Source organism: Ornithorhynchus anatinus, chromosome 5 (genome assembly GCF_004115215.2).
Source record: "Ornithorhynchus anatinus isolate Pmale09 chromosome 5, mOrnAna1.pri.v4, whole genome shotgun sequence".
NCBI lineage: Eukaryota > Metazoa > Chordata > Mammalia > Monotremata > Ornithorhynchidae > Ornithorhynchus > Ornithorhynchus anatinus.
Window position 1 is genome coordinate 86,028,726 of NC_041732.1, and position 103,671 is coordinate 86,132,396.

Sequence of the window (103,671 nt, forward strand, 5' to 3'; positions counted from 1 at the left end):
TGGGGGCAATGGGGAAGGAGCAGAGGGAAAGGTGGGCTTATTCTGGGAAGGCCTTCTGGAGAAGGTGAGCCTTCTTAGGCTTCTCATTTGCCTCGATAAGTCCTTAGAACAGAGCTCTGCACACAGTAAGCAGCTTCCTCTAGACTCTTTGTTTTTTCAGAGGATGTTAATAATAATAATAATGTTGGTATTTGTTAAGTGCTTACTATGTGCAGAGGACTGTTCTAAGCGCAGGGGTAGATACAGGGTAATCAGGTTGTCCCACGTGAGGCTCATAGTCTTAATCCCCATTTTACAGATGAGGGAACTGAGGCCCAGAAAAGTTAAGTGACATGTCCAAGGTCACACGGCCGGCAAGTGGCAAACCCGGGATTAAAACCCAGGCCCTCCGATTCCCAGGCCTGTGCTCTTCTCACTATGCCACACTGCTTCTCCAGGCTGGCCCTCTCCTTACCTGCAAACAAAGTCACCCAAGAGGATGGAATCATTATGCATTGGTGGTGATTCCACTGGGTGACTGGGAGTTGTAGTCCCAGGAGCACTGCGCTGAAACAATTACTCATTTTCCAAAAGCCACTGGAGAATGGATGAACACCTGCTGGTTGGCCAGTGAGTCCCAGTTGCAATATTTCTAGAACAGAAGTTAGAATGAGATGGCGAATGGGAGAGGTGGAACTTGGGGCAAGGAAGGGAGATTTAGCTCGGCGCTGGGTCTACCTAGGCCACAGTCTAGATTGTGTCAAAGTAAGATTCTTTCTCTCTAGTTCCCGGGTTTTAGGTCTCATTAGGAAAAGCCTAGAAATCAAACAGAAATCTTATTCTCTCTCTGTGGCTCCCTCTCAAATAATAATAATGATGATAGTAAACTCTTACTATGTGCCAAACACTTTTCTAAGAGCTGGGGCAGATGCTCGGTTATCAGGTCGACCCACGTGGGCCTCGCAGTTTTAATCTTCATTTTCCAGATGAGGTAACTGAGGCCCAGAGAAGTTAAGTGACTTGCTCGAAGTCACACAGCTGACGAGTGGAGGAGCTGGGAATAGACCCCATGACCTCTGACTCCCAAGCCCGTGCTCTTTCCACTGAGCCACATTGCTTCTCATAAGCTTGTTGTGGGCAGGGAATGTGTCTGTTATATTGTTACATTATGATAATTACGGTATTGTTCTAAGCGCTGGGGTAGATACAGGATAATCAGATTGTCCCACATGGGGATTACATTTTTTAATCCCCATTTTTGCAGATGAGATAACTGAGGCACACAGAATACTTTCCCAGGCGCTGAGTACAGTGCTCTACACACAGTAAGCTCTCAATAAATATGATTTGACTATGTGAACTGCAGTGTCTGCACTTGGAATTCATTCATTCAATCGTATTTATTGAGAGCTTAACTTGTGCAGAGCACTGTACTAAGCACTTGGGAGAGTACATTGTAACAATATAACAGACACTTTCCCTGCCCACAACAAATTCCAGAGCAGTTCTGGTTGAGGTACTTTGGGAAAGAGAGACTAGAGCTGGAAGGTTCACCGAAGAACCACCAAGGTGACCAAGGGGGCGGTGACTTTTTTTTGTTAGAGTAGAGAAGAAAAAGACTTGGACTCTTTCACCTGGAAAGAGGCAGGCAGAGAGAGGACAGGATTGAAGTTCTGAAAGTCAAAGAGTCTGGGCACCGAGTGAACGTGGAATTGCTCTGCAAATTCTACGTCGGCAGGACAAGAGAGCAGCAAGTGAAGCTCGGAGATGGTTGGTTTAAAACAGAATTGAGGGAAAGTCGTGAAATTCACCAGTGAGTGCATGTGTGACTGGAAAGGCCAGCACAGGACTCGCAGTGTGTAGTGCACACACTGTGCACAGTCGACACACCTTGTGTACGCCAAAAGGATGTCCCTTGTCCCAGAAGCAGCAGTTGTAATTATAATGGTAGATCCTTTGTTCATTCATTCATTCAATAGTATTTATTGAGCACTCACTATGTGCAGAGCACTGTACTAAGTGCTTGGAATGTACAATTCGGCAACAGATAGAGACAATCCCTGCCCATTAACAGGCTTACAGTCTAGTCAGGGGAGACAGACAGACAAAAAACAATAGCAATAAATAGAATCAAGGGGATGTACACCTCATTAACAAAATAAATAGGGTAATAAAGATATATACAAGTGAGCAAATGAGCACAGTGCTGAGGGGAGGGGAAGGGAGAGGGAGAGGAGCAGAGGGAAAGGGGGGAAAGGGGGCTTAGCAGAGGGGAGGTGAAGGGGGGGCAGAGAGGCACCAGAGGGAGCAGAGGGAAAGGGCAAGTTCAGTCTGGGAAGGCCTCTTGGAGGAGGTGAGCTCTCGGTAGGGCTTTGAAGAGGGGAAGAGAGTTAGTTTGGCAGAGGTGAGGAGGGAGGGATTTCCAGGACAGCGGGAGGACGTGGCCCAGGGGTCGACGGCGGGATAGGCGAGACCGAGGGACGGTGAGGAGGTGGGCGGCAGAGGAGCGAAGCGTGTGGGGTGGGCGGTAGAAAGAGAGAAGGGAAGAGAGGTAGGAGGGGTCAAGGTGATGGAGAGTTTTGAAGCCTAGAGTGAGAAATTTTTGTTTCGTGCGGAGGTTGATAGGCAACCACTGGAGGCTTTTAAGGAGGGGAGTGATATGCCCGGAGCGTTTCTGCAGGAAGACGATCCAGGCAGCGGAATGAAGAATAGACTGGAGCAGGGAGAGACGGGAGGAAGGGAGATCAGAGAGAAGGCTGACACAATAATCCAGCCGGGATATTATGAGAGCCCGTACCAGTAAGATAGCCGTTTGGGTGGAGAAGAAAGGGTGGGTCTTGGCAATATTATAAAGGTGAGACCGGCAGGGCTTGGTGACGGATTAGATGTGTGGGGTGAATGAGAGAGCATCATTATTTTCTAGGATGGTATGTATGATGTGTGCAGAGAGTGCTGATATTTTCATTTTTGCTTCCATGTCTTTTGATTCTTAGACACTTTTGTTCAAAGGGAGTCTCTCCTTTCTCGATCACGGTATGTGACGTCGGTCTATCCATTGCCCTTGAATCCCAGTATGCAACTGGGATGCTGCATTGTCTGAGGCTCTTGTTTGAATAATAATGATGATGGTATTTGTTAAGCACTTACTATGTGCCAAGCACTGTTCTAAGCACTGGGGGAGACACTAGGTAATCAGGTTGTCCCAGGTGGGGCTCACAATTTTAATCCTCATTTTACAGATGAGGTACCCAAGGCACAGAGAAGTGAAGTGACTTGCCCAGTGTCACACAGCTGACAAGTGGCAAAGCCGGGATTAGAACCCATGCCCTCTGACTCCCAAGCCTGTGTTCTTCCCACTAGGTCACGCTGCTTCTCTGATCAAAACTCTTATCATGGCCCGTCTCTCTTCCCCTCTGCAGTCTAGCATTTCCTCTCGCCTGCAAGACATCTCTATTCCTTGGACGTCCTCCCGTCACCTTAAACTTAATACGGCTAAAATTTAAGTCCTGATCTTCCCACCCAAACCCTGTCCTCCCTCTAAGTTTCCCAACACTGTAGACGGCACTGCCATCCTTACCATCTCACGAGCCCGTATCCTTGGTGGTATCCTTGACTCCTCTCTCTCATTCACCCTGTATATTTAATCCATTACTAAATCCTGTCGGTTCCACCTGCACAACATCGCTAAAATCTGCCCTTTCTTCCCCATCCAAATTGCTATCTAGTTAATCCAGTCACTTCTCCTGCCCTGGCTTGCTGACTGTATTAGCCTCCTTGCTGACCTCCTTGCTTCCTGTGTCTTCCCACTCCACTCCCTACTTCACTCAGCTGCCCGGCTCTACAAACATGTTCAGGCCACGTTTCCCCACTCCTCGTTTAGACTGTGAGACCGTCACTGGGCAGGGATCCTCTCTGCCTTTTGCTGAATTATACATTCCAAGCTCTTAGTACAGTGCTCTGCACATAGTAAGTGCTCAATAAATACTATTGAATGAATGATTGAAACTCCATGGGTTCCCCATTTACCTCTGCATCAAACAAAACCTCCTCACCTTTGGCTTTAAAGCACTCAATCACCTTGCCCCCTCTTACCTCACCCTGCTACTCTCCTACTACAACCCAGCCTGCACACTTCACTCCTCTAATGATAATCTTCTCACTGTACCTCCATCTTGCCTATCATGCGGCTGACCCCTAGCCCACGTCCCACCCCTGGCCTGGAACGCCTTCCCTCTTCAAAACCGACAATCACTCTCCCTCACTTCAAAGCCTTATTAAAGGCACATCCCCTCCAAGAGGCCTTTCCTAAGCCCTCTTTTCCTCTTCCCCCACTCCCTTCTGCATCACCGCGACTTCCTCGCTTTATTCATCCCCTCCACCAGCCCCACAGCACTTATGCACATTTCTGTAATTTATTGATTTCTATTAATGTCTGTCTCCCCACCTCTAGACTGTAGGCTCGTTGTGGGTGGGAAATGTGTCTATTTACTGTTATGTGATACTCTCCCAAGCACTTAATACAATGCTCTGCACTCTGTGAGGACTCAGTAAATACAACTGAATGAATGACCTCCCTGCCTTCTCCGGTCCTTTCTTCACTTTGTTGCCCAGATTATTTTCCAAAAAAAAAAAAAGTGCAGTTACATGTTTCCCAACTCCTCAAGAACCTCCAGTGGCTTCCCATCCACCTCGGCCTCAAACAGGAACTCATTTCCAATGGCTTTCAAGCTCTCAATCAGCAACTTGCCCCACTGGTTCCATATTATCATTCTGCTCCAGCTATTCAGTCTGCTAGCCGCCCCATTCTATTTGGGGTACCTCAATAATAATAATAATAATAATGTTGGTATTTGTTAAGTGCTTACTATGTGCCGAGCACTGTTCTAAGCGCTGGGGTAGACATAGGGGAATCAGGTTGTCCCACGTGGGGCTCACAGTCTTAATTCCCATTTTACAGATGAGGGAACTGAGGCACAGAGAAGTTAAGTGACTTGCCCACAGTCACACAGCCGACAAGTGGCAGAGCTGGGATTCGAACTCATGAGCCCTGACTCCAAAGCCCGTGCTCTTTCCACTGAGCCACGCTGCTACCTCAATCTCTGAAGTTTCTAATGACTCCCGTCCTCAAGTTCTGGGCCCAAAGTCGGTGCTTAACACATTAACACTCATTGTTACTGGGCACTTATCTGTCTTTTTCAAGTGATAGAGTGCCTTTTTAGTCTACTAGTCAGAGGATTTTACCTCTGACAAAAATCCTCCTTGTAAAGAACAAGGTAATGCTGAAAGAACGCCCAGAGAAGGATTGTAGGTTTCCCCAAAGGTAATGGGCTGTCTCCTCTAGAAATGGAGAAGGAGCCTGACCTAGTGGATAGAGTACAGGCCGGGGAGTCATTAGGACCTGGGTTCTAATTTCAGATCTGCCATTTGTTTGTCTGTGATCTTGGACAAGTCACTTTACTTCTCTGGGCCTCAGTCACCTTATCTGTAAAACGGGGATTAAGCCTATGAGTCCCATGTGGGATGGGGACTCTGTCCAAACTGATTAGCTTGTATCTACCCTGGCACTTAGAACGGTGTCTGGCACATTTCAAGCGCTTAACAAATACCATTAAAAAATGCTGAAGAAATTTGGCATTCTGTTCCCACTCTCTTTCCCCCTCACATGGTTTCGATGATGATTATAGTACTGGTTAAGGGCTTAGTACGTGCTCAGTACTGTTCTAAGCGCTGGGGTAGAAACAAGTTAATCAAGTTGGACCTAATCCCTCTCCCTCATGGGACTCCCACTTTTAATCCCCATTTTACAGATGAGGAAACTGAGGTCCAGAGAAGTGAAGTTACTTGTCCAAAATTACACAGCAGACATGTGGTGGAGCTGGGATTAGAACCCAGGTCCTTCTGATTCCCAAGCCTGTTTCTATTCCCTAGGCCACACTGCTCCTCAATTTGGGTTTCCTTTTGCTCCAGGCGGGCCCTTTCTGTCCATTTCCAGCAATCTCCTTGAGCTCCTCACTTCTTTTTCTTCCACTCTGGCCCACCAGGGCCTTCATATCTTCAGGTTCACTTTTCTGCAGGGCCACCTTATCTGATCTGCCTTTAAAGCTCTATTGACCATTTATCTCTCTGTCCACAGCATTTTTACCATTGTTTAGCCAGGACTGGGATTAGAGCTCTTTCTTTAGCCTCCCTCCTTCCTTTCTTCATTTTTAACCTTTACTTTTGGCTGGGGCCTCATTTCAACTGACAGTATTTGCTGATTTAAGAATAGCCATCTTTCATTCCCCTGGAAGAAATGGCTGTGAGGAGCACTGTGAATATTTGCTTTTTATTTTAAGGTTTACTTCTTTTTCTGGCTATCAAACTATAATGAGAAGAAGCGTGAATCTGTGGAAAGAGCCCGGTCTTGGATGTCAGAGGTCATAGGTTCGAATCCCGGCTCCGCCACTTGTCAGCTGTATGACTGTGGGCAAGTCACTTAACTTCTCTGTGCCTCAGTTACCTCATCTGTAAAATGGGGATTAACTGTGAGCCTCACATGGGACAACCTGATTACCCTGTATCTACCCCCAGCGCTTAGAACAGTGCTCTGCACATAGTAAGTGCTTAAATACCAACATTATTATTATTATTATTATTATTAAAACGTGAGAAAACCCCAAATTTGATCAAATGAATTGGTACCAATGAATGACTCTATTGAATTTGAAACCAAGGCTTTTTAGTTTAAAGAAAAATCTGAACTGGAACAAAGCCAAAGTTTTTAAAGGGTTTTGGGACATAACTGATCGTTCATCTAGCTCAAATCTCAGTGGCAGATTTCCTGTCTATGGGAAAAGCATAAAGGGAAATGTGTGTCCTTCCTGATTTGTCTTACATAGGAAAATCATAATAATCCCTCTGGATCCCTCTGGAAATTGGGCTGTTTATTTGAAATTAGTCAGTTAGTCAGCCAGTCTATCATATTGATTGAGCACTTACTGAGAGAGTACAGTGGCATAGTCGATAGAGCATGGGCCTGGGTGTCAGAAGGTCATGTGTTCTAATCCAGTCTCCACCACATGTGTTTGCTGTGTGACCTTGGGGCAAATCACTTCACTTCTCTGGACCTCAGTTACCTCATCTGTAAAATGGGGATTGAGACTGTGAGCCCCACATGGAACGGGGACTGAGCCAACCTGATTTGCTTGTATCCAACCCAGAACTTAGTACAGTGCCTGACATGAAGAAAGCAATTAATAAATACCACTGTTATTTCTTTCTTATAATATAATAATGTAACAGACACATTCCTTGCCCACAATGAGCTTACAGTCAAGAAGAGCTTAGAGTCTAGAAGTCAGAGCCACTTTCAAGCAAATCCTTTCTATTGCGCTCTAGAGAAGACAATTTTTTCATTCATAAGATGTGGAAGAAATTTTGTCTCACAAATGGTTTTTAATAGTCACATTAGTATCCACTGACAAAATCCCACCATAAGCTCTTAGCGCGGTGCTCGGCACAGAGTTAGTGTTCAGTAAATACAACTGATTGACTGAGAGGAAGTATGGTCTACCAACTCCAATGGATCACCTTCTTCATTTCCCTCTTTTCCCACATCAAGGTGATTATAATTTTCCAAAGTGCAAAATGGACACGGTCTCGCTCTTCTTTCTTCCCTTCAACTCAGGAAGCAGCTTGGCCTAGTGGAAGGAGCATGGCCCTGGGAGTCAGAGGATCTGGATTTTAATCCCGGCTACACCACCGATCAGCTGTGTGACTTAAGGCAAGTATCTTGACTTCTTTGTGCCTCAGTTACTTCATCTGTAAAACGGGGATTAAGAGTGTGAACCTCATGTGGGACCTGGACTGTGTCTGACCTGATTAGCTCATCGCTACCCCATTGCTTAGGACAATGTCTGACACATACTAAGTGTTTGAAAAGAACTATTAAGAAACAAAAACAAAACTAGAAAAAACGCTCCCTTTCTTCCTTCAGAAATATCTCCTTTAACGCATCCATCTCCCTTATGACCCCTTATGTCAGGATGAAATGTGGACCCTGCTGACTGACCATTTCTTCTTCTTTAGGCTATTTGGAGGGGGATGTATCCAAAAGATACACCAAGATAAATTGGTGGCAGGACAGGTTGTGAAATTTGTGGATGACCCTGAACAGATTGGTACCTCTGCTCACTTTATTAATTATTACATGTATTAAGTGTTTACCCCGAGGTAAGGGATAAGGATATCACATACCAGGATATCACACCTCACACAAGCTATATTATTCCCTCTTTACTGATATAGAACTGAGGACCAAAGAGGTTAAGTGACTTGCCTCACTCACCACTCACTCTCCAAAGGTTTCTTCTCCTCTGCCTTCAAACATGCCCATTTCTCCCCCATCCTAAAAAAACCTCTCTCAACCCCACTTCCCCTTCCAGTTATTGCCCTATCTCCCTCCTACCCTTCCTCTCCAAACTCCTAGAACAAGTCATCTACACTCGCTGCCTTGAATTCCTCAACTCCAACTCTCTCCTGGACCCCCTCCAGTCTGGCTTCCTTCCCCTCCACTCCACGAAACTGCCCTCTCAAAGGTCACCCACTACCTCCTTCTTGCCAAATCCAATGGCTCCTACTCTATCCTAATCCTCCTCGACCTCTCAGCTGCCTTTGACACTGTCGACCATCCCCTTCTCCACACCTTATCTCACCTAGATAAGCAGTGTGGCTCAGTAGAAAGAGCACGGACTAGGGAGTCAGAGGTCATGGGTTCAAATCCCAGCTCTGCCACTTGTCAGCTGTTTGACTTTGGGCAAGTCACTAAACTTCTCTTTGCCTCAGTTACCTCATCAGTAAAATGGGGATGAAGACTGTGAGCCCCATGTGGGACAACTTGATCACCTTGTATCCCCCCAGCGCTTAGGACAGTGCTTTGCACATAGTAGCGCGTAACAAATGCCATCATCATCATCATCATTGTCTCCTTGGCTTCACAGACTCCATCCTCTCCCCGTTCTCCTCATCTCTCTGGCCGTTCATTCTCGGTCTCCTTCGCGGGCACCTCCTCCCCCTCCCATCCACTAACTGTAGGGGTTCCTCAAGGGTCAGTTCTTGGCCCTCTTCTGTTCTCCATCTACAGTCACTCCCTTGGTGAACTCATTCGCTCCCACGGCTTCAACTGTCATCTCTTTGCAGATGACACTCTCCCCCTCCCTCCAGGCTCGTATCTCCTCATGGCTCCAGGACATCTCCATCTGGATGTCTGCCCGCCACCTAAAGCTCAACATGTCCAAAACTGAGCTCCTTATCTTCCCTCCCAAGCCCTGTCCTCTCCCTGACTTCCCTGTCACCGTGGATGGCATGACCATCCTTCCCGTCTCACAGGCCCGCAACCTTGGTGTCATCCTTGACTCAGCTCTCTCATTCGCCCCACACATCCAATCCGTCACCAACACCTGCCGATCTCACCTTCACAATATCACTAAGATCTGCCCTTTCCTCTCCATCCAAACGGCTATCATGCTGGTACAAGCTCTCATAATATCCTGACTGGATTATTGTGTCAGTCTCTTCTCTGATCTCTCTTCCTCCTGTCTCTCTCTCCCCACTCCAGTCTATTCTTCATTCCGCTGCCCGGATCATCTTCCTGCAGAAATGCTCTGGGTATGTCACTCTCCTCCTCAAAAGCCTCCAGTGGTTGTCTATCAACCTTCACATGAAACAAAAACTCCTCACTCTTGGCTTCAAAACTTTCCATCACCTTGCCCCCTTCTACCTCACCTCCCTTCTCTCTTTCTACTGCCCTCCTCTTGCACTCCACTCCTCTGTGATTCAGCTCCTCTAGTCCCCCGTTCGCACCTGTCTCACTGTCGACCCCTGGTCCACCTCCTACCGCTGTCTGGAACGTCCTATTCCTCATGCCCGCCAAACTAACTTTCTTCCCCTCTTCAAGGCCCTACTGAGCTCACCTTCTCCAGGAGACCTTCCCAGACTGAGCCCCCCTTTCCCTCTGCTCCTCCTCCCCTCCCCTTCCCCCACACCCTCTGCTCTTCCTCCATCCACTCCTCTCAGCACCGTGCTTATTTTTTTATATTGTTTATTACCTTATTTATTTTGTTAATGAGGTGTACATCACCTTGATTCTATTTAGCTTGATGATGTTATATTGTTTTTGTTTTGTTCTGTTTTGCTTTGCTATCTATCTCCCTCATTTAGACTGGGAGCCTATCTTTGGGTGGGGATCATGTCTATCTGTTGCCGAATTGTACATTCCAAGCGCTTAGTTCAGTGCTCTGCACATAGTAAGTGCTCAATAAATGCTATTGAATTTGAATGAACTAGAACCTGGGTCTCCTGAATCCCAGTTCTATGCACTTGCCACTGTATCATATCTCTGCCTTGTTTCTGCTAGAGTCAATCCATTGGTCAATCATATTTATTGAGCGTTTACTGTTTGCAGAGCACTGTAGCAAGAGCTTGGGAGAGTACAATAGTTATATAAACAGACACATTCCCTGCCCACAATAAACTTGTCTAGAAGAGGAGTCAGAAATTAATATAAATAAATATATTACAGATGTGTATATAAGTGCTATGGTGCTGGGCGGGGGGCGGTGAATAAAGAGAGCAAGTCAAGGTGAAGCAGAGGGAGTGTGAGAGGAGGGAAGGAGGGCTTAGTCAGGGAAGGCTTCTTGGAGGTGATGCACCTTGGAAAAGGCTTTGAAGTGGGGGAGAGTCATTGTCGGATATGATGAAAGAGGGCAATCCTGGATAGAGGCAGGACATGGGCGAGAGGTCAGAGGAGAGATAGAGGATATAGTGAGATGGTTGGTATCAGAGGAGCGAACTTCACAGACTAAGTTGTAATAGGAGAGTAGTGACTTGAGATAGGAGGGGCGAGGTGATGGACTGCTTTAAAGCCGATGGTGAGGAGGTATTTTTGATGTGGAGGTTGACAGGCAACCACTGGAGGTTCTGGAGGAGTGGGGAAACATGGCCTGAATGTTTCTGTAGAAATATAAACTGGACAGCAGAGTGAAGTATGGACTGGACCGGGTGGAGACAAGAGGTGGGGAGGACAGCATGGCGGTTGATAGAGCAATCAAGGCTATAGGAAGGACCAATTCTGCTACTGCTACTGCCATAATAATAAAGATAATGATGGCATTTGTTAGGCGCTTACTGTGTGCAAAGCACTGTTCATTCATTCAATAGTATTTATTGAGGGCTGACTATGTGCAGAGCACTGTACTAAGTGCTTGGAATGTTCAATTGGGCAACAGATAGAGACAATCCCTGCCCAAAGACGAGCTCACAATCTAATCAGGGGAGATAGACAGCAAAGCAGAACAGAACGAAACAAAAACAAGACAACATTATCACGATAAGTAGAATCAAGGGGATGTACACCTCATTAACAAAATAAATAGGGTAATAAATGATATATACAAATGAGCACAGCGCTGAGGGGAGGGGAAGGGGGGAGGGAGAGGAGCAGAAAGTGGGGGGAGGAAGGGAGGGGGAGCAGAGGGAAAGGGGCTCAGCTGAGGGGAGGGGAAGCAGGAAGGGGCAGGAGCAAAGGGTGGGGGGGGGCAGAGGGAAAAGGGTGGAGCTCAGTCTGGGAAGGCCTCTGGGAAGTCTGGGGAGTATAAAAAGTAATCAGGTTGTCCCACGTGGGGCTCACAGTCTTAATGCCCAATTTCCAGATGAGGTAACTGAGGCACAGAGAAGTGAAATGACTTGCCCAGAGTCACACAGCTGACAAGCGGCGGAGCTGGGATTTGAATCCACGACCTCTGACTCCCCAGTCCGTGCTCTTTCCACTGAGCTCACTAATCTGGGCTCGGTTACCTCATCTGTAGAATGGGGATTGAGCCTGTGAGCCCCAGGTGGGACAAGGGCCTGCGTCCAATCCGATTTGCTTGTATTCACCCCAGCGCTTAGTACTGTGCCTGGCACATAGTAAGTGCTTAACAAATACCCACAGTTAGTAGTAGTAGTAGAGCGAGGTAGGGTTTGCTTCCCTGGATCACTGGCACAAGGCAGGCCCCCCAGGGAAAAGATTGCAGTGGGGCTCCCTGCAGCAGCAGGAACAAGACTGAGCAGGGCTGCTGTATGCTTCAGGGTGAGACTAAGTGCGTGGGAGAGGCAGTAAAGAAGGAAAATAACATGTAGTTGTTGGTGACGGGGAGGAGTCTTAGTCCAGGAAGATTTCCTGGATGAGGTATGATTTCTGTAGGCCTTGGAAGATGGTAAGACTGCTGATGTAATGGTAATTATGGTATTTGTTAAATGCCTACTATGTGCCAAGCGTTGTTTTGAGCACTGGAGTAGATATGAGATAATCGGGTTGGACACAGTCCCTGTCTCACACAGGGGCTCACGGTCATAACCCCCATTTTACAGATGAGGGCACTGAGGCTCAGAGAAGCCAAGTGACTTGCCTAAGGTCACACAGCAGACAAGCGGAGGAGGTGGGATGAGAACCCAGGTCCTGCTGACTCCCAGGCCCGTGCCCTTTCCACTAGGCCAAGCGTTTCTGCTGATGTGACAGGTATAAGCGAGGAGGGAGTTCCGGGCCAGAGGGAGGACCTGAGCAAGGGATCTGCAGCGGGTGACTGGAGAGCAAGGGACACTGAATAGGTGTCCATGCTGCGGGGTGATGGACCCCGGCAGATTTTCGAATTCAACTCCCGTGCCGGCTTATCCTAAGTCTCTAACAAGACCTGAGAGTTTTCAACCGGACCTGAAAAGAACCACGATGGGAGCTTTCTGACCTATTTGTTCTTTAAACCGATCCCTTCTCGGTTCCCACAAACCCTTTAAGCTCCTGTGCCTGCTGAAAATCCTACCCCTGATTCCACTGACAAAGAAATTCCAGTACAAGTCAGTGATTCTGACACCCAGCGAATGGCATTTCCTGTCTATTGTTGTATGCTTCTCTTACCAGCCAGGATTCCTGGCAGCTAGCCCAGGGTTTTTTCCACTGGGCTATAGGAAGGGCCATGATGGCCAAAGAAAGAAGGGCCCCAAAGGAGAGTTGCAGGTAGCGCTGGGCAAATGGTGTCAGACCAACCTGACTCAGCCCTGACAGAGTGTGGAATAGGGGGATTTGGGGAGGAAAATGGAGGCTTTGTGGTGCTTTCTGATATTTAGTATGAATAGCCAAAATCCTCTAATAATGAACTTTCATTCATTCAATCGTATTTATCGAGCCCTTATTGTGTGCAAAGCACCGTACTAAGCACTGGGAGAAAGAGTACACCACCGCAACATTCATTCATTCATTTTATTGAGCACTTACTATGTGCAGAGCACTGGACTAAGCGCTTGGAATGTACAATTCGGTAATGGATAGAGACAATCCCTGTCCAGTGATGGGCTCACGGTCTAAACGGGGGAGACAGACAGCAAAGCAAAACAGAATAAAAACAAGACAACATCATCAAGACAAATAGAATCAAGGGGATGCATACCTCGTTAACAAAATAAGTAAGGTAATAAACAATATATAAAAATAAGCATGATGCTGAGGGGAGGGGAAGGAGGAAGGGGGAGGAGCAGAGGGTGGGAGGTAGGGGAGGGGGAGCAGGGGGAAAGGGGGGCTTAGTCTGGGAAGGCCTCCTGGAGGAGGTGAGTCTCAGTAAGGCTTTGCAGAGGGGAAGAGAGTTAGTTTGGCGGATGTGAGGAAAGAGGGCATTCCAGGACAGCGGTAGGACTTGGACCAGGGGTCGACGGTGGGAAAGGCGTGAACGGGGGACGGTGAGGAGTTCTGATAGTCCCGTGTGGATGGCGTTGGTCAACCACCCAACTTAAACTTTGATTTAAGTTTAAATCAAAGTGCTACTTCCTTCCACAAAGGTAGACACGCGTTCCTCTCTGGACCTGGTTGAGTTGAAGGGCACTTCATTTTATTTCTGGCTGGATTTGAGAAGGCAGAATCTCCCCAGATTCCTATGACTTGGGAACAGATTCTCATTAGGTCCTTTTCGTCTTCATCTCAGATTGTCTACTCATTCCGACCTTTGATGATTTTCAAAGAATTACCTTATTAAACATGAATTCATTCAGTGGATTTATTAATTTTCTATCACTCAAAATACCATTACTGTTTTATCCCATTTCCTGTTTTTTACTGTCTTTAAACTACTCAGTCATCTTGCCCCTTGATTTCATACTACAGCCCAGCCCACGCACTTCACCCCTCTAATGCAAACTGTCTAACTGCATGTCGATCTCGCCTGTCTCCCCACCGACCTCTCGCCCACATCCTGCCTCTGGCCTGGAACACCCTTCCTCTTTATAGCCAACAATCACTTCCCCTGCTTCAAAGCCTTCCTGAAGGTACATGTCCTCCAAAAGGCCTTCTCCGACTAAGCCCTCAATTCCTTTTTTCATCATCCATCTGCATCGCCCTTGGGATTTGTACCCTTTATTCACCCCTCCCTCAGCTCCACACCACTTATGTATAGATCTATAATTTATTTCTAGTAATGTTCATCTCCCCCTCTAGACTGTAAGCTTGCTGTGGGCAGGGAAAGTGTCTACCAACTCTGCTATATTGTGTTCTCCCAACCGCTTAGTACAGTACTTTGCGCACAGTAAGTACCGAATAAACAGAGTTGACTGATTGATTTCCCGTAGGAAAACGAGCTGAAGCAAAGACCAAAACTACCACCAATTTTAATGCTGGATCCCAGGCGCGTAAATACAGTTCCTGGGGTTGGGATGGAGTGATGTCATACAGAGCCTGTACTTTTAAAAAGCTGTAAATGACTAATTCATACTTTTGTTAGAATATCAACTTAACGCATTACTGGGGAGTGAAATAAGCACAGTGATGTCTCTCTTTATTGCTGTGTTGTACTTTCCACGCACTTAGTACAGTGCTCTGCATGTAGTAAGTGCTCAGTAAATACTGAATGAATAAATGAATGTAATGAAATGAAATGCAAACGGGGAAAGGAATTATCTTTTAATCAGTCAGTCAGTGGTAGTCAGTAGAGAAGCAGCGTGGCTCAGTGGAAAGAGCATGGGCTTGGGAGTCAGAGGTCATGGGTTCGAATCCCTGCTCTGCCGCCTGTCAGCTGTGTGACTGTGGGCAAGTCACTTAACTTCTCTGTGTCTCAGTTACCTCATCTGTAAAATGTGGATTAAGACTGTGAGCCTCATGTGGGACTACCTGATTCCCCTATATCTACCCCAGAGCTTAGAACAGTGCTTGGCACATAGTAAGCGCTTAGCAAATACCATCATTATTATTATTATTAGGAGGTGAGCGGCAGAGGAGCCAAGTGTACGGAGTGGGCAGTAGAAAGAGAGAAGGGAGGTGAGGTAGAAGGGGGCAAGGTGATGGAGAGCTTTGAAGCCAAGAGTGAGGAGTTTTTATTTCGTGTGAAGGTTAATTAGCAAACACTTGACATTTTTGAGGAGGGGAGTGACATGCCCAGAGCATTTCAAACAGACACATTCCCTGCCCGCAAGGAGCTTACGGTCCAGAGGGAACAGCTCAGTCATTTTTCCTAACCAGACTGCTGTACTACTTGAGGAGGAAAGTCCTGAGAATAGATGGGCCTCCTCAGAGGGAGAAGCTAGAAGGAATGATCCAAGTCCCATGCGGACAATGTTTGAAGGGACTGGGTGGCCCATAAGCAGAGATAAAAATCACCTTGTGCTTTAGCCCAAACTGCCCTAACGTGATGGGTTACACCTGGGAACACAGGGCAAGGAGGTTATTCCCCATCCCTCTGCCCTTGAGACTTTCGTTCCTTCCATTTTAATGATAATAATAATGTTGGTATTTGTTAAGCGTTTACTATGTGCAGAACACTGTTCTAAGCACTGGGGTAGATAGAGGGTAATCAGGTTGTCCCACGTGAGGCTCACAGTCTTCATCCCCATTTTACAGATGAGGTAACTGAGGTACGGAGAAGGTAAGTGACTTGCCCATAGTCACCCAGCTGACAAGTGGCAGGGCAGGGATTCGAACCCATGACCTCTGACTCCCAAGCCCGTGCTCTTTCCACTGAGCCACGCTGCGACTGGCCCCATGGTGTAAGTCCTCAGGCCTCAGGGGAGCAGCATGGCCTAATGGATAGAGCACCGGCCTGGGAGTCAGAAGGTCATGGGCTCTAATTCCCGCTCTGCCACTTCTCTGCTGTGTGACCTTGGACAGGTCACTTCACTTCCTCTGTGTCTCAATTCCCCCTTCTGTCTGTCATTTGTGGATTAAGACTCTGAGCCCCATGGGGGACAGGGACTGTGTCCAATCCTATTTGCTTAGCACCCAACCCAGTGCTTAGAACAGTGCCTGGCACACAGTAAGCCCTGGCACATAGTAAGCGCTCAACAAATACCGTTATTATTATTATTACTGCCTACTAGCAAGCTACCCAACAGCAGGCTCATAGTTCACTGGGACCATGGAATAAATGAGAGAAACAGCGTGGCTCAGTGGCAAGAGCCCGGGCTTGGGAGTCAGAGGTCATGAGTTCGAATACCACCTCCGCCGCTTGACAGCTGTGTGACTTTAGGCAAGTCGCTTAACTTCTCTGTGCCTCAGTTACATCATCTGTAAAATGGGGATTAAAACTGTGAGCCCCACGTGGGACAATCTGATCACCTTGTATCCCCCCGGCGCTTAGAACAGTGCTCGGCACATAGTAAGCGCTTCACAAATACCAACATTATTATTATTGAGAAGCAGTGTGGCGCAGTGGAAAGAGCACGGGCTTTGGAGTCAGGGCTCATGAGTTCGAATCCCAGCTCTGCCACCTGTCAGCTGTGTGACTGTGGGCAAGTCACTTAACTTCTCTGTGCCTCAGTTCCCTCATCTGTAAAATGGGGATTAAGACTGTGAGCCCCACGTGAGACAACCTGCTTCCCCTGTGTCTACCCCAGCGCTTAGAACAGTGCTCGGCACATAGTAAGCGCTTCACAAATACCAACATTATTATTATTGCCGAGGGCTTACTTAATTTCTATTAATGTCTGTCTCCCCTTCTAGACCTTAATCTCATCGTGGGCAGGGTATGTGTCTGCTAACCTGTAGTCCCCCAAGCACTCAGTACTATGCTCTGAACACAGTCAGCGTTCACTAAATACTATTGACTGACAGACCGACTCTACGCTAAGCACTATGGCAAGGGCTGAGATAGAGCCCGAGACAATCAGATCGGACAATCGGGGCTCCTCCACCACACGGAACTTGCAGCGTGGGGCCGGAGATGGGGGCGGTGGGTGCGTATTTTCAAGATCACTCACTCTTTGAGGATTTGAGGATTTTCAAACTCCTCACTCTAGGCTTCAAGGCTCTCCATCACCTTGCCCCTTCCTACCTCTCCTCCCTTCTCTCTTTCTACCGCCCACCCCGCACGCTCCGCTCCTCTGCCGCCCACCTCCTCGCCGTCCCTCGGTCTCGCCTATCCCGCCGTCGACCCCTGGGTCACGTCCTCCCGCGGTCCTGGAACGCCCTCCCTCCTCACCTCCGCCAAACTGATTCTCTTTCCCTCTTCAAAACCTTACTTAAAAATCACCTCCTCCAAGAGGCCTTCCCAGACTGAGCTCCTCTTCCCCCTCTACTCCCTCTGCCATCCCCCCTTTACCTCTCCACAGCTAAAGCCTCATTTTCCCCTTTTCCCTCTGCTCCTCCACCTCTCCCTTCCCATCCCCACAGCACTGTACCCGTCCGCTCAACTGTATATATTTTCGTTACCCTATTTATTTTGTTAATGAATTGTACATCGCCTTGATTCTATTTAGTTGCCATTGTTTTTACGAGATGTTCTTCCCCTTGACGCTGTTTAGTGCCATTGTTCTTGTCTGTCCGTCTCCCCCGATTAGACTGTAAGCCCGTCAAACGGCAGGGACTGTCTCTATCTGTTGCCGACTTGTTCATCCCAAGCGCTTAGTACAGTTCTCTGCACATAGTAAGCGCTCAATAAATGCTATTGAATGAATGAATGAAAGATCATCAATGGTATTCACTGAGCGCTTACCACGTGGACAGCAGTGTAGTAAGTACAACGTGGTGTAGTGCTTAGAACATGGGCCTGGGAGTCAGAAGGTCATGGGTCCTAATCCTGGCTCTGCCACTTGTCCGCTGTGTGACCTCAGACAAGTCACTTCACTTCTCTGGGCCTCAGTCACCTCATCTGTAAAATGGGGATTAAGACTGAGTATACGAGAAGCAGCGTGGCTCAGTGGAAAGAGCCCGGGTTTAGGAGTCAGAAGTCATGGGCTCTAATCCCCACTCCGCCACCTGTCAGATGTTTGACTTTGGACAAGTCACTTAACTTCTCAGTGCCTCAGTTCCCTCATCTGTAAATTTGGAGATGAAGACTGTGAGCCTCACGTAGGACAACCTGATTACCCTGAATCTACCCCAGCGCTTAGAACAGTGTTCAGCACATAGTTAGCACTTAACAAGCTGCTTAGAGAAGCAGCGGGGCTCAGTGGAAAGAGCATGGGCTTGGGAGTCAGAGGTCATGGGTTCGAATCCCAGTTCTGCCACTTGTCAGCTTGTGTGACTGTGGGCAAGTCACTTAACTTCTCTGTGCCTCCGTTACCTCATCTGTAAAATAAGGATTAAGACTGTGAGCCCCACGTGGGACAACTTGATTACCCTGTATCTATCCCAATGCTTAGAACAGTGCTCTGCACATAGTAAGCGCTTAACAAATACCAACATTATTATTAACAAATACCAACATTATTATTATTATTATTACTGTGAGCCCCAAGGGGGACAGGAACAGAGACTGAGTCCACCTCGATTTGCTCATATCCACCCCAGTGCTTAGTATAGTGCCTGGGCATTAAGACTGTGAGCCCCACGTGGGACAACCTGATCACCTTGTATCCTCCCCAGCACTCAGAACAGTGCTTTGCACATAGTAAGCGCTTAACAAATGCCATCATTATTATGGTACATAGTAAGTGCTTAACAATACCTTTGTTACTGTTCATATTATTGTACTATTATTATTATTATCATTTGGGAGAAGACAATAGAACGGAGTTGGCGGACACATTCCTGGCCTACCGCTAGCTTACGGTATAGGGGAATTTTCCAGATGAGGAAACCGAAGCCCGGAGGCCGGCTCCAGGATTTTCGGCCCCCAGTGTGGGTGCCGGAGTAGAATAATGATAATAATAATAATAATGTCGGTATTTGTTAAGTGTTTACTATGTGCCATACACTAAGTGCTGGGGTAGATACAGGGTCCTCAGGTTGCTCCACGTGAGGTTCACAGTCTTCATCCCCATTTGACAGACGAGGTCACTGAGGCCCAGAGAAGTGAAGTGACTCACCCACAGTCACACAGCTGACAAGGGGCAGGGCCGGGATTGGATCCCATGACCTCTGACTGCCACGGCCGGGCTCTTTCCACTGAGCCACGCTGCTTCCCTAAGTCTTGCCCCCGGGCCGTGGTGCCGGAGGGTCACTGTGGTCTCCCGAACCCTTGGCCACCATGAGCGCTCAGCCAATAGCCCGGTGTTTCGCAGAGAGTAAGCGCTTAAAAGATGCCCTGATGGTGGTGCTGAGCTGCGGGGGCCGGGCGGTGGACAAACTAATTCTTTTCCCCTCTTCAAAACCCTACTTAGAGCTCACCTCCCCCAAGAGGCCTTCCCAGACTGATCTCCCCCTTTTCCCTCTGCTCCCTCTACCCCTCCTTCACCTCTCCGCAGCTAAAGCCTCTTCTCCCCCATTTCCCTCTCCTCCTCCCCCTCTCCCGTCCTCTCCCCTCAGCACTGTACCCGTCCGCTCGATTGTATATATCTTCATTACCCTATTTATTTTGTTAATGAGATGTACATCACCTTGATCCTATTATTTGCTCTAGTTTTAATGAGATGTTCTTCCCCTCGATTCTATTTATTGCTATTGTTCTTGTCTGTCCGTCTCCCCGGATTAGACTGTAAGCCCCTCAAAGGGCAGGGACTGTCTCTATCTGTTACCGATCTGTCCATTCCAAGCGCTTAGTACAGTGCTCTGCACATAGTAAGCGCTGAATAAATAATAAATGGAGACGCAGCATAGCTCAGTGGAAAGCACCTGGGCTTGGGAGTCAGAGGTCACGAGTTCGACTCCCGGCTCCGCCACTTGTCAGCTGTGTGACCTTGGGCAAGTCACTTCACTTCTCTGGGCCTCAGCGACCTCAACTGGAAAATGGGGATTAAAAGTGTGTGAGCTCCGTGTGGGACAACCTGATTCCCCTGTATCTCCCCCAGCGCTTAGAACAGTGCTCGGCACCTAGTAGGCGCTTAACAAATACCAACATTATTAAATACTAGTGAGTGAGTGAGTGAGTGAGTGAGTGAGTGAGTGAGTGAGTGAATGAATGAGTGAGTGAATGAGTGAATGAATGAATGAGTGAGTGAATGAATGAATGAGTGAATGAGTGAATGAATGAGTGAATGAATGAATGAGTGAGTGAATGAGTGAGTGAGTGAATTAATGAATGAGTGAGCGAATGAGTGAATGAATGAGTGAATGAGTGAGTGAGTGAGGAGTGAATGAGTGAATGAATGAATGAGTGAGTGAATGAATGAGTGAGTGAGTGAATGAGTGAGTGAGTGAAAGAATGAATGAATGAGTGAATGAATGAATGAGGGAATGAATGAATGAGTGAATGAGTGAGTGAGTGAAAGAATGAATGAATGAGTGAATGAATGAATGAGGGAATGAATGAATGAGTGAATGAGTGAATGAATGAATGAGGGAATGAATGAATGAGTGAGTGAATGAGGGAATGAATGAATGAGGGAATGAATGAATGAGTGAGTGAATGAATGAATGAATGAGTGAGTGAGCGAATGAGTGAATGAATGAGTGTGTGAGTGAGTGAGTGAATGAGTGAGTGAATGAGTGAATGAGTGAATGAATGAATGAGTGAGTGAGTGAATGAGTGAGTGAATGAATGAGTGAATGAATGAATGAATGAGTGAGTGAGCGAATGAGTGAGTGAGCGAGTGAGTGAGTGAATGAGTGAATGAGTGAGGAGTGAATGAGTGAATGGATGAATGAATGAATGAATGGAGGTGGGGCCGGGCCGCGCCGGGGGGGGGGGGGAGGGGGGTTTCGGGGCGTGTGCGCCTGCGCGGGCGTCCTGAGCGCATGCGCAAGAGCGTGCGGGCGACGCTTCCCTGGCTGCCGGGGCCGGTCCTGCCGCCTGGGCCGCCGGCCCGCCCGCCCGCCCGCCCGCCCGCCATGGCCGAGCCCCGGACGCACGCACCGCGCCTTCTCCTTCTCCTTCTCCTCCGCCTCCTCCTCCTCCTCCTCCTCGGCGCCGCCGGTCAGTCCCTGGGTCCGTCCGGCCCCACCCCACCGCGTGCACCCTTGCTCTCCCGCAGCCCTCTGCTCTCCGGCACCTCTGCGGCCCCCTGCTCTCCTATGCCTGCAGCCCGCAGCCCTGTGCTCTCTTGCATCCCTGCTCTCTCTTGCACCCTTGTTCTCCTGCAGCCCTGCTCTCTCTTGCAGGCCTGGGCTCTCTTGCAGGCCTGCGCTCTCTTGCAGTCCTGTGCTCTCTTGCAGGCCTGTACTCTCTTGCACCCCTGCTCTCTCTTGCACCCCTGTGCTCTCCTGCACCCCTGCTCTCCTGCTCCCTTGCAACTCTGTGCTCTCCTGCAGCCCTCCTCTCCTGCCCTCTTGCAACTCAATGTTCTCCTGCAGCCCTGTGCTCTCCTGCAGCCCTGCTCGCCTGCTCTCTTGCAGCCCTGTGCTCTCCTGTAGCCCTGCTCTCCTGCACCCCTGCTCCCCTGCAGCCCTGCCCTCTTGCAGCCTTATGTTCTCCTGCAGCCCTGTGCTCTCCTGGAGCCCTGTTCTCCTGCTCTCTTTCAGCCCTGTATTCTCCTGCAGCCCTGCTGTCCTGCACCCCTGGTCTCCTGCAGTCCTATGCCCTACTACCCTCTTGCAGCCCTGTGCTCTCCTGCACCCCTGCTGCCATGCTCCCCTGCTCTCCTACTCCCCTACTCCCCTGTTCTCCCGCTGCCCTGCAGTCCTGTGCTCTCCTGCACCCCTATACTCTCCTGCAGCCCTGAGGTCTCCAGTAACCTTGCTCTCCTGTAGCTCTGCTGCCCTGCAGCCCTGTGCTCTCCTGTACCCCTGCCCCTCCGCTCTCCTGCTCCCCTGTTCTCCCGCTGCCTTGCAGCCCTGTGCTCTCCTGCAGCCCTGCTCTCTCTCTCTCTCTTTTGCACTCTTGTCCTCTCCTGCTCGCAGGGTGTCCTCCTGCCCCCCGTCATCGGGGAGACCCCGCATCTGACCCGAGGCCTCGATGGCGACCTCCCTGGGGACGGGCCACCCCTGCTCAAACCGCCTTAGATGCTCAGAACAGTCGTCAGGGTATTGGTTAAATAACAGTAATGATAATTCTGCTATTGAGTAAGGGTTTACTATGAGTCGGGCACCGTAGTAAGCGCTGGAGTTGATGTAAGCAAATCGGGTCGGACACAGTCCCACGTGGGGTTAAACGTCACCACTGTGCCAGGTGCCCGGGTGGGTGGAAGATAAATCAGATCGGCCACAGATTCCACTCTCGATGAGCGTCTCGATCAGCGGGTTTACTTATTGAGCGGTCTCTGTGTGTAGGGCACTGTACCAAGCAAGCACTTGGGAGCGTCCGATTGAACAGAGTGGGTAGGCCTTGTTTCCTGCCCACGGTGAGTTTCCTCCGAGGGATTTGGTCTCCGTTTCCCAGGCAAGGAAACTGGGGCACAGACAAGTTGTGATTTGCCCAAGGTCACACGGCAGGCAAGTGGCAGAGATTGTACAGTACTTAAAGTAGGTTTTAAACTACTTGAGGGTAGTAGTAGTCTTGACTACTACCTCGATTGTACTCTTAGGTGCTTAATACAGAGCTCTGCCCACAGTAGACACCCATTAAAGAGAGCTCGATGGTAGGTTGGCAGGAAAGGATGCCCGTTGCGGGCAGGGATTCTCTGTATGTGTGGCTGAGTTGTACTTTCCCAGCGGTTAGCACAGTGCTAACTGTGCACAGTAAGAACTCCGGCAGTATGATTGAGCGAAAGGATGGAGGAGAGAGGAAGAGTACTTGGAAATTAGATTTCCAAGACCTTTTTCCCCAGTTAATCGCTAATCTACCCTGTGTCCCCTCAGCTGCCGCTTCGTCCCAGGGAATCCGAACCCCTTAATTACTCTCGATCCCTCATTGCACTTCCACACCTATTTTATATATTCCTATTCTTATTTCCGTTCATTTGTAGTTTCCGTGCCTAGCTTCTCTGCTAGATGGTGAGGCCCTGGAAGGCTGGGATCTGGTGTACTAATTTCTGTTATACGCTTCCAAGTCTTTGGGGTAACGCGGTGTACATAGTATGCGCTAAGATGTGCTCGCTCTTCTTTGTCGTTTTCAACCTCTCACTCTCTGCTGGCGACTTACCTTCCACTTTCTAATATGTTGATACTTCCCATCTCCACTGGGCTCCACCGCACCACCCAGCCATCTCCTTCTATCCCTCCCATTTTTGTCTAAAGTCCTCAAATGAGTTGTGTGCATCTGTTGATTCTGCCTCCTCTCCTCCAATTCCCTTCTTGACCCTCAAGAACCAGTTGATTCTTTATCGAGTCTGCCCTCCCCAAGATCTCTGATGACTTCTCGGCAAATCACGGGGACTCTTCTGTGCCCCGAACCTTTCAGTTGCTTTTGTCACTGTGGACCACTTCCTTCTTTGGAATCACTACCCAGCTTTGTTTATTTCTCCTATGGTTCCCTTCTGGTTCTCCTCATGACTCTCAACTTCGTCCTTCCCTTGTTTGTTTCGCTGACTCTTCCTCTGCTTCCTAATCCCGGACTGTGGGTGTCCCCAAAGACTCCCCTCCAGGTTCCCTTCCCCTTTGAATTTGTATACTCACTCCCTTGGGGTGCTTATCCTCTCCTCTGACCTCAATTTCTGCCTGTAGGCAAACAATTGCCAGATTTACTTTTCTAGCTCTGACCTCTCCTACCATCAGCATTTCCTCGTGCCTCGTTCAGTCAGGCAGTGGTACTTGAGGCTTACCTTTTTCAGAGTACGATGCTAAGGGCTTGGGAGAATACAGTAAAGTAGATGCGATTCCCTACCTTCTAGGGGCTTACCCTTTAATCAAGCAGACGGGGTATAAGGAGATCTGCAAAAGTGTTGTGCAGAAATTGCCAAGAAGCAGCATGGCCCAGTGGAAAGAGTATGGGCCGGGGAATCAGGAACTGGCTTCTAATTTTGGCTATGCCAATTGCTTGCCGTCTGACCTTGAGCGAGTCACTTAACTTTATTTGTGCCGCAGTTTCCTCAACTGTAAAATGCCTGTTCGGTACCTATTCTCCTTCCTGCCGAGGCTATGAGCCCCATGTGGGATGGGAGCTGTGTCCAAACTGATTAACTGTTTTCTACCCCAGCGCTTAGAACAGTGCTTGATGTGTAGCAAGCACTTAAATGACATTTTGAAAAAAAGGGAGCTTGAGGCAAGTGGGAGGGTGTAAGCCAAGAGGGACTGTGAGAGAGATAAGATTGAGGCTCAATGAGAACGGGATTGGTGTTAGAGGAGCAAAATGTGTAGACTGGGTTGTAGTGGGAGAGGAACGAGGTTAAGTGGAAGGGAAGAGTCCTGATCGATTGCCTTAAAACCAATGATGGGGAGTTTTTGCTTGACGAGGAAATGAGTGGGCAGCCAATGGAGGTTTTTGAGGAGAGGGGAGATGTGTGCGGAATAATTCTGTAGAGAGTAGATATGGGCTGCAGAGCAAAGTATGGACTTGAGTGAAGAGGCTACAATCAGCCGGTCAATCGATGGTATTTATAGAGTGCTTACTCTTTGCAGATCACTTTGCTAATCTCTTGGGAGAAGCAGGAAGTTCAGTGAGGGTGCTGACAGAGTAGTTGAGACAGGATATGGTAGCGATATGGATGGAAAGGAAGGAACAGATTTGGGAGCTGTTGTGAAGGGAAGCAGCATGGCCCAGTGGAAAGAGCCTGGGCCTTGGAGTCAGAGGATATGAGTTGTAATTCTGGCTCCACACTTGCTGCTGTGACCTTGGCAAGTCACTTCACTTCTCTGAACCTCCGTTTCCTCCTCTGTAGAATGGAGAGAAAATCCTACTTCCTCGTACTTAGACTGGTGAGCGTCAGTGCTTGGTACCTAGTAAATGCTTAATAAACACCATTAACAAGCAATATAAGAGTGACAAAAATCAGTGATTGACTGTTGTTACCTCAAGTTCACTCATCTTTCCTTGCAAGTCCTCTCCTCCACCTAACTTTCTTGTTTCAGCCGACGGCCCTCCATCCGCCCCGTATCTCAAACCGGCAACTTTAGCAGTCCCCACATTCAGTCTGTCACCAAATTATGTCGATTTCTTCCTCCACTACATACCCAGGATAGACTCATCCCACCCCATTGGCGCAGATATCTGCCCTGACCTGACTTGACTACTGCCTCAGGCAGTGGCTATCGATTGGTAGTTACGGTGGTCTTTATTAAATGCTTCCTCTGTATTCAGCACTGGCGTAGGTTCAAGGGTTATTCTACATAGGGTTCACAATCTACCTTCTGCCTATTTTACAGATGAAACTGAAGTGAAGCGACTTAGCCAAGGTCACATAGGACTTTGTTGGTCCTGGGACTCCACAAATTAGGAGTTCTGATTTAGCAGCCTATTTCCCCGAGGACAAGCGAACTCACACTGCTGCTGTGGTGTTTTTTTTCTTTTATCTTCCAGCCTCGGTGCTTGGCGTGACTTTGGAGGCAGGTGTTATAGAAGATTTAGATGACTCGTGAGTATATATGTGTTTGTAAACATCCCCGTGGTAGCTTTCCTCGTCTACCTTGCTTTCTGAGTGTTTACTGCTTGTTAGAACAAAAGTATTGTCACTTCTTAATTGTCTTTCTGTTTAGGCCTGTTTGGGGAAATGCAGGTAAGTGACTTTTCCAGGAGAAGGTTGTCAAGGATTTTGTTTTCTTAGTAGCCGAAGCATTAGGGAATAGGGCTGTGGCCTTTCTCAATTTCACAGCAAGGCAGCGAGGGCGCCAGATGTAGCTTGCTGGTAAAACGGTTCCAACCCGAGGATGTTTGCAAACGGATGACAAGATTTTGAAATAGGAAAGAAGTAAAGGCAAGGTGTTTGGGGAGCCTGTAACCTCAGTTTGGCTCAGCATTTTCCCCAGCCTTCCAAATGGAAGGGAAAGTTCAGGTCTGAGTTTCCAGGCAGGGCATTTATAGGTGGGAAACAGCATGGCCTAGTGGAAAAACCACAGGCCTGGGAGTCAGAGGACCAGGGTTCCGATTCCCAGCTCTGTCATTTGCCTGTTGTGTGACCCTGGCAAGTCACTGAACTTCTCCGTGCCTCAGTAACCTCAACTGTAAAATGGGGTTTCAGTGTCCATTTTCTCTTCTACTTAAACTTTGAGCCTCATCTGGGACAGGGTCTGTTTTGAACCTGGTTAACTGGTTTCTCCCCCAGCACGGAGAACAGTACTTGACCTATAGCACAAACCTCTTTGGTTTCTCATCCCTTGTTTTCTCTCTCCCTCTCCCCGGCTCCATTTCACAGTGTTTCCCAATCCTACGTTGCTCCTCCACGCTCTGTGTGGCGGTCTCTTTTGTCTCCCCACCCTCGACTCCTCTTTCCCTGCTCCCGTCCTCCGTCTCCATTTTCCGACTAGTTTTCTCTGTCACTCCTCCTCGGTCAGTCAATCATATTTTTTGAATGCTTACTGTTTGCAGAGCACCGTACTAAGTGTTTGGGAGAGCAAGTTCCCTGGGTTTGCTCACGGCAGCCCCCAGAGCTGGTTAGCCCTGTTTTCCGGCAATGAAAGCTTTCCATGTCCGTCCATCCAGGGCGCCTCCTGGTACCTTTCCCCGTCCCCGCTCCTCCTGTCAGTCAGCCGCACTTTGCGTTCCTCCTCCAACCCCAGCACGCAGTTCTAGGGGATTTCTTTTGTGTTTTGCCCGGGAACCCTGCTCTTGGCTCGGTAGGAAGAGTGGGCTTTGGGAATCTGGAGACCTGGGATTAATTTCCCTTTGGAGCTGTGCCATCAGGGGTGGCTGAGCCGTCGGGGTGAAGGCTTCTGACAAGTCTCACAGAGGGCACAGGGCTTGGAAGCCCAGCACAGAGGCTGAATAATACCTGGCCAAGCCCGCAGCTGCTTTCCTGCTCACTGGGCTCTGCTACCTCTTCCACACTACAGGCTGTGCTCACTTGGGCTCTAAACCGGTTCTCTCTAAAAAAAAAAAAAAAAAGCAAAAAACCCGAAAAAACAAACAATTGTAAAACTTCCCCCGGCTGTTCTAATCCTGCCTCCAACCACTTGCTTGCTGTGTGACCTTGGGCAAGATACTTAACTTCTTGGTGCCTCAGTTTCCTCCTTTGGGAAATGGAAATTCAATACCTATATCCGCTCCTACTTGGACTGTAAGTTCTGTGTGGGGCAGGAACTCCATCCGACCTCATTATTGTGGACCTACCCCAGCGCTTAGCACACTGCTCGGCACATAGTATGCACTTAGCAAATGCCACTGTTATTATTATTATATATCATTTGCAGTGTGCTGGGCCCCTACCGACCCACTTGATGTTTGCCCTGTGGGCCCCAGCCGGCACCGTGCCTGGGAGGCTGGAGAGAGTGACAGTGGCATGGCAGGAACCCGCATTAGCACTAACATTTAGTACGTTGCTCAGGCGCTTAGTACAGTGCTCTGCACTTACTTAATAAATACAATTGAATTGAGTGAATAACACCACGACCGGCAGTAGCATTTCTGATCTTTTTCTCTGCACACCTTTTTGGTCCTAGAGTCTCAGAACCGAAGCGGGAACTTTCATTGTGTACATTATTTCTTCACTCTTATTTCTCCGTCTCTTAGGTAATTCATTATGGTATTTGTTAAGCGCTTTCGATGTGCCAAGCACTGTCCTAAGCACTGGGGTAGATCCAAGGTAAACAGATTGTCCCACATGGGGCTCACGGTCTTAATCTCCGTTTTACAGATGAGGTAACTGAGTCACAGAAGAGTGAAGTGATTTGCCCAAGGTCACACAGTGGACTAGTGGCAGAGGCGGGATTAGAACCCATATCATCTGACTCCCAAGCCCTTGCTCTTTCCACTAAACATGCTGCTTCTCTTCCAGGTTACCATTTGGGGCCTGATTTCTCCCTTTAGGAGTCTTCTCCTCTCCTCTGTGCTGGCTGTCTTGGGTTCTCCCCTATCTGGACCCTTCTCCCCCATCTCTGTCTTTCTTGTGTTTCCCCCAGCTCCTCTTGCTGCCCTGGTTACAACCCTTCCTTCCTTGCTTCCTTCCTGCCCCTTGCCTGGCAGTGGTGCAACCTACTATCCTGTCCCACCCTAGTTTCACCACCGTTGATGTGAAAATCTCTTTTAACTCTTTGGGAAACCAGGACCCGTTCACCAGCGAGGCCTTGCGCTGCTTCATTCCCAGGTGGCAAGTGAGCTCAGGGCAGAAAGGGAAAGAACGCTCTCCCTCCACATAGCCGACAGACCGTCACTGTCCTCACCCACAGAGCACGTCTCCTCCAAGAGGCCTTCCCTGACTAATCCCTCATTTCCTCTTTTCCCACTTCCGTCCGCGTCACCCTTGCACTTGAATTTTCCCCCTTTATCTGCCCCTCCAGCTGCACAGCACCCATATACGTATCCTTTATTTATATTGATATCCGTCTCCCCCTCTAGACTCTAAGGTTCTCGTCGGCAAGGAATATTTCTACCGACTCCGAAATATTGTACTCTCCCAAGTGCTTAGTATAATGCTGTGCACACAGTAAGCGCTCAATAAATACAACTGATCGATCGAAAAGCACAAGAGGTGACCCTGCCTTGCGTATTTCTAATTTTAAAGCTCATCCTCTGCCTTTCTCCTTAGCGTGATTGTGGTGGAAAAGGTTTTTCCTCCCAGAGCGCATGGAGCAGATCTTTATTTCAATCAGATCGCCCCTGTTAATGTGTCTTTACCTTGATGACAGTAATTAAAAGAAAAATTATGTGAGGCTCCCTCACATTCTTCCCATTGATCCATTTGGAGAACAAGCTTTTAGATAATCTGTTGGTGGTTCTTATGCTCTCTCTCAGCAAAGGCGTCAGGTCAGCCAGCCAGTTGTATATTTTGAGCTCTTACTGTGTGCAGAGCATTGTACTAAGTGCTGGGGAGAGTACAGTAGAAAAATAGATCTGTGGGGCAGAGGTAGGTAGTGACCTGGGGAATCCTCTGCCTCTTGACCAGTTGGGATTCGGGACTGGGGAATGTTTCCGCAGCAGGGAAACATTCCGTCTACGGCGGCGTCGGCCGGCTCAGCTCTTTCTTCCTGTGTGATGTCCTCTGGGAACCGTCTGGGTACCACAAGGCCCCTGTCCGTCTGTCCTGTCGAGTTTCTGCCATCCCACCTGCTTTGGGCACTCTCTCCACGGTCTGACACAGCATCTTTTTTGCACAGCATTCAATCGTATGTACTGAACGCTTACTGTGTGCCAAGCACTGTACTGAGCGCTTGGCAGAGTACAATATAACAACAGTCAGACACATTCCTGCCCACAGCGAGCTCACAGGCTAGAGGGGGAGACTGCAGTACTTCAAGGCAGTTGCAGATTGGTATTATTTGGAGGAAAAGTTATAGGTTTATATTGGAGATGGGAGAAAGAGATGCCGAAGCAGAACCATATTGTTTTGGCCATCATTAAAAATGCTTACTGTCTAAAATTTCCAAAGAGGCTTTGGTAGCACGTAAATATAGTCACATTATTTGTTGTGCTTTGGTTTCCTAGAAACAGAGTATACCTTTCTAAGTGACAGTGACTCTATAGCTCTTAGCCTAAAAAGAATCGTTATGGGAGGAGGAGGGAGAGGGTGAGAGAGAAAAAAGAGAAGAGAAAGAGAGAGATTGTGTTGACTTGGGCATTAATGAAAGGTTGAATATTTTCATTGTGAGCTTCATTTGAATTGCAGCTTGTTCCACACCTTTCAAGCAAATGATGAAACTCTTCCTACCCAACAGTCTATGTATACCATTGAAAACTTTAGATACAAAAGGCAAAATCTGACCTTAGTAGAGCTAGTGCCAGTCCAAGTGCTAAATTCTGCTCCAGGCAGCCAGTTCTTCAGCCCAGGAAGGTTCTCTCTTTAAAACAACTCAGTCAGGAGCAATCCTCAAGTGGCTCACCCTCATAGTATGAAGTGTGGTTTCTCTATGGGCCTGTGTATGGGTAGGACAAGAGAAAGTGCTTTTTTATTATTTTGGAAGAAGATTCAACTGATGACAGTGACATCTTTGAATACGAATTACAATGAAGCCGTGAAGGTGAGATCCTAACCACTGTGGCTAAAAAAAATCTCTCTATGGGATGACATTCCACAGTGTTTACCCACAAAAGGCAGTCCTTTCTGTGCAATTATTATTATTACTTATAATAGTTATGTCTTTGCCGTTCATAGCGATCATTCAGTCAATGATATTTATTGAGCACTTCCGGTGTGCAGAACGCTTGACTAAGTACTTGGGAAAGTTCAGTTCAGCAGAGTTGGTAGATGTGTTCCGGGCATCTGTCAGTTTATTCAACTCTGTCTTTGGGATTCAAGAGCTTTGAAAGATGCTTACAGTCTGTTGACTTGGAAGTGTCATTTGCTTGCCTGCTTGTGTGGGTGGGTGTGTCTCCAGAGAAAAATTGGCACTGTGCAGCACTTCCTGGGAGCAGGATGATCTCAGACATTCAGGATGTTGTTTGCAGCCTATTAAGAGTATTCTGAGGATTTTAGTACATTCTAAGGATTTGGGCAGACCAGTTTCCTTAACTGTTAAGTCCATCTATGCCGTAAGCTCGATATGGGCAGAAAACGTATCTGCTAATTTAGTTGTATCATACTCTCCCAGGTGCTTAGTACAGTGCTCCGCACATAGTAAGCGTTCAGTAGATACGATTGAATGATTGAGGAATTGATGGTAATTTGAGATCGGGTCACCCGCCAGTAACAGTTGGCTTTGTTGAAGACACTGGAGATGGTGTTACTCCTTGCACTTGTTTTCATGTCTGTCTTTGTCTGCCGAGGTCATGTCCACTTTACTCCATTTTGGTTTGAAGCAACATTGCATTGTAAACATAGTACTGTCATTTTACGTCTGCTCTGGAAAAATTCTAAACTTCATGTGTTCGAATAACAGTGAGATACCTAATAGTTTCCCGTTTCAGCTCTCATATTCTTCTTGAAAAGGGTGATATGGGGTTCACCTTTGAAGTGTTAATGGCATTTCTTCAGGCTTTCTTATGTTGAAGAGAAGCCAAGGCAGACATTGAAGAATTAAGACCCTTTCTTACGTGGGGATTTGTGCAGGAATGTAATCAAGCCATATTGGTATATATGCTTATCTCTATATATGCAGTTCATAGAAAACAAACCAACAAACAAAAAAAAAGTTTTTCACTCCAAACTCTACAGTTTGTTTTTGAGGCACATTCTGTGTATTGGATCTCATCTGCAATCTTGTTAAGCATTTGAAGTGTATTTTGAAAGTGAGATATAACTTTGTTAGTGATCAAATATTTAATTTAGTGTTCCTTCTAATAATAATAATACATAGTTCTTTGTCGTAATCTTTAATTATAAGTAATACCATTATTCATGTCATAAATCGAACTTCCATCAAGTTTCTCATCTCCGGAATGGAACCATTCTGAGGAATTTTAATACCAGCCCCAGTATATTAAAGATGTTTTTCTTTTGTAGGTTTAAAGAGAGTCGAAAAGATGACATCTGGCTTGTAGATGTGAGTATGCGGGGGTGAATTATAGTGGGTTTTAATTGTCGTCTTGCTTTCTTTTCAGCGTTTCCCTGTAAATTATCCAAGGAACAGTTTAAGCTCTAAATCGTGATCAATAGTAGTGCATCGATACGTATTTGAATAGGGATCGGAGGGAACGTTAGTAAACAGTGGGGCAACCAATTTACTCCCCGTTTTCCGGATTATCTGTGAGAGAGTTAAAAAGCTAGAGGCAGATCTTGCAAATGTCAGGCATTGCTCAATGATTCTCTTGCTAAGCAAGAAGAAGAGTAGCATGCAAACAGCAACTTGTGGCTCAGCTAAGGAACTAGAGTCTCAACCTCAATGTTGGCAGTATCTGTCGAATGTCTTCTACGCGTTTAGAGAATAGCTTCTGCTGTCTCTGAATACAAACCCTGAATGTCTTCTAGGCGTTTAGAGAATAGCTTCTGCTGTCTCTGAATACAAACCCTCCTCTTGAGTTTAGACCGTAATGACCCAAGTGGTCTGTGTGGCTATCGCCTCCTGCCGATTTTATGGACTGTGGGAAAGAAAAAAGGTCATAAGGAGAAAGACCAGTGTGAGAGTTTCAAAAACTGCCTTAGCTAGCCTGGGAAAATAATAATTCAGCTGCAGTCCGTTGAAAGTCGACTCTAATTGGAATCCCTTCTCTTCCAATCATTTAACCGCTGACTGAGTGCAACACTGATGGATTTGAGTTGAATCTTCCCTGCCCACCTACATAAGTCGTACACCGAAGCGATTGTGTACTCTTCCTGGGGGAGCTTTAGGTGAACCAAACCAGGTCATGACCAGCTAGGAGGGATTCAGCAGAGTCTCTCACTCCTTCCCTAATGACCCCTTCCTTCTCTCTCTCCCCCCACTCTCCCCCGCCTGTGGAAGCGCTCATCCTCACTCTTGTCACGTTGTGTTTTCTGGGCTTTCCCTGTGCATAGAAGACCTGCACTTCATGGCTGTAAGGAAAGCTGCTCTAGTCATTTCTAGTAGTGAAGGGAAGTCTCCATCGAACCGTTGTCCTCCCTTCCCCTTCCAAAGGGTCCTGAGCACTAGAGCCTTGTGAGATCATTCAATGCGTGGATGGTGGACCATCTCTTTTGGAGAGACTGCTATTTTTGGCAGCATTCTTATCTAGGAAGTAAAATAAGGCTAGAAAAAAAAAGGCTTTGTTTAATGTTTGGAAGTGTATTCTCTCATGCTTAGATAACTAGGATGGGATTTGAAAGATATGGCAAGAAGGGTTGTTTTTTATTGGTGTCCCCCCCTTCCCTTCCTCTGATCGTGGCCTCTTTTAATGAGGCTATAGGAATTTCAGTTTTTACGCTAGAAACTCAGATTTGGAGAGATTTACAATGGTGTTGGTAATAGGGGTGCTACTAGTAGATGGTAAATAGTATTTATTTAGCTCCCTGTTGGGCTAAGGGCTTGGGAAGTGCAAAATACAGAAGAGACACTTTTTCCATTACCAAGGACCTTACTTCCCATTGGTCTCGGGTCTTTGCTGTGTGAAAATTAAATGAAGCAAAACAAAATTCTGTTTCATTTAATTGTAGGCCTTTAGTTAATTCAGTTGTATTTATTGAGAGCTTACTATGTGCAGAGCACTGTACTAAGCACTTGGAGTGTACGGTTCAGCAACAGAGAGAGACAGTCCTTGCCCAACTACAGGCTCACAGGCTAAACGGGGGAGACAGACAACAAAACAAAACAGAACAAAACAAAGCAAGTGGTCTGGCAACCTGTAGGAACATCAGAGCATGTCTAGAGAAATGAAGTAAGAAGTTTCAAGTTTTCTTTTTTTAATTCCTCATTTTCTTCAAAAGACAAAAACACTTGCACAGCAGGCAACTTCATTGTAAAGGAATGTACTCTTTTATTTTTCAGGTCTGTACATTGCGTGATCTTTGTCACTGTGTCAGTCAAATGTAACCTTTATAGTACTTTTTTGTTTTGGGCATTTTTTTTTCCTCTTCAGAACATAAAAGAGGCATTAAGCCAGAAATAAATAGCATAGATGGACCCCTGTGGACACTACAGGCATCTGTGCCTCTCTCATTGGTTTTTGAAAATTCTTCAAAAAGTCTGGACAACCTCATTGACAGGGGGAAAAACAAACGTATTTGTACTCTAAATGATTTCTCATGAACCATAAGTTTTCTTTTTCGTTTTTATTGAATACATCAATATTCATAGAACCCGGACCCATTGATATGGGGTAGTCATCTAACTAAAAAAAATGGTATCTGCCTAAATAGGACTGGTTTAAACTAAAATTTGAATGAGATCTGGACTGCTGACTGTATTAAGATTTAATCTGTATCTCAAAGGAGCATATTTTATTTTTAAGGTTTCCTATTTTCTCAAGTTTAGAGCACCCTTTCTTGATATAAGGAATCAAATCCCTTTTACGCCGTTTGGGATAACTTTTAAGTAGTGTGTATAATATATGTGAGAAAGGAATTTTGAAGACTAAGAAGTCCTTTGAAATCAAGAAGTTGGGGGAGTTTTTAGAGAACCATTTGAACAGTTCCATCTTCAAGAATAGCATCGACCGTGCTTATCTTCATGTATTGGTAATGTTAGCTCTCTTCTAGAAGCAGCGTGGCTTAGTGGAAAAAGCACAGGCTTGGGAGTCAGAGGTCGCAGGTTCTAATCCTGGCTCCGCCACATTTCAGCTGGGTGACTTAGGGCAAGTCACTTAACTTCTCAGTTTCCTCATCTGTAAAATGGGGATTAAGACTGTGAGCCCCATGTGGGACAATCTTATTACTTTGTATCCACCCCACTGCTTAGAACAGTGCTTGACACATAGTAAGCGCTTAACAAATACCAGCATTATTATTATCATTTACAGTTTTATGCACCATGGTGTGGCCATTGCAAAAAATTGGAACCCATTTGGAATGAAGTTGGTTTGGAGATGAGAAGTATTGGATCGCCTGTTAAAGTTGGAAAGATGGATGCTACTTCCTATTCTAGTAAGTAGAAAGACCTCATATTACTGATATTTATTTAGCACTTAACTGTTTGCAGAGCACTGGGGGAAAGTACAACACAGTGGAGTTAGTAGGCACGATCTCTGCCTACAAGGAGCATATAGTCTAGGGGAAAGTAACAATGTGCTTGTGTTGTTGCAGAGCACTTTAAAATAGGAAACTTTATTATTATTATTTAAATTAAGTCAGTGGAATGTCAGTTTCGAAATAATTGAAAGAACACTAGCAAGACTAATAGTATTTATTGGGTATCCACTGGAGTTATTGCCCTGAACTAAATGTTTGGAAAATGCAAAACTAGCAAGTGACACATTTCCTTGCCACGAGAAGCCTATATTCCTGATTGAAAGTTTTTACAGATAAAATAAGGAAAATAGTTGCTCCTGCAATTGAATAGTGCATAGATAAAGTGCCCAGGATGGATACGAACAAGTACATAAGCTCTTCCTGGAGACTTTAAGCTCCTTGTGAACAGGTCTCACGTCTACCAACTCCTCTTTGTATTATACTTACCCGAGCACTTAGTTCAGTTCTCTGCACACCGTAAGCACACATTACATACCATGGATTGATTGATAAATTCTGAGATTACCAGTGGATTAGTAAAACTTAGGTCCCTGACAATTAGTCAGGGAAAGATCGTAGTAGGAGATGAGATTTTAGGAAGATGGTCGGTGAGCTCTGGCCCATCGCTCTTGCAGAGGGAAGGAATTCCAGGCGGGAGCGGTGAGAGTGCGATCCAGCTAGAATGTTAGCTTCGAAGGAGCCCGAGAGAACAAGTGAGCAAGGTAGGAATGGTTTGAAGAGAGCTGGTGGGGGAAAGGAGACACAAACTCACATAAACAATTATGGTATTAAGCGCTTACTATGTGCCAGGCATTGTACTAAGTGCTTACAATTGGTTGCATTGGTGATATGATTCCAAGAAATGGATCCCAAGTGGAGAAATGGGGCAAAGTTATGGTTCTTGAGATGGTGGATTTTTCTTAATTGCACATTTCTGTACAAACGTGTAGCAGATGGTACTTTGATTGGATGGTAGTATTTATATCTATCTACAACTGTGTTTTTGTGTTTCTATTTTTCTTCACTTGTGTACCTGGGACTCTGTGTCGCCAGAGATTAAGTCCCTTGGTATCTCACGCGTCTGCTGTTGAATCTTGCCTATCGAGGATCTACTAACTCGTGTCCTCTAATTATCTCTCTGAAAATCAAGTGAGAAGCCAGGACTTGTTTTCTCCTCTCCCTCTCTGGAGTCCAGTGCTCTCCTGCATAAGAGAAACCAATCGTCTTGTGGGGGCTTTTGCTGGCCATAGGGTAGAGCTAAATCCGACCACTTTAGTGACTACATTGGGCCAACTCTCTAAGAAATAGAATTGGCAATATTTTGGCGACTGGAGTTTTATCATGCCGAAAGACTCTGCGCTTTAGGATTATAAGTGATAAAGGAAAATATCTCTGCCCTTGAGCTTTCATTTAAAATTCAGAGAATCATAGTAGTTCTTTAGATCATCCTTTACGGTAGGGCTTTCCTTAACTCTGCTGTATTCCACTCTCCCAAGCGCCTGTTAATTCAGTGCTCTGCATACAGTTGGCTCTCAGTAAATACTATCGATTGACTTTTCAAGATCATTTCAAAAGGCTACATTCTTAAATCAGTTCTCGAGAGAACTAACATCTTAGAACCGCTGATTCACCTCTGTCCACAGACTCGTTGACCCTTTCAAAGAACTCCAGCAAATGACTGTGGCATCGATTTCCTCTTGGAGAAACGCTGCTGTCCTTCCTGCATCAGGAGGTGTTTTTCTAAGAATTTACTCATCCTAAAGTTTTTATAAAACCTACCATTTTACCAGGTGTAGCAGAGAGATTCAGAATTGTCTCCAAAACTATGCTTTAGATTGAATTAAAGCTTCTCCACCGGTCTTCAGTTTCGGGTTTTGGGTGGTTTTTTTTTTTAATGGTATCAGAGAAGCAGCATGGCTTCGTGGAAAGAGCACATGACAGGCTTGGGAATCAGAGGTCGAAGGTTCTAATCCCAGCTTCGCCACTTATCAGCTCTGTGACTGTGATCAAGTCACTTAACTTCTTTGTGCCTCAGTTACCTCATCTCTAAAATGGGGATTAAGACTTTGAGCCCCACGTGGGACAACCTGATTACGTTGTATTTACCCTAGCGCTTAGAACAGTGCTTGGCATGGATTGAGCACTTTACAAATACCATAATTATTATTATTATTATTGTGTTATGAGTACTAAGTTCCAGGTACTGTACTAAAGGCTAGAGTTAGACACAAGATACTCAGGTTGGACACAGTCCCTGTCCCATATAGGACAGTCACAGTCGTCAGCCCCATTTGACAGATGAGGTTACTAAGGCATGGGTTATTGGTCATGGGTTCAAATCCTGGCTCTGCCACTTGTCAGCTGTGTGTAAAATGGAGATTAACTGAGCCTCAAGTGGGACAACCTGATTATCTACCCCAGCACTTAGAACAGTGCTCTGCACATAGTAAGCGCCTAACAAATGCCAACATTAAGACACAAGGAAGTTAAATGACTTGCCGAAGGTCACACGGACAAGTGGCAGAGCCGGGATTAAAGCTTAGGTCCTCTGACTCCCAGACCTGCACTCCATCCACCTAGCCATGTGGCTTCAGTTCTAGTGGGCCTCTGTAATGATAGGTTGCATATGCACTTGTCATGATTCTTCAACTTCCCCGCCACGTTCTTCAAGATATCCGGATCATTGCCACCCAGGCCGGGTGATTTAATGTAAGAGTTTGGTTTAATATATGTCTAAAACACTGCCATGTGGTTTTCACAATTTAGTAATATTTATTAGGTGCATAATGTAATGCAGAACTTAGTAATAACAATGGGACTACGCTCTGGGAGATAATACACAAGTGGGAATGAAACCCGGGTTCTGTCCCTAAGGGTGTTCACAATCTAAGAGTCGAAGTGGGGAGAAAGGACTGAAGAAAGAAACCACAGGAGAGATGAAGCATTAAAACGTGACATGAATCAATGTACAAAATCGTCTCAAAAGCTCGGGGATGGAAGGATCCGAGAGCCCCCGGGTGCAGCTTTTATCCCCTGGGCTGGGCTGGGCTGGCTTGGTGGAGCTCTTGAAGCATGCTGGGAGTAGGGCCCCGCAGCGGCTGGAGGGAAGGCAGCAATTTTACCCTGGTCCTTTTCCTGGCTATGATGGAGGGGTCTGACTCTGTGAGTGGGAGCAGCTTTTATGCCTGGCCTGGCCTGGCAGTGCTCCCAGAGCATGCGGGGAGCAGGGACCCTCAGTGGCACGAGATAAGGCAGCGGTTACCCCGGTGCTCTTCTCCCCCCGATGACTGCCAAATACTAACCTCGAGGATGGACTGTAGAATACACTGAGCCTAGGGGCTATCTTTTCATCTCAGGGTCTATCATTTACACTACAATTATTAACTAACCCCAGCCGCTTTCTGGTGTTTGTTATATTTGAAGAATCCTTTTTATTGCCTTTGTCATCTCTAGCAGATGCTCTTTAATTCCTCTTTGGCCAGCTTATATCCTGTTTCCCTTCAATCTACCCCTCTATATGCTAATCTTCATCCTAGATTGCCTACTGTGTGCAAAGCACTGTATTAGACATACGGGAACCTAGCAATAGAAACGGAAACCCAGGCTTCTTTTCAGTTACTTCTTTTGGTACCCATTCCTTTCATTTTTTTCCCTGCATCGACATTTTATTCCCACCCCCTATATGAAAATTCAGCATATTAGTTTTGATTTTTTTTCTGTTTTTTCCCTGCAGCGAGAACATTACATTTAATCCGGTGATGAACATTATTGTGGAATATCTCTCCCATATAGTTCTCCTGTGCCGAGTCCTGTCCAGGGCTCATATATAAACCCAGTATATATTATCGTCTTGTGAGTTTCCTAGTTGTGCCAGAAAAGCCATTTATCCTACCCTAAGCCCCTTCATTTCTTATTTCCAAAGTATTGCTACATGAAGGGATTTAGCGCAATTTGGTTTTGACTCTAAGTACTTTTTCTTGTTAGGTGTTGCTTCAGAGTTTGGAGTTCGAGGATATCCAACAATTAAACTGTAAGTTTATTTTGAGCGTGAATCCCTGTTTACCCCTTCTGAATATCGTATCCATTGGCATATATCATTTCTGCACTTTAACTTTGTAACATTGTTGATAATTTTACTGGACATGGTAAGTTCTGGCTTTGTCGTATGCCAGGACACAAAATCATTCATCACTGGTGTAAATTTGTCCCAAGCAGTTTTAAATGAAAGGCTTAAGGGATTTATTTGTTGTTGTTTGGTTTTTGTTTTTTTTTAATAATTAGCACTAGATTTCAATAGAATATTCAGGAAAATCCCGATATTGCTATTCAATTATTGAGTCACACTTCTCTTTGTTTTGTATATTTATCTTTAGTCCTGACTTGTGTTATTTTTGTTTCTTTACCTTTCCTTCTGAATCTGTTAGCTCTGCCCTCTTCTCCTCGACCGGGGACCATGTCTAATTCTCACCAGCGTATTTGTTTTTACTGTTTACTAGATACCATTATTACAATCATTAAAAAAAATCACATTTGGTGGCCAAATTTGGTACTAAATGCCCAATCCTCAGAAGCTTCCGTCTGCCCATCCTCATCCGCATTAAAGAAAGATCTCTTACCCTTGGCTTTCCAGCACTGTCAGCTCGCCCCCTCTGACCTTACCTCGCTGATCACCTGTTACAACCCAGACCGTGCACTTTGCTTCTGTAACGCTGACGTTGTCACTGTACCTCAGTCTCGTCTGTCTCATCGCCTGTGTCTTCTGCAGTTCTGGAACTTACTCCCCTGTCATCCCATAGACCACTTTCAGAGCTGTACTAAAATCACATCTGACTAGGCCCGATTTCCCCTTCACATCCACCCTTCTCCACTTGGATAATAATAATAATGTTGGTATTTGTTAAGCACTTACTATGTGCAGAGCACTGATCTAAGCGCTGGGGTAGATACAGGGTAGTCAGGTTGTCCCACATCAGGCTCACAGTTAATCCTTATTTCAGAGATGAGATAACTGAGGCACAGAAAAGTTAAGTGGAAGAGCCGGGATTCGAACCCATGACCTCTGACTCCCAAGCCCGGGCTCTTTCCATTGAGCCACGCTGCTTCTCTATCTGTACCCATGAGCACTTGATATTCACCCCACTGACGGAGCCTCAGCACTTGGGTGCATATCTTATACTCTCCCATTTTCCCTGTCTGTAATAAGCGCTTAACGAATACCAACATTATTATTATTATTATTATTTTAAAGTCCCCTGCTTGACTGTAAGCCCCTTATGGGCGGGGAGTGTGTCTCTCCCAAGCACTTAGTAGAGGGTTCCCCACAGGGGTAGTGTTCACTGAATACCATTGATTTATTCATCACCGCTCCTCTCACACTTATTAGCGGTTGTAACCCCAAGGATACATTAACCTTTGAACCCAACAAAAGCAGCACAGGATAGAAAACGGGTCTCCCTTATAGCCTCAACGAAGGAATTGAATGAGCCACCTTTTGACGCCCCAGCTGAAGCCCTACTTGCCTCAGGATCTCCCCCTGCTCTTTCAGGAGATAGTGTGCAGAATGCTACTGAGGAGGGCAGACGGCTTGAAAACTGAGGATAGACATCGCTACTTAGTGGAGCCGTACTGCTAGATTGCAGATTTCTCATGGGCGGGATTCATATCGTCTACTGCTGTACTTAGCAAGTGCTCGGTACAATACGCTACGCATGGATGCTCAGTAAATGCAACTGATGGAGAGGGAGTTAAAGCCAGTGTTTGGACAGTTGCCTCCCGAGGCCACAGACCTTTCAGATACCTCATCCCAAGAGGTAAATGATCCAAAATTGGGTTCGTTTGGCAGTCGACCAACATGCCTCTTAATTAAACGTTAGTAGAACTGTCTGGTTGGGGAAGGTGCCATATAATGCCGCTTTTACTGATAAGATCATTATTTGGTGGTAATCAGTGGTCTCTGGTTTTCGGGTACTTAGACTCCTTACATGTTAATTGGTAATTGCCTGAGAGAAAATGATGTTATCAACATTTCCTTTGGTATTTTCACTATCCAACTTTTTTGCCCCATACCTCTCTTGTAACGTTAACCCAATGAACAACTTTCTCTTGATTTTAATCACTGAATCCAGTCATTACGTCTAGTTCTGATAGTCCCGTGTGGATGGCGTCAGTCAACCACCCATCTGTTTTAAGTTTAAATGAAGGTGCTACTTCCTTCCACAAAGGTAGACTTGCGTTCCTCTCTGGACCTGGTTGAGTTGAAGGGCACTTCATTTTATTTCTGGCTGGATTTGAGAAGGCAGAATCTCCCCAGATTCCTATGACTTGGGAACAGATTCTCATTAGGTCCTTTTCGTCTTCATCTCAGATTGTCTACTCATTCCGACCTTTGATGATTTTCAAAGAATTACCTTATTAAACATGAATTCACTGAGTGGATTTATTAATTTTCTATCACTCAAAATACCATTACTGTTTTATTCCATTTCCTGTTTTTTACTGTCTTTAAACTACTCAGTCATCTTGCCCCTTGATTTCATACTACAGCCCAGCCCACGCACTTCACCCCTCTAATGCAAACTGTCTAACTGCACGTCGATCTTGCCTGCCTCTCCACTGACCTCTCGCCCACATCCTGCCTCTGGCCTGGAACACCCTACCTCTTTATAGCCAACAATCACTTCCCCCTGCTTCAAAGCCTTACTGAAGGTACATGTCCTCCAAAAGGCCTTCTCCGACTAAGCCCTCAATTCCTTTTTTCATCATCCATCTGCATCGCCCTTGGGATTTGTACCCTTTATTCACCCCTCCCTCAGCTCCACACCACTTATGTATAGATCCATAATTTATTTCTAGTAATGTCCATCTCCCCCTCTAGACTGTAAGCTTGTTGTGGGCAGGGAAAGTGTCTACCAGCTCTGCTATATTGTGTTCTCCCAACCGCTTAGTACAGTACTTTGTGCACAGTAAGTACCGAATAAACAGAGTTGACTGATTTATTTCCCGTAGGAAAACGAGCTGAAGCAAAGACCAAAACTACCACCAATTTTAATGCTGGATCCCAGGGGCATAAATACAGTTCCTGGGGTTGGGATGGAGTGATGTCATACAGAGCCTGTACTTTTAAAAAGCCGTAAATGACTAATTCATACTTTTGTTAGAATATCAACTTAACGCATTACTGGGGAGTGAAATAAGCACAGTGATATCTCTCTTTATTGCTTTGTTGTACTTTCCACGTGCTTAGTACAGTGCTCTGCATGTAGTAAGTACTCAGTAAATAATGAATAAATGAATGTAATAAAATGAAATGCAAATGGGGAAAGGATTTATCTTTTAATCAGTCAGGCAGTGATAGTAGAGAAGCAGAGTGGCTCAGTGGAAAGAGCCCGGGCTTGGGAGTCAAAGGTCATGGGTTCGAATCCCTGCTCTGCCGCCTGTCAGCTGTGTGACTGTGGACAAGTCACTTAACTTCTCTGTGTCTCAGTTACCTCATCTGTAAAATGTGGATTAAGACTGTGAGCCTCATGTGGGACAACCTGATTCCCCTATATCTACCCCAGCGCTTAGAACAGTGCTTGGCACATAGTAAGCGCTTAACAAATACCAACATTATTATTATTTATTGTGTTCACTGGGTGCTACTTATCACCAGGAGAGCACAGTACAACAGAGATGGTAGACACATTCCCTGCCCTCAGTTTAGAGGGGACATTAAATTATGGATATGTATGTTTGTACATTGCATCGTACACTTACAGTCCTGGGCTCAACTTAGTCTTTTTGTCTTCTACTGCCCCTCTTTTGGTCAATCAGTGGAATTTATTGAGCGATTACTATGTGCACTGCATGGTATGAAATGCTTATATGTCCTCAGCCGATCAGAAAGCAGCATATGAGAAGCAGCATAGCTTAGTGGGTAGAGCACGGGCCTGGGAGTAAGAATGTCATAGGTTCTAATAACGACTCCACCACTTGTGCGTTGTGTGATCTTGGGCAAGTCACTTCACTTCCATGTGCCTCAGTTACCTACCTCATCTGTAAAATGGGGATCGAGACTGTCAGCCCCACATGGGACAGGGACTGTTTCCAACATGATTGGCTTCTGTCCAACCTGGTGCTTAGTAAAGTGCCTTGCTCATAGTAAGTGCTTAACAAGCACCATCGTTATTAGTATTATTATTATTATTATCAAGTGTCTTACATACCTGTTGTAACCTTTCAGATGTTTGCTCCTCATCTTTTCATGTGCTGATTTTGAGAAAGCATAGTCAACTGAGTAACTTCTACTAGAACCTCTTCAGCTCCTTAGATTTCGCATGGAGTGAACATTTTTCTTAGTAATTCTGAGACATTTCCTAAATGCTCTCCTAATTGTATTTTTCCTTATCATAGCTTAAAGGGAGATTTGGCATATAACTACAGAGGACCCAGAACCAAAGATGATATCATTGAGTTTGCTAACAGAGTGTCTGGGTAAGTGCTTATTTTTCCTCAATAACAAAAACGGGCCTTAATGTCATACCCTTTCCACCTTTTTCCCTTCCAACTCAAAATTGATCAGAGAAATAGTTTTTTAGAAACAAGTGATAATAATGATAGTAATAGTTATTTGTTAAGTGCTTACAATGTGCCAGACACTGTACTAAGTGCTGGGGCAGGTCCAAGATAATCAGGGCAAACAGTCCCACCAGATGTTCACATTCTAAGTGAGGGGAAAAAGGAAGGTGAGAGATGGGATGGTATTGAGTGCCCATTTTACAGAGGGGGAAACTGAGGCACAGAAAAGTTAAGTGACTTGCCTGTGGTCACACGGCAGGTATGTGTTGGAACGAGATTAGAACCCAGGTCCTTGGACTCCCAGGCCTGTGCTCTTTCCACTAAGCTACACTGTTAATGTTTAATATTTGTAATCTGAGGACCTGGATTCTAGTCCCGGCTCTGCCACTTGACTGCCACGTGACCTTGGGTAGGCCACTAAATTTCTCTGTATCTCAGTCTTCACCTCTGAAGTGGGGATTCAGTACCTGTTTTCCCTCCTACGTAGACTTTGGGCCCCAAGTGGGACAGGGACTGTGTCTAGCCTGGTTATCTTATAACTATTCCAGATCTCAGCGCAGTGCTTGGCACAGAGTAAGTGCTTTGCAAATGCCATTAATAGCAATAGTAGGGGGAGTAGACTGTAAGCTCATTGTAGGCAGAGAATGTGTCTGTTTATTATTATACCGTACTCTCCTAAGCACTTAGTACAGTGCTTTGCACACAGTAAGCCCTCAATAAATACGATTGAATGAATGAATGAATTGTAGTAATAGAAGTAGTAGTGATGTTGGTAATATCAGGAATAATATTCCTATAATATAATAGATATTAATTCATAATATATAATTAATATAATATTCCTATAATCCTATAATATTAGGAAGCAGCATGGCTCAGTGGAAGGAGCACGGGCTTAGGAGTCATAGATTGTGTGTTCTAATCCCGGTTCTGCCACTTGTCACCTGTGTGACTTTGGGCAAGTCACTTAACTTCTTGGTGTCTCAGTTACCTCATCTGTAAAATGGGGATTAAGACTGTGAGCCTCACATGGGACAACCTGATTACCCGGTATCTACACCAGTGCTTAGAACAGTTCTCGGCACATAATAAGCGCTTAACAGATGCCAACATTATTATTGTTATTATTATTAGTAACCCATTCTGATTGTTTTAAAGCTGGAATATTCATCATACGTTGGAGGCTTTAAATGTCTCCCATTTCCTCTAGAACACTTGGTTGCCATTCTGTGAAATCTTGAAAAATCACATTGCATTATTCACCTGCATCCATGCTGGACCCATGCGGACAAGTAGTTTCTTCCTCAGTGTGACAAACCCAGCTCAAACAGGCCATAAGTGTTTGGGATCATTTTATCTCATTACTTTATCAAGATAATAATGATGGGGTTTGTTGAGCACGTCTTATGTGCCAAGCACTGTTCTAAGCTCGGGATCTCACTTCAATTCATGTTGAAGACTTGCATTTTGGCAGCATAGATTGTTTATTTTATTTTGTTCAAAAGGTGGTGCAAAATCTGATGGGGAAGAAGAAAACTTGTAAAGTCAGATGTTTCTATTAGTACAGCTTCTTAGCTGCCTTGTTTCTGATTAACAAAAGAGCTTAGGGACTAGTATTTTTTTGCCCCAGGCTCCCACAGTCTTGTTGGCTGCTGCTAACATAATCCTATGGCAGTGAAACAGATGGTTTGTTGAATGATTTCATCGAATTCCAGGAAATTCCAGGCTGTCAACAGAATGAGAGAAATGCTGGTGAGAAAGCCTGAAATGCTTTATCTGCCCTGCAGGTGTTTTTTTTCTGGCCAAATGGAAAAAGAGAGCATGAGCCTGGAACTTAAAAGACCCAGATTTGACCTAACAATCAATCATATTTATTGGGTGCTTACTATGTTCAGGGCACTGTATTAAGTCCTTGAAAGAGTACAATACAACAGAATTAGCAGACACATTCCCGGCACATAATGGGCTTACGGTCTGGATGGGGAGACAGACGTTAATATGAATAAAAAAGTCATTTACAATATATGATCAAAAGTATATAAGTGCTGTGGGGGTCGGGTGAATATCAAATGTCCAAAAGTCTCAGATCCAAGAGCGTAGAGGAATCCAGTCCTGACTCTGTCATTGGTTTGCTGGGTGACCTCGGGCATGTCACTTAATGCCTCTGGACCTCACTTTGGTCAGCCATAAGATGGGAATGACATCTGGGCTCTCCACACCCCCTTAGGTTATGAGCCCATAGTGGGACAGTGACTGCCTAATCTGGTTATCTTCTAGCCACTCCAAGTGCTCAGTCCCCCTCTAGATTCTAAGCTCATTGTGGGCAGGGAATGTGTCCGTTTACTGTTATATTGTACTCTCCCAAGCACTTAGTACAGTGCTCTGCACACAATAAGCATTCAATAAATACAGTTGAATGGATGACAGTCCAGTGTTCTGCACACAGTTAGCTCTCAGTAAGTGCCATTGGCTGATTGATTGATATAGCAGAGTGTTTGACAGGCTGAGTGGACTTGCTAAGTACCATAGCTGTCTCCCATTAGGATTCCGTGGGTGTCCCCTAACACTTCCTTATACGAGCTTGGAGCTGCAAGTTAGAGATTTGTAGTGGGCCAATCTTGTTTGAAATGTGGTCAGTGTTATTTGTGACAGAAAGAATGCTTCCTCAGACCATCCTCTGGAAAACGTGGAAAGCAGCGTGGCTGAGTCTGAAAGAGCACAGGCCTAGGAGCCAGAGGACCTGGGTACTAAACCCGGCTCTACCACTTGCCTGCTGGTGACATTGGGCGAGTCAGTCAATCAATCAGTCATATTTATTGAGAGTTTACTGTGTGCAGAGTACAGCACTAAGCATTTGGGAAAGTACTGTATGACAGTGGGTAGACATGACCACTGCCCACAAAAAGCTGGCATTCTAGAGGGGGGAGGCAGACATTAAATAAATTCTGGATACATACATAGTGCTTTGGGACTGAGGGAGGAGTGAATAAAGGATACTCATACAAGTACAAAGGTGACTCAGGAGGGAGTTTCCTTATTTGTAAAACAGGTATTCACTATCCGTTCACCCTGCTAGTGAGACCATGAGCTCAGTCAGGGACAGGGTCTGACCTGAATCTCTTCTAATTACCCCAGGGCTTAATACAGTGCTTAGTATTTACTAAAGTGGTACATAGGAAGCACTTAACCAATGCCACAATTATCATTTTTATCATCATCTGTGTGTTTTTATGTTCTAGTAAATACTAGTAGGGTATAAGATTCCATGGTGTAAGATAAATGAGTGCTTTCAGATTTCGCTTTGAAACGTAAGTCTCGGCACTGATTATTTAATCTGTAAAAGCGAATGTCATAGGTAGGCTAAACTTAGAAGATCCTGACACCGGTCACAGGCTAAGATAGCCGGAGAGTTGAGGCAGTATTGTGGATAATTCAGGCCACAGTATTACAACTGAGGAAAGGCACTGGGGTAAGATTCGCATCAAAGCAACCGTTTATTTTTGATGCAGTAGTTGTAACAGTAAATTGTAAACTCTCAGGCTTGGGTTCAGATCTGGTCGATTTATTGTACTCTCCCCCACTGCTCAAAATAATATTCTGCAAACAGTAGGTATTCAATAAATGCTACTGTTGATAGCTAGTGGCAGTTGAGATAATGTGTTGAGCCCTGCTTAGTATAACCCACAGTAATAATAATAATAGTAGTATTTGTTAAGCACTTACTCTGTGCCAAGCACTGTTCTAAGCGCTGGGGTAGTGACAAGGTAAGCAGGTTGTCCCACGTGGGGCTCGCAGCTTTAATCCCCGTTTTACAGATGAGGTCACTGAGGGCCAGAGAAGTTAAATGACCTGCCCGAGGTCACACAGCAGACTTTAAGCTTTTGACCAAATACAACGGAAGCCAATCACACATTTCCAGCAAAGATGGAGCTTACAATCTGGGGAGAGACATGCAAAATTATTCACCAATAACGGGAGCGATTGGAAGAACACTGACCAATTAAGTAGATATTTAGGGGAAGGGGGTATAAAAGTAAAAGTGCAAAGGATGATTGTTAGGTTGAAACCACTTGAGGCGAATGGAGTTAATCATGGAAGATTTCCTGGAGGACTTGGTATTTTTAACAGAGTTTTAACTTTGGGAAGGCCTGAGTTATCTCCCATTTTGATGGAGAAAGGAGTTGTAGGAGGGAGAAGGAGTTGTAGGAGGGAGAATCAGGATTTAGAGACTGGAGAGTTGAAAGTAAGAGCCTGCAGAAGGGGATCCTGGACTGAGTGGAGATTGGAAGCTGGGTAATGGCAGCTGCAGAGAGCCACTAGGGTAGGTGGAAGAAGCTGGTGGCTGGAGAGCCTTGAAGCCAGGGTCAGGAGGCTTTGGTCCAAGCTCTGGAAGGTGAAAGCGCATCTCCTCCAAGAGGCCTTCCCTGATTAAGCCCCCCTTTCCTCTTCTCCTACCCCTTTCTGCGTCACCCCGACTTGCTCCTTCATTCATCCTCTCTCCCAGCCCCAAAGCACATATGTACATGTCTCTAATTTATTTATATTAATGTCTGTCTCTCCCTCCTAACTGGGAGCTCACTGTGGGCAGGGAATGTGTCTGCTTATTGTTATATTGTACTCTCCCAAGCACTTAGTACAGTGCCGTGCACACAGTAAGCACTCAGTAAATACGAATGAGTAAATGAATGATTGAAAGATGGACGGATGGACAGCCTTAGAGGTTTTTAAGGACTAGAGAGATGTGTGCCGAGGGACTTTTCAAGACCTCGGTGCAGTCAGCAGAGCGGAACGTGAACCCAAGTGAGGAGAAGCTCGAGGCTGGGGGATCAACGAGAAGGCCGACAAAGTAGTCCAACTGGGTTAGAGCGGGGGCTTGACAAAGGCCGGTGCCTGCATGACCAGAATTTGGAGGAAGAATCGGCAGATTTACCGATTCTCCTTCATTCGGTTGACTCAGTTCACTTGTGCACTGCCACGCGTTTATTGTGACGATGAGTTCTCAGTAGCCAGTCAGCACAACTACCACTGGCTGATTGTCTATTCATTTCTCTTTCCTGTAGTTTACTGGTGCTATCCCTCAATTCATGCAGAAGGCTCTGGTTTCTAATCCCAGGTCTGCCACTTGTCCGCTCTGTGACCTTGGGCAAGTCACTTCACTTCTCTGAGCCTCAGCTACCTCATCTGGAAAATGGGGATTAAGACTTGTGTGCTCCATGTGGCACAGGGACCGTGTCCAACCCAGTTAGCTTGTATCTACCCCAGTGCTTCGTACAGTGAACTGGCACAGAGTAGGCGCTTAACAAATACCACAATTAGTATTATTATTATTGTTACGATTACCTTCGTTTGATGAAGTAGTCGACAGTTTTAAGGATTCTCTGGAACAAAAGCTGAAATAATTTTATAAAACCTGCAGTCCTTCCACAGCTCCATTAGTATTTCTTGGCAGTTTTTTGGCTTTTCCCTGGATCACAGTAAGTTGTGGTTGTTCTGGCCTCTGCCAGAGCGAGGCATTTGCATCATTGTTAGGATGGATTACTCAACCAGTAACAGGAGCCAGGGTGATGCCAATGCATCTCTTCAAAGGGTTGGGAAATGGAAAGTGCTCTTACTTTCACGGAATCAACAGGGAACAAAAAACCCTGATTTCAGAGTAGGGTGCACACCTTTGGAGCGTATAAAAGTGATCTTTATATTTTTGATGGTATTTTTCATCCTTTTGCTTGTGATTTCAAATTAAGGGTGATTATTCTATTTTTGAGGGGAATTCTGGAATTTGGGGTGTTTTCTTTTAAATGTACAGACACTTCCATTATAAAACTATTTTGGATAGTAGGAAATGTTTTTGCAATCGATTAGTGGTGTTTATGGAGAAGACTGTGTGCAGAGCTCTGTGATAAGCGCCTGGGAAAATACTGTACAACAGAGATGGAAGACATATTCCCTGCCCTCAAGGAGCTGCAGTGAAAATTGTATTGATAAATCATTTTGTAATACTGATAATACTAGTAATTGTGGTATTCAAGTGCTCACTAGGCAAACGGCACTATATTAAGCTCTGAAGGTAGATTGAAGATAATCAGATAAGACACAGTCTCTCTTCTTCATGGGAATCCCATCTGAGGAGGTGGGAGAATGGGTATTGAATCTTCCATTGAGGAGACTGAATCACAGTGAAGTTAAATGACTTCTCCAAGGGCACACAGCAGACAGGTGACAGAGTTGGGATTAGAACCCAGGTCCTTTTACTCCCAGGCTCCATGTGGAACAGAAACTACCGTTTCTGACTCACTGGTTTGGGGTGTGTTATTCCCCCGGTCTTTTTTGTCGTTCAATTTGTGCAGGGGGACCTTTCTCCAACTGGAAATTCTGGCATTGATCTTTTGATCAGAAATGTGTTTTCTTGCATTTGTCCCTATTGAAAGTCATACTATTTTTGGAGGACGGTTTTTCCAATTTATCATTGTCACTTTGGATTTTATTGCCGTCTTCTGGCAGCTCGGTCCAATTTGGTGCCGTCTAGAAATGTGATGGATGTTCCCAGCATCTTTGGAGCCGATCAGAAATAGGTATCAAACCAAACTTGGCTGCCAGGCTATTGTTCGTGACTTACCACAAAAAGCTTATCCAGATTGACAAGATTTTATCGACAACTCAAATTTGGATGTGATTCTTGAGCCAGTTTTAAAATGGCCAAGACCATATTTTCCTAACGTGTCATTGAGGTAGTGTATGAAATAATGACCAAAGCCTTATCAGTGTAGGTAGTTTCCCTTTATTTGTGCCCACTTTTGTCCATGTTTTTTTCCCCCCCAATTCTGTTTTAGCCGGTGAAATTTGTCTGATATGATTTACTTTGAACAAAATGTAAAGGAGCATAAGCTCCTTGTGGCCAACGAGAACGTCGTGAGCTTCTGTTATACTTCCCAAATGCATATTACAGTGGTGTGGTGCGCCAAACTGCCATTATAGCTACCATGCTCCGCTGGCTGGTAGAATTTTATGCCTTTCTAGGAATTTCATTGTTCCTCTAGACTGTATGCTCGCCTCGGGTAAGGAATGTGTCTGCCAGTTCTATTGTATTGTACTTTCCCAAGCGCTTGGTACAGTGCTCTGCACATAGTAAGTGCTCCACAAATATTACTTGGTAAGTACCAGGTTTATTCTCTCCTCCATTTCAAAATTCAGTCCATCGCCATATACTAGCCATTCTACCTTATAATGTCTTGAGCATCCTCCTCTTCCCCAGCCCACAAACTTTACTCTTCTAACATCAAGCTGTTTGCTCTACCTTGATCTCATCTGTCTCACTGATAATCCTCTGCTCACATCATCCTTCTGGCCTGGAACTCCCTCCCCCTTCATATCTAACCGTCTCCCCATTCTCCCCAACTTGAAAACCCTACTAAAATCCCATGTCCTCCAGGAGACCTTTCATGACCAAACCTTTGTTTGCCCCACCCTATTTGCCCTCTCCCTTCTTATATTCTGCTGTTTCCGCTATCTGAAATTAATTTTATTGTCTGTCTCCCCATCTAGACCATATTCTCCTTGTGGGTAGGTATCGTGTCTACCAACTCTATTGTATGGCACTTTCCCAAACGATTAGTAGTGCTCTCAGCACACAGTAAGCACTTAAGAAATTCTGTCTATTGATTATATAAAAAAAGGGTCATCATCCTAATTTAATCCTCAGGGTTTTACACTAGTCTTCCATGAGTTCTTAAAAATGTTGGCTTGGCTAGTAGCTTGCAACCAATCCTCCAGTTGCTTATGTGCTCTAGGATCCCTGCATGCCATTCAAGCTCTGCTGCTATAGGCAGCGAGGCCTAGTGGATAGAGTAAGGGCCTCGGAGACAGAAGGACCTGGCTTCTAATTCATTCATTCAGTCGTATTTATTGAGCGCTCACTGTGTGTAGAACACTGTACTAAGCGCTTGGTAGAGGTTAATACAACAAACAGTCATGTTCCTTGCCCTCAGTGAGCTTACAGTATAGAGTCGGGGTGATGGAAATCAATTACAGATACAATTAATAATAATAATGATAGTATTTGTTAAGTGCATACTATGTACCAAGCACTCTTCTAAGTGCTGATAGATAGGAACATAAGTGTTTTGGGGCTGGGAGGTGGGAAGAGCAAAGGAGCAAGTCAGGGAGACGCAGAATGGATTGGGAGATGAGAAGTGGGACTTAGTCTTGGAAGGCCTCTTGGAGGAGATGTGCCTTCTATAAGGATATGAAGGGGGCTCCGTCACTTGTCTGCTCTGTGACTTTGGGCAAGTCACTTCACTTCTCTCTGCCTTAGTTCCCTCATCAGTAAAATGGGGATTAAGACTGTGAGCCTCCTGTGGGACAGAGACTGTGTCCAACCTGATTTGCTTGTATCTTCCCCCAGCGCTTAATACAGTGCCTGGCACAGAGTAAGGACTTAACAAATACCACAAATAACGCATTTAGATTTCTTTTTTCTGCACATTTTCTTTATAATGCTTTCTTTCCCAATTTTAACTAGACTTTCCATCATTCTGTCACCAGTGGGAGTACAGTGCTCTGCTCACAGTAAGCACTCAGTAAATGCCATTCATTGATCGATTGTCGTGGTCATTTGATCTTCTCTGCAAAGCTATAACTGAAAAAAAAATTACAAGTTGGCAGTCCTTTAGTGACCCTCGACAGATGTCCTTGTTCCCATTTCTGTTGCCTTCCTCATTTGCCATTTCTAATAGAGGACTTCTTTATTATCATCATCAGATTAACTGATAAATGTCAGCACATTTTCTTGAATGCATGCTCTGGGCAGATCTCTTTAATAGCCGCTTTGGCAATACTCAAACCAAAGTCAGTAGGTGCTTCTGGCCCTCTGGGAGTTGACACTTTCCTGGAAAAATATACATGTGTAATGTACTTAAGAGCGAGATCAGTGATATGAAGAAAAGTCCAAGTGAAGAAATACATCCGTAACAGGCCCAATCTACAGTTTTGAGGTGGTCACTGGGCTAGCAAGGCCAGGAGAGTCGGGGGGATTATTCAGAGGATGTCCCTGTGAAGAGTGTTTTTTTAGGGGGTTTGGAAAAGCACAACTAATGCATCATTTCCCCCCTTCTTTCCAGGCCTCTAATCCGGCCCCTTCCGAGCCAGCCGATGTTTGAACACGTGCAAAAGAGGCATCGTGTGTTTTTTGTTTATATTGGGGGAGAATCACCTTTAAAGGTAGGCCGTGAAGATGTAGAGATTAAAAAAAGAGTGATATGTTGAAAAGATTTTTCACGCAGGAGCTCAAGCCTCAGAAAAGTGTCAAAGTTGTGTGTCGTAAAATGAACTTAACAAGCTTCTCCCAGGAATATGCATTCCTGCAGAAACGTTGAAACTGAACTGTAATCGAATGGCAGACATTCATGTAGGTTACATAAACTGAATTATTAACCAAGTCCAGTTCTGTGTGTCTGTAAATTTAAATAATTTAGCAAGCCTAGTGGATAGAATTACTCTGCTTGCCTGAACTTTGAGGGAGCAGGGTGGCTATTGAAATTGCAGGGCATATGGGGAGGTGATTGAGAGAAGCAGGAGTGTAATCAACTGATCAGTCAATCGATCAATCATATTTATTCAGTGCTGAACTATGTGCAGAGCACATAGTACTAACGGCTTGGGAGGGTACAGTACAGCAGAATTAGCAGACACGTTCCCAGCCCATTATGAGCTTACAGTTTTGAGAGGGAGACAGACATTACTATGAATAGTAATTTATAATCTATAATTTCAGGATATATATGTGAGTGCTGTAGGGTTAAGGGAGGAGCAAATACGAAATTTCCTAAGGTCACAGGTCGAAGTGGATAGAGGATGCAGAAGGGAGACTGAGCTGGGGAAAAGAGGGATTGATTGGAGAAGATCTCTTGGAGGAGATGTGTCCTAAGTAATGCTTTGAAGATGGAGAGAGTGGTTGCCTAGCCTTTAGGGAGGGGGAGTGAGTTCCAGGCTAGGGGGAGGATGTGGGAAAAGGGGTTGGTGGTGAGATAGACGAGATTAGGGCCCAGTGAGTAAACTGGCGCAGAGGAGCAGAGCGTCTGGGCTGGGCTGGAGTAGGAGATTGTTAAGGTGAGGTTGGGTGACGTGAGCTGACTGAGGCCCTTAAAGCCAGTGTTCAATGTGGAGGTGGATGGACAACCCTTGGAGGTCCTTGAGGAACGGAGAGACGTGAACCGAATGTTTTTAATGATAAATGACCTACAAAACTGATGGAAGTTTCAGTTTTTTGGAAATGGCTGCAAAGAACCAAATGCTGAGGGAAGGAGGGCATAAGCTGTCACGTTGTACCCACTGAAGGAATTTTGGGGATTTCCTGTAATTGGACTCTTTGGGTTAATGTAGGCCACATCCATCACCATTGATATCTTTATGTCAAAGTGGAACTAACATTCTGAAGGAGTGGTTGAGCTCCGGAGGCATGACTGTGTTTTAACAGTTGGGCTCTGTGTCCATTCATCTGCTGAAGTGTTCTTTGAATGTTGTTTATGGGGTTCGTGACAGTGGAAGGGGCAAAAGGTGTCTTTGATCGGCTAAGGGATGAAAGAAGCCCAGAATGGGAAAGAAAGTCCACTAGAGTAGTACTGATGTAGAGAAAAGGAGAATTTAGGGGAGGAAAACTAGACAAGAAAGAGGAGGAAGGCTTGCAGTCTTTTTCTAACCTGATTGGAGAATGAGGATTCTTTTGATTTGAGATTTAGGTTCTTTTAGTTAAAGCGGCTGCATTACAAGTGATCGGATTGCCAGGTGTTCAGACAGTGGTCAAGCATGTCCACTTAGGTGTGCTGGCTCACAGAGGAGAGAAAAAAAGATCTCAGAATCCCTATTGCTTTCAATGTTTCTTGGTTGGGAGAAAGTGAAAGTGGATAATAATAATGGTAGTACTTGTTAAGTGCTTACTATGTGCCAAGCAGTGTTCTAAGCACGGGGTAGGTACAGATTCATCAGATTGGACACAGTCCCTGTTCCACATGGGGCTCTCACTCTTATCCCCATTTTACATAAAAGGTAACTGAGGCCCAGAGATGTGAAGTGACTTGTCCGAGGTCACACAGCAAATTGGCAGAGCTGGGATAGACCTCAGGTCCTTCTGATTCCCAGGCCCTTACTTTATCCACTAAGCCACTTTGCTTCTCGTGGCCTAGAGAAGAGGCGTTCTGTTGCCGTCTGAATGGGAGTTCCCCCTCTGAAGCCGTACGTCTTGTGGTCTTTCTGGGTGGCAGGTATTGTTGTGAGCCATGGCCTGATAGGCCAAAATAACTCTCCGGTCCTTGGATGGCAGAAAGTGACACCTGTTGGTCTTCCTCTCTTCCCTGGCGGGGCCTGTGCAGGGAAAGTGGACAGGGAAGGATATGGAATTTCCATCTCACACTTCTGTGTTCAGTTTAGTTTGGCAAAAGCCCCATGAACTTCAGTTTAACTTCCTTCTTTTCTCTTCCCCTTATTGTATTGCTGGACAAACCCTATTTGCTAATATATATTATTAATATTGTATATATTATTTTATATATACACACATATTATTTAGTGTGTTAGTTATTATTCATTAAGTAGTGACAACCTTAGAGATAATAATTATGGTATTTGTTAAATTCTTACCATGGGTCAGGGACTGTACTAAGCTCTGGGGTGGATACAAGCAAATCGGGTTGGTCACAGTCCCTGTCCCACATGGGGCTCACAGTCTCAATCCCTATTTTACAGATGAAGTAACTGGCACAAAGAAGTATCTATATGGTATTTAAGTGCTTGCTGTGTGCCAGATACTATTCTAAGAGCTGGGGTAGATAGAAGCTAATCAAGTTGGACACAGTACATGCTCCACATGGGGCTCACAGGCTTAATCCCTATTTTGCCAATTATGGAACTGAGGTAGACAGAAGAGAAGTGATGAAGTGACTCACCCAAGGTCACAGAGCAGTGGCGGAGTGGCGGAGCCGGGATTAGAACCCAAGTCCTTCTGACTCCCAGACCCTTCCTCTATCCTCTAAGCCACTCTGTTTTTATAAATGCGAGGCACTCTTTTCCGGAGACCACCACTTTATCTGCTGTGTGACCTAGGGCAAGTCATTTAACTTCTCATTGCCTGTTACCTCATCTGTAAAATGATTGGGGAAGGAGGTAAGACTATAAGCCCCATGTGGGTATGGACTTTGTCCACCCTGATTTAACTTTACCCTGGTGCCTAATAGAGTGCCCGGCACACAGTAGTAGAATTTTAAAAAAACAAAAAGCCCCACAAAAAACTAGCGATGTTTCATTACTCTTTAATTTTAAATGTGTTCGTTAGACTCAGGCTGTCTTGTTTTTACTTGAATTTATACATAGTAATATTTTCTGAATCATAATAATGTACAATTGATGCATGTACTTGCCTCTACTGAGATATATTTTCTTGTTTCATATCTCATAGGAAAAGTTTATAGAAGTGGCTTCGGAATTAATTGTCTATACATACTTCTTTTCTGCATCAGAAGACGTTGTACCTGAGGTAATTTGCTTTAACCAGTGATTTGCAGTGCAATGTTTTTGCCTCTGATAATGAACTTTTCAATAGTTTTTGATGTGTCATTTTGATAAAAAAATATAATTTACCTTTACTTTCAGTTTCATTGAAGAGTTGACCTCTGACCACTAACAAAGGTAGAATTTAGAAATGATTGCATAACTGAAAGCTTGTTTTCCAGAAAGTTTGAAACTCAGTAATTCTTCCCAGAGGGAATTGTTAAACATTACTCGTTTCTAAAAGGGATTCTTCAGTTGCAAAATGTATTTTAAAGAGAAAAATATGCATATCAAGATTGCAACCTTCTCAAATGCATATAAAATGTTTTTTGGTTTTTGTTTTGTTTTTCATTGTGGAAGGCACTAGTCAGTTTTTTTCCATGTCCTCAATGAGTCTGGAAGTGCTTCCCTATTTTTCATTGGCATGAAATACCAGAATAGGCTGTGGTATTTTTATTCCTAGAAAATTTGAGAAAAGAAAATAGATATTCATGGGGCAGTTAGTGAGCTGCCCTTAAAGATTCTTAGAGATTTTTTCCGGCTTTGATATTGTTTGATTGGCTTATGATTTTCATTATGTCCTAGAGAGATATTTGGAGATCTCTCAAAATATATGTGTGTGTGTGTGTGTGTGTATATATATAATCTTTCATTAATTTCTTGAATTGGAGAAAAGGAGTTTCTACTCAGTTTTCTGGGGGATGTAGTTAGTTTTCTCATAAAGTCGTTATTGATGGAAGTCATGATTAATCTGTGTCCAGCATTTGCCTTTTTTTGTACTCATCCTGTGGGTGGTCTTGAGAACGTGCTGCCCCTGGGCCCTTGTGCTATGTGGCCGCCTGTCTGTCCCCGTTGCCCCTTTGGGAACACGAATGGCAGGGAACAGAGAACGCGGGGATTGTGGCGCAGACCACTGCTTCCCTCTAATCAATCCCCCTGGACAGGTTTTGGATCTCAGTTGTCCCAGAGGAAGACTCATCCTTTGCTCCCAACGGGCGACTCCATCATCATTAGAAAGTAAGCTGTTCAAGTTTCAGAAAAAAAACATGCTAGCTGAACTGTTGGAGTTACTATTGGGATCCCCAAACCATGTGTGAGCCTGGAAAGATTCTTTGACAATTCAAACCTGCAACAACACATGGATCCTCCTTTTTTTTTTTTATTCACATTTAAAATAAAATCTGCAGGTCAAAAATCACATTCGATGGTGGTTGGATTTCCTGGTGAGGGTTGTGAACGAATTAAAATGAGCTTTGCCCAAGGTTTATGATCAGTAGACTTACTGTGTGTATCTCAACATTTGGGAAATGAAGGATGTGTTAGTATCTCCATTTGTTACCCAGTCCATTTTTGATGATTGCCAGCTTTCTATTCTTACAGTATATAACACTCAACGAGATGCCCGCTGTGCTTGTTTTCAAAGATGAAACCTATTTTGTGTATGATGGTAAGTTGTACTATTAAAATTCATAATTATTTGTAAAGAAAGGATAAGCCACACATTTAGCTCATTTTTTAGAGTCCCTTTATTTTCAGAATAATGAACATCCTTAAAAAAACAGATGGTTTAGAGATCCATTTCTGTGGAAGTTTCTCATTTTCAGCAGTAGCAAATTGTGGTACATCCTGGAAGCTCCTTGTGAGAAAGGATCACATCTACCAACCAGGTGGAATTTTGCTTGCCCAAGTGCTTAGTACAGTGCTCTGTACACACGAAGTGCTCAATAAATACCACTGGTTGATTGTGTTTCTTTTGAAACTTGCTAAATAGACCAGTACCATTCTGTCTGTTCAGTATCTTTTACTTCTTTTGTGTACAGGGCACAGTCTAGATAAATTGGTCATTATTTTTCTCATGATCTTCTGTCTTCTGGTGGAAAAGTCTAAAGCTTGTGACATATAAAGGAGAATGTATTTAAGTGACAGCACTCTTGCATCATCCTTTGCCAGCCAGGTTGAGAAAATGAATGAGATTTTGTTGTAGTTGCTTACAGTTGTTTCCCTCTGGATTCCACATGGAAGCTTAAAATGAAGTGTTTTCAAAGTTTCTATTAAGTCCTGATTTTCACTTTGAAGCTCTATTTCCATTATTTGCTTCGAAGATGAAAATCGAACAGTAACACCAAATCTCTTTTCGATACATATTGAAGGAACTGACCTGAAACATTAAAAAAAAAATAATCGCAGATTTTCACTTATTGGGTGAAGTTACAATTGGAAATATTTTATCAACATTGTTCTCAAACAGTATCTACAGCATTTATTCACCTTTTCAAAAAGAATACACATTTTAACAAACCAAGTCTGTAAGGGCATTTGTTACGTATGTTATCTGTGCAGTAAAACTGTGATTAAAAAAGAGTTTAGCAACTGTGCTTGAAATGACGCTATAAAACTTTAATAGCATAATCAGTCATGTTGAAGTAAATCTTGGTTGTACTTCTGTGAAATTTTAAATGGAAAGTTGAACCTTAGTTTAATATTACATTCAGAAGAATGTCTTCCTGTTGGTACACTACCTTGTAAAGAAAATCATTGCATTATTAATTGTTAAAGGAGTTCCCTTGGGTACTGCCACTGACTAGAAAATACTATGAAAGAATAATTCTAAGACGTACTTACCATAAGATCAGCAATGCACCAATGAGTGCCATTTTTGCGTCAGTAATTCAGGCACTTCTGTACAGCTTTACCTTCTTGTCACCAAGTTCTTTGAAACGTCCTATACTCTCAAAGGAAGTGGTTTGTGCCCAGACATGCCTGCTTTATATATAAAGGGTTTCTGATGGGTTCTTTTCTCTCCAAGATGGGAAGTGAAACAGAAAACTGAAACTAGCAAACTAGAACACAGAAAAGTAAGAAATTATGATGCAATTGGGATTATTTCCCAGGGAGTGGGGGAAAAAAACACCAGAAAGTACAGAATTTGTGCAGTTTTCAAATGAAAAAGCTCCAGTAAATAGAGAAATCCCCCCAAAGAACCTTTTTTTATTATTATTGTATTGTTAATAATAATAATATTTGTTAAGCATTTACTGTGTGCCCAGCACTGTACTAAGTGCCAGGGTGCATACGAGCAAATTGAATTGGACACAGTCCCTATCCCACATGGGGCTCACAGTCTCAATCCCCATTTTACAGATGAGGGAACTGAGGCACAGAGAAGTGAAGTAACTTGCCCAAGGTCACAGAGCAGACACTTTGGGGTCCAGTCAAACAATCAGTCACATTTATTGAGTACTTCCTTATTTTTATTTTCCTACGCAAACCCTGCGTCCCCTGACTTTCCCATCGCTGTAGATGGTGCCACCAACCACCCCGACTCTCAAGCTTGTAACCTTGATGCTATCCTTGACTTCTTTCTCTGTCATTCAGTCCGTTATTTGATCCGTCAAAAAAGTCCTATCAATTTGACCTTACCAGCATTGCTAAAAAATCTAAAAATTAATCAAAGAAGCAGCATGACTCAGTGGAAAGAGTCTGGGCTTCAGAGTCAGAGGTCATGGGTTCTAATCCCAGCTCTGCCACTTGTCAGCTGTGTGCTTTGGGCAAGTCACTTCACTTCTCTGTGCCTTAGTTACCTGATCTGTAAAATGGGGATTAAGACTGTCAACCCCGCGTAGGACCTGATTACCCTGTATCTACCCCATCGCTTAGAACAGTGCTTGGCACATAGTAAGCGGTTAACAAATGCCAACATTGTTATTATTATCCCAGCTCTGCCACTTAGCTGTGTGACTGTGGGCAAGTCACTTAACTTCTCTGTGCCTCAGTTACCTCATCTGTAAAATGGGGATTAACTGTGAGCCTCACGTGGGACAACCTGATTACCCTGAATCTACCCCACTGCTTAGAATAGTGTTCTGCACATAGTAAGCGCTTAACAAATACCAACATTATTATTATTATTATTATTAATCCAAGCACTTATCCTGTCCTATCTTGAATACTATATCAGCCTCTTTGCTGACCTCCCTGCCTCCTGTCTCTCCCCACTCCAGTTCATACTTCCCTCTGCTGACCAGATCATTTTTCTACAAAAGCTCTAAAGCCATATTTCCCCACTGCTCAAGAACCTCTAGTGGTTCTCGAGCTCTCACCCACATCCTGCCTCTGGCCCGAAATGCCTCCTCGTGTCTAACAGACAGTGACTCTTCTTCCTCCCCACCCTCGTCAAAGCCTTATTGAAGGCACATTTCCTCCAAGAGGCCTTCCGTGCATTCATTCATTCTGTCGTATTTATTGAGTGCTTACTGTGTGCAAAAGCACTGGATTAAGCGCTTGGGTGAGTACAGTACAGCAACAAATAGATACATACCGTGCCAGCAACAAGCTCACAGTCTAGAGGGGGAGATAGACATTAATATACATAAATAAATTATAGATAAATACATGGATGGGAGGGAGGATGAATGAAGGGAACAAGTCAGGATGACGCAGCAGGGAGTGGGAGAAGGGGACAGGAGGGTTTAGTCAGGGAAGGCTTCTTGGAGGAGATTATCCTCCAATAAGACTTTGAAGTGAGGGAGAGCAGTTATCTGAGGAGGGAGGGCATTCCAGGCCAGAGGCAAGGTGTGGGCGAGGGCTCTGTGGCTAGATTTATGAAATCAAGGTACAGAGAGAATGTTAGTATTAGAGGAACGAAGTTTACGGGCTGAGCTGTAGTAGGAGAGTAGTGAGGAGAGGACCAAGGGGACATGCTGATGAAGTGCTTTAAAGCCAATGGTGGGAATTTCCTATTTGATGCAGAAGTGGATGGGCAATCATTGGAGTTTCCTGAGGAATGGGGAAACATGGTCTGAATGTTTTTGAAGGAAAATGATCTGGGCTGGAGGGTGGAGTGTGGACTGGAGTGGGAAGAGACAGGAGTCAGGGAGGTCAGCAAGGAAGCTGATAGAATAATCAAGACTCTCTTCTCTATCACCCTGACTTGCTCCTTTCATTCATCACTACCTCCCAACCCTACAGCACTTAGGTGCAAACCTGTGATTTACTGATTTACATTAATGTCTGTCTCCCCCTCTAGACTGTAAGCTCATTGTGAGCAGGGAATGTGTCTGTCCTGTTGTTATATTATACTCTCCCAAGTGCTTAGTAGAGTGCTCTGCCCACAGTAAGTGCTCAAGAAATACAACTGTGTGACTCTTCCCCCTCACTCCTCTCCAGGCCCTCCAGCAGGCGTGGCAGCAGGAATGGTCGGTGGAGAGCACCCCCACATCAGCACCCCTGGGTTTCAGTCATTACTTATGTGGTGTGGCCTAGTGGGCCTCGGTTTCCCCATCTGTAAAATGAGAATTTCATTCGATCGTATTTATTGAGCGATTACCGTGTGCAGAACACTATACTGAGAGCTTGGAAAGTACAATTTGGCAACTGAATTTAATGCCTTTTCTCCCTTCCCCTTAGACTGCAAACCCCAGGTAGGACAGGAACTGTGTCCAACCTAATTTTCTGATCTCTACCCCACTGCCGAGTATAGTCTCTGGCTCCTAGTAAACACGTTGTGAATACCACACTTTATATTGTTAGTAATAGTGGTATTCTTAGTAATGAAATTAGGTCCAGCTTGGGTCAGTGAGGCTCTTCAGAGAGGAAAGGCACATAGCACTGAAGAAGGAGAACCTGGAGCTGTGCAAACATTTTGGCTTTAGGGAACTCTTGTGTGTAAAGAAACTTTGCTATGTTCAAAAGGGTTGCAGCAAGTTCAGCCGTTCTTACTAAGGATGTTGAAATGTATTTCCTGCATTATCACAAAAATAGCCGTGGAAAGAGAGAATCTCTCCCAGTCCAGGCGGTAGATGCCAGATTCCAGTTACTTCTTTAATAGGACATTTTTCTAAAACTCACCGTTTCCATCTTCATGTGAAAGTTTATTGTGGTTTCTTTCTTTCTCTTTTAGAGTATGAAGATGGCGATCTTTTATCCTGGATAAACAAGGAAAGATTTCAAAGTTATCTCACAGTGGATGGATTTACCTTATATGAACTTGGAGACACAGGTAGTTCACTCAGGACATTGAATCAATCAGTCATATTTATTGAGCATCTGAGATCAAACCAGTATAGTAAGCACTTGGGAGAGGTTAAAAGAAACAAAGGGTATATCCCATTCCCCTCAAGGGGCTCACTATATCATTTCCCCTCCTTTAATTGGCTAAATGTGCTTCTCTGAAGAGCCTGGACTTGGAGAACTGATGTTTCAAGTTCCTCTTGAAGACATATCCCAGTCTGATTTCTAATGGATTGAGATTGCACTGTTAAATTTTTAATTATAGGCCTTATTATTTTCTGCACACTCCAGTTCTCATTTTAATCCTCTTTAGACTGAGTTTTTAAAACGCTACAATTAAAAGTGCATTTTAATAAAGTGCATCTTATTAAATTTATTGTGACAAGTCTCCTAGAAATGTCTTTATATTTTCTTATTGGGAACTAATAGAGAAGTAATCTCCCAGGTGTGAATCATTTGTTCTGTTGAAATGATTAATTTGCTATATTAAGGTAAAAAGCGTACATCTCAGAAACCATTGAATTTTCACTTTTAGTGGCAAAACAAGTCTTAATGTGTAAATTAAAGCCCTACATAAATGTTTTCAGGTTCTGCCACTGCCCAGACCTTCCACCCAAACTCGAATTTTTCCAGATACGTTAGTACTACCACCAGTTTACTTCGTGTTTGGGAAATGACTTTGTTCTAAATGTTCTTGTACCAGCAACAGCCTGGCATAGTGGACAGAGCATGCGTCTGGGAATCAGAAAGTCATGAGTTCTAATCCCGGGTCTGCCGTTTTCTGCTGTGTGACCTTGGGCAAGTCACATCACTTCTCTGTGCTTCAGTTCCCTCCCCTTTGAAATGAGAATTGAGACTGTGAGCCCCACGTGGGGCAGGAATGTGTCCAACCCGATTTGCCCGTATCCATCCCAGTGCTTAGTACACTGCCTGGCCTACAGTAAGCACTTTACAAGTATCATAGTGATTATCATCATCATTATTAAAAAGGTACCTGAAACATAGCCTTTTAGTGGTAGCAACCAGAGACAGTGTTACAAATATAAACACAGTATTGTATTGGTAATTGTTTAAACTTTAAATATGGAAAAAAATATTTAGAAAACATGCAGCTAATAATTCTGACTTAATAAGTCGGTCAATCATATGTCTTGAGTGCATTGTGCCGAGTTCTGTACTAAGCACTTGGGAAATTACAGTATGCAGACGTGGTAGATATGTTCCCCGCTCACAAGAGCTCTAAAATATAGTTTCCCCAAAGAGGATTCCAAAGTCCCATCGGATCATCACCGTGTACTCGAGAACATTTGAAAGAGGTGCCACGGCACTGATGTGATGCAGCCACGTGCCTTCCGAAATGGTGATTATTCTCCAACTGAGCTAAACCCGGATTTAAGAAGGTCACTTTAACATGCCACATTCCTCCCCTTCCCCTCCTTCTGAACACATTCTCTCTTCCTCCATATCTAAGCAGTCAATCAATGGTGTTCATTGAGTGCTTACTGTGTGCAGAGCACCGTACTAAATAATAAGAACAACAATACTGATGGTATTTGTTAAACCCTTACTGTGTGCCAAGCACTGTTCTAAGCCCTGGGGTAGATACGAGGTAATCAGGTTGTCCCACGTGGGGCTCACAGTCTTAATCCCCATTTTACAGCTAAGGCCCAGAGAAGGTGTGTCTTGCCCAGAGTCACTCAGCTCATAAGTGGCGGAGCTGGGATTAGAACCCATGTCCTCTGACTCCCAAGCCCATGCTCCTTCCACTAAACCACGCTGCTTCTCCATGTGGAAGAGTACAATAGACATGGTCCCTGCCCTCAAAGGGCTTATTATGAAACAGAGGGAACAGGCATTAAAAGAAGTGGCAGGTAAGGGGAAGGACTCTTTCTACTGCCCACCCCGCACGCTCCGCTCCTCTGCCCCCCACCCCCTCACCGTCCCTCGGTCTCGCCTACCCCACCGTCGACCCCTGGGCCACATCCTCCCGCGGTCTTGGAATGCCCTCCCTCCTCACCTCAGACAATCTAATTCTCTTCCCCTCTTCAAATCCCTACTTAAAACTCACCTGCTTCAAGAGGCCTTCCCAGACTGAGCTCCCCCCTTTTTCCCTCTCCTCCTTCTACCCCTCCTTCACCTCTCCGCAGCTAAACCCTCTTCTCCCCCCTTTCCCTCTCCTCCTCCCCCTCTCCCATCCCACCCCCTCAGCACTGTACTCGTCCTCTAGACTGTATATATCTTTATCACCCTATTTATTTTGTTTATTTTGTTTAATGAGATGCACGTCACCCTGATTCTATTTAGTTGCCATTGTTTTTATGAGATGTTCTTCCCCTTGACTCTATTTATTGCCATTGTTCTTGTCTGCCTCTCTCCCCCGATTAGACCGTAAGCCCGTCAAACGGCAGGGACTGTCTCTATCTGTTGCCGACTTGTTCATTCCAAGCGCTTAGTACAGTGCTCTGCACATAGTAAGAGCTCAATAAATACTATTGAATGAATGAACTTGAGTATAACGAACACTCTATGTAAGTGCTGTGGAGGCAGGGGGTGAGGTGAATATCCAAGAGCATAGGTGGACAGACTCAAGCGCCTTTCCGGTTAACAAGAGTAGATACCGTACCCGTTGTCATCCAGAATCACTGAGTACTCTGTGCAGGACACATGGGAACATATTATAGTAGTAAAACATGAGCGGCCTCTGTCTTTGAGAGGCTTCTGATCTAATGCGAGGAAGTGGTAAAGAGATTGCAAGGGGACACATATTGGGTAAAAGCAACAAGAAATGTCAAGATTGAAAAGAAAAAGTACACAAATAACAAATGAAAAGAGTGAGCTGGCATGCAGGGACTCACTCACCTCCTCATCAAAGAGAAACTCCTTTGTGTTGGCTTTAAAGCACTCAGTCACCTTGTCCCCTCCTACCTTGACCTTGCTGCTCACCTACTTCAACTCATCCTTTACATTTTGCTTCTCTAAATGCCAGGCTACTCAATGTACCTCCGTCTCATCTATTTCGCTGCCGACCTCTCACCCACATCCTGTCTCTTGCGTGGAATGCCTTCCCTCTACATATCTGACAATCACTCTCCCCACCTTCGAAGCCTTGACTGAAGGCACATCTCCAAGAGGCTTTCTCCGACTAAGCCCTCATATCCTCTTCTCCCACTTCCATCTGCGTCATTCTTGCACCCTTTATTCACCCCTTCGTAAGCCCCACACCCCTTACCTACATACCTGTAATTTATATTAATATATATTTACAGTCTCTGTCCTCTTCTAGACTGTAAGTTCATTGTGGATATGGGAACGTGTTCACCAATGTGTTATATTCTCCAAAGAGCTTAGTATAGTGCTCTGCACATAATAAAATGCACAATAAACGGGATTGATAGGTTGATATTCAGTCATATTTATTGAGTGCTTACTTTGTGCAGAGCACTGTACTAAGCGCTTAATAGTGACTGAGGTTCTCAGGTTAGAGGGAGAGAGCCAATAGTTCAGAATTTTTGTTTTGTGCCAGGAGAAATGAATATGCACTTGAAGTTTTTGAGGAGGGAAATGATAAATTCTGAATGGCATTAAATAAATGAGCCAGGCATCAGATTGTAGTTTAGACAAAAGAAGTTAGAGGCAGATAAACCATTCATTCATTGTTGTATTTATTGAGCACCTACTGTGTATAAAACACTGTACAAAGCACTAGGGAAAATACAGTACAACAACGAACAGACACATTCCCTACCCACAGCGAGCTCACAGTCCAGAGAGGGAGACAGGTATGAATATAAAAATGTATACAGAATGAAAAGTTCCATTTTGGACATAATGACTTTAAGGTTATCTAGCCAGAGGCTCAGAGGAGTCAGGGGGAGAAATGACTTTGTAAAGTAGGTGAGAGGACAGGGCAAGAGGAGAGGTTTGGTGCTAAATATCACCCTCCCTTTCCCTCTGTCTCCTCCAAGAGGCCTTCCCTGATAAGACCCTTATTTTCTCTTCCACCATTCCCATCTCGTGTTGTGATATTCAGAGCCTATCTTCTCTAGAGTGCTTTGCTAGCAGTTTAACCCCTTTTTCTTCTTATCTGTGACTAGATACGATAGTAATTTGTGGTATTAGTCAACAACGTCTTTCCAGATTGTTTTGATGACTAGAGCACTCCCACTCCTTGTTTTAGGAAAGCTCGTGGCTATCGCAGTTATCGACGACAAGAACACTTCTGTTGAGCATACCAGGTATGGTACCAGGGTAAGGCTGATCTGACAAATCAGGGTCCAACATGAGCTTTGTTACAGTCTTTACTCTTAGAGGAGAAAACCGCACCCAGATTATCATGGTGTGCTTTCAGAGTGTTCCATTGCAGAAATTATAGGGAAGTGGATGCTGCCCTTTCCTCTCCATCCAAACGGCTACAAGCTCTCATAATATCCCGACTGGATTATTGTGTCAGCCTCCTCTCTGATCTCCCTTCCTCCTGTCTCTCCCCACTCCAGTCTATTCTTCATTCTACTGCCCAGATCATCTTCCTACAGAAACACTCTGGGCATGTCACTCCCCTCCTCAAAAACCTCCAGTGGTTGCCTATCAACGTTCGCACGAAACAAAAACTCCTCACTCTTGGCTTCAAAGCTCTCCATCGCCTTGCCCCCTCCTACTTTTCTCTCTCTGCTGCCCACCCTGTACACTCCGCTGCTCTGCCGCTCACCTCCTCACTGTCCCCCGTTCTCACCTAACCCGCCGTCGACCCCTGGCCCACGTCCTACCGCTGTCCTGGAATGCCCTCCCTCCTCACTTCCGCCAAACTAACTCTCTTCCCCTCTTCAAAGCCCTACTGAGAGCTCACCTCCTCCAAGAGGCCTTCCCAAACTGAGCCCCCCTTTCCCTCGGTTCCCCCTCACCCCCAACTGCACTTCTCCCATCCCCTCAGCACTGTGCTCATTTGTATATGTCATTTATTACCCTATTTATTTTGTTAATGAGGTGTACATCCCCTTGATTCTATTTATCTTGATGATGTTGTCTTGTTTTTGCTTTGTTCTGTTTTGCTGTGCTGTCTCCCTCATTTAGACTGTGAGCCCGTCATTGGGCAGGAATTGTCTCTCTCTGTTGCCAAATTGTACATTCCAAGTGCTTAGTACAGTGCTCTGCACATAGTAAGTGCTCAATAAATACTACTGAATGAATGAATTAATTATAAGAGGAGGAAATGAAGTACCAGAGAGATGGGGGGCTTGCCCAGCATGATAGTGCTTGTCCCTGCTGACTAACCTTTTTTATCTGCTGATTTGGTCCAGTTCAGTTTTGACTGACATCACGCCTAGTTTTAAAACTGTTCAGATTAGAGATGGCTTAGCATCATTAGCCCTCTAAGTTTTCTAGCAGTGGTGTTCGTTCTGAGGGCAGAATGTTTGCACTCCAGTAAGGAAAAATGAGGTGAAATAAGATGAAAAAGAGATAATAGGTAAAACACCTTTAGGAGCGGTTTTATAGAAATAGATGAATGATGGTATAATATGTCATGGAAGAAATGCTTATGATTGGATTTCTGTGTTTTTTTGGCTGTGATCATTCTACCCTAAACTGATCTAAAGCAGCAACAAACTTCACCTGACATGGTTTTAAGGAATTCTTGTGTTTTGTCTGTTTGCCACCCACATACCAATCACAAGAGATATTTCAGTTTGACAAGTTGAGATACTGAATGTAGAACCATCTTCCTCTTTCTGCTCCATAAAGCCACACTGTTTCCACTCCATTTGGTAGCATAAAGGAAAATCTGTTTTGTTTTGTTTTTCCTTGTCCCTATCTCCCACACTACAGTTTTTGATAGCTAGATTTAAGGATAAAGAGGATGCCTGCTAGCAAAAGTCAAGTTGGTTGCAGGTTCTCCTCATACACATTTTTAAATTATCTAGAAATAGCTACCATCTCAAGGAATTGTTATGGTTATCTTTTTGAAGAACAGTAAGTAATCTGTTCTAGATGATTTAGCCAAACATCTACAGGGCTGGACCAGATTACTTTGAGAGCCCTTGTGCCCCTAATTCTCTGATCCTGCGTCTTCACGTATTTGGGGTTGCATTTTAAGGTACAAGTATAGTGTCAGTTATTCAGTGTATTTTCATTCATCTTTACTACCCACATGTTAATTTTCCAAGACTCCACAAGAGTACCAGACATTCTAGCATTTTTGGAATCCTTTTATATTGAATATTTGTGCTTGATGATGTTGATGATGGTATTAAGTGCTTACTATGTGCCAAACACTGTTCTAAGCTCTGAGCACTGTTCTACGTGCTGAATGATTTCATATGTCATAGCTATACAGCTGAATTATCTGTTAGACCCTGCATTTGAAATGTTTGGTGTTGTGATTAATATGCTTTTGTTTCTCTCACCCCCCACTCCCTCTTCTTTCCACCCCTTACAGATTAAAGTCAGTTATTCAGGAAGTTGCTAAAGATTACAGAGACCATTTTCACAGGTAGGTGCCCTATTTCTAGGTCATATTTTTATTTCTCAGCCCTTGTGATGTCATAATAATAATAATAATAATAATGTTGGTATTTGTTAAGCGCTTACTATGTGCCGAGCACTGTTCTAAGCGCTGGGGTAGACACAGGGGAATCAGGTTGTCCCACGTGGGGCTCACAGTCTTAATCCCCATTTTACAGATGAGGGAACTGAGGCACCGAGAAGTTAAGTGACTTGCCCAAAGTCACACAGCTGGCAAGTGGCAGAGCCGGGGTTTGAACCCATGACCTCTGACTCCAAAGCCCGTGCTCTTTCCAGTGAGCCACGCTGCTTCTCGTCATCTTGTCATCTGAAGAGAACGATTAATTCTTTGCAAGTCTACAGAGGTCTTTTCAGTTATTTGAAATGAAAGAGTTGAAGTTAAAAAAAAAATAGTTGCAGCCCAGTACATATAGGAAAAGTAGAAGGGGCACCACCAAGACACCTCTTCCGTTTTCAGAGATCGTTCAGAAACATCTGACACTAGCGTCGATCTCGATTCTGACAACCACTGAGCAAATTTGACTGCCCCGGAGAGTTTCCCACGGTCCTTAGGCAACTCCATAGTGTAGTCAACTGAGTCTGAGTAGAAGGTGCTCCATTCTGATTCATCTCCTATCTTAGAGGTAAGTAGAGCCAGGTGATAGATCTTGTCCCATCCGGTCAGTCATATTTGAGTACTTACTATGTGTGGAGCACTCTTCTGAGGGCTTGGGAGAGTACAGCATAACAGATACATTCCCTGCCCCTATGGTATTCTACATCACCACGTTTGAAGGGGCAACTAGGCTGTGAGTATGTTGTTTCTAGACTGTGAGCCAGTTGTGAATAGGGATTGTTTCTTTTTGTTGCTGAATTGTAATTTCAAGTGCTTACTGCATTGCTCTGCACAAAGTAAGTGCTCAATAAATACGATTAAATGAATGAATGAACAAGGGGTTTAGACGCTGAAGTCACAGTATTTTTAGAATTTCCCAAAAACTCTTCCAACTCAACGGACGATAGGCATCTTATCAAGCCTTTGAGACTTATTCGGGCATTGACCTGTAGGTAACCGTGAGTCCCCTTATATAATTTACACTGTGCCTGAATAATAATAAGCCTAAAGAAAACTGAGAATATGGATCACCGTACTCCCTGGCAGCCTAACCACAACCCAAGAGTTGGATGCCTTGCCCATGACTTAATGCTGTTACTCCATTCTGCTGCCAGATCAGTTCCCTGTCTGATACGGCACAAATAAACCCAGAGGTAGAAAACAGAATAAAAAAGACCAGTAGGTTTTTTGGGGAAATGGACAGAGTGTGGTAACCACAGGGCAATGGCAGGGTAATAGGGAGTGACATCCAACATTTTACATGACTGTGAGATCTGGAACTACCCCAGAATTGAAAAGAAAGGAGACAAACAGTATGGCATAGTGGACGGAGCACAGTCCTGAAAGTCAAGTCACGGGTTCTAATCCTGACTCTAGTACTTGTCTGCTCTGTGGCCTCGGGCAAGTCACTTCACTTCTCTGGACACCAGTTACCTCATTTGGGTCAAGGACTGTGTCCACTCCAGAGCTTAGTACAGTGACTGGTATGTAGTAAGCTCTTAGCATGTTCCACTGTCGTCATTATTATTTATTGTTATTAATATTAATACTATTAATAAAATTAAAGAGGGACATGAGGCAGGAAATGCAGAAAACCATAGTATAAGAATGGTCTTCAGTTCTGCCCAGAATCAGTCAGTTCCCCTGCCCAGCTCTAGCTCAGATTAGCGTAGTCCCCTGCACGTTATGGGATGATCTGCCATTTTTCCCATTGCTTTCTCTCCTGGCCAATTGGTGCCATTTGCTATAACCAGACCAACTGATCAGTCAATCGGTTGAATTATTGAGCACTTGCTATGTGCAGAGTAGAGGACTAAGCACTTGGGCGAGTACAATATAACAAAGTTGGTAGAGCTGTTCCCTGCCCAAAATGAGTTTACAGTCTAGATGGGGAGACAAGTAGAATATATATGCATTATGGTTATGTACATAAGCACTGTCAGAGTAAGGGAGAGGTGGATAAAGTGTGCAGAATTCACTGATTGGTGAATAGTTATTCCTTTGACAGTGCACTTTCTCAATGCCTTTTTGGATATAATCTCCTCTGACTAAACTCTGATTTTGTCTTGTTCTTCCTCTGTGTAGAAGCTTTCAGTTTGGCCATATGGATGGGAGTGACTATATAAATAGCTTGCTGATGGAGTAAGTAAATTTAATTTTCTATATCGGCTTCTTGATTATTTTCCTCCTCATTGTTTTTCTTCTTTTCTTGAAACTATAGTTTTCCCTTGGGTTTAGGTTTAGATCTATTGATCCGTTAAACGTTTGGTTTATTGTTAGTTTTGTATTAAATGCTTCTAGTTGCTCATATTGAATAAGTGAATGGATGAATTATAGCTGTAATGATGGTCAACCGTCTACATGCTTTTATACCTGAACCTACTCCAGAAAACAGTTCCCGCTCCTGCACAATCTTCCGAACATTATTATTATTATTACATAATAGTATAGTAATTTTATTATGGTATTCTTTAAGTGCTTAGTATGTTCCAAGCAATGTACTAAGCGCTGAGGTGGACACCGGTTCATCAGGTTGGACCCAGTCCCTGTCCATTTGGGGCACACAATCTAGAGAAGAGGGAGAATAGGTTTAAATCCCCATTTTATAGATGAGGAAACTGAGAAGTTAGGTGACTTGCCCAAGTTCACATCACAGACACGTGGCAGAGCAGGGATCAGAACCCAAGTCTTCTGACTCCCAGGCCCGTGCTCTTTCCACTAGGCACACTGCTTCATCGTCAAACCATACGCCACACCAAATGGCAGGAGCCAAATTCCCAGTAATGAAGTTGTGGAGCGCTATGAGCTTCAGCAGCACCAAGGTAATGGTCAGAAAAGCACATGTTCACTTCATTCATTCGTTTAATTGAATTTACTGAGTGCCTACTATGTGCAGAGCACCGAATTAAGCACTTGGAATGTACAATTGGGCAACAGAGAGAGACAATCCCTGCCAAACACCAGGCTCACAGTTTAAAAGGATGAGGCAGACAGCAAAACAAAACAAGTAGGCAGGCATCAATACCATGAAAACAGATAAATAGAATCATAAATAAATTCACAGGGAGGGTCGTAGCAGAATTGTCCCGAAGCGTCTCTTCGAGCTCATGCGAGCAGGGGGCAAAGAACAACTCTTCAAATAGAGAGACCTAAAATGGCAAACACTATGATGCAGCGGTGGACTGCATATCACTCCAGCAGGCAATAAATTGGAACAAGGCTTACTCTCTGTCCATGAGTTCAGTCTATTAAGAGACTGTCTCAGAGGCAAAACAAAGGAATTCCATGCAAGAAGCACATCCATTTGGCAAGGAAATGTCTTCACGCATGAGTGAATGCTGGGCTGATCTCGCCTCAGCTTCCTCATTCACGTTCCTATGTAGCAGTAGGGTGGCACCACCAGTTTCATCTTTGAAAACCAAGGCTAGCTATATAGAGCAGCATCTTTAATTTGCATGGAAGGGCAGTCTTCGCCATGGACTCAAGACTCCGCCAGGGTGACAGCATCACGAGCAGTGAAGTTCTGGACAATGACCGGCCCCTAGCCTTAAAGTGGTGCTCATGTCACCTCGGCAGTGCCTAGTGGGACATACACAAAGATTGAGCAGCAACAAGACCCTCAAAGAGCTGCTGTTTGGATCCTGGAAATTGGGAAACCGAAAGCCAGAACGACGGAGGGAACATTTTAAAGGCACAGTAACGTCAAGCTTCGGACAGTGCTAAAAACTGGAGTACGTGGCTTGCCGCTATCAAGAAAGGGGCAGTTCTTTTTGGGCAAAGTTTTGTAAGGAATGTGAGACAGGCAGAAGCCAAAGCATCTCCAGGTGCTGGAAATATCAAATATGACTTCAAAGCAGGGGCAGCTTTTACATCAGTAACATATTGTTTCAATCATAATTTTTGAGTGCTTATTGTGTACAGAGCACTTAGCATTTGGGAGAGTAAAGTAGAACAATAACAGACACATTCCCTGCCCGCAGATATATCTACTTTTTTTCCATCATTAACCTTATTAATTAGGCAGGCCCTTAGGTTTCTTAATTTACTTTGGGAGACTACTCGTGAGTGGCTCCTAAAGCTGCTCTGTCTCCCCATAAAACCTTTTACTCCATAGGTATTTTTACTTGCCTAAGATCTAACAAACTGATAGTTATAGTTATAACAAACTTGAAAGATGATGTTGATTTTTATGGGTTTTTTTTTTTTCCATTTGTAATTGTTTCTTTGGTAAGCATACTTAGGAGGATTAAGAACAGAAAAAAATGGAGAGAAACTCCATTCTTGTGAAACTACATGTTGATTATCCAAATGTGGTGCTGGTGTTTGCTAAAGAGGGCGGAAGATGAAAGGGACACATTTTTTTCTCCTGTAGACTGTAAGCTCCTTGTGGGCGGAGTTCATGTTATCCAACTTTATTTTATTGTACTTCCCAAGAGCTAAGTACAGTGCTCTGCACAAAGTAAGTGCCCAATAAACAGGATTGACTGATTCCTCCAGAATGGGAATATCTTGAAACCATCTACTCTGTTGTGAAAAATGGCCTCCAAGAGATGATGGAAAGTAAATTCTCTGGCAAATCAGCTCCTGGTGAACATATCAGATCTTTTTTTTAAAAAAAAAAAAGAAATAGGCAGTGGTGGTGTGTGGAAGGTGGAGGAGAATAGTAGACTGTTATTCCATTAATTCCATATTTAAGTCATTATCTGGATGCGTGAAGAGGTGACCGTGTAATCATCACCAAATACTTTTTCACCTGATTCTGTGCTTGGTGTGCCGTGAAGGGGCCATCTCTCTTGGAGGAGATGCTTACAAATCTGACAGAGATCGTTGCAATTGAACATTGAAAGTGTATTCATTTATCCACAGAATTATACAAGAACTAGGAAGTTAACAGGATGCGCAAGTTTTGAGATGTGTGTAGTGTGGAAAATGTCTCTGCATGCATGGTGAGTGAAGGGAGCAGAGTGGCTCATTAGCCCCTTGGAGCAGCAATATTTATGGAGGATGTGGAATCTCAACAGCTTTTTGAACAGCTGGAGAGCATTTTTCTTTTGAATGGTATTTGTTAAGCGCTTACTAAATGCCAAGCACTGTACTAAGCACCAGGAGTAGATACAAGCTAATCAAATTAGACTGATAGTCCATGTCCTACGTGGGGCTCATAGACTTAATTCCCATTTTCCAGATGAGGTAACTTAAGCCCAGAGAAGTGAAGTAACTTGCTTAGGATCACACAGCAGATATGAAGCAGAGTCAGGATTAGAACCCAGGTCCTTTGGATCCCAGGCCCATGCTCTTTCCACTAGACCACACTGCTCCATGTTGAGCTGGGAAACAAAAAGTAAGAGAATTTGGGAATCTGGGGAATCAACCGACTGTCTGTTGTCTTCCCCAGAGGAGGGAGGGCAGGGAAGAGAAAAGTGGAAGTCGTCTAGGATGGTTCTAGTTTTGTAGGAGTTCCTGAGGTCAAGTGGCATTAAAAGGTATCTTAGAGTTGAGCAGCAGGTTCATAGAGTTTAGCGGGAGGAAAAAACGTCGAATGCATCGTGTGTTTCTGAGTTTTAGAAAAGATCAAGGGGAGGGAGTTGGAGGAGTACCTGCTGAAATTAGATGACAGGGACAGATTTATGCTAATACGAGAGCTCTAGGCATGAAATAGATACTCATTTTCTACTCTGGCTGTTCATTAAGCATCTATAAATTCAAATTTCATTGGCGACTAGCTGCCTAACTAGTAATATCGCATATGGCTGTGGGCTTAATGTATTCGTGGAAGAGTCTTCTGCATTTGGTATCTTAAAGCTCCGCTCTGCAACTGTACTAGGTTTTTGTCAGTCAACTGATTTTTTTTATTTTTGAATTTTTATTGAGTCGTTACTGTTTACAGAGCATTGAATTAAACGCTTGGAAAAGTATAATACGGTAGAGTTCGGAGGCATCGAGCTTGCAAGTCTATTGGCACAGGCAGACACGAAGAGAAATGACAGATGGGGGAAAGAGCAGATTAGAAGGGTTAGGGCATTAGTGCTGAGGGATTGGGGCCGGGGTGGGTATCAAAATATTGAGGATGTAGAGACCCCAATATAGAGGTGATGCAGAGGGAGGGTGGATAGGTTGGTAGTGGTGGTGGTATATGTTAAGCGCTTACTATCTGCAAAGCACTGTTCTAAGCGCTGGAAGGATACAAGGTGATCAGGTTGTCCTACATGGGGCTCACAGTTTTTAATCCCCATTTTACAGATGAGGTAACTGAGGCACAGAGAAGTTAAGTGACTTCCCCAAAGTCACACAGCTGGCAAGCGGCAGAGCCTGGATCAAACCCATGACCTCTGACTCCCGAGCCCGGGCTCTTTCCACTGAGCCACACTGCTTCTCAGGTCGGGTAAATGGGGAGTTGGCTAGAGAGGGCCTCTCGGAAGAGGAGAGGTAGTTTTAGTTGATCCACAGACGGGGATTGCAGTGATCTGTCGACTGTAGAGGGTCCGATCTGAGTAAAGTAGATAGGGGGTTGGATCCCGATAAAGCAGGTTGGGGGCTGAGCCTGCAGCCCGGCGGCTCGATTCAGCCAGAAACGGGCCCTTTGCTTTATCTGCTCCTTCCTCCTCCTGGAATAGTAATAATAGTGTTAATATTTGTTAAGCGCTTACTATGTGCAAAGCACTGTTGTAAGCGCTGGAGGGATACAAGGTGATCAGGTTGTCCCTCTTGGGGTTCACAGTCTTCACCCCCATTTTACAGATGAGGTAACTGAGGCCCAGAGAAGTTAAGTGACTTGCCCAAAGTCACACAGCTGACAAGGGGCGGATCCGAGATTAGAACCCATGACCTCTGACTCCCGAGCCTGTGCTCCACTGCCTAGGTCCCGCCTCAGCCTGGAGAGCAAACCCATGGAGTCCGATTCATCTGCTCAAAATGAACAGTCTCTGCCAGGCCAGTCAGGGTGGAACAGGGGCTTGTGGAAAGTTTTCATCTTTTATATCTCCCCACTGCTGTGCCTATGTGCCGAGCAGTATTAGACATAAACACAGCAGCGGGTGGGGAGAAGCCACAGGGAAGAAAAGCAAGGATGCTGGAGACCAAGGAGGAGACAGAAGAGGAGAGGGGCAGAGGGTGGTGGGCGAGGAGAAGAGGCAAGGAAGGAAGCTAACTAGCTGTGAGGGAAATCCACTCTCCAGCTGCAACCCTATCCGGTGGGAGTCCACTTACTCTGGAGGCCCCAAACCGACAGGGTGATGGCATTTAGTACAGTGCTTTGCACTCGATAAACACTCAGTAGATGCAACTGAATGAATTCACGTACCTACTGAAGACCATAGACAGTCCTCTTGACCGTAAGCTCCGTGGGGTCAGGGACTGTGTTTACCAACTCGGTGTGTATTGTATTCTCCCAAGCATGGAGTTCAGAGCTCTGCGTGTACTAGGTCCTCAGGACGTACCATTGATTGATTAAACTGATTTAGGAATTCTAGTGCTTCCTCTCCCATATTTATCCCTGATTTATTCTGTAATGGATTGTGTGTAGTGTAGTGAAATGAAATAAAAGAAAGTGAGAAGGAAAAGAAGGGGAAGGTACTGCACTTGAGTGGCCCTGGGATTAAGCTGGGGTCATGTCCCCAACTTCCTCATTCTGACACCCACCGGGGCCCTTGATGATGTTCCCGATGTTCCCGCGGTGGTCGGCCTTGGGGATACTCCAGGGGAAGAGGCAATTAAATCAATCAAATCAGTTGGCTCTGTTGAGCACTTACTGTGTGTAGAGCACTGTACTAAACACTTGGGGGAGCAAAGTACAACAATATAATGATGGTATTTTGTTAAGTTCTTGTTATGTGCAAAGCACCATTCTAAGTGCTGGGGAGGATACAAGGTGATTGGGTTGTCCCACGTGGGCCTCACAGTCTTCATCCCCATTTTACAGACGAGGGAACTGAGGCACAGAGAAGTGAAGTGACTTGCTCAAAGTCACACAGCTGACAAGCAGCCGAGCCCTGATTTGAACCCATGACCTCCGACTCCCAAGCCTGTGCTCTTACCACCAAGCCACGCTGCTTCTCAGGACACATTCAGACCCATTCCAGGCCAATAACAAGCTTACAGACTAGAGGGAGAGACAGACAATATAAACCCATTGCGGCTATTTACATAAGTGCTGTGGGGGTGAGGGTGGGGTGAATAAAGACTGCAAATCTGGGGGATGACAACAAAGAAGAGGAAATGAGGGTTTCGTTAGGGAAGACCTCTTGCAGGAGATGTGATTTTAGTAAGACTTTGAAGGTGGGGAGAGAGATCTGCCGGTTATGAAGAGAGAGGGTGTTCCAGGCTAGAGGCAGGATGTAGACAAGAGGTCCTCACTGTGGTGGAAGAGGGCTCAGCAGTGTGATAGACAAGATCGAGGTTCAGTGATATTAAAGAGGTGGATTTTAATGGAAAATCAGAGAGGTGAGGTAGGAGGGGCAAGATGATTGAGTGGTCTACAGCGAATGGAAAGGAGTTTCTGTTTGGTGCAGAGGTGGATAGGCAGTCACTTAAGGTTCTTGTGGAGCGGGGAAACAGAAGTATGGACTAAATAGTTTTATAGAAAAATGATACAGGCAGCAGAGTGACCTCTGGACTGAAGCGGGGAAGTTTGCAAGGAAGGCTAATGCAGTAATCAAGGCGGCATAGGATAAGTGCTTGGATTAACATGGTAACAGTTTGGATAGAGGGGAAAAGGCAGTTTTTAACAACGTTGTGAAGGTTGAACTGACAGGATTTGGTGAAAGATTGAATATGTACATTGAGGGAGAGAGACAAGTCAAGGTTACAGACAGACAGGATGTTGCGAGGGAAAAGTCATGGGGAGAGCAGGGTTTGGGTGGAAAGATGAGTACTGTTTAGGGCATGCTAAATTTGAGCTGTCAGCCGGAAATCCAATTAGACATGTCCTGAAGGCAGGAGAAAGTGCAAGACTGCTGAGAAGGAAAGAGATCAGGGCTGGAGATGTAGATTTGGGTGTCATCCTCAAAGAGGTGGTAATTGAAGCTGTGGAAGCAAATGAGTTTTCCAAGGGAGTGGGTGTAAATGAATAGAAGGGGATCCGGTACTGAACTGTGAGGGACACCCACAGTTAGGAGGTGGGAGGCAGAAGAGGATTCCGTGAAAGAAACTGAGAATCAGCAGTCAGATAGATAGGAGGAGAACCAGGAGAGGACAGCATCGGTGAAGCCGAGGTTGGATAATGTTTCCAGGAGAAGGGGCTGGTTGACAATGTCGAAGGCAGCTGAGAGGTCAAGGAGGATTAGGAATAGAGGCCGTTGGATTTGGCAAGAAGGTCATGGGTGAGAGGTGGTTTCGGTGGCGTGAAGGGGATGGAAGTCAGACTGGAGTGGGGTCGAGGAGGGGAAGTGGAGGCAGTCGGCTCAAAGAGGTTGGAGAGGAATGAAGGTGGGAGATGGGGCGATAGCTGGAGGGAGCCATGGGTGCTGGCCGAGTGCAGCTGGATGGCGCTGGATAGTTTCTGGAAGCAGCCACGGCAGGGCTTTTCTGATGACGCACCCATGAACGTTACTGTGAATTCACTCAGAAAATCACTTCGAGAGGGTATTTCTGCCAGAGGCAGTGCTTTAAAATGTAGTTAAATCATTTATTCATTCATTCATTCATTCATTCAGTAGTATTTATTGAGTGCTTACTATGGGCAGAACACTGTACTAAGTGCTTGGAATGTACAATTCGGCAACAGATAGAGACAATCCCTGCCCAATGATGGCCTCCCAGTCTAATCGGGGGAGACATACAGCAAAGCATTCAACTGCATTTATTGAGTGCTTACTGTGTGTGGAACACTGTACTAAGCACCTGGAAAGTACAATTCAGCAACAAATAGAGATAATCCCTGCCCTACAGCAGGCTCACAGTCTATAAAGGGGGAGACAGACATCAAAACAAGTAAACAGGCATCAGTAACATCGATATAAATAAATAATAATAATGTTGGTATTTATTAAGCGCTTACTATGTGCCGAGCACTGTTCTAAGCGCTGGGGTAGACACAGGGGAATCAGGATGTCCCACGCGGGGCTCACAGTCTTAATCCCCATTTTACAGATGAGGTAACTGAGGCACAGAGAAGTTAAGTGACTTGCCCACAGTCACACAGCTGACAAGTGGCAGAGCTGGGATTCGAACTCATGACCTCTGACTCCAAAGCCCATGCTCTTTCCACTGAGGCACGCTGCTTCTCTTCTTCAATAGATAATTATGGTATTTGTTAAACGCTTACATGTGCCAAGCACTGTTCTAAGCACTATGGTAGATATTGTCGTATTTATTGAGTGCTTACTGTGTGCAGAGCACTGTAATACCAGGTCATCGGGTTGTCTCATGTGAGGCTCACAATCTCAATCCCCATTTTACAGATGAGGTGGCTGAGGCACAGAGAAGTCAAGTGGCTTGCCCAAGGTCACCCAGCAGAGAGGTGGCGGAGTGGGGATTAGAACCCACGTCCTCTGATTCCCAAGCCCGTGCTCTTTCTACTAAGCCACTGTGCTCCTCCTTTGGAGCCAGTAAAGTATTTCGTTATTCCACGAGATGGCAGCAATGTGAAATTTAAAACTTGCCTTAAATAAAAGTCCATTCTATTAGCTCCTTAAAGAATGCCTGTGTCACTTAACTCTTCCTAGTTCCCAGTCAGCAGATTGAAGACCTCTTTAGAAATGTAAATGTTTTTTTTCAGTGCGCTCCTTGTTCTCTGAACGTCTGCATGCTCTGCATCATCCGTATTCATGATATACCTCATATCACCTATGTGGCTCCCTCCTACCTATGAGAAAACTTCTTTTAAATACCCACATGCTTGTTCGGGGAGTGCATTCGGCTGACCATCGCGATACCATTTTAAAGGGCGATGCATTTTAGAAAGAGATAGAATAGTCATAGTAAATAGAAGCTCTAGTAGGGGAACTTCAGCTTTTGGAGTTACACCTTGTGGTCTCTTGGGAGTTGGACATGCAGGTGGATCTGCTCCCTCAGTCAGTGGTATTTAGTGTTTAGTGTGTGCAGGGCACTGGCTGAGAGAGGACAGCGCAGAAGAGTTGGTAGACATGATCCCTGCCCTCAAGGAGTATGTGAGACTTGTGGGGCAGTACGTCTGTTGGATTGTACTCTTCCAAATACTCGGTAAGCACACAATAAATGCCAGTGATAGATTGATTCGGCGACTGAACCCAAATGAATTTCTTGCCCTTGAGCCTTCCCTGCGAACCCCAAAACATAATGATATGGCTTCTCCCCATGGTGGCGTGATTATTAATATCAGTCGAGCTACAGCATTTAATGAGCGCCTACTGTTTTCCAAGCACTGAACTAAGCCCTCGGGATAGTAATAATAACAGTGTTATTTGTTAAAGTGCTTACTTCTGGAATTTGATCCTCCGAATGCAATTCGGACTTGTGGAGTCTGGTGTCGTATGAATTCCTTTTTGTAAAAGATGCTTATTAGGTCACTAGTGCATTGCAGGATTTGACTGGATATAATATGGTTCAACCAGGACTTCTTTCAATTTTCCTTTTTTTAATAATCATAAAACACTGTAGCACTAACTTTTCCCTTTTAAGGGAAACGATGCACTCGTACTTCTAAATGGCCTGAATGTGTGGCATGAATTCAGATAGCACTCAACATTCAGGGCCTGCCTGGGTCCTCTTCCTGGAAGAGGAGGATAAGGAGGAGGCAGAGGCGGATCATCTTGTCAAAGAGCATTTCTCATTGCTTCCTAATAGCTTGTTCCTGGAGGTAGTTCAGTAAAATGAAGTGATGTGGAGATAGTTGCCAGGCACTAATGAGCACTGAGCTGCGACTTCAGCCTCTGCTGCTGCTGAGCCTCACATGCGATTGTCCCTGTTGCTGTTCTCTGTGAACGGAGAGAGACATCTCATTCGCGGGAGAAAAGTCAATCTAAGAGTGACCTGGATTGCAAATCGGGAATATCGCCATACAACATAGATTTAATGATGATGATAAATCATCATCGTCATTATCATCGTTAAGTCTACATTGTGGAGTGAGTAATGATAATGATCGATCAGTCAGTGGTATTTATTGAGCACTTACTATGTGCAGAGCACCTTACTAAGCACTTGGGAAAGTGGAATAAAACCAAATTAGCCTAACCCTGCCTGTAACGAGCTGGTGATTATCAATATTGTTGCTTATCTGTTAAACATCGCTTATGCGTCAAGCTCTGGACCGAGTCCTGTGGTAGTCGAGGTACAAGCAGATGAGGTGCGGCCCCCATCCAACACAGAGGAGGAAACATGAGACACAGAGAAGTGAAGCGAATTGCTCACGGTCGTATAGCAGGCGAGCTGCAGACCTGAGATTAGAATACAGATCTCCTGATCCCAGACTCGTGCTCTTGCCTCTAAGAGAGTTCAGCGATACGGTTGGCTCGGAAATAGCCATTAAATAAATTGATTCCTCTTTGCCTTTATGCTGGAACTCTGAAAGTACTCCCCGGAGCCGACAGTAGCCAAGATCGGAGTACCGGCATCTGTCGAGCGGGCCCGGCCGGACTGAGGCCCTCGAATCTGGGTCCCGATTAGGAGGTTTCGTGGCCTCTCTCCCTTAGGGCTCTATTGGTTGCTAGGGGAGACCAGGAATCCTAGGATCTCAGGCTATGCTCCCACCACCCTCCCTCTCCCATTTAGCTCCTCTGAGCTCTGCAACTTTCCCCAGGATTCTCCAGCAGGTGGTATCTCTGTTCTGGACCACAGTGTATGAAGAGAATCCAGGTTTATGGAGGTATAAATCATTTTGGTGATGGAGTAGTCCAGCCAGAGTACCGGACCTGCGACTGAATCCTGAGACTTGGAGACCAAGGAGCCGCGTGGAAGAATCGGTGGCAGGGGGGGCGGGGGTCAGAGAGGAGACAGGTGGGGCGGGGGACGTCGCTTCGCAGTGGAAGCAAATTTATTTTACAGGTAAGGTGCAGAGAGGCACTGCTGGCAGGAGAACACCTCTGGGAGTCAAAGGACCTGGATTCTAATCCGGATCCTCCACTTGTCTGCCGGCTGACCCTGGGCCAGTCACTTCTCTTCTCTGTCCTTCAATTTCCTCACCTGGAAAATAGGAAAGCCTCGGGCAGTACAGGGACTGTGTCCAAGCTGATTACTTTGTCTCTGCTCCGGCGCTCAATACAGTGCGTGGCACAGAGTAAGCAATCGACAGATAGCACAGTTATTATCATTGGAGCTGGAGTCCATGCAACATACTGCTGATGCTCCATCTATCGTGCACCAGAATGCAACAGGGAGTTGCCTTGGTAGCCACTGCGGTGTCCGTCACCCACGTTATCCAGCCGTTTTGGAGGATTCCTGCTGGGTCTGTTCAGCTCCCCAGCTGTTAAGTAGGGGGGAAAAAAAATCGCTCTGAGAGGCCTGAGCCCAGCTGGCATTTCCTTCCTTGTTCATAGAGTCACTTCTCCTGATTCCCAAAGCCATGTTCCTTCAGTTGGACTGATGACATCGCTGCAGATAAAAGTTTCGACGTGTATCAGAAGCATATGTAATCTTGTCTACTATTGCCTCCTTTCTGAGGGTTATGAAGGGTGTGTCCTATGGAAAGCCACTCTTGGCCACCAGTGGTCACCGGCCACTGGTGAATCTAAGGATGATGGAGGGACTGCCCTTTTCCGCTCTGGTTTTCTCGATCATGGTCCTAATCAGAAATTTAGCTGCCGCTACTCTGCCAAGCTCTGTTCTAAGCACTCAGAAGACGTACAGAGATAGACATAATTCCTGTCGTTATGATCTAATAAATTGGTGACTCATCAATAGTTAAATGGGAATAGATAACCGTAAATAGTTAAATACATCAAGTAGGAATACATAAGTGTATAAAGAGGGCTGAGGTGACAGGAAGGAATGCAGGACTGAAGTAATGGGGGTTATGCTTGGAATGCCTCCTGAAGGAGGTGATATTACAGAGGAATTTTGAAAGACTAATGGGGGTAATCCCTGGAGGAAAAATTCTTGGGGGAAAAAGCCGTGAGATGTAAGATCATATTGAAATAAACCCAATAGAAGTCCACCCACACACACTCTCTCTGCCGCCGCCAACTCCCCTCCCCCGCGACTCTTCTTCCCGCACTACCCAGTGCTCCACAGTGTACACACAGACTTCGGGACACCACTCCCCATATCCAGCCAAGGGTCATGAGCCTATTCAGTGCAACAAAACAAAGAACCTTTCTGGCCACCATTATTAATGAATTCCACCTGATAATAAAATGCTGAGGCTACCCAGTTTTTCACCCTAAGATTTGGGATCTGTAAACTATTGGCCTCTTGCTCTTTCCCTCCCTTTCACCCGGACTCTTTCCCCCTGCACGTGTGACAGACCTCCACTCTTTGCATCTTCAGAGCCCATCTAAAGTCCCATCCCCTCCAGGAGGCCTTCCCTGATTCCTCTTTCCTCTTGCCATTTTATTCCCCCACCCTCCACTTTATTCTGCCACTCCAGCATTTCCACATGCCCTAAGCACTTGGGTTCTCACTTGACCTTAATTTCCCCAGCTCAGCATGCTTATGTATGTATCTTAAAACTCTGTCTCTTCCCTCTACCTGTGATTTGTTTTGATTCCTGTCCCCCCCCATTAGATTTCTGGCTCCTTGAGGGTAAAGACTGAATCTACCAACTCTTGTACTCTCCCAAGTTCTTAGTGCAGTGCTCTGCAGAGTAAGTGCTCGGTTAATATTGTCGATTGATTGCAATGTGTAAAAAATAAGTAGACGCCGGCATCGAGTCTATATTAACTCGAGTTCATCATGCTTAGTAATTGCTTTTTAGAAAGTGATAATGCAGGCTCTTAAATCTAACAAATTCCATTTCCCTCTTTATCTGTGGTTTCTAATTTTATCGAGAAGTTAGTTATTTAACATGAAAGTCAGTGTGGTCTAGGGAAAAAGGCTTGGGATTTGAACCAGGCTCCGCAGCTTGCCTGCTGTGTGTCCTGGGGCAACTCCTTAACCTCTCTGTACCCGAGACATGTGCTCTCACTGTCTCTCAGATTCTAGTCCCCGCGCGGGACAGGAATCACATCGCATCCGATCTGATTGTGTCCTGTATCTCCCCCGGTGCCTGAAACATAGTAAGCAGATAATGTATATTCCAGGAGGAAAAAAATGCATGCGATGGTTTACGAGCCTTTTATAAGGGAGCGACACTGTTGTGGGTATTTAATTATTATCAAGCGCCGTCGAGTCGTTTCCGATTCGTAGGGGCTCCATGGGTATACTTTCTACAGAATGCCCTGCCCCCTGCCATAATCTGCAACCTTTCCGATGGTTCTTCCGTTACCATTATATGGTCTGTATTCGTCTAGCTGCCTATCTGCCTCTTCCATGTTTTCCCTGGAGTTTTCCTAGCATTAATGTTTTCTCCACAGAATTAGTCCTCCTGATTGTGTCCAAAATATGCTAATCTAAGTCGAGACATTTGGCCTTCCTAAGACTACTTTGGCTTAATTTAATAATAATGATGGGATTTTGCTCTAAAATCCATTTGTTTTTTGGGCGGTCCCATGGTATTCGTCAAAGCCTTCTCCAACACCGCATTTCCAAAGAATCGATGCTTTTTCTATTCTGTTTTTTTTCACCATCCAGTTTTAGGATCCATACATTGTCACTGGAAACCCCATAGAGTTGACAATTTGTATTTTCATGGCAATTGTTACATCAGCACGTTTCATGACTTTTTCCAGGCTCTTCATAGTAGGTCTTCCTAACATTAAATCTTCAGCGTATTAAACACCTGTTGAAATTCTGAAACCCGTAATGATTTCCATTTTGATCCTTTCAGTGAATTGAAAGTCCCCACTGTAGTGGTACTGAACACCTCCAATCAGCAGTACTTTCTGCCAGGAAGAAGCATCGAGAGCACCAGAGACATGGTCCAGTTCATCAATAACATATTGGACGGCACAGCTGAAGTAAGTTGCTGACTTTGATTCCAACAAAAACACCTTTGGATGTTAGATTGTCCTTCTTCCCCGGGTTTGCACGTCTTTCCATTTCCTTGACCGATGTTCTTTTTTTTTTCCATTGTCCTCAAACCCTAAGCCAGTCTTTGACCTCTCTCTTTGTCATCCTTGTTTCTATTTCTCCCCTGTTGGTGGACAGCTCTTCGTTCTCTTGCTTCGGCTCTTCCGGTTTTGCCCACTTTGCCCCCGTGTCTTTCCTTGCCCCAAACGTCAGTTTTCTCATCCTTCCCCTTCGTATCTCTTCCCACAACTCCATAACTCTCCCTGCTCCTGCAACGGGGGACCTGCCTGCCTAACTCCCCTGTGCCCCACCGCCCATACTGCTCCCGTCTCTCCTTGACCCCATTGCTTTCCCTCTTCCTCCGTTTGGCTCTGCGTCCTGCTGCCGTCACCTCCTAGGTCTGGCCGTCGGTTGGTCCGGTGTAGAGGGCCTGCCTTCATCCCTGAATTGGTCCCCTTGGCCCAGGTCAGAACCCCAGCGCCTCTTCACTGGCCTCACATCCTCCTCCCTTTCCCCTGCTGCTGCTGCTATGCTGGAGTAGCAGTATGGCCTAGTGGAAAGAGCCTGGACCTGGGAGTCGGAGGACGTGGTTCTAATCTCAGCTCTGCCGATTGCTTGCTGTGGGACCGTGGCCAAGCCACTTCACTTCTCTGTGGCCTCAGATGCCTCACCTTAAAAATGAGGATTCAATACCTGTCCCTCCCTCCCTCCTCAGACTGTGAACCTCATGCGGGACAGGGACTGTGTCCAACCAAACTGACTTGTCTACCTACCCTGCTGGGAAGCAGCATGGTTTAGTGGCAAGAGCTTGGGAGTCAGAGGACGTGGGTTCTAATCCCAGCTCTGCCACTTCTCTGCTGCTTGACCCTGGGCAAGCCACTTAACTTCTCTGTGCCTCGGGTACCTCATCTGTAAAATGGGGATTGAGACTTTGAGCCCCACGGAGGACAACCTGATTACCTTGTATCTACCCCAGTGCTTAGAACAGTGCTTGACACATAGTAAGCACTTAACAAATACCATATCTGTTATTATTACCCCAGAACAGTTTTTGACACATAGTAAGCGCTTAACAAGTACCATAATAGCAACAAATGGGCCAGATGTGCAACTACCTGCTCAGTGGCTACTTCAGCCGCCCCCACCGACCCTCCGGGATCGCTGTCCATACAGCGGCCATTTCCAACCCCCTGTCAGGGAAATTCCATGATCATGGATGTGAAGGCTGCAGCCGTGGACCACTGAGTGTCTCTTCATGTTATGCACTCTGTGAGAGGCCAAAAAAGAGCCAAAGGTCTTTTCGGGGACTCTAGCTTATCTGTGTATAGTATGGTTATAGTAGGAAAAAAAGAAAAAAAAAAACCTTTGCTGTAATTTGAAAACTTAGAATATACTTCCAGACTCTAGAGTAGTTATTCAAAAATCACTAAAAAAGAAATCTTCTGTGAGAATCAAGTCCTAATACAGCTTTTGAAACGTATCGTCAGAAGAGACAAGGAACTCTTGTGATGGCTATGGCTGTCACCTAAATGAATGTCTTCGGGAGACTATTGTAAGATTAAAATAGTATTGATATGTGTGTTTTCTTTGACATTGCAGGCACAAGGAGGTGATGGAATTTTTCAAAGATTCAAAAGAGTTATATACGATGCGAAGTCTACTGTAGTGGTATGTTCTTTTGTTTTGGTTTTATCCAGACATATTTTCTGCATATCATATTGAGAGCACACGTTTTAAGCAGAAATGCATTCGGATGTGATTCGAAGATTTCTGCTACAATGTGTATTGTCGTACAATTTGAGTAGAAGGCAATAATTAATGTTTATTGAGTGCTTACTGTGCAGAGCAGTGGAGGAGATAGACACAGTCCCTGCCCGTAAGGAACTTACATTCTAGTTGGGAAGACAGACATTGAAATAAATTACAGATAGGGGACTAGCAGATAGTAACAGAACTTACATTAATGCTTGTGAGACTGTGGTTGGGGTGAATATCAAATGCTTAAAGAGCCCAAACACAAGTGTGTAAGTGACACAGAAGGAAGGACAAATAGGAGAAAGGCAAGCTTAGGCAGGGAAGGCGTCTTAAAGAAGATGAATTTGTAGCAGAGTTTTTAAGGTGGGGAGTCTGGTGGTTTGTCCGATAGGTAAGCTCGTCCTCTAGTCTGTATACTTGTTACGGGCAAGGAATCTCTCTGCTGATTCAGTTGTATTGAACTTTCCCAAGCGCTTAGTATGGTGCCCTGCACATAGTAAGCGCTCAGTAAATACCATTGATGATTGCTTGATGGGGAAGGGAGTCCGGAGGAAGGAGTTGGGCAAGATGTTGGTGTCAAGACAGACTAGATTGAGGTACAGTGAGTAGGTTGACTCTAATGGAAACAGTTGGGTGGGTTGGGTTGTAGTAAGAGATCAGCCAGGTGAGGTAGGATGGGAGTAGCTGATTGAATGCCTTATAAAGTGAACTGTAAAGACTTTCTGTTTGATATAGAAAAGGGTGGGCCATAATTGGAGATTTGTGAGAAGTGGGAAGACATGGCCTGAAGGGTTTTTGAGAAAATGAACTGGGCAGCAGATTGAAGTATGGACTGGAGAGGCAAGAGACAGGAGGTAGAGAAGTCAGCAAGGGGCCAAGCAGGATGTGTGAGTTCTTGGATCAGTGTGGTAGCAATTTGACTGAAGACACGGGGTCAGACTGGAGAGGTACCTTGAGAGGATTTGATGTCAGACTGAATATGTGAATTGAATGAAAGAGATGAATTGAGGATAATGCCAAGATAACAAATTTGCGAGACAGAGGATAGTGGTATCGTCCACAGTGATGGCAAAGCCATGGGGAGTAAAGGGCTTGGGTGGGAAGATGGGAAGTTCTGTTTTGGACACGTTAAACTTGAAGCGGCAGTGGGACAGCTAAGTAGAGCTGTCCTGACGGCAGTAGGAAAAATGAGACTGCAGAGAAGGAGAAGGATCCAGGCTGGAGAGGTTGATTTGGGAATCATCTGCATAGAGATGATAGTTGAAGTTGAGGGAGAGAATGTGTTCTCCAAGGGAATGGGAAATCAGTCGTATTCATTGAGTAGATTGTCAGTTCTGTGGTGTTTCCAATGACGGTGAATGGATCCGAAAGGTGGACAGTGAAAAAGCAGGATAGAGCATCGATTCTTTTGAAATGTGTTGGAGAAGCCTTTGGCAAAATCCATGGACTGTTCAAAAAACAAGCAAATGGATTTTGGAGCAAATTAGGCCAAAGTGGTCTTTGGAAGGCTACATGACTCGACTTAGATTAACATATTTTGGACACATAATCAGGAGGACTAATTCTCTGGAGAAGACACTAATGCCAGAAGTCCAGGAGAAATGTGGAAGAGGCGGCTAGGTACCTCTAGCTGCTAGAGGCTTTGGCGTCCACATAGAGATGATAGTTGAAGCCGGGGGAGAGGATTTGAGGAGGCCGGGGGCGAGAGGGATTGTTCCAGGCCAGAGGCAGGATGTGGCCAAGGGATCGACGGCGAGCTAGATGGGACCGAAGCACAATGAGAAAGTTAGCACTAGAGAAGCAAAATGTGCAGGCTGGGTTGAAGTAGGAGAGTAGAGAAGTGAAGTAACAGGAGGCAAAGCAATTGATCCAAAGAAACAGACTCTTAAGTCCTCCACTCTTCTGTAGTTCAAACGAGGTTATTGGTTTTTAGCTCCTTGAATTTATGATGAACAAATTTTGGACATCATTCTGTTGCCTGGATCATTTTTCTACGGAAACGATCAGTACGTATCACCCTCAAATACTCCAGTGGTTGCCCATCCACCTCTGCATCAGACAAAAACTCCTCACAGTTGGCTGTAAAGCACTCCATCACCTTGCCCCCTCCTACCTCGCCGCTCTCCTTCTACAACCCAGCCGGCACACTTCGCTCCTCTAGTGCTAACACTCTCAGTGTACCTCGATCTTGCCTGTCTCGCTGCCAACCCCTAGCCCATATCATGCCCCTGGCCTGGAACGCCCTCCCTCGTCTATTTTTAGCCTCTGCCCTCTTCTCCAAAACCTGTCACAGAATTCTTTAGAACTTCAAAATTTCTCAAAATTAAAGTTAAAATTAAAATTAAAGTTACGCTTTGAGTGTGCTGGGCACTTATCTAGCTTCTAGAGGTATATTTAATTGTCCCATCATTTTTTGCATAGAAATACAATTCCCGAGGGAAGCCACTGACTAGAGTAACACCCTAATCTTATTGGCAATCTTCATTACTCCCGGGTAATTTAGTAGCAGGGATCAATACAATAAATTCAATAACCAGTTATATTTATTGAGCACTTACTTTTTGCAGAGCACAAAATGCTTGGGAGAGAACCCTCTAACAGAGTGAGTTAGTAGACACATTCCCTGCCCCCCAACAAGCTTATGGTCTCAAGGGGGAGATGTTCATCAATTTAAGTAAACATGTTGCGGCTCTGTACATTGTGTTGTGGGTTTGAGGGTGGGGTGATTTAAGGGTCCAAATCCAAGCTCTAGGGCGGTGGGGAAGGGAATGAGAGGCTTAGGCAGGGAAGGCCTCCCGGAGACTTCGAAGATGGGGGCCGATGGCCTGTCAGATACGAGGGGGAGGGAGGGCCAGGCCATAGGCAGGGCAGGGTCAATGGTGTGATAGGTGAGATGGAGGTACAGCGAGGAGGTTGGCATCGGAGGGACATTGGGTCCCTCTCCTAGTTGTCCCCCTCCCTGCCGTCTCCCGCAGTTGAACTGGAGGTCTGTCAGAAGGGGCACCTGAGCAGGTGTTTGCAAGGACAGAGGCAGCTGACCTTCCAGAGGACTCCAGTAGGCAACATAGAATGCAGGGAAAAATCATGAACATGAACTTCAGAACACTGTCATTTATTCATGGAGAGGTTACCCAGCTTGATGTTGAACAATTCCCCAGCTGCCTATTGTTACACGATTCATTTTTAGCTTTGGGGAGTCGGGTGGGATGGCCACGGGCCTGTAGTATGCCTCTCTGCAGTGGTAAAGGGGTGGTCATAACGATAATAATCATAATAATTCTGGCATTTGTGAAGCATTTACTCTGAGCCAGGCACTGTGCTAAGCTCTGGAGTAGATATAAGATAATCAGTTCAGGTGTAGTCCCTCTCTTACTGGAAGCTTCCAGTTTAAGGAGGACGGGTATTTCCTGCCCAGTTTGTAGATGAGGAAACTGAGACATAGAAGCATTAAATGGTCCTCCAGAGGGTAAGGGGCAGCTCCAGGCTGAAAACCTAGGTCCCCCGATGCTCAGGTCCCTGCTCTTTCCACCTGGCCGTGCTGCTTTTCAAACCATCAGAGTCGAATGTTAAGAAAGTAGGAAGCTACAGTGTGTCGAGCTACGGCTTTCATTAGTATTAAACCTACCGGAGACTTCGTACATGACGTGGAATTGTTTCCTCTGATGATTATTTTTTTCTTCCCCCCAGTCTGTATTCAAGAGCTCACCCCTCTTGGGCTGCTTTCTCTTCGGCCTGCCCCTGGGGGTCATCAGCATCATGTGTTACGGAATCTACACGGCCGACCCCGATGGAGGAGGAGGAGGGTCAGAGGAGCACACTCAGATGCACGTCAGGGGACCACAATCCCGGGAATTGATGGAGGAGGAGGAGGAGGAGGAGGAAGACCGAGACGACGAAGACAAAGAGAATTCTCCGGAACCTTCAGACGACGAGCGGGCACCGAAAGACCGACTGGAAAAGAAAAAAGACTGAGCTGTAGATAGGTTTAGCGGATTTGATAGGTTTTCAAAGGAAAGAACCTTATTTATTGAATTCAGCCATTTAACCATGATCTTTGCGGAAGAGAACATCTGACCCGTACTAGGATAATAGCGATCAAGTGGACAGAAGTCTTCCCTTATTTTGGGGGTGGGGTGGGTGGGTGTGGGGCGGCAGGCGGAAGATGAATATCTATCTTTGATACAGAATACTTTATATCAGAAGAGAAGAGATTACTCGGCATTTTCCTCTATCTGTATTGTGCCTGATGGGCAGGATTCCTCAGTGGAAATAATTGGCGTGAGTCAGGGAGGAGGCGGTCGGGTGCCTTATTTTCCTGTGAGAAAAATGGCATCCCTCCGGGCCATTTAGGAAAAGATTGAGGAGGCCAAATTTAAAACATGCTTTTTTGAAGAGAACACCTCTTTAAACCTTACTCGCTCAACATTTCGATCTTGTGTTGGTTAAGTTATTGTTTTTTAAGGCGAGGAAAGGTAACCTAAGAGATGCTTACTTACAGATTTACAATATTGAAATAAAGGGCCAATTCAAAATAAATGCTTAGGCTTCCCCCTACCTTCCCCCATTCCCATCCCTCCTCCTCAACACATTCAAAAAGAAAAATTACTAGATGTAATTTTCATTGAGCGTTGCATTTTGTTTCATTTATAATGCCCTCCCGTGTGGTTTTATTTAAGCTAGAACCTTTAGCATGAAAAAATTCTCATGGGCTTCTTGATAATAGGCTATCGTGGCACAAAACCATGTACCCCCACGAGTTTAGCCACCTTCTCCTAAAACCTGCCAATCCATCCCTTCAGCTCATATCCCTATTTTAAATACTGTTAAGTCTATTCAATGTAATCTATCCACAACTTGCAAATTTTAAATGACCGTCTCCTTAAAGTTGTAGTTAGACTGGTTTAGCTTTTGTGGTTTAATTTTAACTCCATTTTGAACGTGGGGGAATCGGTTATGTATCTAAACCCTGAAAGAGAGATGTCCCGTGCACTGCACTTTCATTCTCTAGTTATAAAAAACTAATCGTTAATTCAAATCCAGTCACCCCTTGGATTTCAACCCAGATGGTTCCCAAAATCCGCATCCTAGGGTGCGGCCGTGGGTTGGAAGTGATCGCCTCCCAGGAGCAGCGTTCGGAATGGGCGCTTGGCTTCAGAACCACGGTCGGGTGCCCCGTTTTTACCAGATGTACCCAGAGTGTGGACTCGGTCGATTCTTGATAAATCACAGGGCTGTTGTCAAATGTTCCTATCGATCCAGAGGGGCTCTGTGATGAGCCAATTGGCTTCGTATTCATGTCGATCCTCTGGTGATTCTGCACAACGATCTCTGCCCCTCCTCTCCTGTTCTCCTGTGCCCCTTTTATCCTTTTTGATCTAATCGTCCTTTTTCCGCCCTCGTCAGTGAGAAAATTTTCCATTTCTTCACGACTCCTACTCCTGGCAGCCAGGCCCTAAAACGGGCTAACGTTGTAAAGTCAGAGCTTCCGGACGTGGTTGTAAACGGAAGCGGGAAGTGGAATAGGAAATGTCATAGAGGCCGGTAGTTGTAACTTGAAACATCTTTGAGTGGAGGCCGATGGCGCCATGTGGGTCACCTCTTTCCTTCCCCCTAGGTCTCCGGTGAAGATTTCAACAGTTTGCTACGGCCCTGGGGTCGCCGGGGGAAACACCACAGGCTGGCTACAACCGCCCACTTCTTGTGGCCCAAGGCCCCACAAACATCAATTTCGTGGTGCCAGTTGGAATCCTTTGTTTTGTTTTCATTTTCCTTCGTGATTATGGGATTGTGCTGATTTTGGAAGCAGGGCCCCTTTCCAGGCGCAAGAAGGCCGGGCAATGAATGGGCCGTGCCTGAACTCAGGGGACGTGGCAGTAGACTTGCTTCCCAAGAGGAGCTGCGCGTGGCAGGAAGAGAGCAGGGAGACCCGCTCCAGCTAGGGACATATGTCTGTTTCGGGGTGGTCGATTGAGGTGCTGAGCTGACCTCCGATGGCTCGCTGGCCCGATAGCTCGCTGCCCTGGGGTTACTGTGGAGTCGGTCCTCTCATGCTTCACCCGGGACCTCTGGATCATGAGGTTGCTGAACCCCTGGCCTGGCTGGGGCCCCTGACCCCATCTCCCTTGGCAGCATCCGGAATCACCCTACCGCCCCGGGATCGATCCCAGAACGGCATCAGCATCTCCTTTTACCGTATCAGTGGGTGGTGGGTACAAGGGGCTGGAAAACATGGACTTGAGGTGCCATGCGGTTGAAAGTGTGGTCTGAGAAAGTCCGTCATCGTCCTCTGGGTAGTTGAACCCATCCCGTTTTTGTCACCGGCACCATTTTTATTCTATTGGGAACAGACGTCTGTAATCGCCCTGGAAAAAGAGTGGAAAAAAAAAGATAACGTATGGTGTTCAGAGACACCTGGTTTCAAACATACACTTTAATATCTTGGGCCAGACCGTTTCTTTACTAGATCTTCTGTAACCTTGGTCCCATAATGTCCCGTCCCTGGCAGTCGCATTTTCAGACGTAGACGTCCCCCAGCCTGAGCCTGGAGAACTGGGTGTGAAAAATTCCCATCTGAGTTGCATGATAATTCAAATCTCCCTACCGGTAGCCAAACCGGTCATTTTGGGTACCTGTTTTCATCGTTTGATATGGAAGGTACCTAAGGAGGTGAGAGTCATGCTATTGGTTTCCCTTTGACGTGTGTTATAGATCTTTGAATGCTCCAGTTGAGAGCTATTTAGAAAGTCACGACGTGCCGTGAGTCGAGTTCAGGAAGAATGGCAAGGTGACGGAAGGTCGTGCTGCTCTGTTATACACCAGGTTTCTCAATTCTGTTTCAGTGTTTTATTTCGGCATGAATATGGAGATCGTTCAGAATTCCGTAAATTCAAGTGCTTGCTACGTCTTCATTGATAATCCTATAATTCTTAAAATATGGGGCTCTCAGTCTTCTCGGAGAAGACAAGTGGGAGGTTTTTAACAGGCCTTCTGAATTCTTTTTGCTTTCTGTGTGTCTTTAGTCGAGGCTAGTGCCGTAGATAGCTGCTTTTTGAGAGCGGGTTTTGGTCCCGAGGAGCTCTCTGACGAGCGATGCAGTGGTATCGAACTGTCAGATCAGGGGAGGGGGATGGGGGCATTTATACCCGACTACCCATGCTATCTGCGACCCCCAAATGTTTAGTTAGAAAAGTCCCGGCACATTCTGAGCTGGGCCTTTCAATCTAATGGTGATGAGAGGAAGGAAAAGCACATCGAGATTCTCGTTAGTCTTGATTTTAGACCTTTTAAGCCAGGTTTTACGGAACAATATGTACAGAAAATAATTTAGGGGCTTGGATTTGGCTTCTTGACTTTTTTTTTGTCTATGAAAGGATTTAGAAGAATGAGTCCCAGAAAGGGCAAAATGAATTTCTACTATTTTCCTCCCTGATTGATTGGCAAGGGTTTTGCTGTACTAACGTTTGGAGTTTATGGTTTGCTGCCCTAAGGCATCAGGTGTAAACCTTTGTTTTTATACAATAAATGAATGGAAAATGTGTATTGTGGTGTGTCACTGCTGTGTATTATTATTGTTGTTGCTTTTGGGGACTCTGGCAGTGCTCGAAGTAGAAAAGCCGCAGAGGCGACTAAATTGTGGATCCTGCATCCCCTAGATCAGTGGCATTTATGACCCAGTGTGCCTTAACAGTTCCTCTGGTCAAAATTTTAAGGAGTAATTTACAATCCTCTCCGCGGGTCTGGCCTCCATCAATCAGGAGAAGCAGCATGAACTAGTGGAAAGGTCACAGGCCTAGGAGTCAGAGGACCTGGGTTCTAATCCTCTAGTCCCCGAGCTCTTTGTGGGCAAGTTCTGTCTCTCTTTATTGCTGAATTGTACTTCCCCAAGCACTTAGTGCTCTGCACACAATAAGCGCTCAGTAAATATGAATGAACGAATCCCAGTTCTGCTGCTTTGTGTGACCTTGGGCAAGTCACTTCACTTCCCTGAGCCTTACTTTGTGCAGAGCACTCTACTGAGCTCTTGGAAAGTGTAATTCAGCAGTAAAGAGAGACGATCCCTACCCACAATAGGCTTACAGTCTAGAAGTCGTGGGTTCTAATCCCACCTCCATCACTTGGCTGCTGTGTGACTTTGGGCAAGTCACTTCTCCGGGCCTCAGTTCTCTAACCTGTAAAATGGGGATTGACACTCTGAGCCCCACGTGGGACAAGTACTGCATCCAACCCAATTCACTTATAACCATCCCAGCGCTCAATACAGCACGCGGCACATAGGGCTCAAAAATGCTAGTATTATTATTATCATCAAAGCTGCCCTAATCTCTCTGACCAGAGAGGGACACTAAAGGTTTGGGAAGGGATTTCGGTCCCTGCTGCTCTGCTGCTGCTTTGCGATCTTCAGTTCGACGTCAAAGGTGGAAGAGCAATTTGACTTCTTCCACGTGGATTCACAGCAAGCCTTGGGAGTTTTAAAATACGATCATCCATAAGATACTACAAAGCGCAGTTGGATTCGTGGGCTGCAGTAATACGGTGCGGTAGCGTATAATACAACATAGCAATACAGAAACGCTCCAATTTGGGACGCAGAATCAATCGGCGGGATTTATTGAATGGTTACTGTGTGCAGAGCGGCGTACTAAGCGCTTGGGAGAGTCTAACCGAGTCAGCTGACAGATTCCCTGCCTACGAGGAGCTTGCGGTCTGGAGGAGAGGACAGACGTTAAGATGGATTATGGATCTATCGGTGAGGACTTCGTCACTGAGGGTGGAGTGAGGGTGGTTAGAGAAGCAGCATGGCTTAGTGGAAAGAGCCCGGGCTTGGGAGTCAGAGGTCAGGGGTTCTAATCCCGGCTCTGCCACTCGGTCAGCTGTGGGGCTTTGGGCAAAGATCCTTAGCTTCTCTGTCCCTCAGTTACCTCATCTGTAAAATGGGCGATTCAAACTGTGAGCCCCACGTGGGACAACTTGATCACCTTGTATCCCCCCCCCCCCAGCTCTTAGAACGGTGCTTTGCACATAGTAAGCGCTTAACGAATGCCATTATATTATTATTGTCGATTGATAAGGGGACTGAAATGAGGGCTTAGGAAGGCCTCAGCTGTGATTTTAGGAGGGCTCTGAAGATGGGAAAACTGGTCTGTTTTATACTACCGTATTATTGAGTGGTTCACTATGTCCAGAGCTTATTGTACTAAGTGCTTGGGAGAGTACGATACAACAGAATTAGCATACCTGTTCCCTATCTGAAATGAGCTTACAGTCTAGAAAGGAAAGCAGCGTGGCTTAATGGAAAGAACCCGGGCTTGGGAGTCAAAGGTTGTGGGTTCTAATCACATTCCAAGTGCTAGGTGGGCTCTAGCGAAATAACCCGCCGTGTGTGATCCCCCTGACCACCCCAGCCAGTGGCAAGGAATTCTGATGGCCCAGCAGTACAGGATCAATGATAATTAAGAATAATTGTGGTTTTGTTAAGCATTTACTATGGGTCAAACACTGTTTCTAAACCGTGGGGTGGATACAAAGTAATCAGGTTGTCCCTCGTGGGGCTCACAATCTTAATCTCCCATTTTACAGATGAGGGAACTGAGCACAGAGAAGCGAAGTGACTTGCCCAAAGTCACCACAGCAGACGTGGTATTGGTTGAGCACGTACTGTGTTCTGGGCACCGTGCTAAGCAACCAGGGTGGATGATAATTATGGTATTTGCTAAGCGCTTACTCTGTGCCAGCACTGTGCTAAGTGCTGGGATGGATTACAAGCAATCATGCTGGATCCAGTTCCTGTCCCATGTGAGGGCTCACCAGTCTCAATCCCCACAGTTACAGATGAGGTAACTGAGGCCCAGAGAATAATAATCATAATAATGATGGATGGTATTTGTTCAGCACTTACTATGTGCCAAGCACTATTCTAAGTGCTGGAGTAGATAGAAGGTAATCAGGTGTCCCATATGAGGCTCACAGTCTTGATCCCCATTTTACAGATGAGGTAATTGAGGCCACAGAGAAGTGAAGTGGATTGCCCAAGGTTACACAGGAGACATGTGGTTAAAACCCACTTCCTCTGACTCCCAGACCTGTGCTCTACCCACTAGGCAACACTGCTTCTCAGTTCATGCTCCGCTAGGTCGCCGTGCAAAAAACATATGTACCTATTGCCCCTGCAGACTGAAATTCTATGCTAAGTGTGGCTTAGTGGATAAAGCAGGGGCTTGGGAATCAGAAGGACCCCGGTTCTTAGTCCCCGCCTCTGTTGCTGGTGTGACCTTGGGCCATTCACTTCACTTCTCTGGGCCTCACTTACCTCATCTGCAAAACGGGGCTTAAGACTTTGAGTCCCATGTGGGGCAGGGATCGTGTCCAAATCGATTTACTTATATCTACCCCAGGGCTTTGAACAGTGCTTGGCACATAGGGAGTGCTTAACCATTATTATTATGACATTTAGGAATTCATTTTTAGCATCTAATAATAATAGATGAAGTCTGTGTAACCGTTTTGTTTCCAAAGAGCATGTGTCTTATCGCGTATCAATTTCGTCCTCAAAATATCCCCATCAGCCATAGCAAAGGGATGTTCTAGCCCATTTTACAAAGGGGAGGAAATGGGAGGCTCAGAAAACATTCCCCCAAATCCCCCGGGGCCCCACACTAGTTGTTCTCCCATCATGGAATATAGTCTGTAAACAAAAACTCAGATTTTATGGTAATCTCTCTCTGCTAATACTGCATTTACTTGTCACTGCATCAAATCAGAAACACTTTAACTGTGCATGGATCCTTTGGAGTTGACAATTTCCCTCCCTGAAAATCCATTTTTAGTTCCTATTTCAAAGTAATTCTGCCGGTTTATTCTCTGACAATCTCACGGCCTTCTCGACCTAGGGAAGCAGGTGAGGTCCGCCGACTCTTGCTTCGGCAGGAAAATGACAAATTCAACCTATTTTTTGACAGTCATTCTCACTGAAAGATTTGGCAAGCATTATATCGGTAGTAGTAATAGTATTGATAGTAATTATTTATTGAGCACTCTCCCCACCTTCACTGCCCTCCTAAAATCACCTCTCCTTCCAGATACCTCCTTCCCTTAAGCCCTCTATTTCCCGTATTCTCCCTCCCTTCTGCATCACCAACGACACTTGGAATTCTGTTCCCCTTAAGAAGCTGGGCAAAGCCACCTCACTTCTCTGGCCTCAGTTACTTCATCTGTAAATAGGAATTGAGATTGTGGAGTCTCACGCAGAACAGGGACTGTGCCCAATCTGATTTCTTCCTATTCACCCCAGCGTTTAGTACATTGCCTGGCATGTAATTAGGCACTTAACTGCCATCATTATTATCATTATTATTATTTTTATGTGCAAATCCTTATTCTCTCCCATTTCCCCTATCATTTATTTCAATGTCTTGCCACCCCCTCTACAGGGGGTGGGTGGTGTCTACCAAATCCACTGCATCATCGTCTTCAGAGTGCTTCGTCAAAGCGTTCTACACCCGGTGGATCATTCGATAAATGCCTCGGATTTGATTGACTGGGAGGATCCCCCTCAGGTGGGAATTAGATCTAGTCCCTGTCCCTCAGTGGCTCATGACCTAAGAGTCTAAATGGGAAAAGGAGACTGGGAATGCAGGGCATATCAGGAATGAGGAAACATGAACCCAGACGGACAGAGACAGACCTATGGAAGAGGGAACCGCTTAGTACAGTGCTCTGCACACAGTAAGCGCTCAATAAATACGATTGAATGAATGAATGAGGGAGCTGGAGCCAAAGGAGCAGGAGGTCCCAGGCTCCCCGGGATTCAGAGCTCGGGGCCCATGCGCGGCCTCTGCTCTTTCCGGATTTTGTGGCAGCCTCGAGCTGGGGGATTGGAAGGATGAATTCATGAATCCAGCGCTTTAGAAACAGTACCCAGCACTTAGGACAGTGCTTGGCACATAGCGCTTAACAAATATCATTTTTATTGTTATTATTATTGTTATGAATCCTGGTGGGCCCAGAGCAGGCCGGGAGCAGGAGGGAAGGCGTCAGGGAGCACAGTGCTTGTTCCGGCAGGGCTGGAAGGGGCTGAGAGCACGCGGAAGTGGGATTAAATCCCGGCCCGGTGGGCCCGGAGTATGCTGGGAGCGAGCTGGCTAAGGGGAAGGAGGCACCGACCACCAACGTTAGAAAATTCATTCATTCATTCATTCATTCATTCATTCATTCATTCATTCAATCCTGTTCACTGAGCGCTAACTGTGTGCAAAGCACTGTAATATAATATGTGTTATATTGTTAAACGCTTACTATGTGCAGATGTCACTGTTCTACACGCTGGGGTAGACACAGGGGGAAGCAGATGTCCCACGTTGGGCTCACCTGTCTTAATCCCCATTTTACAGATGAGGTAACTGAGGCACAGAGAAGTTAAGTGATTTGTCCACAAGTCACACAGCTGACAAGTGGCAGATCCAGGATTTGAACCCATGACCTCTGACTCCCAAGCCCGTGCTCTTTCCACTGAGCCACGTTGCTTCCCACTGTACTAAGAGCTTGGGAGAAGCAGCTTGGCCTAGTGGAGAGAGCAGGGGCCTGGGAGTCAGGAGGTCATGGGTTCAAATCCTGGATCTGCCACTTGTCAGCTGTGTGACTGTGGCAAGTCGTTTCACTTCTCTTGAGGCTCAGTCCCTCCATCTGTAAAAGGGGATTAAGACTGTGAGTGCCACATGGGACAGGGACTGTGTCCAACCTGATTGCTGATTTGCTGGGATCTACCCCCGTGCTTAGAAAATGCTGGTACATAGAAAGTCCTAAACAAATGCCATTATTATTATTATTTATTATTACATCATCCTCTTTCATCCATTAATTCACTTCCTCCTTCCCTAGCCTCACTTCTGTGGGTCTTAATCTTCTTTTAATTCGATCCATTCACCTCCTTCCCCAGCTTCATTTCCAAGAGGGATTCTGGAAGACTCCCGGCTCTGCCGCGGTGTCTACTGTGAGACCTGGGGCAAGTCACTAAACTTCTCTGGGCCTCATTACTTCATCTGTAAAATGGGGATTAAGACTGTTGAGCCTCATGTGGGACAGGGACTGCATCCCAACCCTTTTTGCTTGTATTTCCCCCAGCACTTAGTACTAGTGCCTGGCACATAGTGGTGGTGCTTAACAAGGACTGACTGTAATTTCATTATTTTAATTAGGGGAAAAGGATGGATTTGCTCATTAAGTATTTATTCAGCCCAGACTTCCTGGGAAACATCTTTTTATGGTATTTATAAGCACGTATACAGGAACTGGGCGTTGTACTGGGGTAGAAACCAGCTAATCAGATTGGACACCCACCATATCCCACAGGGGGCTCAACGGTCTTGGAATTCCCATTTTATGGAGGGGGTAACTGTGGCCCCAGAGAAAAAAGTGACTTGCTCAAGGTCGTACGGTCGACAAGCGGCGGAGCCGGAATTAGAACGTCATCCTTCTAATTCCTAGGCTTGTGCTTTCTCCACCGGACGACATTGTTCTTCCCATTCTCTGCTTCTCTTTGTCTAACATGAGAAGCCAGGGTCTAGGCAGAGGAACACGCTTACGCTGACCTTGGCTCCCGCTCCATGGCCTGGCACCTACTGAGAAAGCGTTGAGTCTAACGCACACCCGAAACTCGGGAACACACCCCCAATATCCATGGGCACGCACCTACATGGACGCCCCCAAGCCAATCAGGCTTCACAGTCTCACCCGAGAATAGACACCCATAGTTACATCCACATGCAGACCCCCCCCAAGCTCACATCCTCTGCCACCCAACTCTCAGGGGTTACAGCGCACCACCTCAGGCAGGGGACAGAGGTCAGTCATTCATTTTGGAGGGATTTATTGAGTGCTTACTGTATGCAGAGCACTGTACTAAGTGCTTGGGAGAGTACAACAGGGTAATGAACAGACACATTCCCTGCCACAGTGAGGTCAAGAGCAAATGGTGGAAGTGTTAAAGAGATAAGGCCAGTGCCTGGGTTAAGAGTGAACTTTTTCTGATTGTATCGAGTCATTCAGTCATTCTTATTTATTGAGTGCTTACTGTGTGCTGAGCACTGTACTCAGCACTTGGGAGAGAACACTTCAACAATAAACGGACACATTCCCTGCCAATCTATTGCCTTGTACTCTCCCAAGTGCCGAGAACGGTGCTCTGCACCCACTAAGTGCTCAATAAGTTCTCCTGACTAAGCCCTCCTCTCCTCTTCTCCCACTCCTTTCGGCACCACGCTTACTTGGTCCTTCATTTATCCTCCCTCCCAATCCCACAGCATATATATATAATATATATATATATATAATATATATATATATATATATATTTAATAAACAAATTACAGATGCATATATATATATATATTTGTTTATTAATTTATTTATACTAATGTCTGGGCCCCCTTTGGCTATGTGGGCAGGAATGAGTCTGTTTGTTGTTATATTGTACTCTCCCGAGTGCTTAGTATGGTGCTTTGCAACGTCTTCAATAAATATGATCGAATGAATAAATAAGACAGAATGATCCATTTGCTAATATTATATCTTCCCCAGCACTCTGTACAGCGCTTGACACATAGTAAGGTCTTAATATATAAATCAGTCAACTGATGGTATTATTGAGCACTTGCTGCATGCAATAACTAATGGCTCAGTTGAATTAATTTAAAACACCAGAACTGGGAATGGAGTCAGCCCCCAATGAGGCATCTCCCAGAAGTACGGTGTCGACGACATTTTTACCTCATCTATTTCCCTTCGGCCTCCGACTGCATAAAGCGGGATGATGTCACTGGACCCGCGTTACTAAATCCCCTCTGCCTCCTTAGGAGCATTTAAAGGCAGCCCCTCGAGTTTCCAGGTCTGACCAAGCTACTCCTCCTATTTATTCACATAATTGCCTCCACCGTATAACCTCCCCACCAATCTGGGGAGGGAAAAAAAGAGAGATGGTTTTTGTGAGCAGAAAGAGGAGCCGGCAATGGGTAGGAAGAAGAGAAAGAAGGTTCAGCGTGCTCATACTGCAGAGGTAGGAGGAACGTTCTTCGCCGTCGGGCAAACACTGTCAGAGTAAGAGGAGGAGACGGAGGGAATTTAGCATCGTTTTGGAATAGTATTGACTCCTGTCTACTTGTTTTGTTGTCTGTCTCCCCCTTCTAGACTGTGAGCCCGTTGTTGGGTAGGGATTGTCTCTATCCGTTGCCGAATTGTACTTTCCAAGTGCTTAATACAATGTTCTGCACACAGTAAGTGCTCAATAAATATGACTGAATGAATGGCGTGCCTACTTCCCGCAGGCCTGGGAAGAGTGAAATAGAAGAGAGAGTGGCAATATCCAATTCCCTTTTCCCTTCCTCTTCCTTCCCTCCTCTTTTCCGGCTTTCTTTCCTTCCTATGGCCCTCACCGTCTTATTGTAAGACCTAATTCTCCTAAGGACCCACACGTGAGCCTCACCCATGATTTGAATTTGTAAAAAAACTCAGGGCAAAATCATTCATTCATTCAATCGTATTTATTGAGCACTTACTGTGTGCAGAGCACTGTACTAAGCGCTTGGAAAGTACAATTTGGCAACCAATAGAGACCATCCTTACCCTACGACGGGCTCACAGTCTAGAAGGGGGAGACAGACAACAAAACAAGGTCACAAGAATGCAAGTACAGGTTCTCGTGATCATTGTCCAGCACTTAATGTATCTGTGCTAAGGGCTGAGGTAAATAAAAATGCAGTGGATCAATCAATCACTCAGGGGTACTTATCGGGAACTTGTCGTAGTTGTTAATGGTATTTTTTAAGCACTTACTATGTTCCAGGCATTGGAGAGCACTGGGAGAGATACAAGGTAAGAAGGTGGGTTACAGTCCCCGTCCCACACGGGGCTCACAGTCTTAATCCCCATTTGACAGATGAGGGAACTGAAGTATAGAGAAGTGAAGTGACTCACCCAGGGTCACACAGCAGACAAGAGACTGAGCCAGGATTACAGTCCAGGTCCTCCTGGCTTGTTGTTCACAAGACGCCGTACTAAGCACCTGTGAGAGGACAATGCGAAAGAGTTGAGATCGCAGTGCCTGCCCTGACAACCTAGTGGTTAGAATCGTGTTATTTGTTCAGCACTTCCTCTGTGCCAAGGACTGCTCTAAGCATTGGGGTAGAGAGAGGGTAATCAGCAGCATCATGGCACAATAAGAAGCAGCCTGGCATAGTGTTTAGATCACAGGCCTGGGAGTCAGAAGGTCATGGGTTCTAATTCTGGCTCCGCCACTTGTCTGCTCTGAGACCGTGGGCAAGTCACTTCACTTCTCTGGGCCTCAGATACCTCATCTGCAAAATGGGGATTGAGGCTGTGAGCCTCTGGGGACCGTGTCAACCCGATTTGCATGTATCCGCCCCAGAGCACAGTACTGCGTCTGCCACATAGGAAGCACTTAAATACCGCAGTTATTATTAATTATCAATCTGACTGTCCCTGTCCTACATGGGGCTCACAGTTGAAGTAGGAGGAAGAACAGGGAATGAATCTCCATTTTACTGTTGAGATAACAGAGACCCAGGGAAGTGAAACGATTTGCCCTAGACCTTTCATTCATTCATTCCTTCGTTCGTTCAATCGTTTTTACTGAATGGCTACTGTAAAGAGCACCGTACGAAGCGCTTGGAGGAGGAGGCTAGAACGATGAACAGGTGGAGATTTCCTGAGTGGGGACTAGTGCCCAGGCCCTGGGAGTTGGAGGCCGGTGTTATGTCGGCAAGAAGGCCAACATGGGCATGGTTCCTTCTTTCCTTGTCAGAGACTTGGGCCCGAAAGACCATTTCTCCCCTCTTGCTTCTCTTGTTCTCTAGAACAGGAAGGGGAGTTGAGGCTGCGAGGAAGGACGGGAAAAAGAAGTAACATAGAGGAAAGGAAAGGATAGTAAAGAAAAGGAGAGGAAAAGACAGGAAGGGATAATGTAGGACAGTTCAGGGAATGAAAGGAAAGGAAAAAGGAACTGAAAGGATAGGAGAGGAAAGGGCAAAAGCAAGGAAAGAACAGGAAAGGATAGAAAGGAAAGGACAGGAAAGGAAAGGAAAGGAACCAATGGAAAGGGGGAGAAGAGGGAGAAGAGAAAAGATGTTTCTAGGTGTTTTAAATCTGGACACGATCAGGGCGTCATCCCCCTGAAATACTTCTATCAGAACATTTTGGGTGCCAGTGGCTTTGGAAAGGGGAGTTCAAATCAAGAAATATGAGAGGCAATTTGATTTCAATCTCTCGGGCATACAACCCATGTTGAAAAGCTCATTATTTTCCCCAGTGAAAACAGCATTTCGTATAGAGTGGATGAATCCTTCAGAAGAAAGTCCAGGATTGCCAGGTCATTTTCCTGTATT

General features: G+C 45.3%; 1 protein-coding gene and 1 long non-coding RNA gene across 2 annotated transcripts; one reads left to right on the forward strand and one right to left on the reverse strand.

Moving 5' to 3' along the window:
• The first annotated feature begins 21,074 nt into the window (after positions 1-21,074).
• Positions 21,075-93,818, forward strand: TMX3 (thioredoxin related transmembrane protein 3). Its single transcript, XM_029065176.2, has 16 exons — positions 21,075-21,257; positions 25,674-25,728; positions 31,684-31,723; positions 34,590-34,713; positions 38,782-38,827; positions 43,189-43,269; positions 52,467-52,566; positions 55,796-55,873; positions 57,268-57,334; positions 61,787-61,885; positions 66,074-66,131; positions 68,327-68,380; positions 70,592-70,648; positions 84,345-84,474; positions 86,126-86,194; positions 89,969-93,818. The coding sequence occupies exons 1-16, from the start codon at positions 21,080-21,082 to the stop codon at positions 90,251-90,253; spliced, it is 1,521 nt and encodes a 506-aa protein (XP_028921009.1). The 5' UTR covers positions 21,075-21,079; the 3' UTR covers positions 90,254-93,818.
• Positions 57,395-58,638, reverse strand: LOC114812107. Its single transcript, XR_003759763.2, has 2 exons — positions 58,510-58,638; positions 57,395-58,045 (listed from the first exon to the last, which is right to left on the reverse strand). It is a non-coding gene; the product is annotated as an uncharacterized LOC114812107 (long non-coding RNA).
• Positions 93,819-103,671: the final 9,853 nt, after the last annotated feature.

Coding starts and splice junctions, on each gene's coding strand:
- TMX3 (XM_029065176.2), top strand. CDS start 21,080: ATGCGCAAGAGCGTGCGGGCGACGCTTCCCTGGCTGCCGGGGCCGGTC. Junction 38,828..43,188: donor GGATATCCAACAATTAAACT/GTAAGTTTATTT, acceptor TCCTTATCATAG/CTTAAAGGGAGATTTGGCAT. Junction 70,649..84,344: donor ATAAATAGCTTGCTGATGGA/GTAAGTAAATTT, acceptor TGATCCTTTCAG/TGAATTGAAAGTCCCCACTG.